Genomic DNA, 144,179 nt, shown 5'->3' with positions numbered 1-144,179 from the left:
GCCAGTTTCCTGATGTAAGTATTAAAGACCACAAAGCTTTGAATTTAATTTGTATAGTAGATAAAAGTGTCTTTATACTTACAGATACACCAGGGACCACTGAGCCAAAAAAAAGTCTTCTTCTGGGAGCCCTCTTCCACAGCGTCTGCGTAGTGAGGTAATTTAAAAATTTTTTGGTTTTCTTGTTAAAATTTCTGTTAAACACTATGTGCATTAATTATGTTTTCACAGGAAGCTGAAGCAGCTGAGGGCCTCTCAGAAGGAGACGGGATGTGTGGAGAAACGCAAAGAGCGGGTGCACAGAGTGTAAGTTGTGCCGAAACAGTTGCTTCACACATCACAGTGCATCCAACACATACAAAACAGATCATCATACATCACAGTACACATACAACATATGCCTACATCCAACATAATTCTTTTTCCTTTTTTTCAGTCTGCTGCACATTCTGGCCAACGCCATGAAGGTCCTCCCAGCTGCTCCCAGAGTCGGCGTCGTAATCGCCGCAGCGGTCAGCCAGCAGTGAGTTTTGTTTTTTTCTTTTTTTCTCTTGGTAGTTTTGTGTTTCAGTGTACTAACTTTTTTTTTGCTCTTTTCAGTCTTCACAGCGTGCTCCCGACTCAGATGGTGAGGATGGCGGACTCTATGTGGACCGCCTGATCAAGGAGGTCCGCGAGCGGGCGCCGCTGTGGAACATGGCTGACCGCAGCCATGCAGATCAGTTTGTGACCCGTCGGCTCTGGGAGCAAATATGCGAGAGAACATTGTAGCCAACAGGGAGGGCCTTGATCCAAGGCAGCAGACTCAAGAGCGTAAGTAGGCACATTTCAGTAATTTCTGGAGCAGGACGGAATGTGTTGTAATTAACCCATTTTTTTATTTCATTCTTCTCTTTACAGGTGAAAGGGTTATGAAGCGGTGGCGGTCACTCAGGGATCGCTTCAAGAGGGAGTTTAACCTGGAGATGCAGACCCCGAGTGGCTTAAGAGGACGACGCAGGCCACAATATAAATACAGCCATGCCCTGTCCTTCCTCCGGGAAACGATGTTGAGAAGAAGGTAAATATTCAACAGCCCATTGAATAATTCACCATGTTTACCTGTCTAACCTTTTTTTTGTTTCAGGCAGGGCTTTTTCCTATCAATATATTGTTATTTTTTTCTATTATTTCACAGCACCTTCTGCAGCACTCGGGAGCCTGCTTCTACCTTGGACCCCTCTGGAGCAATCCCACAGGAGTCTGCCACCGTGGGCCACGTCGGTAGACCCCACCCCTCTGACCCCTCGTCTGGCCCTTCCCTCACCTCCGGTACATCTGCTCCATCCACATCAACATCTGCCAGCGCTGGAGCATCATCGCAGACTTCGTTACATGAAGCTGCTGGTGATGAGTTAGCATTCCCTTTACCCCACCCCTCTGACCCTGCCACCTCTAGAACACCATTAGGTTCGGGGCGGCAGCGACAGAGGGGTCAGGAAAGGAGTTATGCTCCTGAGTTCTTGCATCTGAATGCATCCTTCCAGAGCTCTTTCAAACTTTTGGGAGAGCAAGTGACTGCTGGGTTCAGCATGGTGAAACAAAGCGTCAGTGAATTCAGCAGTCGCTTGGATAGGCTGCATTCAGATACAAGGGAATCTCCAAACTACCTTTTTTTTTCTATCAATGCTCAGGAGCATGGAAAAGCTAACTCTTGACCCATCAGATGCATGTAATGCAAGGCTGCCATGCTGTAATGCAAGTGCAGGCCATCACCCAACTCCCACACCTCCCCACACAGCCACTGTCTCTCCTACCAACCCTTTCCAAACTACTTGTCATTTCCCAACCCAGTCCCAATTCCCAACCCAGGCCCAAATCCCAATGTCCTCCCCACTGTTTCCTTCGCTATCAAATTTTCCTTCTGTTTAGTTTTCCACCTACCCCAACACCACCCCCTGTCTAACCTGACCTCCCTGCTCAGCCTCATGTTTTCTTTCCACTACAGATCAACCCCAACCCAGTTGGCTTTCCCCCACTATCGACGTGGTCCAACCTTCCAGCTCCTCCGTTAGTATATCCACCCCACAATTTACAGATTTGTAAAGTTTTAATTGTTAAAGTTGTTTAATAAAAATTTAAAACAAATTGATAAAAAAAACTAATTTTAATCTAAATTGATTACAAAAATGTTAATAAAAAGTGTAATAAAAATTTGGTTTTGTTTAAAAAATGTTTTATTGTCAAGTGTCTTAATTTAACTATAGTAAAATAAAAAAGGTACACAAACATAAGACGTTGTAAAGGTATAACATGTTTGGTTTATTAGAAAACATACCAAACTTTAGGGTAATAAGTAAAACTTGGTGTCAAGAAAATCAGAAGAGTGACTTTGTACAGAAACATTATTGCCATAGACATCAAAGAAACATCTCAAACTATTCTTGCCATGGAACTCGGCCTTCAGGTGACATGAAATAATCAGCGAAGTGGTCCCTCATTCTGGAAACCACAAGTGCGGTCCGAACAGAGTTGATTTGATAGTCCCACATGTTGTCTGAGAGTCCTCATCATCCATGGAAACTGGCTCCTGGGAAATCACATAATTGTGCAGCACCACACAGGCCTTGACAACCTCATCCACAGTCTCTGTCTGTAGTTTTATGGCGGTTAGCAGCACTCGCCACTTTGCTGTTAACCCCTTTACCCCCAAGGGTGGTTTGCACGTCATGGACCGGGCCAATTTTTACAATTCTGACCACTGTCCCTTTATGAGGTTATAACTCTGGAACGCTTCAACGGATCCCGGTGATTCTGACATTTTCTCGTGACATATTGTGCTTCATGATAGTGGTAAAATTTCGTTGATATTACCTGCGTTTATTTGTGAAAAAAAACAGAATATGGCGAAAATTTTGAAAATTTTGCAATTTTCCAACTTTGAATTTTTATGCAATTAAATCACAGAGATATGTCACACAAAATACTTAATAAGTAACATTTCCCACATGTCTACTTTACATCAGCACAATTTTGGAACCACATTTTTTTTTTTTGTTAGGGCGTTATAAGGGTTAAAAGTTGACCAGCAATTTCTAATTTTTACAACAGCATTTTATTTTAGGGACCACATCTCATTTGAAGTCATTTTGAGGGGTCTATATGATAGAAAATAACCATGTGTGACACCATTCTAAAAACTGCACCCCTCAAGGTTCTCAAAACCACATTCAAGAAGTTTATTAACCCTTCAGGTGTTTCACAGGAATTTTTGGAATGTTTAAATAAAAATTAACATTTTTTTCACAAAAAAATTACTTCAGCTCCAATTTGTTTTATTTTACCAAGGGTTACAGGAGAAAATGGACCCCAAACCATGTTGTACAATTTGTCCTGAGTACGCCGATACCCCATAAGTGGAGGTAAACCACTGTTTGGGTGCATGACAGAGCTTGGAAGCGAAGGAGCGCCATTTGACTTTTTAATGCAAAATTGACTGGAATTGAGATGGGACGCCATGTTGCGTTTGGAGAGCCACTGATGTGCCTAAACATTGAAACCCCCCACAAGTGACACCATTTTGGAAAGTAGACCCCCTAAGGAACTTATCTAGAGGTGTGGTGAGCACTTTGACCCACCAAGTGCTTCACAGAAGTTTATAATGCAGAACCGTAAAAATAAAAAATCATTTTTTTTTCACAAAAATTATCTTTTTGCCCCCAATTTTTTATTTTCCCAATGGTAAGAGAAGAAATTGGAACCAAAAAGTTGTTGCAGAATTTGTCCTGAGTAATCTGATACCCCATATGTGGGGGTAAACCACTGTTTGGGCGCATGGGAGAGCTCGGAAGGGAAGGAGCGCCGTTTGACCTTTCCATGCAAAATTATCAGGAATTGAGATGGGACGTCATGTTGCGTTTGAAGAGCCACTGATGTGCCTGTTATGAACAGGTGATTCAGAACCACAATGGACCTAGTGGTTAAGAGCACACAAAGTGACCTGATAGTTACTAACATAGGACGAGCTCTGAGACGTGGGAACTCTGCTGACCGCAATCCCTAATCCTATCAAACCACACTAAAGGTAGCCATGGAGCACTCCTGACCAGACCTAGGCGCCTCGGGCACAGCCTGAGAAACTAGCTAGCCCTGAAGATAGAAAAATAAGCCTACCTTGCCTCAGAGAAATTCCCCAAAGGAAAAGGCAGCCCCCCACATATAATGACTGTGAGTAAAGATGAAAATACAAACACAGAGATGAAATAGATTTTAGCAAAGTGAGGCCCGACTTACTGAATAGACCGAGGATAGGAAAGATAGCTTTGCGGTCAGCACAAAAACCTACAAACCACGCAGAGGGGGCAAAAAGACCCTCCACACCGACTAACGGTACGGAGGTGCTCCCTCTGCGTCTCAGAGCTTCCAGCAAGCAAGAAAAACCAATATAGCAAGCTGGACAGAAAATATAGCAAACAAAAGTAACACAAGCAAAACTTAGCTTATGCAGGGCAGACAGGCCACAAGAACGATCCAGGAGAGAGCAAGACCAATACTGGAACATTGACTGGAGGCCAGGAACAAAGAACTAGGTGGAGTTAAATAGAGCAGCACCTAACGACTTAATCTCGTCACCTGAGGAAGGAAACTCAGAAGCCGCAGCCCCACTCACATCCACCAGAGGAAGCTCATAGACAGAACCAGCCGAAATACCACTCATGACCACAGGAGGGAGCTTGACCACAGAATTCACAACAGTACCCCCCCCTTGAGGAGGGGTCACCGAACCCTCACCAGAGCCCCCAGGCCGACCAGGATGAGCCAAATGAAACGCACGAACCAGATCGGCAGCATGAACATCAGAGGCAAAGACCCAGGAATTATCTTCCTGACCATAACCCTTCCACTTAACCAGGTACTGGAGTTTCCGTCTCAAAATACGAGAATCCAAAATCTTCTCCACTATATACTCCAACTCCCCCTCAACCAAAACCGGGGCAGGAGGATCAACGGATGGAACCACAGGTGCCACGTATCTCCGCAACAATGACCTATGGAATACGTTATGGATGGAAAAAGAAGCTGGAAGCGTCAAACGAAAAGACACAGGATTAAGAACCTCAGAAATCCTATGCGGACCAATGAAACGAGGCTTAAACTTAGGAGAGGAAACTTTCATAGGAATATAACGAGATGACAACCAAACCAAATCCCCAACACGAAGTCGGGGACCCACACAGCGCCTGCGGTTAGCGAAACGTTGAGCCTTCTCCTGAGACAATGTCAAATTGTCCACCACATGAGTCCAAATCTGCTGCAACCTATCCACCACAGTATCCACACCAGGACAGTCAGAAGACTCAACCTGCCCTGAAGAGAAACGAGGATGGAAACCAGAATTGCAGAAAAACGGCGAAACCAAAGTAGCCGAGCTGGCCCGATTATTAAGGGCGAACTCAGCCAAAGGCAAAAAGGACACCCAATCATCCTGATCGGCAGAAACAAAACATCTCAGATATGTTTCCAAGGTCTGATTGGTTCGTTCAGTCTGGCCATTTGTCTGAGGATGGAAAGCCGAGGAAAAAGACAAATCAATGCCCATCCTAGCACAAAAGGCTCGCCAAAACCTCGAAACAAACTGGGAACCTCTGTCAGAAACGATGTTCTCCGGAATGCCATGTAAACGAACCACATGCTGGAAGAACAATGGCACCAAATCAGAGGAGGAAGGCAATTTAGACAAGGGTACCAAATGGACCATCTTAGAGAAGCGATCAAAAACAACCCAAATGACCGACATTTTTTGAGAGACGGGGAGATCCGAAATAAAATCCATAGAGATATGCGTCCAGGGCCTCTTCGGGACTGGCAAGGGCAAAAGCAACCCACTGGCACGAGAACAGCAGGGCTTAGCCCGAGCACAAATCCCACAGGACTGCACAAACGAACGCACATCCCGCGACAGAGACGGCCACCAAAAGGATCTAGCCACCAAATCTCTGGTACCAAAGATTCCAGGATGACCAGCCAACACCGAACAATGAACCTCAGAGATAACTCTACTCGTCCATTTATCAGGGACAAACAGTTTCTCCGCTGGGCAACGGTCAGGTCTATTAGCCTGAAATTTTTTCAGCACTCGCCGCAAATCAGGGGAGATGGCAGACAAAATTACCCCCTCTTTGAGAATACCCGCCGGCTCAGACAAACCCGGAAAATCGGGCACAAAACTCCTAGACAGGGCATCCGCCTTCACATTTTTAGAGCCCGGAAGGTACGAAACCACAAAGTCAAAACGGGAGAAAAACAGCGACCAACGAGCCTGTCTAGGATTCAACCGTTTGGCAGACTCAAGATAAGTCAAGTTCTTGTGACTTGTCAAGACCACCACGCGATGCTTAGCTCCTTCAAGCCAATGACGCCACTCCTCGAATGCCCACTTCATGGCCAGCAACTCTCGATTGCCAACATCATAATTACGCTCAGCAGGTGAAAACTTCCTGGAAAAGAAGGCGCATGGTTTCGTCACCGAGCCATCAGAACTTCTTTGCGACAAAACAGCCCCTGCTCCAATCTCAGAAGCATCAACCTCGACCTGGAACGGGAGCGAAACATCTGGTTGGCACAACACAGGGGCAGAAGAAAAACGACGCTTCAACTCTTTAAAAGCTTCCACAGCAGCAGAAGACCAATTGACCACATCAGCACCCTTCTTGGTTAAATCAGTCAATGGTTTAGCAATACTAGAAAAATTATTGATGAAGCGACGATAAAAATTAGCAAAGCCCAGGAACTTTTGCAGACTCTTCAGAGAGGTCGGCTGAGTCCAATCATAAATGGCCTGAACTTTAACAGGGTCCATCTCGATAGTAGAAGGGGAAAAAATGAAACCCAAAAATGAAACCTTCTGAACACCAAAGAGACACTTTGACCCCTTCACAAACAAAGAATTCGCACGCAGGACCTGGAACATCATTCTGACCTGCTTCACGTGAGACTCCCAATCATCCGAGAAGACCAAAATATCATCCAAGTATACAATCAGGAATTTATCCAGGTACTCTCGGAAGATGTCATGCATAAAGGACTGAAACACAGATGGAGCATTAGAAAGCCCGAATGGCATAACCAGGTACTCAAAATGGCCCTCGGGCGTATTAAATGCTGTTTTCCATTCATCGCCCTGTTTAATACGCACAAGATTATACGCACCACGAAGATCTATCTTGGTGAACCAACTAGCCCCCTTAATCCGAGCAAACAAATCAGACAGCAGCGGCAAGGGGTACTGAAATTTGACCGTGATTTTATTTAGAAGGCGGTAATCAATACAAGGTCTCAGCGAACCATCCTTCTTGGCCACAAAAAAGAACCCTGCTCCCAATGGCGACGATGACGGGCGAATATGACCCTTCTCCAAGGATTCCTTTACGTAACTCCGCATAGCGGCGTGCTCAGGCACAGACAAATTAAACAGTCGACCTTTAGGAAACTTACTACCAGGAATCAAATCGATATCACAATCCCTATGCGGAGGTAGGGCACTGGACTTGGGCTCATCAAATACATCCCGGTAATCCGACAAGAACTCTGGGACCTCAGAAGGGGTGGATGATGAAATAGACAGAAATGGAACATCACCATGTACCCCCTGACAACCCAAGCTGGACACAGACATTGATTTCCAATCCAATACTGGGTTATGGACTTGTAGCCATGGCAACCCCAACACGACCACATCATGCAGATTATGCAACACCAAAAAGCGAATATCCTCCTGATGCGCAGGAGCCATGCACATGGTCAGCTGGGTCCAGTACTGAGGCTTATTCTTGGCCAAAGGCGTAGCATCAATTCCTCTCAATGGAATAGGATACTGCAAGGGCTCCAAGAAAAACCCACAGCGCCTAGCATACTCCAAGTCCATCAAATTCAGGGCAGCACCTGAATCCACAAATGCCATGACAGAATAGGATGACAAAGAGCAGATCAAAGTAACGGACAAAAGAAATTTCGACTGTACCGTACCAATGGTGGCAGACCTAGCGAACCGCTTAGTGCGCTTAGGACAATCGGAGATAGCATGAGTGGAATCACCACAGTAAAAACACAGCCCATTCTGACGTCTGTGTTCTTGCCGTTCAGCTCTGGTCAAAGTCCTATCGCACTGCATAGGCTCAGGTTCATGCTCAGATAATACCGCCAAATGGTGCAGTTTTACGCTCACGCAAGCGTCGACCGATCTGAATGGCCAAAGACATAGACTCATTCAGACCAGCAGGCATAGGAAATCCCACCATGACATCCTTAAGGGCTTCAGAGAGACCTTTTCTGAAAATTGCTGCCAGCGCACATTCATTCCATTGAGTGAGCACAGACCACTTCCTAAACTTCTGACAATATATCTCTACCTCATCCTGACCCTGACACAGAGCCAGCAAATTTTTCTCTGCCTGATCCACTGAATTAGGTTCATCATACAGCAATCCGAGCGCCAGAAAAAACGCATCAATATTACATAATGCAGGATCTCCTGGCGCAAGGGAAAATGCCCAGTCTTGAGGGTCGCCACGTAATAAAGAAATAATGATCTTAACTTGTTGAACTGGGTCACCAGAGGAGCGGGGTTTCAAAGCCAGAAACAGTTTACAATTATTCTTAAAACTCAAATACTTAGCTCTATCTCCAGAAAACAAATCAGGAATAGGAATTCTTGGTTCTAACATAGAATTCTGAACGACAAGGTCTTGAATATTTTGTACTCTTGCAGTGAGATGATCCATACAAGAAGACAGACCTTTAATGTCCATCACTACACCTGTGTCCTGAACCACCCAAATGTCTAGGGGAAAAGAAAGACAAAACACAGTGCAAAGAAAAAAAAATGGTCTCAGAACTTCTCTTTTCCCTCTATTGAGAAGCATTAGTACTTTGGGCCTCCAGTACTGTTATGAACAGGTGATTCAGAACCACAATGGACCTAGTGGTTAAGAGCACACAAAGTGACCTGATAGTTACTAACATAGGACGAGCTCTGAGACGTGGGAACTCTGCTGACCGCAATCCCTAATCCTATCAAACCACACTAAAGGTAGCCGTGGAGCGCTCCTGACCAGACCTAGGCGCCTCGGGCACAGCCTGAGAAACTAGCTAGCCCTGAAGATAGAAAAATAAGCCTACCTTGCCTCAGAGAAATTCCCCAAAGGAAAAGGCAGCCCCCCACATATAATGACTGTGAGTAAAGATGAAAATACAAACACAGAGATGAAATAGATTTTAGCAAAGTGAGGCCCGATTTACTGAATAGACCGAGGATAGGAAAGATAGCTTTGCGGTCAGCACAAAAACCTACAAACAACCACGCAGAGGGGGCAAAAAGACCCTCCGCACCGACTAACGGTACGGAGGTGCTCCCTCTGCGTCTCAGAGCTTCCAGCAAGCAAGAAAAACCAATATAGCAAGCTGGACAGAAAATATAGCAAACAAAAGTAACACAAGCAAAACTTAGCTTATGCAGGGCAGACAGGCCACAAGAACGATCCAGGAGAGAGCAAGACCAATACTGGAACATTGACTGGTGGCCAGGAACAAAGAAATAGGTGGAGTTAAATAGAGCAGCACCTAACGACTTAACCTCGTCACCTGAGGAAGGAAACTCAGAAGCCGGAGCCCCACTCACATCCACCAGAGGAAGCTCATAGACAGACCCAGCCGAAGTACCACTCATGACCACAGGAGGGAGCTTGACCACAGAATTCACAACATGTGCCTAAACATTGAAAACCCCCACAAGTGACACCATTTTGGAAAGTAGACCCCCTAAGGAACTTATCTAGATGTGTGGTGAGCACTTTGACCCACCAAGAGCTTCGCAGAAGTTTATAATGCAGAGCCGTAAAAATAAAACAAAAATTTTTTCCCACAAAAATTATTTTTTAGCCCCCAGTTTTGTATTTTCCCGAGGATAACAGGAGAAATTGGACCCCAAAAGTTGTTGTGCAATTTGTCCTGAGTGTGCTGATACCCCATATGTGGGGGGGAACCACCGTTTGGGCACATGGGAGGGCTCGGAAGGGAAGGAGCGCCATTTGGAATACAGACTTAGATGGAATGGTCTGCAGGCGTCACATTGCGTTTGCAGAGCCCCTAATGTACCTAAACAGTAGAAACCCACCACAATTGACCCCATATTGGAAACTAGACCCCCCAAGGAACTTATCTAGATGTGTTGTGAGAACTTTGAGCCCCCAAGTGTTTCACTACAGTTTATAACGCAGAGCCGTGAAAATAAAAAATAAAAATTCCCCCCAAAATTATTTTTTAGCCCCCAGTTTTGTATTTTCTCGAGGGTAACAGGAGAAATTGGACCCCAAAAGTTGTTGTGCAATTTGTCCTAAGTGCGCTGATACCCCATATGTGGGGGGAACCACCGTTTGGGCGCATGGGAGGGCTCGGAAGGGAAGGAGCGCCATTTGGAATACAGACTTAGATGGAATGGTCTGCAGGCGTCACATTGCGTTTGCAGAGCCCCTAATGTACCTGAACAGTAGAAACCCACCACAATTGACCCCATATTGGAAACTAGATCCCCCAAGGAACTTATCTAGATGTGTTGTAAGAACTTTGAGCCCCCAAGTGTTTCACTACAGTTTATAACGCAGAGCCGTGAAAATAAAAAATCTTTTTTTTTCCCACAAAAATTATTTTTTAGCCCCCAGTTTTGTATTTTCCCAAGGGTAACAGGAGAAATTGGACCCCAAAAGTTGTTGTCCAATTTGTCCTGAGTACGCTGATACCCCATATGTTGGGGTAAACTCCTGTTTGAGCACACGGGAGAGCTCGGAAGGGAAGGAGCACTGTTTTACTTTTTCAACGCAGAATTGGCTGGAATTGAGATCGGACGCCATGTCGCGTTTGGAGAGCCCCTGATGTTTCTAAACAGTGGAAACCCCCCAATTATAACTGAAACCCTAATCCAAACACACCCCTAACCCTAATTCAAACGGTAACCCTAACCACACCTCTAACCCAGACACACCCCTAACCCTAATCCCAACCCTATTCCCAACCGCAAATGTAATCAAAACCCTAACCCTAACTTTAGCCCCAACCCTAACTGTAGCCTTAACCCTAACTGTAGCCTTAACCCTAGCCCTAACCATAACTCTAGCCCTAACCCTAGCCCTAATGGGAAAATGGAAATAAATACATTTTTTAAATTTTTTTAATTTTCCTTAACTAAGGGGGTGATGAAGGGGGGTTTGATTTACTTTTATAGCGGGTTTTTTAGCGGATTTTTATGATTGGCAGCCGTCACACACTGAAAGACGCTTTTTATTGCAAAAAATATTTTTTGCGTTACCACATTTTGAGAGCTATAATTTTTCAATATCTGAGTCCACAGAGTCATGTGAGGTCTTGTTTTTTGCGGGACGAGTTGACGTTTTTATTGGTAACAGTTTCGGGCATGTGACATTTTTTGATCGCTTTTTATTCCGATTTTTGTGAGGCAGAATTACCAAAAACCAGCTATTCATGAATTTCTTTTGGGGGAGGCGTTTATACCGTTCCGCGTTTGGTAAAATTGATAAAGCAGTTTTATTCTTCGGGTCAGTACGATTACAGCGACACCTCATTTATATCATTTTTTTAATGTTTTGGCGCTTTTATACTATAAAAACTATTTTATAGAAAAAATAATTATTTTTGCATTGCTTTATTCTGAGGACTATAACTTTTTTATTTTTTTGCTGATGTTGCTGTATGGTGGCTCGTTTTTTGCAGGACAAGATGACGCTTTCAGCGGTACCATGGTTATTTATATCCGTCTTTTTGATCGCGTGTTATTCCACTTTTTGATCAGCGGTATGATAATAAAGCGTTGTTTTTTGTCTCGTTTCTTTCTTTTTCTTACGGTGTTTACTGAAGGGGTTAACTAGTGGGACAGTTTTATAGGTCGGGTCGTTACGGACGCGGCGACACTAAATATGTGTACTTTTATTGTTTTTTTTATTTAAAGAAATGTATTTATGGGAATAATATATATATTTTTTCATTATTTAGGTTTTTTTTTTTTTTTTTTTTACACACTTGTAAAAAATTTTTTTTAACTTTTTTACTATGTCCCAGGGGGGGACAATACAGATCGGTGATCTGCCAGTTTGCACAGCACTCTGACAGATCACCGATCTGTCTCAGAGTGCTGCGGCGTTACCAAGTGCCTGCTCTGAGCAGGCACCTCCCTCCCTGCAGGACTCGGATCCGCGGCCATCTTGGATCCGGGACTTGCTGCAGGGAGGAAGGTAGGAGACCCCCGGAGCAACGCGATCACATCGCGTTGCTGCGGGGATCTCAGGGAAGCCCGCAGGGAGCCCCCTCCCTGCGCGATGCTTCCCTGCACCGCCGGCACATTGCGATCATGTTTGATCGCGGTGTGTCGGGGGTTAATGTGCCGGGGCGGTCCGTTACCGCTCCTGGCACATAGTGCCGGATGTCAGCTGCGATAAGCAGCTGACACCCGGCCACGATCGGCCGCGCTCCCCCCGTGAGCGCGGCCGATCGCCTATGACGTACTATTCCGTCCTTGGGAAGTAGGGCCCACCCCATATGGACGGAATAGTACGTCTAATGGCAGAAAGGGGTTAAAATGCTTAACGCGCACTCCACCACTCGTCTGGCTCGAGTTAAACGGTAGTTAAACACTCGCTTGGTTCTGGTCAATCCACTGCTTGAATAAGGTTTCAGTAGGTGTGGTGACAGCTGGAATGCCTCATCACCAACACAAATGGCATAGGTGGGCCAGATGTTCCCGGGAGTGGTCTTGGTGGTGGGAAATCATAGGTGTCTCCATATAGATAACGGCCCATCGGAGAAGTTTTGAAGACCTGTGAGTCGTTTGAGCGGCCATAGGCTCCAATGTCCACAGCAATAAACTTACAATTGGCATCCGCTATGGCCATAAGTACTATCGAAAAGTACTTTTTGTAATTATAGTACTCGGAGCCAGATCCTGCAGGTTTTGAAATCCGGATATGTTTGCCATCTACGGCACCCAAGCAATTAGGGAAATGGCACAGTTTTTCAAAATTTTCAACACTCTGCAGCCAGATTTCCATAGTCTGATTCGGAATGAATTCCTGCTGCAAAGTATCCCATAGTGCGCGGCATGTCACTTTCAATTCCAGAAATTGTGGATATTCCAAGACGGAACTGATAATGCAGTGATGTTAGGGATTCTCCGGTAGCAAGGAAAAAAAATAAATTTATTAAAATTTTATTAAAAAATACAAGCACCAACATTACATTTTAAAGCAATTTTCACTCATGTAATAATATCTTTAATTTAAAATTTTTTTTTTTTTTAATTTTGTTAAACGGCACTGCGGAAGTTTTTTTTCTGTTTAAGTGCACATTTAAACCAGCGTTTTTACATCTGTGCATTCCTATTATGGAGCAGGTGTTAAACACTGTGGAATGGGCACAAATAATAAAATAATTGACATGCTGCAGAAAATGCAACGCAGTGTTTCAGCACAGTATTTTCTGCAGCATGTTCACTGCTGATGTGGTTTTCCATAGGCTAACATGTGCACATGGCATTAACTATGAACAATGATAAAAGAAATACATAAAAATAGGCTTACTACAGTGTCACCATCAGCCGCTCCGCCGGTGAGATGGAAAACCTCAACTGTGTGTCCTTCCTTCAGATGAAATCCCCAACAAGTTCCAATAAAACATCAAAATGTTCCTGTCTCATTCGCACGTAAAGAATTTATCCAGGTTCTGCCGCAACTCCATGTAGAGAGTTGAATACACGCCCCGGGTAATTCGCTGTACGTTTATGGGATGTATCCATAGGCGGCGCCGTCGCTGTCGAAGAATCCTCTCTCTTGCTGCTGCCTCCTTTTCCCGAACTATTCTTGCCAGCCTATTGGTCTCAAAAATAACATCAGAACATATGGTCGCAATCTTCTCAAGCACTCCTTCTATCTCTGCCACTTTCTCTAAACCCTGTCAAAGGCCGCTTTCTCTTGTATGAGCGGTCATGTGGTGCCGCCCATTACAGTGATGAATATGCGGCTCCACCTCCCATAGGGGTGGAGCCGCATATTCATCACTGTAATGAGCGGTACCACGTGACCACTCATACAGGAGAAGCTGCGGCGAGGAGAGGAAGCAGCGAGGGAGCCGGGTATTTTATTAACAGCGGGGCACAGGGGGTGGGAGGGGGTTGGGAACAGGGATCTTTTTTTTAAACACCAAAAAAAAGAAAAGATTTTTCATATTTTCTCTCCAGCGAACACTGCTGGAGAGAAGAAATGAATGTCGGCTTCAGCACCAGATGCAGGGGACAGCGCTTAACTGTAGCGCTGTCTCCTGCACGGTGCGTGTGGTACCCAGTCGGCACACGGGTGGCACACGGATGCCGCACGTGTGCCACACTGATGTGCCACGTGAGCACACGGACACGGATAATTCCAGTACCGATTTTTCCGGTACCGGAATTATCTGGACGTGTGGGACAGGCCAAAGATGGGGTGTAAAAACAGTCAATATATGGTTTCCCTTATTTTCCAGTAGCCAATCACATTTGGGAGACTAAATTTTCTTGACTGCCGCAACATTGAATTAAACTGCAATAAGAGGCTATCAAAACATCAGCTCAGGGCGCAAAAAATAAGCTATCACACAGCCGTCGATGCTGAAAAATGAAAACACCACAGATCTCAGAAAATGGCGACAAAAGCAAAGATGTTCTTTCTTACAAAGTTCCGAAATTTTTTTACAACACTTAAGTAAAAAAATATATATACATTCTTGGTATCTCCATACTCATACTGACCTGGAGAATCATATTTACCAGACAGTAAACATGGTATGATAAATAATAATAATATAAAAAATAAACTGTTGTGGAATTGCACTTGAATTTGCAATTTCATCGCACTAGGAATTTTTTTCCCCATTTTCCAGTACACTATGTGGTAAAATGAATAGTGTCACTCTAAACCACAACTCATCCTGCAAAAAAGTTCTCATACGGCTACATGGCCGGAAAAATAAAAAAAGTTATGGCTCTTGGAAGAAGGGGAGGAAAAAAAACAACGGAGAAATAGGAAATCACCCAGATGTGAAGGGGTTAATATAAAACTTGAACATTTTTCCAGAAGATCCTAGCAAAAGGGCTGAAGAGGCAGGGAAGTCACTGAAATAGATGGATATGGAGCTCAAATGGAATAGGAACAGCATGGGGAAGACGCATGGAAGCATCTGACTCCCAGGTCGCTGCTGGGAACAATGCTGTCAGAGTATTGCTACACTTTTACGGACTGACATACAAGTTGTAAATTAGGAAAAATTAAAAATAGGAAAAATGCCTTCTCCACTGCTTAGGCTGCATTCCCAAGATCAGCGTTCTGGACCCAGAGTATTTTTGCTGCATCCAAAACGATTACAGTAGATGACATATAGTAAAGCAGGAAATAAAACTACATCCACCGGTAGTCACCTATTAATGTATTTTTTACATTTTGCTACCTTATCTGGGCATGTGGTCTGTGTGACTTGGTCAGAAACATGCGAAGCGGGGACTCGGGTAACAAGTGTACCCAAGCATATCGAGCACTGGAGGGCATGCTTGCTCATCACTACTTAATCCCCTAAGAGGGTTCAAACCTAAAATCGTCCAATTGCTTGTACTATATACTGCAGCACTTCAGGATGGACGTCCTGAACAGCATACAGAGAGGCCGTATGTGCAGTCTGTGACGGCACTGCGTTGGGAACCTAGTTTCTTCTGTGGGTCTGGACTGTTGTGAGTACCCTGGTCACAAGGACGGTGATCCCAGTAAGACAGCTTCCCCAAGAGAGAGGAGTAGGAGCTCCAGGAAGGTAACCCAGAGTTGGGGGACTGTGTGTACTGATGAGGGTCAGTTAATGAACTGTGCAGTCACCCATGGTAACTGGATGGAGGTCCAGCATATTTAGTGACCGCAACTTAAATCATGTTCCGATACAGTGTGCAATGGACTGTTTGTGGTACGGTTTATGACTGTATAATAAACCGCATAAACTATTTAAAGTGGAAAGTGTTCCTGTGTGCCTTAAATCTTGCTGCCAAGCAAGTATTCCCCAACCCGCTAGTGATCACGGCATCACATATGGTGCTAGACTGCGGGCAACGGTCCAGGAAGCACGTGTGGAGTTGATTGCTGTAACCCGGTGAGGATACGAAGTTTGCTGTGGATCGGCGGGTTTATGAAGCTTACAAGCGTCTGGCTGTAATTCGGAGGGGTCACAAAGATTTTTTTTTCAAGACAGCTTGCTGTGGATTGGCGGGTCCACGAAGTCTGCGGTGTGGCGGTTTGTAACTGCAGCAGGAACTGTGGTAGCGCCAGCAGGAGCTGGTGAGGTGTCATGAGGACATTGGTCATCTAGGTCATGCGGACTCTTAAAAGGCCAGATTTTTGGTACTGTGTGAACTGGTGCCTGATGGGACGTCCACAGGGTATACTCCAGTAAGGGGGTGGTGTCCCTACAAGGGGTGGTGTCCCTAAAAGTGGGTGGTGACCCAAACGGGGATGGTTTACCAAAAAGGGTGGAGTTTCAGGGGGGGGGGTAACCCAAACAGGGATGATTGCCGAGAAGGGGGTGGAGTCCTAAAAGGCGGTGGTGACCCAAAAGGGGTAGAGTCTCAAAAGGGGGGTATCCAAAAGGGAGTAGTTACACAGAAGAGGGTGGAGTCCTGGGAATGAACAAAGGGGGGATATGTGATGAAGTGACCCATGTTGCAACTAGGGAGCACTGTGGGCTCTTCAGGATACGCATGGAGGCGTAACTGGGTTTGTGAAAGTGTCCGGCATGATTGTAAATGGCCGGTATGTGTCGCAGAGGGAGATACTCTGTGCTGTAAGCCGATGTTGTTCTGTGACCTGTAGTCCCACAAGTATTGTGTAGCTTTAAAGGGAGGCTTACAGGGTTAGTCAGAGAGCTGGGTGGGTCTGCCTGACCACACACGCCTCTTACCTGTGGGAATGGTTACAGATATATAATGTGACTGAGGACTGTCACATGAGAGAATGTATGGACCTGATTGGTACGTGTGTAAGGTCCTGGAAGGCCTGTGTGTTGGACGGTCCCAGGTGGGGACGAACATCCTAAAGAACACATGGTGAGGCCTTGGATCTGGTGGCCTGTGTGTTGGATGGTTCCAAGTGGGGACAGAGGTCCTGAAAAGCACACAGAGAGGCCGTATGTGCAGAGTTTGTGACGGCACTGTATTGGGAAAGCTACCATTTCTTCTGCGGGTCTGGACAATCGTGAGTACCCTTGTCACAAGGACGGTGATCCCAGTAAGACAGCTTCCCCAAGAGAGAGGACTGACAGGTTAGCGTGTGGAGCAGGATCTCCAGGAAGGTAACCCAGAGTTGGGGGACCGTGTATACTGATGAGGGTCAGTTAATGAACTGTGCGGTCAGCCATGGTAACTGGACGGAGTAAGGTCTGGCAGGTTTAGTGGCCGCAACTTAATGTCATGTTCCGATACAGTGTGTAATGGACTGTTTGTGGTACGGTTTATGACTGTATAATAAACCGCATAGACTGTTTAAAGTGGAAAGTGTCCCTGTGTGCCTTAAATCTTGCTGCCAAGCAAGTATTCCCCAACCCGCTAGTGATTGTGGCATCACAGCAGCCACTCGCAGCATGCTAAAAAAATGTTCTCATACAGATTCCAGCTAAGAAAATTGCAGATCAGCAATAACTCATTGAATAACATTAGAACAAGCGCAATCCGATTTTTTTATTGGATGGCACTTGTCTGATTTAAACACTGATGAGTATGAGCCCTAAAAGAAACCTCAGGGTCATGCTGAGCGCAGCGTGACCATGGCCAGTCTGCAGAGCAGTGACGTTAGTGAGCAGCAGAGAAGAACGGCGCTGGGCACTTGAGATAGCGGCGATAGGCGAGAATATTACTACACTAACACACACATTTAATACATTAAAAAAGTGGGAGTGATTCTTTAAAATGAAAGAGACTTCAATGAAGGATCTGCTTATGGCGTATTACATTTGTGCCAAATTGTATCTGTTCTTTATTTTATCTCCAACTTTTCAATTCAGATTATTATTATTATTCATTTTTATAGCGCCATTTATTCCATGGCGCTTTACATGTGAACGGGGCAAATATAGACAAGTACAATAAACATGAGTAAAACAAGGCACACACAAGTACAGGAGGAGAGAGGACCCTGCCCGCGAGGGCTCACAGTCTACAGGGGAAGGGGGAGGATACACTTGGTGAGGGTAGAGCTGGTCATGCGGCAGTACAGTAGACTGGGGATCACTGCAGGTTGTAAGCTTGTCGGAAGAGGTGGGTCTTCAGGTTCTTTTTGAAGGTTTCTGTGGTAGGTGAGAGACTGATGTGTTGGGGTAGAGAGTTCCAGAGTATAGGGGAAGCACAGGAGATGTCTTGGATGCGGTTGTGGGAGGAAGAGATGAGAGAGGAGTAGAGAATTAGATAATGAGATGATCGAAGGTTGTGTTTAGGTAGGTAACGGGAGACCATGTCACAGATGTATGGAGGAGTCAGATTGTGAATGGCTTTGTATGTCATTGTTAGTGTTTTGAACTGTAGCCTCTGGGCAATAGGAAGCCAGTGAAGGGCCTGGCAGAGAGGAGAGGCTGGGGAGTAACGGGGAGACAGGTGGATTAGTCGGGCAGCAGAGTTTAGGATGGATTGGAGTGGTGCCAGAGTGCTAGAGGGGAGGCCAGAGAGTAGGAGGTTGCAGTAGTCGAGGCGGGAGATGATAAGGGCATGTACTAGTGTTTTTGTGGTTTCATGGTCAAGGAATACACAGATTCGGGAAATGTTTTTGAGTTGGAATCGGCAAGAGGAGGCAAGGGCTTGGATATGTGGCTTGAAAGAGAGGGTAGAGTCAAGGATCGCCCTGAGGCACCGAGCTTGTGGGACCAGGGAAAGTGAGCAGCCATTGACATTGATGGATAGGTCGGGTGGAGGGGTAGAGTGAGGTGGGGGAAAGATGATGAATTCTGTTTTGTCCATGTTAAGTTTTAGAAAACGAGCAGAAAAGAAGGATGAAATAGCAGATAGACATTGTGGGATTTTGGTCAGTAAGGAAGTGAGGTCGGGTCCAGATAGGTAGATTTACTTTGCTCGGCAAGAACTCCAAAGCTATGTACAGATTGCTACTTCTGATGTGGCTGATATGAGCTAATATGCATATATGTAAAAGATTACATAAAATGAGTATAAAATGGTCTTTTATATTTCAGTACAGATTTTCCCTTTTGGTTCTTAATGCTGATCCACTGCATACACATGATCTGGAGCTACATCAAGAAAAGCCAAGACCAAGGAAAAGGTCATTGTGAAATAAGAAAAGCTCAGCTCTTAGAAAATAATTTATTAGTTGTAGTGTAATACTGCACATGGGCATGGTACATCGAAAGGCAGCCATTACAGGCTAACTGTAGAGAGCTATTAATACAGATGTTATCCCACTCAGAATGTTGCCACTTTCACAGTAAAGGTTAAAGAGGTTCTCCAGGGACAGAAAAAAGTACACTAATGTACATACTTTCATGAACTATAAAGTTGACATTAACAGTATTGTTTCCAGGGCCGGACTGGCCAACTGGCAATTCTGGCAAATGCCAGAAGGGCCGGTCTGGTCATGGGCTGCCTTATTGACATTGTTAACAGAATCGGTGTTCTCAAGACACGCATACTGTTAATGGAACACAAAGTCGCTGACTCCGTCACTTACCCCAGCCGGCCACAGGTATCATTAGAAATATTGATCTGGTAGTAAATCTTCCTTTGCTCCATCCAGGGTAATATTAGTAATATATCCCATCTGGTGCTTGGGGACGGGGACATCATGGGCCTGTGTGATTTCAAATGCCAGGACTGAATATCAGCCCCAGTCCGTACCTGATTGTTTCTCACCCTGACAGCATTTACTACTGAATGTGAATCTGGATCTGCTCCCCCTCACTTCTAGGACTTTACATTACAAATCATTGGTCGTGGCTTGCTCCTGGTATCTAGTAACATCCAGCCCCATGATAATATCTCCTTCCATGCAGTTTGAGGTCAGAGACCAGACTCCTGCCAAGCTGCAGTCATTTGCCTGCATTCTGCCTGCCCAAATGCTACCTTTCCCTGCCCCTCTCCGGATTCATGCCTGCTAAATTCACAGCTTCTTTATTCCAGTCATAGCTTCCCTCCACACTGTAACTGTCATATAGAAATGGCAAATACAGGCTGCAATCAACTACTGTACATTACCATCAGGCAGGGAGCAGAGTAGCTTAAAAGTGACAAAAGCGCAAAATAGGCCATGACCCGGGCAATAAATGCTGTAGCTACTATGGTATAGTTCACCGGGCTGGGTTATGTTAGGCACAACTCCTGTGCAGATATAGATACCTGCTACTGCTGCTCCGTATGCTGAAATCTACCAGACGTAAATGCAATAGTAGAAGGGGTTATATGGATAATTATGCTGCCCTGCTGGTCAAGAAAATATCCAATGGTAATGGTGGTTTTATTTATCTACACATTTCAGAGAACTCCTTCATCAGGAGAAAACACAATGTTTGCAAAATAGAGCAGAGGCAGAGAGGTAATTCACATATGTCAGTACATAATGCACAAGGCTTATTCTGACATGTGACAATCGGCACTCTCCTCTGCTCCATGCCGGACACATGCCACTGCACATTATACACTGTCATGGTTGTACAGCAGTTGATGGAAGCTTGTATCTGCACATCTTCTTTATGACATGTCTATGAGTGTGGAGGGAAGCTATGACTGTAATAAAGTAGATGTGAAATTAGCAGGCATGGATTCCGAGTGGAGAGGGGAGGCGAAGAACAGAAAGACGGCCCCGCTCGTAATCTCAGACTGTATGGAAGGAGATATTATCAGCATATTAGCTGTTACCAGAAGCCAGGAATAGGCCACCTCTCTGATCTGTGACATAAAATGTCAGCTGCTTTGTACAGCTAACATGTGCCCGCAATAGCTATTAACTAGTTAAAGGGAACCTGTCACCCCAAAAATCGCGGGTGAGGTAAGCCCACCGGCATCAGGGGCTTATCTGCAGCATTCTGTAATGCTGTAGATAAGCCCCCGATGTTACCTGAAAAATGAGAAAAAGACGTTAGATTATACTCACCCAGGGGAGGTCCCGCTGCTGGTCAGGTCAGATGGGAGTCTCCGGTCTGCTGCGGCACCTCCCATCTTCATTCCAAGACGTCCTCTTCTGATCTTCAGCCACGGCTCCGGCGCAGGCATACTTTGCTCTGCCCTGTTGAGGGCAGACAAAGTACTGCAGTGCGCAGGCGCCGGGCCTCTGACCTTTCCGGCGCCTGCGCACTGCAGTACTATCCTCTGCCCTCAAGAGGGCAGAGCAAAGTACGCCTGCGCCGGAGCCGTGGCTGAAGATCAGAAGAGGACGTCATGGAAAGAAGATGGGAGGTGCCGCAGCGGACCAGAGACGCCCATCCGACCTGACCAGCAGCGGGACCGCCCCTGGGTGAGTATAATATAACGTCTTTTTCTCCTTTTTCAGGTAACATCGGGGGCTTATCTACAGCATTACAGAATGCTGCAGATAAGCCCTTGATGCCAGTGGGCTTACCTCACCCGCGATTTTCGGGGTGACAGGTTCCCTTTAAATGCCGCTGTCAAATGCTGACAGCGGCATTTAACCAGCGCTTCCGGCTGCACGGCTGGAAATGAGCGCATCGCCAACCCCCGTCACATGATCGGGGGTCAGCGATGCATCGGCATAGCAACCAGAGGTCTCCTTGAGACCTCTATGGTTGCTGACGCCGACTTGCTGTGAGCGCCAACCACAGGGTATGCAAGTATGTAATTCAGCTACATAGGAGCGATCTGATGATGGCTGGTATGTAGCAGAGCTGATCAGGCTATGCCAGCTTCTAACCTCCCATGGAGGCTACTGAAGCATGGCAAAAGTGAAAAAAAAAAAAAAAATTGTAAAAAAATAAAACAATAAAAAAAATCAAACCTACACATATTTGATATCGCCGCGTTCAGAATCGCCCGATCTATCAATAAAAAAAAAGGATTAACCTGATCGCTAAACAGCCTAGCGAGAAAAAAATTTGAAATGCCAGAATTACGTTTTGTTGGGTCGCCGCGACATTGCATTAAAATGTAATAACGGGCGATCAAAAGAACGTATCTGCTATCTGCACCAAAATGGTATCATTAAAAACACCAGCTCGGCACGCAAAAAATAAGCCCTCACCTGACCCCACATCACGAAAAATGGAGACGCTACGGGTATTGGAAAATTACGCCTTTTTTTTTTTAGCAGTTTGGAAAAATTTTTTACCACTTAGATAAAATGTAACCTAGACATGTTTGGTGTCTATGAACTCGCAATGACCTGGAGAATCAAAATGGCAGGTCAGTTTTAGCATTTATTGAACCTAGCAAAAAAAGCCAAACAAAAAACAAGTGTGGGATTGCACTTTTTTTTTGCAATTTCACCGCACTTGGAATTTTTTTCCCATTTTCTAGTACACAACATGCTAAAACCAATGATGTCAAAAGTACAAGTTGTCCCACAAAAAATAAGCCCTCACATGGCCATAATGATGGAAAAATAAAAAAGTTATGGCTTTGGGAAGGAGGGGAGCGAAAAACGAGAACGCAAAAACAGAAAAGGGAAAGGTCGTGAAGGGGTTAAATAGAGAATCATTGCTGTCCCCGATGGGGCTCACAATCTAATTTCCCTATCAGTGTGTCTTTGGAATGTGGGAGGAAACTGGACAACCTGGAGGAAAACCAAACAAACATGAGGACAACATACAAACTCCTTGCAGATGTTGTCCTTGGTGGGATTTGAACCCAGGACCCCAACGCTGCATCATGAGGCAGATCCACCATCACACAGAATAGCAAATACTGTCAGGATTAGAAATAACACTATGGATGTCATCTTTATAGTTTATGAAGGTATATCCATTAAAATATTTTTTTTTTATCTACCTGGAGTACACCTCTAATGCCAACTGTAAAGGATTATTCCCATGTTACACATTTATGCATATCCACATAAATGTCGCTATGTGCGAGTCCTAACTCTCCAAATAATGGGAGCGGACAAGACAAAAATGTGTAGTGACTAGAAGACAATATGAAATACATGGAGACATGCAGTGTATAATAAATGCACCATGTTATTATTTCCGTAAACGTTCTATCGTCTATAATTCACATTCATTCAGTGAGGACATTGAGGGTTCAGTCTGGAGTCCTCCCTAGAATATAAAGCAGAAAGAATTAGGATCGCATAACCAGATGAATAACAGTACATAATGAATCTACAATCGTTTACCTTTGACACTTTCAGCAGGTTGGATCTGATTTCAGTTTTATGGATCTGATTTCAGTTTTATATAAGGTTATGTTTCCACTGTCCGGAATCACTGCGCTTTGGACGCAGCGGACACCCTGCTCCGCCCAAAGCGCCGCCCCCTGTTGTAAGTGCGGTGATTCATTGAACACATCCGGATTCCTAGACTGTGTTATTTATCTTGCGGAGATGGGGCGTCTCCACAAGATAAATAGACATGCTGCAGTCTGGAAAGACGTGCCGCATGTCCGGTTACGCAGGGTCGCCGGATGCGGCCCTGCACGCATAGTGGAGACGGGATTTCATAAAATCCCCTCCACCATGCTGTAACATCTGGATGCTGTGGATTGGATGCTGCGGATGTACACAGCGTCCAATCCGCAGCAAATCCTGAAGGTTTCCTGAACGTGGAAACATACCCTTATAGTTGTCTAGGTTTATTAACCCCTTCACACCCAGCCTGTTTTCACCTTCATGGCCAGGACAAATTATACAATTCTGACCAGTGTCACTTTATGTGCTAATAACTCTGGAAAGTTTCAACGTATCCCAGTGACTATAAAACTGTTTTATCGCAACATATTGTACTTCATGATAGTGTCAAAACTTCTCCTGAGTATGCCAATATCCCATATGGGGTGGAAAACTACAGCTTGGGGACACAACAGAGCACCATTTGAGCCCCTGAAATGCCAAAACAGCATAAACCCCCCACAAGTAACGTGTAGGGGTGTAGTGAGCATTTTTATCCTTCAGGCGATTCACAGAACTGTATAACATTAGGCTGAACAAATGGAAAATAAGGGTGCAGTGAGCATGTTGACACCACAGATTATACCATTGCGCGTTGAATAATTAATTATTACATTTTTACGGCAACAAGTGCTTTCAGTGATTTTTCATGGACCCATAAACTTGTATGAGGAATGCTAATCTGTGACTTGTATCAAAAGCTTGATACTCAGCTATTTCTGGCGGTGCCATAGAGAATAAAAGAAGCAATCATGCATGGGCCCCGCTGCTCTATTCACATCAGAAGTCCCCAGTTCTGGTGGTTGGTGGAGGTCTGTGGATAGGAGATAATTATTTTTTACAGTTATACCCTTTTAATTGCGTGGTCTGGCCTATGTACTGACTAGGGCTCAATACTTCTCAGCATCCAAACCACAATTCTTTTGTATTTTATGATTTAAAATGACCTTATAGAAGCGCTATACAGAGAGAGCATTTGTAAAAATAGAAAGATCTTTTACCAGATTCTGTATGTGGCCCAGATTCACTTTCGCCTGTTTCTTCTGAAATACAAACAAACACCAATATAATAATAAGACATAAAACCTAATGTGAAACCAAACATGAAAAGGAAAAGTGGATGGAAAAGTGCAGGTTATTTCACCTACCGAACATGTGCATGATGTCAGCTCGCCGACTGGTACAGAATAGATGTTATGTATACATTTTACAGTAGATAGGCAGTAAAGGAAATATAAAAAAGGAGATTTTTGTGTACTCACCGTAAAATCTTTTTCTCCGAGCCAATCATTGGGGGACACAGGACCATGGGTGTTATGCTGCTTGCCACTAGGAGGACACTAAGTAAACACAAAGAGTTAACTCCTCCTCTGCAGTATACACGCCTTGACTGACCAGTAACGAGTTCGGTAGTAAAGCAGTAGGAGTAAAACCAAGACACGTAAACTATGTCCAAAACTGAGGAACAAAATACAACAGCTAACAGGGTGGGTGCTGTGTCCCCCAATGATTGGCTCGGAGAAAAAGATTTTACGGTGAGTACACAAAAGTCTCCTTTTCTCCTACGCCTCATTGGGGGACACAGGTCCATGGGACGTCCTAAAGCAGTCCCTGGGTGGGGGGCAATTGCACTGCTAAAACCCCATGTACCACTGACTTATTGAGGTACTGCTGTCTGCAGAATGCACCTGCCAAGGGCAGCGTCTGCCGAAACCTGGGTATGGATGTGATAGTGCTTTGAGAAGGTATGCTGACTGGACCAAGTCGCAGCTTTACAAAGCTGTTGTGCGGAAGCCTGGTACCGAATGGCCCAAGAAGCACCGGCCGACCGAGTCGAATGCGCCTTAATCCCTGCTGGGACAGGGGTGTTCCTGACACGATAGGATTCCTGAATAGTGGAGCGAATCCACTTGGCTAGAGTGGCCTTTGAGGCAGGTAGACCCTTCCTTTGTCCCTCTGGAAGCACGAATAGGACATCCGACTTACGGAAGGGAGCCGTGCGAGATATGTACCGCCGAAAAGCTCTAAACACATCCAGAGTATGGAGAGCTTTCTCGATACGATGGGTTGGTGCCGGACAGAATGACGGCAAGACAATGTCCTCATTTAGATGAAAGGAGGAGACGACTTTAGGTAGGAAAGAGGGAGAGGTTCTCAAAACTACCTTGTCTGGGTGAAAAATCAGGAAAGGGGGTCGGCAAGAGAGAGCCGCCAACTCAGAAACTCTCCTGATTGATGTAATCGCCACGAGAAAGACCACCTTCCATGAAAGGAGGGTGAGAGATATGTCCCGCAATGGTTCGAAAGGGGCCTCCTGAAGAACTCCGAGAACCAAGTTAAGATCCCATGACGCCAAAGGCATTCTATAGGGAGGGACCACCCGGGAGACTTCTTGGATGAACGTCTTAACCGGCAGTCTGGAAGCGATCTTTCATTGGAAAAGAACAGACAATGCGGATACTTGTTCCTTAAGCGAGCTTAGGGCAAGGCCTGACTCTAAACCTGATTGGAGAAACTCCAGAATGGACGGAATGGAAAAAACCAGAGGAGAACGTCCATGGGTATTGCACCATGAAAAGAAGATGCGCCAGGTGCGATGATAAATGCACATGGATACGGGTTTCCTAGCGCAAATCATGGTAAAAGAAACCCCTGGAGAGAATCCGGCTTGGACTAAAATCCAGGATTCAACGGCCACGCCATCAAAGACAGGGCCCCGGAGTTCTGGTTGCAAATCGGCCCTGTGAGAGAAGATCCGTGCCATCTGGAAGCCGCCAGGGGACGTCGACGACCATTTGGACGAGTTCCGCGTACCATGCTCAGTGTGGCCAGTCCGGCGCGACGAGAATCACCGGTCTCCCCTTTGCCCTGATCTTCTTGATGACTCTCGGGAGCAGAGGAAGAGGTGGAAATATGTATGGTAGCTGGAACCGATGCCACGACAAGACCAGAGCATCTGCCCCGATGGCGCAAGGGTCGCGGGACAGCGCAATTAACTGGGGAACCTGGTTGTTGAGCCTCGAGGCCATGAGAACCACATCCGGCGTCCCCCAGTGAAGGCAAATCTGCTGGAAGACTTCCGGATGGAGGGACCACTCACCCGAGGCAAGACCTTGGCGACTGAGGAAGTCCGCTTCCCAATTCTCCACACCCGGTATGTGGATCGCCAAGATGAGCGAGTGATTGGTCTCGGCCCAGCGCAGGATGTGGGAGACTTCGAGCATGGCTGCCTTGCTGCGGGTTCCCCCTTGCCGATTGATATACACCACGGCTGTGGCATTGTCGGATTGGATTCTGATGGGATGGCCTGCGAGAAGGTGGTGAAAGTTGCGTAAGGTAAGAGTGATCGCTCGAATCTCCAAGATATTGATTGGGAGACGCGACTCTCTTGTAGCCCAACGACCCTGTGCCATGTGGTGATTGAAAACTGCGCCCCAGCCCAAAAGGCTGGCATCGGTGGTCACCACTAACCAGCGCACTGGGAGAAAGGACTTCCCTTTGTTCAGGGAGGACTGAAGCGTCCACTAGCTGAGGGTCTGCCTGACCTGTGGGGGCAGGCGAAAACGACAGTCGAGGGAAAACGGGCTCCTGTCCCAGGCTAACAGAAGCGCCTTTTGCAGGGGACGGCGATGGAACTGCGCAAACGGAACGGCTTCCTTCGCCGCAACCATTTTCCCAAGGATGCGCATTGTGAAGCGAATGGAGTGAGGGACTGGGCGGGAGAGCTTGCGTGCTCCCTGTTCTAAGGATAAGACCTTCTCTGGAGGGAGAATGACTAACCCGCGGGAAGAGTCCAAAATCATGCCCAGGAAGCAGATTTGCTGAGCCGGCACTGGAGATGATTTCTCGAAGTTGATCTTCCAACCCAGGCGAGAAAGAGAATCCACGGTGATACTTAGAGACTCCTCGCAGGCAGACTGGGACGGACCCTTGATTAATAGGTCCTCCAGATAGGGCAGAACTACCACTCCCCGAGCGTGAAGAATGGCCATGACCGCCGCCATGACCTTCGTGAAGACTCTTGGGGCGGTGGCAAGTCTGAAGGGCAAGGCCACAAACTGGGAGTTTTCTTCTTGGACTGCGAAGCGCAGGAACTGCAGATGAGAGGGAAAAATTGGAATATGTAGATAAGCATCCTTGATGTCTATCGATGCAAGGAACTCTCCTTTTTCTAGGGATGCGACAACGGAACGGAGCAGGTCCATTCTGAAGTGTCGGACCCGTACGAACTTGTTCAGCAGTTTGAGGTCCAGTATGGGCCGTAGAGTCCCGTCCTTCTTTGGGACCACGAAAAGGTTGGAGTAAAACTCCTTGAACCTTTGGTCTCGAGGGACCAGAGCGATGACACCGTCCCTTTTGAAGCGCCTGTATAGCCTGAAGAAGATGTGATGTCCTTGATTTGGGGGGAGAAGACTGGAAGAAGCGCGAAGGGGGGATGGAAGAAAACTCGATTTTGTATCCGGAAGACACGAGCTCTCTGACCCACTCGTCGTGAACGGCCGAGAGCCAATTTTGACGGAACGAAAGAAGGCGTCCGCCTACTTTGTTGGTGTCCGCCGGACACGTCGACAAGTCATTGTGTAGAAGGTTTAAGTGATGCGGATGGCTTAGGGGCAGAAGGTCTCGGTCTGGGTTTCCAGGAACGGTTTGGTCTGTATGAGACCTGGGGATTTCTGTTTTCCCGTCGTCCCGAACCAGGGGAAGAGGAGGACCAACTGGAGTTGTTACGAAAGGACCGGACTCAAAACTGCTGTTGATTCTGAAAAGGCCGGGCGGGTTTTTGCTGGGAAAGAAATTTACTCTTCCCTCCGGTAGCGTCAGAAATGATTTGGTCTAGTTTCTCCCCAAATAAACGGCCCGCTTGGTAAGGTAGAGAAGTCAGCGACTTTTTGGAAGCAGAATCTGCTCGCCAATCGCGGAACCATAAGGCCCTCCTGATGGAAATTGCGTTTGCAGCAGCTTGCGCTGCGCAATTAGCCGCATCTATGGAAGCGTTAACTACGAAATCTCCGGCCTGAGCTATCTGGTTAGCTAGACTGGCCACCTCTGGGGGAAGATTACTGCCATGGACGGTAGAGGTTAACACCTCTGCCCAGGCCACCATTGCCTTAGCCACCCAGGTAGCTGCAAAAGATGGAAGGAGAGCTGCTCCTGAGGGCTCAAAGACTGAGCGAGCCAGATAATCAATTTGACGGTCAGAAGGATTTTTGACTGATGAGCCGTCGGACAGGGATAAGACTGTTTTGGATGCGAGTCGCGATAAGGCAGGATCCACAAAAGGAGAGAGAAGCCACTCCTTCACTAGATCCTTGGAGAAAGGATATTTCGCTTCCGTGGCTTTTTGAGCCGTAAAACGCTTCTCCGGGTGTTCCCTGTGTTTTTGGATAATGTCCTGAAACTCAGGGTGATTAGCAAATATCTTTTGGACGCGTTTAGTCTTTTTAAAAGATACGACGTGTTCCTGAGAGGAAACAGATTCGTCGTCCACCATTAGTGTTTTGTTGACTGCCTCAATAAGGGAGTCAAGTGTCTCCTGACCGATAGAGGAGTCTTGGGTTAAAGATTCCTCCGACTCGTATACTGAGTCATGTACAATGCGACCCTCAGGGGAGGGGAATGAGGAGATGAGCTCACAGATGCTGAAGCTCGAGCATAGACAGGAGATGAGGGAAGGGTTCTTTTTCTGGCACCCCGAGAGTCCCGTAGAACGGTACGCCTCCTGTGGTCGCACGGCCCCGCACCATCGCCAGATTCCGTCGTAGCCGACGGAGGAGAGTTCTGGCTTAAGGAGGAACCTCGGAAAGAGTCCAATGCCTTGACGAAGGACTCCATTGAACGTGACAAGGACGCAGCCCACTCAGGAGGGTTAGGCTCGGCGGGGTCGGTGGAGACATTGGAGGTGGCGGCAGAAGGCAGCTGCGCACGGGCCGGGTCACAGTTCTGGCACAAAGGGGAATTGTGGGCACGTGGCAACGTAGAATTGCAAGTGGCACATGAAGTAAAAAATACAGTGTGCTTTTTATTGCCCCTTTTTGCGTCCTTAGATTGAGACATAGTATATGGCTGTACCTGCCGCGGGGGACTTACGGAAATGCCTGCCACAGGGGACTTACGGATACTGTGGGGTCTACGTGACGCCGAGGTGAGGGCATAATTTCTGATGAGCCCGGGAGATGCACATAAGAGATATACTCTATGTGCTCGCCCTCTTACAGGGGGGAGATCGGGACCATATAGGAACCGTCGCCCTGGTGTAGCTTAGGCATGCCCCAGTCGTCGCAGGGGAGGTATGGGGAGGTATACTCGCCGTGCTCGCCTGTTGATGGTTCGGGGGAGAGCGGAAACTGAAAAGAATCCGTCGCCCCCTTCACTCCGTTAATTAAAAAATAAAAATTTACAGAAAATAAAAATAAAAAAACGGTGGGGTCTGAAAACAGACCCAAGTGCCTCCTACAGACACTAAGCAAGAACTGAGTCGTTACTGGCCAGTCAAGGGGTGTATACGGCAGAGGAGTAGTTAACTCTTTTGTGATTACTTAGTGTCCTCCTAGTGGCAAGCAGCATAACACCCATGGTCCTGTGTCCCCCAATGAGGCGTAGGAGATAGGGACATATATACTTATTATATCAGTGCTCCTTTTTACCAAACAGACCTGTACCTAACAATAGTGTGGTATTCCAGGAAGGCAATTTAGAATAGAAGGTAATTTAAAGGGGTTGGCCACTACTCTTTTTTTATGGATGGCCTAACCTCAGGATAGGCCATCAATATCTGAATGATGGAGGTATGACAGCCGGCTCCCCACCGATCAGCTGTTACTGGCGCCAGCCGGAACTTTTTTATATGGGCATGTAGGTCATAGGATGTTGAATAAAATTATACCTTTAGTATCTGAGATCTGATGTCTTTTACAGAGAAATACACTTTTTTTTTATATGTAGATGAGCAGTTGCGGACTATGGGCTGGACACTGATCTGCATGATAATCTGCCTCCAGAGCTTATTATACAACATATGAAGGGAAGATACCAGTGTGATGTGTAATGGCCGCTCTCTGCTCTCCTGATCTCACTGCAGAGCTGTGTGTGAGTATAACTGACACATCTGCAGGTTACATCTCACAGACAATCAGTTTTGCACTATTACTGCAGCAAATGTGTTTGTAAGGAGACAAAGTTAAGTTCTGCTGTACTGTGCTAGTTACATGTCTCACACTCGTTACACCACCTTTTACCACTGACAGATTCCTTTAAGGCATTTGTACACACATTTTGTGAACTTAACTTTGGGGTAGGGAGGAGAGGATGTATCTTATTATTTATGGATTAGTTGCCTAGATTGTGCTTGACATCTGCTGGAGGCTGATCGTTCTCTTGTACTCCAATTGCTAATAATATGATAATTTATGTAATATTTATCATTTACTATTAGAAATATGAAACCATGGCATATAAATTGTAAAACAAAGAACTGCATCCTTCTAAGTATGGAATTCCTTAACACAATTTTTTTTTATTTTATGGCTATTTTCCCAACGATTACTTCCCACCATTACCTTAAGCACAATTAAAGGAACTAATTGGAAAGGGAAAAGACAATGAGACATCCTTTACTCTACTCCTGAATTTAAACAACTATAGGCCCCAATACACATTAGATGAAAGTTGGCTGTATCCACTGATTTTGACCATCTAATGTGTATTAGGCCGCCCAGCTCTCTCCAGACAGATGATATTGGGGAAGAGAAAAATCAGGCAGTTAAAATTTTAACAGCTAATCCAAGTCTGGCAGCGGCTCTTATAGAAAACATAGTCAGAAGAGACAGCTGTAGGGGTAGTCAGAAGAGACAGCTGTGAGCTGAATGATCGTATGGCTGACAGCTATCTAATGTGTGTGGAAGCTTAAAATGTGAGAGCAAAAGTCTTTAATTACCATCTATTCCAAATCGTTATCCTAACATAGCACACTGTCAGAAAGATGTCCATACTGTAGAATAACAGTATTTTTAACAGCCCCTTCACGAAAACACATATATGTATACTTTATTTAGAAAAGACCTATTACATAAAAAAAAGTCTGATCAGGTAGTGGGTTACAGATACACCGATTTTGGGAGCTGGTCAATATTAATTCTTATTTACCTATTAAAAGACTACGAAAAAAAGAAAAACCTTTTCTGAAAAATATACTCACGGTTGCTAAGTACCAGCCCAGGAAAAGGCCTATAAAATAAAATAAAAAAACTCATTCAAATGCAGAATCGAAAGAGAGAGACATGTAATATTACTGCAGCAACCCATCTGAATACATCCATTTTATCTCGGCAAGCAAACTCACACTAGATAAAAAGAAGCAGTAAGAACCTTACATTTAATATATAGTAAACATGACACTAATACAATTTAAAGTAATTCTAATATTCTATGACCACATGATGCTGCCGCAACTTTTTGGATGTTTAGGGGTTATGTTGGCATTAGATATTAATATACCACCTATCACCAAATGACGTCAAATCTCAAGAGTGTTAAAGATTTTGCCTTGTAACGACTTGGTATCAGCCAATTCCTCACTGCATAACTCACCTTATGACTGTAAATTTTATAAACTGTGCTGAATCCAGGATTCTGCGCATTGAACTTATTTCTAGATAACTGGGGGCTTTAAATGAAACCCCTGGTGGCATCCCATCCACTACAACACACCCAGGGTTGGCGGTAATTTTCCGATAAGGAACTTTCACTGGGAAGTTCATGCCAATGGCTTCTCCTATAGAACATAAATAATTGATTATTTTGTTTTCTAATCAGTTAACATGACACGAGCATTCTCTAAAATCCTCTAAAATCCATCTCATTTAACCAACCATCAAAGACTGCTGAGCAAAAAAAAAAGTTATATGAAGAAGGGTTAATCGTTAGATCAATAATCTATATTAAAGAGGATCACACTATACTGCCCTAAGTAGGTTGCTAGTCCATTGTATTTCCCGCTGCTAGCCGTCAATCACCGCAGAGACAAAAGCAGTAAATGTTGTGCCATATTGGCTAATAGGAGAGCAGACCTATGTCACAAAAGTTTATCTGAGGAACATCCATATAAAGAGTGAGGAAAGATTACCTCTTGTTTACTGGTATAATTAAATTGTAAAGTCCTCCATACACATAAGATTAATGTTGGATATATTAACAGGTTTAGGCCGGGCACAGGTCAACTAATTCCTGGGGAAGGCGTCAATCAGGCGGCAAGGCTGATTTTGGACTTCCGGTCGCTTTGTTCTCCGGGAGATAAGCCACAAGAAGAAGATATCTGCGAGAGTCTCTCATAGGGAACACAGAAGCCCTCAGCCAAATGTGAGCTTCAGTGTATGAGAAAGACGTCCAAAATGGCTGCTGGCCCAATGATCATCCGAAATAACAGCTACCTAAGTGTATGGGGACACCGATACTACCCCTTGAGAAAGCGAGGCGAAACGCGCATCGAGGCGTGTATAGTGGTCTACCTGCAGTGAGGTGAGGCATGTTCCCCTTTACCCCCTCTTTACCTTTATAGTGTCTGACGTGAGGCACTTATTGTGGGTGAGATTTCCCGTTCATTTACATACCATACCTATGGTGTACCCCGTATGGGATCTAGACTGCCAGGAGATTCTATTGGGGATAATTTCCTGCCTGCACATTCCTATTTTATACTGTGTGGTGTTATGTACATTATTTATATGCGGTAGACCCATTTTTCTGGTGTCTTATACTATTTGTGTCTGTGTCTGTACTGTCAGTATGTGACGGTTGCGTGTATTTAGGTGTGGCATTATTGTTAATAAAGTTCATGTTTATACCTTGATTATTGACCTGTAGCCTATCCCAGCCTTCTGCAGGTCTACAATTTTGTCCCTAGTGTGTTTAGACAGCTCTCTGGTCTTGGCCGTGGTGGAGAGGTTGGTGTGTGATTGAGTGTGTGACGGGTGTCTTTTATGCAAGTGCAATTAATGCAGGTAATGAGTGCAGAGTAGGAGGGCTTCTTAACCCCTTCATGACCCAGCCTATTTTGACCTTAAAGACCTTGCCGTTTTTTGCAATTCTGACCAGTGTCCCTTTATGAGGTAATAACTCAGGAACGCTTCAATGGATCCTAGCGGTTCTGAGATTGTTTTTTCGTGACATATTGGGCTTCGTGTTAGTGGTAAATTTAGGTCAATAAATTCTGTGTTTATTTGTGATACAAACGGAAATTTGGCGAAAATTTTGAAAATTTCACAATTTTCACATTTTGAATTTTTATTCTGTTAAACCAGAGAGTTATGTGACACAAAATAGTTAATAAATAACATTTCCCACACGTCTACTTTACATCAGCACAATTTTGGAAACAAAATTTTTTTTTTTGCTAGGAAGTTATAAGGGTTAAAATTTGACCAGCGATTTCTCATTTTTACAACGAAATTTACAAAACCATTTTTTTTAGGGACCACCTCACATTTGAAGTCAGTTTGAGGGGTCTATATGGCTGAAAATACCCAAAAGTGACACCATTCTAAAAACTGCACCCCTCAAGGTGCTCAAAACCACATTCCAGAAGTTTATTAACCCTTCAGGTGCTTCACAGCAGCAGAAGCAACATGGAAGGAAAAAATGAACATTTAACTTTTTAGTCACAAAAATGATTTTTCAGCAACAATTTTTTTATTTTCCCAATGGTAAAAGGAGAAACTGAACAACGAAAGTTGTTGTCCAATTTGTCCTGAGTACGCTGATACCTCATATGTGGGGGTAAACCACTGTTTGGGCGCACGGCAGGGCTTGGAAGGGAAGGAGCGCCATTTGACTTTTTGAATGAAAAATTGGCTGCACTCTTTAGCGGACACCATGTCACGTTTGGAGAGCACCCGTGTGCCTAAAAATTGGAGCTCCCCCACAAGTGACCCCATTTTGGAAACTAGACGCCCCAAGGAACTTATCTAGATGCATAGTGAGCCCTTTAAACCCCCAGGTGCTTCACAAATTGATCCGTAAAAATGAAAAAGTACTTTTTTTTCACAAAAAAATTCTTTTAGCCTCAATTTTTTCATTTTCACATGGACAACAGGATAAAATGGATCCTAAAATTTGTTGGGCAATTTCTCCTGAGTACACCGATACCTCACACGTGGGGGTAAACCACTGTTTGGGCACATGGTAAGGCTCGGAAGGAGCGCCATTTGACTTTTTGAATGAAAAATTATCTCCATCGTTAGCGGACACCATGTCGCGTTTGGAGAGACCCTGTGTGCCTAAACATTGGAGCTCCCCCACAAGTGACCCCATTTTGGAAACTGGACCCCCCAAGGAACTTATCTAGATGCCTAGTGAGCCCTTTAAACCCCCAGGTGCTTTACATATTGATCCGTAAAAATGAAAGTATTTTTTCACAAAAAATTTCTTTTCGCCTCAATTTTTTCATTTTCACATGGGCAATAGGATAAAATGGATCCTAAAATTTGTTGAGCAATTTCTCCTGAGTACGCCGATACCTCATATGTAGGGGTAAACCATTGTTTGGGCACACGGCAGGGCTCGGAAGGGAAGGCGCGCCTTTTGACTTTTTGAATGAAAATTAGCTCCCATTGTTAGTGGACACCATGTCGCGTTTGGAGAGCCCCTGTGTGCCTATGCATTGGAGCTCCCCCACAAGTGACCCCATTTTGGAAACTAGACCCCCCAAGGAACTTATCTAGATGCATACTGAGCACTTTAAACCCCCAGGTGCTTCACAGAAGTTTATAATGCAGAGCCATGAAAATAAAAAATAATTTTTCTTTTCTCAAAAATGATTTTTTTAGCCTGGAATTTCCTATTTTGCCAATGGTAATAGGAGAAATTGGACCACAAATGTTGTTGTCCAGTTTGTCCTGAGTACGCAGATACCCCATATGTGGGGGTAAACCACTGTTTGGGCGCACGGCAGGGCTCAGAAGGGAAGGCACACCATTTGGCTTTTTAAATGGAAAATTAGCTCCAATCATTAGCGGACACCATGTCGCGTTTGGAGAGCCCCTGTGTGCCTAAACATTGGAGATCCCCCACAAATGACCCCATTTTGGAATCTAGACCCCCAAAGGAACTAATCTAGATGTGTGGTGAGCACTTTGAACCCTCAAGTGCTTCACAGAAGTTTATAACGCAGAGCCATGAAAAAAAAAAAAATTTCTTTTCTCAAAAATGATTTTTTAGCCCGCAATTTTTTATTTTCCCAAGGGTAACAGGAGAAATTTGACCCCAAAAGTTGTTGTCCAGTTTCTCCTGAGTACGCTGAAACCCCATATGTGGGGGTAAACCACTGTTTAGGCACATGCTGGGGCTCGGAAGTGAAGTAGTGACGTTTTGAAATGCAGACTTTGATGGAATGCTCTGCGGGCGTCACGTTGCGTTTGCAGAGCCCCTGATGTGGCTAAACAGTAGAAACCTCCCACAAGTGACCCCATTTTGGAAACTAGACCCCCCAAGGAACTTATCTAGATGTGAGATGAGCACTTTGAACGCCCAAGTGCTTCACAGAAGTTTATAACGCAGAGCCGTGAAAATAATAAATACGTTTTCTTTCCTCAAAAATAAATTTGTAGCCCAGAATTTTTTATTTTCCCAAGGGTTACAGGAGATATTGGACCACAAAAGTTGTTGTCCAGTTTCTCCTGAGTAAGCTGATACCCCATGTGTGGGGGTAAACCACTGTTTGGGCACACGTCGGGGCTCAGAAGGGAAGTAGTGACTTTTGAAATGCAGACTTTGATGGAATGGTCTGCGGGCGTCACGTTGCGTTTGCAGAGCCCCTGGTGTGCCTAAACAGTAGAAACCCCCCACAAGTGACCCCATTTTGGAAACTAGACCCCCCAAAGGAACTTATCTAGATATGTGGTGAGCACTTTCAACCCCCAAGTGCTTTACAGAAGTTTATAACGCAGAGCCGTGAAAATAATAAATACGTTTTCTTTCCTCAAAAATAATTTTTTAGCCCAGAATTTTTTATTTTCCCAAGGGTTACAGGAGAAATTGGACCCCAAAAGTTGTTGTCCAGTTTCTCCTGAGTACGCTGATACCCCATGTGTGGGGGTAAACCACTGTTTGGGCACACGTCGGGGCTCAGAAGGGAAGCAGTGACTTTTGAAATGCAGACTTTGATGGAATGGTCTGCGGACGTCACGTTGCGTTTGCAGAGCCCCTGGTGTGCCTAAACAGTAGAAACCCCCCACAAGTGACACCATTTTGGAAACTAGACCCCCCCAAGGAACTTATCTAGATATGTGGTAAGCACTTTGAACCCCCAAGTGCTTCACAGACGTTTACAACGCAGAGCCGTGAAAATAAAAAATAATCTTTCTTTCCTCAAAAATGATGTTTTAGCAAGCAATTTGTTATTTTCTCAAGGGTAACAGGAGAAATTGGACCCCAATAATTGTTGCGCAGTTTGTCCTGAGTATGCTGGTACCCCATATGTGGGGGTAAACCACTGTTTGGGCACACGTCGGGGCTCGGAAGTGATTGAGCACCATTTGACTTTTTGAATACAAGATTGGCTGGAATCAATGGTGGCGCCATGTTTGGAGACCCCCTGATGTGCCTAAACAGTGGAAACCCCTCAATTCTAACTCCAACACACCCCTAACCCTTATCCCAACTGTAGCCGTAACCCTAATCACAACCCTAACCCCAACACACCCCTAACCACAACCCTAACCCCAACACACCCCTAACCCTAACCACAACCCTAATTCCAACCCTAACCCTAAGGCTATGTGCCAACGTTGCGGAGTCGTATGAGATTTTTCAGCACCATTTTTGAAAAATCCGCGGGTAAAAGGCACTGCGTTTTACCTGCGGATTTACCGCGGATTGCCAGTGTTTTTTGTGCGGATTTCACCTGCGGATTCCTATTGAGGAACAGGTGTAAAATGCTGCGGAATCCGCACAAAGAATTGACATGCTGCGGAAAATACAACGCAGCGTTTCCGCGTGGTATTTTCCGCACCATGGGCACAGCGGATTTGGTTTTCCATATGTTTACATGGTACTGTAAACCTGATGGAACACTGCTGCGGATCCGCAGACAAATCCGCACCGTGTGCACATAGCCTAATTCTAAAGGTATGTGCACACGCTGCGGATCCGCAGCAGTTTCCCATGAGTTTACAGTTCAATGTAAACCTATGGGAAACAAAAATCGCTGTACACATGCTGCGGAAAAACTGCACGGAAACGCAGCGGTTTACATTCTGCAGCATGTCACTTCTTTCTGCGGATTCCGCAGCGGTTTTACAACTGCTCCAATAGAAAATCGCAGTTGTAAACCCGCAGTGAAATGCGCAGAAAAACCGCGGTAAATCCGCGATAAATCCACAGCGGTTTAGCCCTGCGGATTTATCAAATCCTCTGCGGAAAAATCCGCAGAGGACCAGAATACGTGTGCACATCCCTAACCCTACCCCTAACCCTACCCCTAACCCTACCCCTACCACTAACCCTAGTTCTTACCCCAACATTAGTGGAACAAAAAAAAAAAATTCTTTATTTTTTTTTTATTGTCCCTACCTATGGGGGTGACAAAGGGGGGGGGGGTCATTTACTATTTTTTTTATTTTGATCACTGAGATAGGTTATATCTCAGTGATCAAAACTCACTTTGGAACGAATCTGCCTGCCGGCAGATTCGGCGGGCGCACTGCACATGCGCCCGCCATTTTGGAAGATGGCGGCACCCAGGAAAGAAGACGGACGGACCCCGGGAGGCTAGGTAAGTATAAGGGGGGGGAGATCAGGGTACGGGGGGGGCGTCGGAGCACGGGGGGTGGATCGGAGCACGGGGGGTTGGATCGGAACACGGGGGGGTGGATTGGAGCACGGGGTGGGGGATCGCTGTGCGGGGGGGGATCGGAGCACGGGGGGGGGGATCGCAGTGCGGGGGGGTGGATCGGAGTGCGGGGGGGTTTGATTGGAGCACGGGGGGTGTGATTGGAGCACGGGGGGAGCGGACAGGAGGACGGGGGAGCGGAGCACAGGACGGAGGGGAGCGGACCACAGATCGGGGGGCTGGGGAGGCGATCGGTGGGGTGGGTGCACATAAGTGTTTCCAGCCATGGCCGATGATATTGCAGCATCGGCCATGGCTGGATTGTAATATTTCACCAGTTTTTTAGGTGAAATATTACAAATCGCTCTGATTGGCAGTTTCACTTTCAACAGCCAATCAGAGCGATCGTAGCCACGGGGGGGTGAAGCCACCCCCCCCTGGGCTAAACTACCACTCCCCCTGTCCCTGCAGATCGGGTGAAATGGGAGTTAACCCTTTCACCCGATCTGCAGGGACGCGATCTTTCTGTGACACAGCATATGCGTCACAGGTCGGATTGGCACCGACTTTCATGACGCGTATGCTGTGTCACAGGTCGGGAAGGGGTTAAAGAAAAACTAACAGGTCTGTGAGAGCCAGAATTCTTGCTGGTTGGTAAGTGCTCAACAACTTATTTCATGCAATAAAATGCTATTTAATTATTTAAAAATCATACAATGTGATTTTCTGTTTTTTATTTTTAGATTCTGTCTCTCACAGTTGAAGTGCACCTACGAAAAAAATTACAGACCTCTCCATTCTTTGTAGGTGGGGAAACGTGCAAATTTGGCAGTGTATCAAATACTTATTTTCCCTACCGTGTGTGTGTATACATAACAGAGCCATCCTAACATGGATTATGAATTTAAATATATTAACTTCATTAGGTCTAAGAGATGAATTTAATAATTTTTGCAGCTTCTATTGTAAAATCTGGGGCAGACTTGATTTAAATGTTGAATAGCATTGATTACAGTCCATAGAACTGATTTACTCTATTAGATCTGCTTATGTGCAAGGCTCCACTTAGTATATTAGAGGTTTATTGTATATTATTGTGTGTACTGTCTGTTACAATATAAAGTATAATTCTGTATTATTGCTTACTGCTTACCAAATTTCCGACTAAATAGTTCATTAACCTGTTCCCTCAATTGACGAGTCTTGTCTATTTTAATTGTTCTCTCTGCGTCCATATCTACAAAATAATATGAAAAAAAAACAACTGAAATATCAAATTGAAAGAAATGTATACATTTTTTAATATAAAAAGTATAACAGTGCCTTATAAATGGTTATGTTAAAAAAAAAAACATCAATGGAAAAAAAGGCAGCCATACAGACAGGATGCATCAATATGAAGAAAATCCAGCTCTCGAACAGTGAATGTATTTTTCACATCAGTACATTACAGAGAGTTAAAACAAGAATTTTCATGCTGACAATGACCAAGCGTTATTGAGGATGTATACACACATTAGGATTTCTCCATAAGAGTCATGTACCCTGATTCATAAAAGTGTTTTAGACACTTTTCTGGTGTATAGCAACTTCAAATGTCACAAAATTTTTGCACAACTGAAAAACTGCAACTCTTGCAGTTTTTACGCCAACTTGGCTAGCTCTGCCAAAGTTCTTGGCATGACGGGGCAAAGCTAAGCTCGCCCATCTAACTCATGAACATTTACACCACTTTAGTGGCTTAAATTTTGCCATAAATGTACACTATGACCCGACTCAAGTAATATTTCTGGCGATGGTGCGCGCGAGTTGTAAGGTGTGACTATTTCACTAAGTGGCAAGTGCCTCTTGAATGAATTAGATGCATGTCACGCCAGTTATCAGATTCATAAAGGGTAAGTTCACACTAGGCGTTTTTTTTCAGCTTTTTTTTCTACAGCAAAAACTGATCTCTTGGCAGGAAAGAAGCTGCAGAAAAAAACATGTTTTTCTTGCATTTTTCACCTTTTTATGCGTTTTTTGAGGCTAGAATTGTCTCTTGTGCATGCTATTCCAAAGAATGAGGTTTTGGCACAAAAAACGCTGCAAAAAATGATACCTGCATTTTTTTCACCACACATTCAAGTCGATGGGTGAAAAAATTGAACAAAGTGACATGCTCTAGGTCCAAAAAACCATGGAAAGCACAAAATACAGATGACAAAAAACAATGTGTGTGCATGAGATTTCCAAAATTTGCTGGTACAGTAAAAAGCAACTGAAAATTAGCATAAAAAACAAGCTTCAAAACACACAGGAAAAACCCCTAGTGTGAACTTAGCCTAAGACTAGTGTGCACAACACTAGTCTTAATGAATCGAGGCCATAGTGCTGTTCAGAGTTTCTACCTCCATTTGCCAGACACAACCTTGGCAGAGCCTCAAACTATTTATCATTTTAAGAATTCTGTGTACCAACTGCTAAGAATGTGTGCATACCACATACCTGGTACTGTTACTTGGATGATATTAAGATCGTTAACTCCGGATGCAGTGACTGGTTTATTTTGTGCCTGGATTCCTACTTAAAGTGAAAACAAGACTTTTTCTTAGGAAACTTATGTTAAATTACTTATAAAAAGAAAATAATATTGTTTGGAACTGATGAAATCCAACAACGTTCAGCTTAAAGAGAATTGCATATCCTGATGCATTATAACAATCTCTTAGTTGCGAGCAGTGTACGTAAAAATAATGAATGTTTCTTTTCATTGGCAAAAAGTTTAGATCTTGAAAGGCTAAACATAAAAGTTTATTTGAACGTCCTATAACTTTTAAATATGAATTAATTGGTGTCAATTATGGGATCTTGGAATTAATATGATCAGCAAAAAATGCAGAGAAGAATGTCTTGTGAGACAGAACTGGCATTATACTCCGTGGGTTAAACATGAATACTTACTTTGTGGGTACTGTAGTGAAGTGTCTTTAGCAGCAGCCTCAAATAATTCAGGTCTGATGAAAAAAAAAGAAAATACAAAAAATATAGTAAAATATTCAATTATAAAGTCAAGAAATGATTTTACTAAATAGTGCATGAAATATGGACTGCCTCACTTTTTAATAATAAATTTAATCTTCGCTCGGTTTCTAAGAATTTTCTCCAATCTAGGAATGCCAAAAGTGGAAGGTCTGCGGAATGGAACTCCCTCGGGAAGACCTTCCACGTAGAAGTCTTCTGGGTAGGATTCAAACAATGCAAATGGCACTTTGAATGGTTCTTTCATACCTAGAGCCTCCCCTAAATTAAAAGAAATAGTTAGCTAGTAACTCTTTGGTAAACTCTTTGAAAATAGGATTAGTTCATGTGAAATATGTTTACTATTTTTACAAATTCTCCCCTTAGACCACTCAAATACGCAGTTGCAAAAGAAATACAGACAGGGCAGAAGTCAAACTCTGCACTAAATTCATATTCTGATGTCCCAAGCAGCCAAGAATTAAAATAAATGTTTCCTGCCAACTGAAGTCGACCCACAAATAATGAATTTAGTGATACCATGGGGTCAATTACGGTAATCAAACAACGGGCATAAAAGCTTTCAAATGGCCACCATCCCCATCTTGGTATACATGGCCACCATCCCCATCCTGGTATGCATGACCACCAACCCCATCCTGGTATACATGGTCACATTCCCGATCCTGGTATACATGGCCACGATCCCAATCCTGGCATATATGGCCACCCCATCCTGGCATACATGGCCCCCATCTTGCTATATATGGCCACCATCTCCATCCTGCTATATATGGCCACCATCTCCATCCTGCTATATATGGCCACCATCCCCATCCTGGTATACATGACCCTCATCCTGGTATACATGGCCCCTTTATCTCTATCCTGGTATACATGGTCCCCCCATCCTGGTGTACATGGCCACCATCACGCTGTACACATAAAAAAACAATTCTTACTTACCTGAGTCACTACTATGCGCCCTAACACCCTGAGGTCAGTTGCCAGAATACTCACTGCATTCCACACCTGGGATTATGGGCATGGAGAGCAGTGCATATTCATTCTCTTTAATAGTGGACACATGAGATCGCACAGCTGCTGCAGGAAGCTAGCGGCTAACAATGTGCCCACTATTAGACAGAATGAATATTCACTGCTCCCCACGCCCATGGGAGTGGAGTACAGTGAATATTAATTTTCTTTAACAGTGGGCACAGTGTTAGCCGCAGCACCTGGCTCCTGCCTCCTGTGACTCGCTCCTCCGCTGCCGCTTCACATCCACAGCCACTGGGAACATATATATAAGTTACATCCAGACTATAAAACGCACCCCTCACTTTCCTCAAAAAATTTGGAGGAAAAAAGTGCGTCTTATAGTCCGAAAAATACGGTATGTTAAAAGTCAAAAACTTAACAAGTTGGAAGACTATATGTGACTCAAAACTTATTAAGACTATTAAGCTACTTACCACATTTCTCATCTAACAGGGCTTCAACTTTCTGTTTTAGATCAGTAATTTTAGCATTCCAAGCCTCTGTTGTGGGTGGAAATGGGACAATTAGCTTTAGAAAACAATTTATAAAGACTACAAAGCTGTGTCATCAATTCAATGGCTTGCAAAGTTATTCTCATCTAATAAAGTGATGGTCTATCACTAGGATATGATGTCACTTTGTGGTCAGTGGGCAATTACTAAGACCATCCCAATCCTTAAAGGTTGTCCACTACTAAGACAACATATTCTCAATTGCTATATTCTCCTTTGTATAATAACATAAGTCTATACTTACTTCCGGTGTCAGCACTGTTCCAGCAATGACAAAACTGGTTTGCGTGATGCTGTTTTGCCACATGAGCCCTGTAGCCATTTCACTCTCACTTCCTTCCGATGTAACTGAAATTTTGAGGAAGTGAGAGAGTAGCAGCACCTTTCACTTCTTCCGGGTGTCAGTTTCATCTGAAGTTAGTGAGAATGTAGCAGCCTCTGATTGTCTGTAGGACTGACATGGCAAAATAATGTCATGCAAGCCCTTGGAGACCAGGCGCTGATGTTGCAGGAACTACGCGAGCCCCGGAGGTGAGTATAGGCTGTTTTTATATTACAAAGGGGAATTTAGCAATTGAGTGTGAACAACCTTTTTAAAATTAAGGAGATTGCATAGCTGATATAATGCGGCACACCCTTCACTCACTGTGCAGGGAACTACAACACTGCCCCATGCATGTGAGTTGTCTGTTTGACATCTTCGTACACAGCTGGTGGCAGGAAACACCCTTGTGTCGGTGAAAACTTCGAAGAAAATGAAACGCTAACACACTATAGACCCTTCATTCTGTGCGCAAAGGCTGCCACTGTTCTCAACAGCAAAGGTCCAGTTTACACAAAACGATGCGCTACCGAGAACGATAATTTTTAGTGCAAATCCAAAAATAATTTCAACCCAACAAATGAGCATTTTTCTTGCTTATTGGGTGATCAGGAAACTGTTTACTCTGCAAGATTTTCACTCGTTTATGATAATTGTGCAATGTAAATGGACTCTTAGAACTATGCCATCAGCCTAATAAGGCTATTAGGTATTTTCTGAGCTTGACTTTCTAATATATAACCAAATCAAAGACTTCATAACCGTGTCATAAAATATTATTATATAAGCCAGGAAGACCATGGTTAAATTATGATATGTAGTAATAATTATTTTACCAAAGGAGAACTCTCTTCCCCGTGATTTAGAGGTCATTGTAAAACCATTGGTTTGTGGAGTACAGCACACAATAGTGTTTTTGGATTTATCTGGAATAAAAAAAAGGGAGAAATCTATACATTCATACTACAGGTATACAACGGTAAGTAAAACAATCTCCCCTCCCTTGGTTGAATTTTATGGACATACATAATTTTTCATCCATAACTGCAGCAGTGTCTGGCTATAATTCAATGTCATAGGACAGTGGTACCGTGGATGGGCGTTTTATACAACACTATGGATAAGCTATAAACTCAACATATTGTTTGGTTGTCACATGGCTGTCTTAATGGCTATTATGGTCTGCACTACATGCAATTTATTACCAGTCTGACATCCTGGGTCTCATCGTGGACCTATTTACTATATTATTACTTCGCAACCCTATAGCCTGCTACTGTTCCATTCCACCACTCATTTTTAATTGAGTCCTTTCCTTCTTTGATTGTTTCCCCATACATGTCTCATGTCTTTACCCTTTGATTCATGTTTTTGTTATTAGATGTATTGAATTTTGAAAAAAAAGTACTATTTTTTATATACCTCCCTTGAGTGGTGTGCTTTGGGTACTCTGTATCCGTTTTTAGGTCTTGTGTAATGTCTGTGTCTGACCATGCAGGAACATGGTCTGATCATACCACAGCTGCTGGGCAGGAGAAGAACCAAAAGAGTATACAGACAGGACAGCATGGGATCGCAGATGATTCTTTCTGTAAGGTAAAACATTTCCCTGGCTGCTTAAAAGCATATTTTACCCTATAGAAAGAATCAGTCGTGACTCCATGCTGTCCTGTCATTATACTCTTTTGCATCCTCCCCTGCCCAGGTGCTGTGGTATGATCAGACCATGTTCCTGTACGGTCAGACACAGCCATTACACAGTACACAGCAGGGGCACATATTTAAGATTATCTCAGCACAGGAACATTTATTTTTTATCAAATCCAATTATGGAACTTTTTTTTGGATCCAAGATCTATTAATTGAAATGTACTTTGTTTGTGGTACAACCCCTTTTAAACATTTAAAATACACTTAAAGCAGGTAGCCATGAAGTAAGAATTTGTTATTTGTCTCAAAGCTGTCACAAAAATCCAGAGTATATCAATTTACCTATGGTGGAAACAAGATTTTGATTTTAAATATGTAGATACCAAATTATTAAACTAAGGTGCCTATCATGACAGATTCACTAAACTGAGTATAACTCAATATACTGTATATTGGTGAGAGCCCTACCGGTCGAAAGAAATTACTCTGTTCGTTTACTGATGTAGCAAACTATAATTACACCCAGCACATCCAGAGGGACTGCACCAAATCTTACCATCATCTGTAGACTGACCTCCTGGACTTGGTCCTATGCTTGAGTCTTGAACCGCTACGAACAAAAAACAATGAACATGTTACATATTAGAAGCTATGGAACCCATTACACTGTTCCACAGCCAAATTGGTTGAACCTAAATAATTTTGTGGTGCTGAATAGAGATGAGCGAACATGTTTGGAAAATGTTTGGCATAAACGTAGCACATTCAGATTCGTGTTCGGATTCTCGAGCGTTTTCCCTCAAAGTCGGCAAAATTCGGGCACAGTTCTGTAAATAATCGCGTTTCCATTAATGCTTTTGTTAGGACTTTGGCTAGGATAGTGGTGCTGTATGATGAGCGTGAGGGCGTTTTTATGAGGGGAGGTGGTGGGGAGAGGTCAGAGGAATAACTTAATGTGTGTAGATTCCAGCTGCCAATCAGGGAGCAGAAACCATCCATAATGTCTAGACATAAGGGCTTCTACCTTTGGCTGCCAAAGTCACATGTCCCCCTCCATATAAAAAAGCAGACATGTTGTGTTGCTGGCACTATTTTGTCAGTGTAATAGTGCAGAGAAGCTGCTCCTGCCTTTCAGTCAGTTGTCAGATAGATAGGATCCTGGGTGAAATTGACCTTCCAGCATCTATCTAGTTTGTTAGTTTGTACTAATAGTGTTGTGCAGGCAGGAGTCCACATTTCCTAATCAAAATCATTTGGGATAATACTGTTGTGCAGGCAGGACTCCACATTTCCTAATTAAAATAGTCTGTGCCAATGTCGTAGTTCAGGCACAAGGCCACATTTCCTAATCAAAATCATTTGGGCTAATATTGTTGTGCAGGTACCAGACCACATTTCCTAATCATTTCCTAATCAAAATTGTTTGTGCTAATATTGGAATACAGGCAGGAGTCCACATTTCCTAATCAAAATCGTTTGTGTTAACATTGGTGTGCAGGCAGAAGTCCACATTTCCTAATCAAAATCTTTTGGGCTGGGGACGTAGCCTAGCACCTGAAGTGAGCGGTCAGCTTCTGGAGCTCCTCCGCTGTGACCCTGCATTTATCCTGAATATAAGATCTCTCTGGGAGCTGATAACGCTTTGTGTGGCTGAGGGAGGTTACCGGAGGTCAGCCCGACGTGTGAAGCTGTGCAGAGCTGCAGATATGGTCCGGAAAAGGCAGCAGGATGCCAAGGCAGGAGCAGTAACCCGGACTCAAGATGGCGCCGTCATATGCAAACAGGCTAGAAGTGGCTGCTAAGCTTGAAAAGTATGCCTGGGTGGACGGAGCAGGGAAAGAGCAGGCTGAAGAGGAGGAGGAACAGGCTGGAGGAAAAATGAAAGTGCAAGGAGAAGATTCAGAGGATCAAGTCTGCTGGAGGATCAACTCTCTAAAATGCAGAGGTCCCACACTCAGTGTCTGTAAAAATGTGCTGCTTTGATTAATAAGAATGATGATCTGGAGAATCGCTCACGGAGGAATAATGTGAGACTAGTGGGTATCCCAGAGAAGACTGAAGGAAATGACCCTACAAAATTGATTGAAAAATGGCTCCAGGACAAGATAGGCACTGATAACCTGTCTAAGTTATTTGCGGTGGAAAGGGTGCACCGCGTTCCTATGAAAACTCTCCCGCCGGGGTCTCCCCCTCGTACTATCCTTGCTAGGATCCTGAACTATAGAGACAGAGATGCCATATTAAGGAGTGCTCGTGCAGCTGAGGACCTGTACATTAATGGTCAGAAGATCTCTATTTACCCTGACTACTCGGCTGAGGTGCAAAAACAGAGGATGAGTTATGGAGCAGTTAAAAGGAGATTGAGAGGCTTGAAATTAATTTATTCTACTCCCTACCCGGCGAAATTAAGGGTTGTAGCCCTGGGGGCAGTTCACTTTTTTCCAACACCAGAAGAAGCCACTAAGTGGCTGGACTTAAATAGGCAAAAGCTCACAGATAACAAAGAAGGAGGGAAGTGAAAGGAAGATTCTGGAGATGAAGATGATGCTTTTGTTTATTGTTACCTCCAGACTTTGGTTTAATAGTTTATTGTGGTTCTCAGAGGACTTATTGTCATAATGTTGTTTATATGCGGAGGGGTTGGGGAGGTGTTCTAGTTACAGCGTATTACAGGTACTGAGGGAAAGGTAGCTAGACGCTGGACTACCTACTCTCTGATAAGAGAGGTGAAAGACAACAGCGGATTAGTTATGGGTTATTGTGTTAATGAATATTGGGGGGGGAGGAGGGAGGGGAGGGGTGAGATCTATTGCTGGAAATTGGGAACAACATCCTATTTCAAGGGGTCAGGAATTTGTATTTGTGCGGTTTCATGGTGGGAGACACAATTAAAGTTGTTAGTTGGAATATAACAGGACTGTCGGAGGGAACTTGGAGAACAGCAATTATGGAATATGTGAGAAAACGGGGCCCGGATGTCATTTGTCTCCAGGAGACACATTTACTTGCAGAAAAGGAGAAGTGTTAAGAAGGAAGTGGATAGGGAGGTCTTATCACTCTACGTATTCTTCATATGCTAGGGGGGTCTCGGTACTGATTGGGGCGTCCACGCCTTTTGAAGAAATTGAGTCATGTAGATAGACATGGGCAATATGTTCTGTTGTTCTGCAAAATTTATGGGCAACCATTATGTCTGGCGGCTGTTTACTTCCCACCCCCATATTCTGGGAAAAAGGTACAAGAAATATTTGAATTGTATAAACGGGGTATGGGATTACCAATGTTAATTATTGGGGATGTCAATAATGTGAAGGATGAAGGGTGGGACAGGTATAAGAAAGGTTTAAGCAAAGGCACTAAAAAACTGTCGACGTTTGGGAATTATATGACAGAATTGGGGATGGTGGACCTCTGGAGAGTGAGGAATAAGAATGTAGTCTGTTACTCCTGTTATTCTGCAACCCACGGTTCCCTTTTCAGGATTGACCTAGCACTAGGAAATGATTTAATGACGCGCATGATCTGTGGGATAGAATATCTCCCGAGAGTGATTTAGGACCACAAGCCTATAGAGCTCTTCATTAGACGGACAGACCCCCTGTGGCTTGAACATATTAATATGGATAACATTAAGAAGGAGATCACAGAGTACTGGCAGTTTAATGAAGATAGCGCTGATAAGCGGGTAGTTTGGGACGCAATGAAAGCTTTTCTGAGGGGCCTTCTTTTTAGGGAGATTACTAGATGTAAATCCAAGATTAGGATGGAAGATAAAGAGATCATAGAGAAATTAGAAAGAGCAGAAAGGGATATGGTGTCGGACCCATCAGAGATATCTCAATGTAGACTAAGGAAGCCCAGGAAGAGGTTAATAAGTTGTATATGAAAAAAAGCGGAGAGAAGAGCTTTTCAGAAATTACAGCTTTTTGAGGAACGAGAAAGAGTGGGGCACTTACTCTCGGTTGTAACAGTCGCACAGAAAGGATCATCGTATGTGTACAAACTAACGACAGATGAAGGGACTGTGTTGACAGATGTAGTGGATATTTTGGGTGAGTTTAGAAGTTTTTATGAACAGTTGTATTCATCTGGGTTGAGGGCTACATTGGTTGACATTGTAAACTTCCTGGGTGAGGCGAAACTTCCTAAGATTGGGGATTGCGATAGGAGGAGGTTGGATGAACCTATAACAGTAGAGGAGATTAGACTTGCTGTCATGTCAATGACTAACAACAAAGCCCCTGGAGCTGATGGACTCCTGGTTGAGATATCTAAGAATTTATTGGATATTTCAGTGGCTAAATTAAAGATAGTTTTTGATGAGGTGCTACGGGAGGGAGAGCTGCCGGCATCCATGAGAGAGGCGACAGTTATAGTTATTTTAAATGAAGGTAAGGACCCAGAATTGGTGGAATCCTATAGGCCAATTTCGTTGCTGACAGCGGATGTTAAGATTTTGGCTAAAGTAGTGGCTATCCGTTTGGCAAGTGTGATCCAGAAACTGGTCCATCCTGATCAATCTGGTTTTATGCCAAATAAGTCTACAGCGATAAACTTACGTAGATTATTCCTGAACTTGCAGCTGCCGTCGCACAATGAGGGTAATAGAGTTGTAGTCTCATTGGATGCGCGTAAAGCGTTTGATAGTGTTGAATGGTGCTATCTTTGGGAGGTTTTGAGATCTTTTGGTTTCGGGCCGACTTTTATCTCATGGGTGAGGTTATTGTATTCTTCTCTGACTGCTAGGGTGAGAGTTAATGGAGAGTTGTCTGGAAGTTTTGGTTTATATAGGGGGACTAGGCAGGGATGTCTGCTGTCTCCGCTGCTATTTGCGTTGGCAGTAGAGCCCCTGGCACAGTCAATTAGGAACTCGACTTCGGTTAGGGGGTTTCGGTATGGCATGATAGAGGAGAAAATAGACCTATATGCAGATGACATGTTACTCTTTTTAGAAAATTCTGGAGAGGCCTTGGATGGAGTGATGCATATTGGAAACTTGGGCTGAAAAGGTGGCAGATGAGGTTTAACAATGATAAATGTAAGGTTATACACATGGGAAGAAGGAATCAATATCACCATTACACACTGAACGGGAAACCACTGGGTAAATCTGACAGGGAGAAGGACTTGGGGATCCTAGTTAATGATAAACTTACCTGGAGCAGCCAGTGCCAGGCAGCAGCTGCCAAGGCAAACAGGATCATGGGGTGCATTAAAAGAGGTCTGGATACACATGATGAGAGCATTATACTGCCTCTGTACAAATCGCTAGTTAGACCGCACATGGAGTACTGTGTCCAGTTTTGGGCACCGGTGCTCAGGAAGGATATCATGGAACTAGAGAGTGTACAAAGGAGGGCAACAAAATTAATAAAGGGGATGGGAGAACTACAATACCCAGATAGATTAGCGAAATTAGGATTATTTAGTCTAGAAAAAAGACGACTGAGGGGCGATCTAATAACCATGTATAAGTATATAAGGGGACAATACAAATATCTCGCTGAGGATCTGTTTATACCAAGGAAGGTGACGGGCACAAGGGGGCATTCTTTGCGTCTGGAGGAGAAAAGGTTTTTCCACCAACATAGAAGAGGATTCTTTACTGTTAGGGCAGTGAGAATCTGGAATTGCTTGCCTGAGGAGGTGGTGATGGCGAACTCAGTCGAGGGGTTCAAGAGAGGCCTGGATGTCTTCCTGGAGCAGAACAATATTGTATCATACAATTATTAGGTTCTGTAGAAGGACGTAAATCTGGGGATTTATTATGATGGAATATAGGCTGAACTGGATGGACAAATGTCTTTTTTCGGCCTTACTAACTATGTTACTATGTTACTATATTCTTAGGACATTTGGTGATATATCGGGTCTTGAAATCAATTGGGCGAAGTCAAATATCTTGATAGTGGATAAAGGGGGCGTTGAAATCCCAATATCAGGGGAAGGTAGTAAGCTGACAGTGGTTTCTCAGTTTAAATATTTAGGTGTTCAAGTGTCTTTTCCTCTCTCGAGCTAAGTTGATCTGAATCTGTCCTCATTGTTGGACAGGTTTAGGAAGAAATTAGGGGAGTGGTGCAAGTTATATCTCTCAGTGCTGGGAAGGATAAACTTAATTAAAATGATTCTTATGCCCCAATTATTGTATATATTGCATAATTCCCCCGTTTGGTTGCCCAGAAAGTGGTTTCATACCATTAACTCTATATTTCGAGACCTTGTTTGGGGGAAGAAACAGCCAAGAATTAGGCTGGAATTGCTTCAGAGGCCTAAAGATGGGGGGGATTGGCCCTTCCGAATCCTGGGATCTACTTTTTGCCAGCGCAGGGTCAGCAGATGAGAGGTTGGAGAGAGGTGAATGGACTGGGTTCGGTTCAGCGGATTTTGGTTTGGTTGGTGGGAAGGGACCCCATAGTTCAGGGATTGGAGGCAGGGGGATTTGGGAAGTTTGGAACGGCTTATCCTACTTTGATACTGGGTCAAAAAGTATGGGAGGCAATTAAAAAGACAAGAAAAGTGGGACTTTTAACAAATCTCTCCCCAATATGGCATAATGAAATACTACCTGAATTTATTAAAATGGGGGAATTCAAAAATTGGACATCATTGGGTATTCAATATGTAGCTCAGATTCAGGACGCACAAGGACTGTTATCCTTTGAGGCACTGCAGGAGAGTTACGGGTTGCAGGAGACCCGTAGGTTTCAATATGGACAGTTGAAACATGCCTATCTTGCGCAGAGTAAAACGATGGATATGGGAATTTATAGAGACATTCTGGTTGACTATGTCTGTGCGACGGGAGGAATGAAAGGGATAGTCTCGGATATTTATAGGGATTTGTTATATACCTTTCTTAATAGATTCCCTATTAAGGCAAAAGAGAAATGGGAGGAAGAGTTGTGAAGGATAGAGGAGGATAAATGGGAGGATATCATGGAATATATTCCCCAATTATCATTAAGTGAGCCGGGTAGACTTTTGCAAATATATGTGCTTCACAGAGTATATAGAACTCCAGAGAGGCTATATAAGGCAGGGCTGAGACAGACTTCCGAGTGTCCTAGGTGCCAGTTCGAGTGGGCAGGAATTTTAAACATGTTATGGCAATATACGAGATTGAATTCATATTGGTTGGAGGTGGGAGAAGCAATTGGGAAATCGTATGGCTGTGCAATTGAAAGAGATCCTGTGATATATATTTTGGGATATGTGGAAGAGATCCGAGTTCCAAATCATCATAAGTGGCCATAGCTAGATTATTGTATGTTGCGCGAAAGCTAATTGCCAGGCACTGATTGAGTGAAGTACTGCCGACTCTGCAGGAATTTTATAGACAGTCTGATATGGTTATAAATATGGAAAATGGTATTTATGAAAAAAGGAAAAGTATGAAAACTTTTGAAGCACTTTAGAAACCTTGGATGGAGAGCAACTGATTCCAGTGGGATGTTGTTTTATTATGTAAGCAATGTATGCTATTGTCCTATTCTTGTTTAAAAAAGGCTTTAAGGAAGGAGGGAGGGGAACTGGGGGATTGTTTCAAAATATTTGTAAACATGTTTATTCTCCTTTGCTGACACAATTGTGTGTAGTTGTCAATGTGAATAATGTTAATAAAAATGATCTGATTAAAAAAAAATCATTTGGGCTAATATTGTGCAAGCGCTAGGCCATATTTCCTAATCAAAATCATTTGGGCTAATATTGGAGTGCAGGCAGGAGTCCACATTTTCCAATCAAAATCGTTTTGGATATTTTACTGTGCAGGGACCAAGCCACATTTCCTAATTAAAATAGTTTGGACTAATATTGGAGTACAGGTACGAGGCCACATTTCCTAATCAAAATTCTTTGGCCTAATACTGTTCTGCAGGTACCAGGCCACATTTCCTAATCAAAATCAATTGGGCTAATATTGGGGTGCAGGCACTAGGCATAATTTCCTAATCAAAATCGATTTGGCTAATATTAATGTGCAGGCACCAGGCCATATTAACCAATCACTATAGTTTGGGCCAATACTGTGGTGCAGGCACCAGGCCACATTTCCTAATCAAAAAAGTTTGGGCTAATATTGGGGTACAGGTACGAGGCCACATTTCCTAATCAAAATTGTTTGGGCGAATGTTGGTGTGCAGGCACCAGGCTACATTTCCTAATCAAAATCATTTGGGCTAATACTGGTGTGTAGGCTCCAGGCTACATTTCCTAATCAAAATCGTTTGGGTTAATATTGTTGTGCAGGCACACTATCTCGGCAAATAAATACTGATTGTTAGTTTATTGACAGGTAAATGACAGGTTTAGTCCTAGGGTTGTGACACAGCTGGCTAAAAGAGGGGAAGAGTACATCTAACATGAGTGTGAAAAAGCAAGGTCACGGTGGAAGGGGGAAAAGGCTTTGTGTACAATGTATGTGGGTTAGGTGGTAATGTTACTGAAAGTTTTACTAAACAAACACCGTCTTGTCCTATTCAAAGACAACAATAAAATCTGTTACTTCACAGGCTACTCGACTCCATTTCTTTGTCAACTGCACAGCGATATGCCTTGTAGATGAGAGACAGAAAGAACATATGCTCCAGTGGATGGCAAGCACTGCATCAAGTGGTCTCTCCTCTTCTTCCTCCACCTTAACATCACACACAGTATAAACTTCAGATGTGGCACCCCAATTACCCTTTTGTTTCCCCCCGCATCCCAGCTCACCAACCGGCCAACTGACTGTGGGAAACCACCGATGGGCGAGTCTGCAGAGCTCTTAACACATTCTAGTTCATGGGCATCAGAGGTCTTCTCCAAAGATTTCACAGAATTCAGGAGGAAAGCATCTGCACTGATGCCCAAAATGTTTTCCTGTTGGATCCAGGGCCGGATGAAGTAGGGTCTGAGTAGAATCCGGACCCTCATCACCAGATGTTAACCCTCGGGGGTGGAGGTGATCCTGATGAGACTCAGATACATGAGGCGCATGCAGACAGCATCCTGTGCTGTAAAGGCAGGAGGAGGAGGAGGGTGACTCTCAGGCCAAGGAGAGGGAGAACAGAGAGGATGACAATGAGGATGTAGATTCCACCTTTGGAGTAGCTCAGCAGAGAAGGTGGAGGAGGAGGAAGACAAGGAGGAAGTTGTGGCCTGCCACACAGACACGGAGTGATGCAACCATGACAAGCACCGCATCCACAGCCACAACTCTGGCTGTGGCCAGCAGAGGTCGCGAGTCTGCAGTTCGCAGGGTTGGCAAGGCTTGCCTAGCCTCTATCATTTTTTGTGATCGCAAAGGATGACCCAACTCACGTTATCTGCCAAGTTTGAAAAAAAAACGACTCAATAGAGACAAAAATTGCAATAATTTTACTAATACATGCATAAACCTGCAAATGCGCGATCTGTTGTGAATTCTGCTTTTGGGCTCCCTCCGGTGGTTGTAGGTGGTAATGCAGTTGTCTCTTGGCTGCAGTCCTGGACAGGTGTATCTGCTGATTGCAAATCTGACTGGGGTATTTAGGTTTGCAGGACTCATTAGTCCTTTCCAGTTGTCAATGTTTCTTGGGAAGTGTTGGATCTCTGTCTGGCTTCTCCTGCTTAGCTGCCAATTCAGCAAAGATAAGTTTCTGTTTCTTTTTCTTTGGCACACAAGCTGTGTGCTTGTTTTTTGATTGTATTCCTGCTCTGAGTGTAGGAGTCTCTGGAGTTGCAGATATACGTTCCACGTCTTTAGTTAGATGGAGGAATTTTTTGTATAATCTGCTGTGGATATTTTTGGAAGGGTTTTAATACTGACCGCACAGCACGCTGTCCTATCCTTTCCTATTTTAGCTAGAGTGGCCTCTTGTGCTAAATCCTGTTTTCTGCCTGTGTTTGTCTTTCCTCTCCTACTCACAGACAATATTTGGGGGGGCTGCCTATCCTTTGGGGTTCTGCTCTGAGGCAAGGTAGTATTCCTATTTCTATCTATAGGGGTATCTAGTCCTCCGGCTGTGACGAGGTGTCTAGGGTTTGTTAGGTACACCCCACGGCTACTTCTAGTTGCGGTGTTAAGATCAGGATTTGCGGTCAGTATAGTTACCACCTACTCCAGTGAAAGTTTTCATGCTGCTCCAAGGTCACCGGATCATAACAGTACAACTGGCCAATAATGAGTTAAATGCATCTCAGAAGAAGGGAAGAAAGGTGTTGAGCCATTTTTTTTTCTTCAGTCTGCTTTATCTTCTCTTCCCTCTTTATCTCTGGGTGGCTGAGGAGCCTAGTGCTAGCATGAATGTTCAGGAATTAGCTTCTCGTGTAGACCAGCTTGCTGCTAGGGTACAGGGTACTTCTGACTATATTGTTCAGACTCCTGTTTTAGAACAGAAGATTCCTACTCCTGATTTGTTTTTTGGTGACAGGTCCAAATTTTTGAGTTTTAAAAACAACTGTAAACTGTTTTTTGCTTTGAGATCCTGTATTGATTATCGCCTCTTGAATAAAATCACGGTCAAGTTTCAATACCCTTTACCTTTGCTTACCGATTTGTTTGCTAGGATTAAGGGAGCTAGTTGGTATACCAAGATTGACCTTCGGGGGGCATATAATCTTGTTCGTATTAAGCAGGGTGATGAATGGAAAACTGCGTTTAACACGCCTGAAGGCCATTTTGAATACCTTGTGATGTCATTCGGGCTCACTAATGCTCCATCTGTTTTTCAGTCCTTCATGCATGATATTTTCCAGACTTATATTGATAAGTTCTTGATTGTATACTTGGACAATATTTTGATTTTTTCCGATGATTGGGAGTCTCATGTGGAACAGGTCAGGATGGTATTTCAGATCCTTCGTGACAATGCCCTGTTTGTGAAAGGGTCTAAGTGTCTCTTTGGGGTGCAGAAGGTTTCTTTTCTGGCCTTTATTTTTTCTCCCTCGTCTATAGAGATGGATCCGGTTAAGGTTCAGGCCATTCATGATTGGATTCAGCCCACATCCGTGAAGAGCCTTCAGAAATTTTTGGGTTTTGAAAATTTTTATCGCCGTTTCATTGCTAATTTTTCCAGCGTGGTTAAACCCTTGACCGATTTGACGAAGAAAGGCGCTGATGTGGCGAATTGGTCCTCTGCGCTGTCTCTGCCTTTCAGGAGCTTAAACGTCGATTTACTTCTGCTCCGGTGTTGCGCCAACCGGATGTTTCTCTTCCGTTTCAGGTTGAGGTGTTGTGAATTCTGCTCTTGGGGTCCCTCCGGTGGTTATGAGTGGTAGTGCTGCTGTCTTGGGATCGCAGCATTTATCAGGTGTGTTCACTTTTTGCAATTTGGACTCAGCTATTTAGTCCTGCTTGATCCTTTAGTCAGTGACAGTTGTCCATTGTTTTTGGAAGAATTCACATCTCTTACTGGTCTCTCCTGTTTGCTGTGCTTTTCAACAAAGATAAGTCCTGGCTTTGTTTTTGCTGTCCACATGCTGTGGGCCTTATAGTTCAGTGCATTTTCATGTTTTGTCTTGTCCAGCTTTGTCTGTGAAGGATTTTTTGCAGCCAAGCTGTGTCTCTGGAGATGCAGATATACCCTCCATGTCTTTAGTCAGATGTAGTGATTTGTATTTTCTGTGGTGGATATTTTCTAGTGTTTTAATACTGACCGCATAGTACTCTGTCCTATTCTTTCTTTTTAGCTAGTATGGCCTCCTATGCTAAATCCTGATTTCATGTCTGCGTATGTTATTTCCCTCTCCTCTCACAGTCAATATTTGTGGGGGGCTGTCTATCCTTTGGGATAGTTTTCCCGTTTCTGTCTTTAGGGGAAGTTAGTTCTTAGTCTGTGTCGAGGGGTCTAGGGAGTGTTAGGTACCCCCCACGGCTACTTCTAGTTGCGCTGCTAAGATCAGGGTTTGCGGTCAGTACAGGTACCACCTTCTCCAGAGTACGTCTCATGCTGCTCCTAGGCCACCAGATCATAACAGTACAACTGGCCAACAATATAATATATAATAATAATAATAATTTTTATTTATATAGCGCCAACATATTCCGCAGCGCTTTACAAATTATAGAGGGGACTTGTACAGACAATAGACATTACAGCATAACAGAAATACAGTTCAAAACAGATACCAGGAGGAGTGAGGGCCCTGCTCGCAAGCTTACAAACTATGGGGAAAAGGGGAGACACGAGAGGTGGATGGTAACAATTGCTTTAGTTATTATTGAGTTAATTGCATCTCAGAAGAAGGGAGGAAAGGTTTTGAGCCATTATTTTTTCCTTAGCCTGTTTTGTCTTTTCCTCCCTCTTAATCTCTGGGTGGCTACGGAACCTAGTAATAACATGAATGTTCAGGAGTTAGTTTCTCGTGTGGATCAGCTTGCTGATAGGGTACAGGGTTTTTCAGATTATATTGTTCAGACTCCTGCCTTAGAGCCTAAGATTCCCACTCCTGATTTATTCTTTGGTGACTGATCCAAATTTTTGAGTTACAAAAATAACTGTAAACTGTTTTTTGCATTGAGACCCCGGTCCTCTGGTGATCCTATTTTGCAGGTTAAAATCATCATATCCCTGCTGCGTGGTGACCCACAGGATTGGGCATTTTCCCTGGAAACTGGCAATCCTGCTTTGCTTAATGTCGATTATTTCTTTCAAGCATTGGGGTTATTGAATGATGAGCCTAATTCTGTGGATCAAGCTGAGAAGATCTTGTTGGCCCTGTGTCAGGGTCAAGAAGCGGCAGAATCGTATTGCCAGAAATTTAGAAAATGGTCTGTACTGACTAAATGGAATGAGGATGCCTTGGCGGCAATTTTCAGAAAGGGTCTTTCTGAATCCGTTAAAGATGTTATGGTGGGGTTCCCCACGCCTGCTGGTCTGAGGGATTCTATGTCTCTGGCCATTCAGATTGATCGGCGCTTGCGTGAGCGCAGAGTTGCGCACACTGTGGCGTTGTCCTCTGAGCGGAGCCCTGAGCCTATGCAGTGTGATAGGATTTTGTCTAGAGCTGAACGTCAAAGATTCAGGCGTCAGAATAGGTTGTGTTTTTACTGCGGCGATTCTGCTCATGTTATTTCAGATTGCCCTAAGCGTACAAAGAGAATTGCTAGTTCTGTTACCATCAGTACTGTACAACCTAAATTTCTGTTATCTGTGACCTTGATATGCTCATTATCATCATTTTCTGTCATGGCATTTGTGGATTCAGGCGCCGCTCTGAACTTAATGGACTTAGAATTTGCCAGAGGTTGTGGTTTCCCCTTGCAGCCTTTGAAGAACCCTATTCCTTTAAGGGGCATTGATGCTACACCGTTGGCTATAAATAAACCTCAGTTTTGGACACAGCTGACCATGCGCATGGCGCCAGCCCATCAGGAAGATTGTCGTTTTCTGGTGTTGCATAATTTGCATGATGATATTGCGCTGGGTTTTCCATGGTTACAGGTACATAATCCGGTGTTAGATTGGAGATCTATGTCTGTGACTAGTTGGGGTTGTCAGGGGGTTCATGGTCACGTTCCTTTGATGTCAATTTCCTCTTCCCCCTCTTGTGAAATTCCTGAGTTTTTGTCAGATTTCCAGGATGTATTCGATGAGCCCAAATCCAGTTCCCTTCCACCGCATAGGGACTATGATTGTGCTATTGACTTGATTCCAGGTTGTAAGTTCCCTAAGGGCCGACTTTTCAACCTGTCTGTGCCAGAACATGCCGCCATGCGGAGCTATATTAAGGAGTCTTTGGAGAAGGGGCATATTCGGCCATCTTCTTCACCATTGGGAGCAGGTTTTTTTTTTGTTGCCAAGAAGGATGGCTCCTTGAGACCCTGTATTGATTATCGCCTCTTGAATAAGATCACGGTCAAATTTCAATACCCTTTGCCTTTGCTTACTGATTTGTTTGCTAGGATTAAGGGGGCTAGCTGGTTTACTAAGATTGACCTTCGAGGGGCATATAATCTTATTCGTATTAAGCAGGGTGACGAATGGAAAACTGCATTTAATACGCCCGAAGGCCATTTTGAATACCTTGTGATGCCATTCGGACTCTCTAATGCCCCATCTGTGTTCCAATCCCTCATGCATGATATCTTTCGGAGTTATCTTGATAAATTCATGGTTGTATATTTGGATGATATTTTGATTTTTTCCGATGATTGGGAGTCTCATGTGAAACAGGTCAGGATGGTATTTCAGATCCTCCGTAATAATGCTTTATTTGTGAAGGGGTCGAAGTGCCTCTTTGGAGTGCAGAAGGTTTCTTTTTTGGGCTTCATTTTTTCTCCCTCATCTATAGAAATGGATCCGGTTAAGGTTCAGGCCATTCATGATTGGATTCAGCCCACATCTGTGAAGAACCTTCAGAAATTCTTGGGCTTTGCTAATTTTTATCGTTGTTTCATTGCCAACTTCTCCAGTGTGGTTAAACCTCTGACCGATTTGACGAAGAAAGGCGCTGATGTGACGAATTGGTCCTCAGCGGCTGTTTCTGCCTTTCAGGAGTTTAAACGCCGATTTACTTCTGCCCCTGTGTTGCGTCAGCCGGATGTTTCTCTTCCATTTCAGGTTGAGGTTGACGCGTCTGAGATTGGGGCAGGGGCCGTTTTGTCTCAGAGGGATTCTGATGGTTCCTTGATGAAACCGTGTGCCTTCTTTTCTCGGAAGTTTTCGCCTGCGGAACGCAATTATGATGTCGGCAATCGGGAGTTGTTGGCTATGAAGTGGGCATTTGAGGAGTGGCGACATTGGCTTGAGGGGGCCAAGCACCGTATTGTGGTCCTGACCGATCATAAGAATCTGATTTACCTCGAGTCTGCCAAACGGCTGAATCCTAGACAGGCTCGATGGTCTCTGTTTTTCTCCCGTTTTGATTTTGTGGTCTCGTACATTCCTGGTACTAAGAATGTTAAGGCGGATGCCCTCTCTAGGAGTTTTTTTCCTGATTCCCCTGGGGTTCTTGAGCCGGTCGGCATTTTGAAGGAAGGGGTGATTCTTTCTGCCATCTCCCCTGATTTACGACGGGTTCTTCAGGAATTTCAGGCTAATAAACCTGACCGCTGTCCAGTGGGGAAACTGTTTGTTCCTGATAGATGGACTAGTAAAGTGATTTCTGAGGTTCATTGTTCTGTGTTGGCTGGCCATACTGGGATTTTTGGTACCAGAGATTTGGTTGGTAGGTCCTTTTGGTGGCCTTCTTTGTCGCGGGATGTGCGTTCTTTTGTGCAGTCCTGTGGGATTTGTGCGCGGGCTTAGCCTTGCTGTTCCCGCGCTAGTGGGTTGCTTCTGCCTTTGCCGGTCCCTGAGAGACCTTGGACGCATATTTCTATGGATTTTATTTCAGAGCTTCCGGTTTCCCAGAGGATGTCTGTTATCTGGGTGGTTTGTGACCGGTTTTCTAAGATGGTTCATTTGGTACCTTTGCCTAAATTGCCTTCCTCTTCTGATTTGGTTCCGTTGTTTTTTCAGCATGTGGTTCGCTTGCATGGCATTCCGGAGAATATTGTGTCCGATAGAGGTTCCCAGTTTGTTTCTAGGTTTTGGCGAGCCTTTTGTGCTAGGCTGGGCATTGATTTGGCTTTTTCTTCCGCATTTCATCCTCAGCCAAATGGCCAAACCGAGCGAACTAATCAGACTTTGGAAACTTATTTGAGATGCTTTGTGTCTGCTGATCAGGATGATTAGGTGGCTTTCTTGCCATTGGCCGAGTTTGCCCTTGATAATCGGGCTAGTTCTGCTACCTTGGTTTCGCCTTTTTTTTGTAATTTTGGTTTTCATCCTCGTTTTTCTTCAGGGCAGGTTGAGCCTTCTGATTGTCCTGGTGTGGATTCTGTGGTTGACAGGCTGCAGCATATTTGGGCTCATGTGGTGGACAATTTGGTGTTGTCTCAGGAGGAGGCTCAACGTTCTGCTAACCGTCGTCGGTGTGTTGGTTCCCGGATTCGGGTTGGGGATCTGGTCTGGTTGTCTTCCCGTCATGTTTCTTCTCCTAAGTTTAAGCCTCGGTTTATTGGTCCTTATAGGATTTCTGAGATTATTAATCCGGTGTCTTTTCGACTGGCGCTTCCGGCCTCTTTTGCGATCCATAATGTCTTCCATAGATCTTTATTGCGGAAATATGTGGAGCCCGTTGTTCCCTCTGTTGATCCTCCGGCCCCTGTGCTGGTTGATGGGGAGTTGGAATATGTTGTTGAGAAGATTTTGGATTCCCGTTTTTTGAGGATGAAGCTTCAGTACCTTGTCAAATGGAAGGGTTATGGCCAGGAGGATAATTCTTGTTTTTTTGCCTCTGATGTCCATGCCGCTGATTTGGTTCGTGCCTTTCATCTGGCTCATTCCGATCGGCCTGGGGGCCCTGGTGAGGGTTCGGTGACCCCTCCTCAAGGGGGGGGGGGGTACTGTTGTGAATTCCGCTTTTGGGCTCCCTCCGGTGGTTGTAGGTGGTAATGCAGTTGTCTCTGGGCTGCAGTCCTGGACAGGTGTATATGCTAATTGCAATTCTGACTGGGGTATTTAGGTTTGCAGGACTCATTAGTCCTTTCCAGTTGTCAATGTTTCTTGGGAAGTCTTGGATCTCTGTCTGGCTTCTCCTGCTTAGCTGCCAATTCAGCAAAGATAAGTGTCTGTTTCTTTTTCTTTGGCACACAAGCTGTGTGCTTGTTTTTTGATTGTATTCCTGCTCTGAGTGTAGGAATCTCTGGAGTTGCAGATATACGTTCCACGTCTTTAGTTAGATGGAGGAATTTTTTGTATAATCTGCTGTGGATATTTTTGGAAGGGTTTTAATACTGACCGCACAGCACGCTGTCCTATCCTTTCCTATTTTAGCTAGAGTGGCCTCTTGTGCTAAATTCTGTTTTCTGCCTGTGTTTGTCTTTCCTCTCCTACTCACAGCCAATATTTGTGGGGGGCTGCCTATCCTTTGGGGTTCTGCTCTGAGGCAAGGTAGTATTCCTATTTCTATCTATAGGGGTATCTAGTCCTCCGGCTGTGACGAGGTGTCTAGGGTTTGTTAGGTACACCCCACGGCTACTTCTAGTTGCGGTGTTAAGATCAGGATTTGCGGTCAGTATAGTTACCACCTACTCCAGTGAAAGTTTTCATGCTGCTCCAAGGTCACCGGATCATAACAGCGATCAACATGTGTTAGTCTGGTAATCTCACTGAGCAAAAATGAGGACTAGCGTGCCTCCCCAACCACCAGCTATCCCATCAACCACATCTGCTGCTTCTTCTTCCTCTGTCACTGTGACAAGTGTTCTCACACAGGTCTCTGGCCACAGGACCTCCACTTGTTTACCCCCTACAGTCGGGATGAGTGAGAGCCCGTCAGCTGTTACGGAAGTGGAGATGCCTGCAGTTTTGTTTCACCGAGGACACCAAATCTTTCTCAATCCACCACAACATCTCCGCCTGCACCGCACTCACAGTCCAACAGTTTGCCGTGTTCATCATACTGCACCCTCTCTCAGCACAGCAGCCAGCCCTCGGTTCCACAGTTGTGGTCACATAAAAGAATGTAAAAGGAATTCTTCCTCCTACACATACCAAAGCTAAGAGCTAAGGCCCCTCGGCCTTCAAACATGCCACCATCACACCCATCCTCAAAAAAACTAACCTTGACCCAACTGCTATGCCCAGCTACCGCCCCATATCACTGCTCCCGTTTGCTTCAAAACTCCTTGAGCAGCATGTCCATGCTCAAATTTCCTCCCACCTCTCATCTAACTCTCTCCTTGACAACCTCCAATCTGGCTTCCGCCCCCACCACTCCACCGAAACTGCCCTGACAAAAATTACTAATGACTTACTCACAGCCAAAGCCAACAGACAGTTCTCCATCCTCCTCCTTCTTGACCTGTCCTCTGCTTTCGACACAGTCGATCACTGCCTACTGCTACAGATTCTTTCTTCCCTTGGCATCAAAGACCTTGCCCTGTCCTGGATTGCTTCATACCTTTCCGACCGCACATTTAGCGTTTCCCACTCCCACACCACCTCCTCATCCCGCCCTCTCTCTGTTGGAGTCCCTCAGGGCTCTGTCATAGGGCCCCTACTTTTTTCCATCTATACTCTTGGCCTAGGACAACTCATAAAGTCCCATGGCTTCCAGTACCACCTGTATGCGGACGACACTCAGATCTACCTCTCTGGCCCAGATGTCACCTCTCTGCTGTCCAGAATCCCGAAGTGTCTGTCAGCCATATCCTCCTTCTTCACCTCTCGCGTCCTAAAACTCAATGTAGACAAAACCGAACTCATCATCTTTCCCCCATCTCACGTATCCCCCCTACCTGACCTATCTATTATGGTAAACAGCATCACGCTCTCTCCCGCACCTGAAATCCGCTGCCTCAGGGTAACTCTCGACTCTGCCCTGTCCTTCAAACCGCACGTCCAAACTCTTGCCACCTCCTGTTGCCTCCAACTCAAAAATATTGCCAGAATCCGTTCCTTCCTCAGCCCACAATCTACCAAAACTCTTGTGCATGCCCTTATCATCTCCCGCCTCGACTACTGCAACACCCTCCTCTGTGGCCTCCCCGCTAACTCTCTTGCACCACTCCAGTCTGTCCTCAACTCTGCTGCCCGGCTAATCCACCTCTCTCCTCGCTACTCCCCTGCTTCTCCCCTCTGCAAATCCCTCCACTGGCTCCCCATTCCCCAACGAATCCAGTTCAAACTACTAACACTGATCTACAAAGCCATCCACAACCTGTCCCCTCCCTATATCTCTGAACTAATCTCCCAATATCTTCCCTCACGTAATCTTCGATCCTCCCAAGACCTCCTACTCTCCTCCACACTTATTCGTTCCTCACACAACCGCCTCCAAGATTTCTCCCGAATATCCCCCATCCTCTGGAATTCCATGCCTCAACACGTCTGACTATCCACCACCCTCGGCTCCTTCAGACGGAACCTGAAAACCCATCTCTTCAAGAAAGCCTACAGCCTGCAATAACCATTCTGCCGCCTCACCATCGCCAGAGCCACCGCCTCGCCATCGCCAGAGCCGCCGCCTCGCCCCTACCTTCTGTCTCTCCCCACTATCCCATAGAATGTAAGTCCGCAAGGACAGGGTCCTCTCCCCTCTGTACCAGTCCGTCAATGTAAACCTGCTTACTGTAATACTGTAATCGATATCTATAGCCCTGTATGTAAATCCTTTCTCATGTACAGCACCATGGAATTAATGGTGCTATATAAATAAATAATAATAATAATAATAATAAGAGCTTGAACTCCACCATCTCCAATTTGTTGGCCACGGAAATGCTGCCTTTCCACCTGGTGGATAGAGACAGTTTCCAAAAGCTGATGGAAGTCACAGTCCCTCAGTACCAGTCGCCCAGTCACCATTACTTCTCTAAGAAAGCTGTGCCTGCACTACACCAGCATGTTGCAGACATCACCCGTTCCCTGAAAAAATCTATGTCTGCCAGTGTGCATTTCACCACTGACACCCAGAGGAGCAAATATGGCCAGGGGCGTTACATCTCACTGACTGGGCACTGGGTGACTCTGGTTTCTGTGGGGGCAGGCGGGCAAGAGGCTGCTCCACAAGTCTTAAGGTACCGTCACACTAAGCGACGCTGCAGTGATACCGACAACGATGTCGATCGCTGCAGCGTCGCTGTTTGGTCGCTGGAGAGCTGTCACACAGACAGCTCTCCAGCGACCAACGATGCCGGTAACCAGGGTAAACATCGGGTTACTAAGCGCAGGGCCGCTCTTAGTAACCCGATGTTTACCCTGGTTACCAGCGTAAAAGTAAAAAAACAAACACTACATACTTACCTTCAGCTGTCTGTCCCCAGCGCTCTGCTTTCTGCACTGGCTGTGAGCACAGCGGCCGGAAAGCAGAGCGGTGACGTCACCGCTCTGCTTTCCGGCTGACCAGCGCTCACAGCCAGTGCCGGAAGCAGAGCGCCGGGGACAGACAGCGGAAGGTAAGTATGTAGTGTTTGTTTTTTTACTTTTACGTTGGTAACCAGGGTAAACATCGGGTTACTAAGCGCGGCCCTGCGCTTAGTAACCCAATGTTTACCCTGGTTACCAGTGAAGACATCACACACGCCGATTCAGCGATGTCTGCGGGGAGTCCAGCGACGAAATAAAGTTCTGGACTTTCTGCAGCGACCAACGACATCACAGCAGGATCCTGATCGCTGCTGCGTGTCAAACACAACGATATCGCTAGCCAAAACGCTGCAACGTCACGGATCGCTAGCGATATCGTCCAGTGTGACGGTACCTTTAGAGTCCCCAAGTCTAGTGAGACAAACCTCTGTATCTAACGCTTCCTTCATTGCTTCTGCCTCCACCTCCTCAAGGGCCTCCACCTGCACCCTCACCCTCTCCCTGAGACTCGCGTTCCAATAGTGCAGAGAGAATCCCCCCACCTCTGTACTGCACAGCCAGGGCTCACCGCAATCAGGCAGTGAATAAATTAATATGCCTTAGAGATCGCAGTCACAAAGCTCAAGAGTTGTGCACAGCTATCCAGGCCCAGTTTGAGCAATGGCTGTCTCCAATGAACCTGGAGGCAGGGAAGGCCACGTGCAATAATGGTGCAAACCTGTGGTGGCCCTATGCCGGGGCAATCTCACACATGCCTTGCATGGCTCATGTCCTCCACCTGGTGGTACAGTAATTTATCAGCCACTATCCCGGCCTGGATGCGCTACTGCATAAAGCATGGTGCTGTGTGCTCACTTCCACCGTTTGCACACCGCTGGTGATCAACTTCCATTGATACTGAGGTCTTGCGACCTACTGGTTAACTGTTTGATATGTGATGTGTCGACAATTTGCAATTCCACTCTCCACATGTTGCAGCAATGAGCCGTGGTGCAGTATGTACTTTTGCAAAGCCTGGGCCAACGGATGTGGTGCAAATCACGCTTGCGGAGTGGGCACAGAAGAATAACCTCTGCACCCTTCTGCACAGTTTTGAAATGGCTACTAAGATGGTTAGTGCTGACGATGGCATCATCAGCATCACTTTTCCGGTCATCTATATGCTAGAGCACACTTTGAATAGTCTGCGGGAGGATGTGGTCTTCCCAGAGGAAGAGGTGGAAGCAAAGGAGGATGCGGAAGGGTTAACAATATCTCGAAGTTCCAGGACTGTCATCGCACAGGCGTGCACCATAAAAGAGTGGATTACAGCGATCGAGGGGGGCTCATGGTACCAGACAAACTGTTAGTAAAGGTGCAGGAGCCGAGGAACAAATAGAGGAGGACGAGAAGTAAGAGGTGATTTGCGCACAACAGTCAGGAAATGAAGAGGATAATGATCCCCTTTCTGTTGTTCGTGGTTGGCGGGAGGGGACATAGGAAGCAAGCTTGAGTGTTATCCCGCCACCAACACACCATGGACTTGGGCCTCATGGGAGCGCCCGACACATGAACGCCTTCTTGCTGCACTTTCTGTTAGATGACGCAGGAATACAAATAATGCTGACTACTGGGTTGCCTCTCTGTTATATCCACGGTACAAGAACAAATTTTGCAAGATGCTTCCCCCCTGGAAAGGGACACACGCATGTTGGAGTATCGCAACACGCTTCTAAACAATCTTAAGAGTGATTTTCCCCAAGACAGCAGTGAAGCACACTGTGTGCATCAAAATTATAGACTTTCAACCCCGGGACTGTCGAGTAATCAACACAAAAACATTAGCAGCAGCAGTGTAAGTGGCATAGGCAATTTCTGTGAGTCATTTCACACATTTTTTAGACCAGCCTGTGCACCAGCAGAACAGAGTACAAGTCTGACACGTTGAATGACCGGACAGGATGGTGCAGGAATATCTCAAACTCAATATCAATGCAATCAGGGCGAATTTGGACCATTTTGCATTTTGGTCTTCAAAAATGGAAGAGTGGCCTAACGTCTTGGAAGTTTTGTCATGCCTGGCAGCCAGCGTTATCTCAGAACGTGTCTTTAGCACTGCTGGTGATGTCCTGACGTATAAGCGCAACCAGTTGTCCTCTGAAAGTGTAGACTGCCTCACTTTCATCAAAATGATCAAGTCATGGATCTCCAATGACTTTTGCACTCCAGTCGCAGACTGGACAGACTAGCAATGGTTTAGTTTTTAGTGTGATGCATTGATCTCGCGTTATTGCAGCATGTGACACCTTTGTCTTGGCTTTTGTGCCTGCTATTGCTACTGCTGCTGTTACAAACATTTTTTTGAAATGTGGAGACTCCACGTTTGGTCTCCATCTAGTGGGTTACCTATAGTGGAAGGGGTGTAAGAGGCCCATTACACCATTTCTACTCTAGGGAAATTGATGCCACTTTTGTGGTGTTTGATAATTTTTGGAAATGTGGAGATTCCAAGTTGCGTCTCCATCTGGTGGGTTGCCTGTAGTGGAAGGGGTGTCAGAGGTCCATTATACTATTTCTACTCTGGGGATATTGATGCCACTTTAGTGGTCTGTGGCAAAAAATTTTGGGGTCTCCTTCATGTGTGTTGCCTGTAGCAGTAGGGCTCCTAGACCGGCAGGCCAGAACTTACTTTCAGTGTTACTATCCTTAAATTTTTCTACCAATAGTTGTCTACGAAACTGATGTTTAAGCTGTTGTGGCACCTGAGTGTGGCTGAGCAAAAATACAGTTTGAGCTTGAGGTATCAGGGCTCCTAGCGAAGCAGGCTTACATCTGTCATTCACCCACCACATCTTAATTTAAACTTAAATTAAAAAATATAAATGCTAGCCCAAACTTCATGATACCTCATGCATGTCCCATGACTAACTGCAGTTGTTGTGCACTTTTCTTGTTGTCTGCCACTAAATTTTGGACTCTAAGATGGCTCTTCTTCATGTGTGTTGCCTGAATTTGGCAGGGCTCTCACAGTACCAGGCCTACACCTGTCACTCATCCACTTGTTACTGATCAATGTTTCAGTTAGAAATGCTGGTCTAAGCCTGTCCCATGCATCCATGCTGTGCAATTATACTATTTGTACTCTGGGTCAATTGATGTCACTTTTCCTTGTGTCTGCCCCTAATTTGAGCTGCTTGGGAAGCTTTTTGGCTCCCCTGAAGGTGTTGTTTATGCGTTTGGTTTTGTCTCCCATTGAATTCAATGGGGTTCGGGTACGTTCAGCGAACATCGGGAACTGAACATTGAAAGGTTCACTCATCTCTAGTGCTGAAAACAAATATGATGCTTAAATTTGTTGATTGGCTCTAATTTTCAAGATCCAGAGGAAATTGTAATTACTTATGACACCATTCATGCAGACTTATAGAAAAATTGTGTCTTTCTTATTGCATCATTATTGCATTGTTAGTTGCTAGTCTATTACATCATCTATTTAAGTCTATTGAGCCTTCAGTATTCTATCATCTTCTATCATCAATCAAAAAACTCAGCTCTGATGACGTAATCCTAATTACAGTTGCATCACCTACTGTTATAAATGCTCTCTGTGTAAGGTATACAGTTTTAGGATTTGTTATCTCAGTTTATTAGCATATTGACATGTTTCTATATGTTGTTTCAGATATGCCTCGTTCTTCCGTTAACAAAGCAGATAGTTTTTGCTACATAAATGAAGTCACTTTTGTGTCACAAAGGCAAAACTGGACTACCGTGAAAAGGAAAGCCTACAACCTGTATTTTGGCCGGAGAATAGAAGATTAAGACAAGAGTTGGGCACCATATATATGCTGCAATAGATGTGCATCACATCTTACCCAGTGGTTGCATGGGAAGAGGCAATCTACGCTTTTGCAGGCCCAACAGAGCAAGGATAACATGTGAGAGGGCCAACTAGTCCGGGGAAACAAATGCACCATCGACTAGTCAAAGGCCTTATTAGCATAGGAAAAGTGGGTGCAAATACTGTTTTAAACATGGATGTAAATATAACATTATAAAGGCTGGCTAGGCAGGGAATTTAGTAACACATATGTGAATGCTGCTGGGTTGGAGGGCATGGGGAACCTGACATGTTCCCTTTAAATATTCAGGTTCATTAACCCTTTGGACTGAACGACTGAACTGCAGTTGTTCAATAAAAAAACTAATCATCAAAGATACAAATTGCCTAATAAATATGCACACAGTGTGTGTGTGTGTGTGTGTGTGTGTATAGATAGATAGATAGATAGATAGATAGATAGATAGATAGATAGATAGATAGATATGTTGCCTTATAGAGTACATATATACCGATGCTTCTCACAAAATTAGAATATCATAAAAAAGGTCATTTATTTCATTTCTTCAATACAGATGGGACGGCGCGAGGAGAGTGGCCACAGTGCTAGTGGTGAGGGAGATGGTGAAGGGTGGCGGCACTAGTCCTGAGGAGATGGCGAGCATGCCCACCGGGAGGGCTCTGCGTGCCCCCTCTGGCTCATGTGCCACAGGATCGCAGCCACTGGCCTAAAGCATGTACAGGTGCTTCTCACAAAATTAGAATAGCATCAAAAAGTTAATTTATTTCATTTCTTCAATACAAGAAGTGAAACTCCTATACACTGCTCAAAAAAATAAGGGCAACACTTAAAAACAGAATATAACTCCAAGTAAATCAAACTTCTGTGAAATCAAACTGTCCACTTAGGAAGCAACACTGATTGACAATCAATTTCACATGCTGATGTGCAAATGGAATAGACAACAGATGGAAATTATTGGCAATTATCAAGACACGCTCAATAAAGGAGTGGTTCTGCAGGTGGGACTACAGACCACATCTCAGTACCAATGCTTTCTGGCTGATGTTTTGGTCACTTTTGAATGTTGGTTTTGCTTTCACACTAGTGGTAGCATGAGATGGACTCTACAACCCACACAAGTGGCTCAGGTAGTGCAGCTCATCCAGAATGGCACATCAATGCGAGCTGTGTCAGGAAGGCTTGCTGCGTCAGTCTAGTGTCCAGAGGCTGGAAGCGCTACCAGGAGACAGGCCAGTACACCAGGAGACGTGAAGGGGACCGTAGGAGGGCAACAACCCAGCAGCAGGACCGCTACCTCTGCCTTTGTGCAAGGAGGAACAGGAGGAGCACTGCCAGAGCCCTGCAAAATGACCTCCAGCAGGCCACAAATGTGCATATGTCTGCACAAACGGTTAGAAACGGACTCCATTAGGATGGTCTGAGTGCCCAACGTCCACAGATGGGGGTTGTGCTCATAGCCCAACACTGTGCAGGACGCTTGCCATTTGCCACAGAACACCAGGATTGGCAAATTCACCACTGGCACCCTGTGCTCTTCACAGATGAAAGCAGGTTCACACTGAGCACGTGACAGACGTGACAGAGTCTGGAGATGCCATGGAGGGCGATGTGCTGCCTGCAACATCCTTCAGCAGGACCGGTTTGGTAGTGGGTCAGTAATGGTGTGGGGTGACATTTCTTTGGAGATCCGTGCTCGCCAGAGGTAGCCTGTATTACATTAGGTACCGAGATGAGATCCTCAGACTCCTTGTGAGACCATATGCTGGTGCGGTTGGCCCTGGGTTCCTCCTAATGCAGGACAATGCCAAATCTCATGTGGCTGGAGTGTGTCTGCAGTTCCTGCAAGATGAAGGCATTAAAGCTATGGACAGGCCCGCCCGTTCCCCAGACCTGAATCCGATTGAGCACATCTGAGACATTATGTCTCGCTCCATCCACCAATGTCATGTTGCACCACAGACTGTCCAGGAGTTGGCTTTAGTCCAGGTCTGGCAGGAGATCCCTCAGGAAATCATCTGCCGCCTCATCAGGAGCATGCCCAGGCGTTCTACAGTAGGGAGGTCATACCGACACGTGGAGGCCACACACAATACTGAGCATCTTTTCCTTGTCATGAGTAATTTCCACTGAAGTTGGATCAGCCTGTAATTTGATTTTCCACTTTGATTTTGAGTATCATTCCAAATCTACACCGCCATGGGACATTCATTTTGATTTACATTGATAATTGTTATGTTTTATTGTTCTGAACACATTACACTATGCAATGAATAAAAATTTGCAACTGGAACATTTCATTCAGAGATATCTAGGATGTGGTATTTTAGTGTTCCCTTTATTTTTCTGAGCAGTGATTTATATAGACTCATTACCAACAGAGTGATCCATTTCAAGTGTTTATTTCTGTTAATGTTGATGATTATGGCTTACAGCCAATGAAATCCCGAAAGTCATTATCTCAGTAAATTAGAATAATTAATAAAAAACACCTGCAAAGGCTTCCTAAGCGTTTAAAAATGTTCCTTATTCTGTTTCAAAACATATAGAAAAAACCAGCATATAAGGTTTATAACAAAATACTAACTCAATTATAATGTTAAATATAGGAGGACTAGTTTTTAGTATTAAAAATATCATTTATTAAATACAAAAAATATAAAAATACAAAGAACTATAAAATATCACATACAATAATAAAGCATGGAAATATAACGGATAGTGTGATCCCTGTGGTGCGAAAACGCAAAGGGGTCGTAATCCTGGACTAAAAAGGGTAGCAATGCACAGTATAACAATGCAATGAATGGCATGGAATTTGTACTGCACGAATCCTGATAGCGGAGATAGTCTCTTTCCTCATATAGTTACAAATGATTCCAGCCGTGCATGATTGCCACGTATATCTTAAAAGGCAATTGCTGCCCAGAAACAAACAATGCATAATAAAGGGTTAATTACCCATGGTATTTGTAGTGCCGTCCAGAGGTCGGGTCCTGGACGGCACTACAAATACCATGGGTAATTAACCCTTTATTATGCATTGTTTGTTTCTGGGCAGCAATTGCCTTTTAAGATATACGTGGCAATCATGCACGGCTGGAATCATTTGTAACTATATGAGGAAAGAGACTATCTCCGCTATCAGGATTCGTGCAGTACAAATTCCATGCCATTCATTGCATTGTTATACTGTGCATTGCTACCCTTTTTAGTCCAGGATTACGACCCCTTTGCATTTTCACACCACAGGGATCACACTATCCGTTATATTTCCATGCTTTATTATTGTATGTGATATTTTATAGTTCTTTGTATTTTTATATTTTTTGTATTTAATAAATGATATTTTTAATACTAAAAACTCTAGTCCTCTTATTCTGTTTCAGTAGGCTCCACAATCACGGGGAAGACTGCTGACTTGACAGATGTCCAGAAGGCAGTCAATGACACACTATAAAGGAGGGTAAGCCACAAAAGGTCATTGCTAAAGAAGCTGGCTGTTCACAGAGGGTTGTATCCAAGCATATGAATGGAAAGTTGAGTGGAAGGAAAAAGTATGGTACAAATGTGGAGTGAGAAAAGCTCACAGTTTTTGAGCCGAAACGTTGCCAGTGTGGGCTATTAAATAAGCACTTTTTCATGTTTTACTGGTGTGCTGCCTCCATTTTTTATTTTTTGTATATATGTATATAGATATCACATAGGAGATACTGAGACTGCTGTATACATTACACAAGAGACATCAAGACTGCTGTATACATCATGTGGGATACACGGAGACTGCTGTATTCATTACATGGGATACACTGAGACTGCTGTATATACATCACAAAGGATGCACTGAGACTGCTGTATATACATCACAAAGGAGACACTGAGACTGCAGTATACATCACAAGGAGACACCTAGACTGCAGTATATAATCACACAGGACACACTGAGGCTATTGTATACACATCACATAGGAAACACTGAGACTGCTGTATATACATCAAATAGGAAACACTGCTGCTGTATAAATCCTGTAGGCCGGAGTGCAGAGCACGCTAACTCGGCTCACAAACAGCATCCTGATGCTTGCAATGGCAAGAGAAGAATGTAATCCAGCTTTACGTGTGCCACATTAGCATTCATCAATGAATGATGCATGTGTGGCATCAACAAGAAAATTAAAGGGCTGGCAGCCCAATCACTGCAGCCCGCAGGGTATCTGCTTGAGTGTTTGACCAAATGACTTAGAGGGCCGTAAAACAGCAAACTGGCCAGAGGTTCCCCAACCCTATTATAACATTTACTGTAACATGTTTGTCTATAATTTTCTTTCTAACCTGAGACGACTCTCTCTTTAACTTTGTTTTGGTCCATGTTCAGTGTGGTACATACCATGATACCAAACAGCACTTTGACTACTTTTCACCTTTGGAATATGCAGACTGACTGATTACAAGTTTGTAGCCACCTGTGTTGCTAACCACACGACACGCCTGAGTTTAACATGCCTTTATGGTCAAATTATTTTCATTCTTTTCTAGAGGTACCATCAGTTTTGGTCAAGACATTTTCATTATTTTTTATATTAATTTTCTGTTGTATCACAGTTAAAAAGCAATACCTGATTTTCATCAGGTGATATTCAGTAAATTTTAATATTTTTTTTTTTTTAAAAATGTTTGTTTTATTGATTTTTTTTTTTGGGGGGGATGCGGTTTTCTTTTTTTAGCATTAAATTGCATTGAGCCTTAGAAGATGTGGTAGCTTTTAACAATCATATGTCCATATGAGGGAAGGGTTAACAAAATATGATAACACATAACTTTGCAATCACACAGAGAAAGCCACAAAGACACATGCATTCATGCAAGATTTCCTTACCTTCCACATTGATTTTACTGACAAGCTCAGGAGGCAGGTAAGGTACTACAAGCTGTAGCCTGTTATTGGAAAACAGCATGGCCATTAAATGCAAACAAGAAATTTACAAATTAAATCTTTACAATATTTTATTTGGGAAGAAATTAACAGCATCACATAGGGGAGACACCTTGATTCCGACAATGGATCACTTACTGGGCTGCTTGTTGCAGTTTTTATAGAATCACAGTTTTATCTCCTACAAATCTACCAGTTCTCTGAATGCTGAGCTCTTTATAACCTTGTCCACACCGCTGTTTGGCAGCTCTCTGTGCGCACTGTGCATAGGCAGAAAGATGCAGATAAGTGGTGGGGGCGGGTTTATACAGAGCTCATGAATATGGAGCATTACATGGAAACAGATTTACTAGTCCTCTAGTGAAAATCTCCAGGTTATAAAATTGTGAATTTATCAAAACTACAGCAAGCAGTCTAGTAAGTGATACATCACTGCAATGAGAGTCTATGTCTCTACACTATAAAGATTAGATAGCAAAAACCTGTTGACAGAATTCCTAAAACCAGTAATATGTGAAAGCATAAAACCTGAAGTAAAGATATCCTAATGTGACAGGGGACAGTACAGTTAGAGATTGAAATAGTTCAAGTGTATCTCTGCCCACCGAGCCCAGCCTGACCGTGATTTCAATTATGTATTGCTTATTGGGCTGCTTGCTGCGGTTTCAATAAAATCACTGTTTTATTTGCAGCTACCATTTCTTTAAATGCAGAGCACTATATAGTTCCGCCATTGATTGACAACTTTCTGTGTACAATGTATATAGGCAGAAAGCTGTGAGTCAATGATGGAGGGTTGGTCAATACAGAGTTCATGAATATAGAGAACTACATGGCAGGTTTACTAGTGATAATCTCCTGCTGAAAAATTTTATCCAAAGTAAACATAACTATCCAGTAAGTGACATCACTGGAATCAGGATCTTTGCCCCTACATCATGGTACTCTCAGATTACATGGCAAAAAAATGTGATAATTACAAATTATCAACAAAGAAATTACTCACTTCTTAACAACAAACTTGATTTTGGCACTTTCTCTCACGATCCTCTCTAGCCGGGGGATTCCAAACCATGTGGGGCTCCGAAATGGAATTCCTTCTGGCAATCCTTCCACATAAAGCAATTCTGGGTTAGATTCAAACACTGGATAGGGGACTTTTACTTCTTCTGAGAGTCCCAATGCTTGTGCTGAAATCCGAGAAAAGGGGGAAAAATAAGAATCGTGGATACATTCACTGTCCTTATTAAACTACTAATAATATTACTACTTACAGAACACCTCATATATTACTGGGTCAGAAACCAACGATGGCATTAAGAAGTCACAATATAAGACATCTGTGATAATATATTTTCAGCTCTCCAAACAACCACCACAACCCTAGAATCTGCTTACAATGTCCATCACACATAAACTATCCAGAACCAGATAATCACCTGACCATCATTCAAGGCTGGAGCTCTCCAGACTTTCTGCATCCATGGTGGAGATATCTACAAATAGTCAGAATTATGATGTGATACACACTCTGTTCCATATTACCCTTAGGTAAAACTTATCGGCTGTTCAACTGCACCTTAAGGCCGCTGATGAAGCCCATGATTGGCTACAGTAGTCAGGTCATCTGACCACTGCAGGCAATTACAAGCCTTAGAAGGCTTAGGTGACCAAAAATGGGACACCATTGATTTCTGTCCCAATACAGACTTCTGAAGTAGCTTGAACTTGAGCAACAAGAATTAGAAACAGTGAATATTCAGTTTTTAATTATTTTAAAGGGACTCTGTCACCCCCAAAATCGCATATGAGCTGCGGCCACCGGCATCAGGGGCTAAACTACAGCATTCTGTAATGCTGTAAATAAGCTCCCGATGTATCCTGAAAGATGAAAAATAAAGGTTATATTATATTCACCTGGGGGGCGGTCCCGCTGCAGTCCGCTCCGATGGGTGTCGCGGTCCGGTCCGGCACCTCCTATCTTCATCAGATGATGTCCTCTTGATGTCTTCACGCTGCGGCTTCGGCGCAGGCGTACTTTGTTTGCCCTGTTGAGGGCAGAGCAAAGTACTGCAGTGCGCAGATGCTGGGCCTCTCTGACCTTTCCTGCGCCTGCGCACTGCAGTACTTTGCTCTGCCCTCAACAGGGCAAACAAAGTACGCCTGCGCCGAAGCCGCAGCGTGAACACATAAAGAGGACATCATCTGATGAAGATAGGAGGCGCCGGACCGGACCGCGACACCCATCGGACCCGAACCGGGACCGCCCCTAGGTGAGTATAATATAACCTTTATTTCTCATCTTTCAAGTTACATCGGGGGCTTATCTACAGCATTCCAGAATGCTGTAGATAAGCCACTGATGCCGGTGGCCATAGCTCATATACGATTTTGGGGGTGACAGATTCCCTTTAAACTATTTGCTGCATTTGAAAAAAATTTTGAGAAATGTCAGGGAAATTGATGCAAATTCGCTGTTCCTCTTGTTAAGAGTGCGGTTCAGGAGCATGTGCACCTTTTAATTGGACTAAATACATTTTGGATTTTTTTTCAGGAGCTGGAACATCCATAATTTTTCATTGCTGATTGTGTCTCAACAGGATGAAGTTCTGTGCACCTGTTACGGCTGTTGGTGAGCTGGCTTTTTTTGTTTTTTTTTGGACTTGTTTTACTTAACACTGAAATAGATTTATGAATATATTCATGCCAGTTTTCTGGCAAAAATTGAACATTATCCATCTTATTATCGTAAATTTCTTTAGTTAGTTTGCAGCACGAAAATAAGCAAGTTTACAATTGACTTTCTTTTTCTACATGCTGTCATTTTCCTGCTGTGAGTGCTTTTGCCTTACATAGTGTACAGCTTGTTTCCATGGAGCTCAGACAGTAGTGACTGCCCAGATTCTGACAGAGTGTGTGCAGTAGATACATTCCAGGAGGGGAATATCCCAGCCACTTCTCTCGAGCCCATTGATTTCTGTACATCAATTAGCTGCTCACCATCCTCTCCCACATGACAAGCTGCCGTACTAAATTTTGCAAAATTACCAGCCTAAAACATCTGTTCTCCCAGAGCATCGCTCCTAATCATGGCACTAAGTTGTGCGCTTGTTCATATGCCCCGTTGTTTCTATTTGTAAATACAATGATAACAATGTAGACTCAGAACACACCACTGATAGCTGAATGTGTTACAGCAGAACTTATGCTGAGCTTTAAAGTTCTACTACTACTACAGTTGCGCGGCTAAGCAGAACTGTCACTCAAGGAGGAAAGCCCGCCCCTGGCAGAAACCAAGAAGTAAGGAGACCACAGTGCTCTGAGCTCCTCAAGAGACAACTTGAAAAATAACTTCATAAAATCAAATTGCTTGAATTAAAAAAGCACTATCATTTTTAAAGGTATCTGATGCATTTAATCAACAGACATGTGGAGTGTTTACTGTTAGCTTTATCATGTTACTTACTATTATTTTCATTAATGTGTTCTCTCTTCCCATATTCTGCCACCATGTCAATGACCGATTACTATTAATAGCAATAATGACAAAAAAATTAATGACCCACTGCTTACCAAATTTTGTGTTAAAGATTTCTTCAACTTGTTTCCTTAATTTAGTAATTCTAACATTCCAGTCTTCTTTTGCTAGAAAAGAGACACACAAAGTGCCCAGTGTATTTCCAATATAACAATTTATGAGCATTAAATAAAGAAAACAATAGAAGCTGAGAAGAGAAGAAATGTCTCTGCTTATAAAAGAACTCAATCTCAGAATTTAGTCTTATCATATTCACCTCCTGAGTTTGTTCGATTCTGAGCGGATTCTGAGGTTGTCTGTGTTAAAAGCTCCGGCCTGTTAAGGGGAACAAGAAGAATAAAAGAAAATGAAAACGGTAATTTAACATACATTGTTCATGTTCAGAATACTTGATTTGCAAAACTTAGTTTCAAGAGAAATAACTCAAAATACATTTATAGAGATTATGCTGTCAAATGAACGAAAACTTAATCAGAAACTTTCTGCTTTGAAAATCTTTACTACAACATTCCAAATCAAAGTCAATTCAGATAATACCATAATACCATGTGAACACTGATCTTTAGGCTTCATTTTCCATCTAATACATATTTGTCTGTCTTGTATTAAATACCATACAAAATTACATCCATATGCTCATACACAAACTGTATTATTTTGCTTTGTGTTTGTCTCTGAAACACTGCAGCATAAAAGCCGCCATGGAGACAAGTTGCGCATATGGGTCCTAGGGGGTTTCTTCTCACAAGTTCCCCAGGAGAGCATGTATAGGGAGAGACCTGTAAGTCACTTACAGTGGCCAGGGTGAATCCGCCTGTCTAACAAGTCTCATGCCAAAGTCTAACAAATCTAAAGCCCTTCATACACTGTCTGCATCTACTCTCCCTCCAATCTCCAAGTGGTCATCATATACCGACCTCCGGGCCCAGCCACTGCTTTTATTGACCAATTCTCCACCTGGCTTCTTCACTTTCTCTCTGCTGACATTCCCACCATCATCATGGGTGACTTCAACGTCCCCACTGATACCCTTCAGTCAACAGTCTCTAAACTTCTGTCCCTTGCTTCATCTTTTGGACTTACTCAGTGGTCCTCCGCAGCCACCCACACAAGCGGACATACACTAGACCTTGTCTTCACCCGTCTCTTCTCTCTATCCAACTTCACCACCTCCCCACTCCCTCTATTCGACCACCATCTGCTCACTTTCTCATCCCTGTCCTCCTCACCGGTCAACCATGTCCAGCAACATGCGCACCCCCACAGAAACCTTGCACACCTAGACACCCACACACTCTCTGACTCTATCCTACAACTGGCATCCATATCCTCATTCCATGACACAGACAGTGCCACTGCTTTCTACAATGCCACTCTCGCATCAGCTATTGACAAAGTTGCCCCTCTCATTCATGGCAGAGTGTGATATATCAATAGACAACCCTGGCACAATAACACCACTAAAAAGCGCCGGTAAGTGTCCAGGGTTGCAGACCGGCATTGGAAGAAAATACATTCGCAAAACGACTTCACTGCATTCAAATAGTCAACACTCGCTTTTATATCTGCTCTCACCTCTGCTAAACAGGCCTACTTTACAACCCTCGTATCTTCCCTATCCTACAACCCCAAACAGTTATTCAAAACCTTTAACTCCATCCTCCGCCCCCCCACTGCACCTCCAACCTCCCTCATCTCTGCTGAAGACTTTGCCACACACTTTAAAAATAAGATCAACCAAACAAGGCAAGTCTTCATTGTTTAACCACCACAACCCCTTTCTATATCAGACCAATGCCCAAATCCCTAACCTCCCTATCCAACATCACTGAAGGGGGGCTTAATTGTCTCCTCTAAAAATCGCACCTCACCACCTGTGCGCTCGACCCCATCCCATCTCCTCCCCAACCTCACCACCACTCTTATCCCATCCCTAATCCACCCCTTCAACCATCACCAACTTCTGGCACCTTCCCTTCTGTTTTCAAACATGCCACAATCACACCTATCCTTAAAAAGCCAACCCTCGATCCAACTGCTATGTCCAGCTATCACCCAATATCATTGCTCCCATTCGCTTCCAAAATCCGGGGAGGAGTCCTGAGGAAAGAATTTGCATATTCCCAGTCCATGCTGGGATAAGTGAAGAGTCTCAGCGAGCTCAAAGAACACTGGATTTTGCCCGTTGCAGCTGAAAGGAGGACATCGGTAAACCAGGGGAGAAGTCCTGAGGAGAGAATTTGCATATTCCCAGTCCATTCTGGGATAAGTGAAGAGTCTCTGCGAGCTCAAAGAACACTGGATTTTGGCTTTTGCAGCTGAAAGGAGGACATCGGTAAACCAGAGGGGAGGAGTCCTGAGGGGAAAATTTGCATATTCCCAATCCATTCTGGGATAAGTAAAGAGTCTCCGCGAGCTCAAAGAACACTGGATTTTGGCCGTTGCAGCTGAAAGGATTTTGAGAAGCTTTTCACCGCTTTAATATCTCTTTAACAGTAAGAACATGGAAGAGGCCAGGAGCCATTTGGTGAGCTGCATTTCTTGCTACATGTTCACAGACTTACCAGTGGAAAAGCCAAACTTCACATGCCAGAAATGCAAGCATGTGTCCCTGTTGGAGGAAAAGTTGCAAAATCTCAATATCTATTCTAAACTCTGCTGCCCGACTAATCCACCTGTCCCCCCACTATTCCCCGGCCTCTCCCCTCTGTCAATCCCTTCACTGGCTCCCCATTGCCCAGAGACTCCACTACGAAACCCTAACCATGACGTACAAAGCCATCCACAACCTGTCTCCTCCATACATCTGTGACCTCGTCTCCCGGTACTTACCTACACGCAACCTCCGATCCTCACACAAGATCTCCTTCTCTACTCCCCTCTTATCTCCCCTTCCCACAATCGTATACAAGACTTCTCTCGCGTATCACCCCAACTCTGGAACCCTCTACCACAACACATCAGATTCTCGCCTACCATCGAAACCTTCAAAAAAAACCTGGAGACCCACCTCTTCCGACAAGCCTACAACCTGCAGTAACCACCGATCGACCAAACCGCTGCACGACCAGCTCTATCCTCACCTACTGTATTCTCACCCATCCCTTGTAGATTGTGAGCCTTCGCGGGCAGAGTCCTCACTCCTCCTGTACCAGTTATGACTTGTATTGTTTAAGATTATTGTACTTGCTTTTATTATGTATACCCCTCCTCACATGTAATGCGCCATGGAATAAATGGCGCTATAACAATGAATAATAATAATAATAATAAAATCTAGAAGAAAGGTTAGCTACATTGAAAACCATTAAGGAAGGTGAAGATTTCTTAGACAGAGCAGAATTATCTCTTCATGTTACAGAAAGAGAAGAAATTCGAACTGCACCTGAAGAAACAGAGAAATGGAAGCATGTGACCCAGAGAAGCAGGAGGATCGGGAGGCAGTCAACACCCATACTGCTCAGGAACCAGAACCAGGCTCTCACGCAGGAGAACAATGAAGAAATACATCAAGATAAGACTTTACCCACAAAGAACAACCTTGGACGCTCTCAGAGTCCTCCTGGATGGAGAAAGAATAATGTTGTGAAGAAGAAACGGAGAGTTGTTGTCATGGGGGATTCCCTGAATTGAGAGGAACAGAGGCCGCTATCTGCAGATCGGACATAACCTCAAGAGAAATGTGCTGTCTCCCAGGTGCAAAAATTAAAGATGTGTCTGACAGGATATCAGGACTCTTCAGACTTACAGACGCCCACCCATTCCTGTTAATACATGTGGGGACAAATGACACTGCAAGAAATGACCTGGAAACCATCTGCAGTGACTTTGAAAACTTAGGTAAGAAAGTGAAAGAACTGGGAGCGCAGGTGGTCTTCTCTTCCATCCTTCCAGTGGATGGCCATGGAGCAAGGAGGTGGAATAAGATTCTGCTGGTGAACAACTGGCTACGTCGATGGTGCCATTAGCAAGGATTTGGATTTCTGGATCACTGAGTGAATTTCCTCTACGATGGACTGCTTAAGAGAGATGGGGTGCACCTTATGAAGACTAGAAAACATGTATTTGGAAGTCGCCTTGCTACACTCATCAGGAGAGCTTTAAACTAGAACAATGTGGGAAGGGAAGCAAAAGGCCAGAAAAAGCCATACACCTGACAACTACTATTGAGAACTCTGCTATTAGAAGTGGAAAGGAAGAATAAAGACCAAAAAATCTAAATAATAAAAATATTGGAGGAAGAGAAACCAATCAGAAACTAAAATGTTTCTATACAAATGCACAAAGCATGGGCAACAAACAAGGAGAATTGGAACTACTAAGGCCAGGTTCACATTGCGCTATCGTGGTCCGTTAAACGGACTACGTTACACAGCGGCATAATGTAGTCCGTTAACGCCGCCATTGAAAGCCATGTTGTACGCATCGCTAGCGCATGCCCACAATGGGCGTGCGCTAGGGATGTGCCATCATTGAGTGACGGATCCTGAGACGCGGGTTGCAGCGTTTCCGGGTCCGTCACTGCTAGCGCAGATAGAGCTAGCAGGTGCTCCATCTGCGCTAGCGCGATGTAAACGTCGGCACTTGCGTTACAGCAGCCCGTTAGCGTATGTGCTGAACGGGCTGCTGCTAACGCAGTGTGAACCCGGGCTAACACAGGAGAAGAAATATGATGTTATTGGAATCACTGAAATTTGGTGGTACAATACACATGATTGGAATACAAGACTAGAAGGATACAACTTACAGTTAGGTCCATATATATTTGGACAAAGACAACATTTTTCTAATTTTGGTTAAAGAGATTACCAAAATGAATTTTAAACAAAACAATTCAGATGCAGTTGAAGCTCAGACTTTCAGCTTTCATTTGAGGGTATCCACATTAAAATTGGATGAAGGGTTTAGGAGTTTCAGCTCCTTAACATGTGCCACCCTGTTTTTAAAGGGACCAAAAGTAATTGGACAATTGACTCCAAGGCTATTTCATGGACAGGTGTGGGCAATCCCTTCATTATATCATTCTCAATTAAGCAGATAAAAGGCCTGGAGTTGATTTGAGGTGTGGTGCTTGCATTTGGAAGGTTTTGCTGTGAAGTAAACATGCGGTCAAAGGAGCTCTCCATGCAGGTGAAACAAGCCATCCTTAAGCTTCGAAAACAGAAAAAACCCATCTGAGAAATTGCTACAATATTAGGAGAGGCAGAACCTACAGTTTGGTACATTCGGAGAAAGAAAAAAAGCACTGGTGAACTCACTAATGCAAAAAGACCTGGGCGCCCATGGAAGACAACAGTGGTGGATGATCGCAGAATAATCTCCATAGTGACGTGAAACCCCTTCACAACAGCCAACCATGTGAACAACACTCTCCAGGAGGTATGCGTATCAATATCCAAATCTACCATAAAGAGAATACTGCATGAAAGACTCCTCCCAAGACCTCCTTCTCTACTCCCCTCTCATCTCTTCTTCCCATAACCGCATCCAAGACTTCTCCCGTGCTTCCCCCATACTCTGGAACTCTCTACCCCAACACATCAGACTTGCGCCTACCATAGAAACCTTCAAAAAGAACCTGAAGACTCATCTCTTCCGACAAGCCTACAGCCTGCAGTGATCCTCAACCTACTGAACAGCCGCACAGCCAGCTCTTCCCTCTCCTAGTGTTTCATCACCCATCCCCTGCAGACTGTGAGCCCTCGCGGGCAGGGTCCTCCCTCCTTATGTACTCGTGTGCCTTGTTATCTGCTCATGTTTAATGTATTTGTCTATATTTGCCCCGTATTCACATGTAAAGCGCCATGGAATAAATGGCGCTATAAAAATGTATAATAATAATAATAATAATAATAATGAAAGTAAATACAGAGGGTTCACTGCACGGTGCAAACCACTCATAAGCATCGAGAATAGAAAGGCTAGACTGGACTTTGCTAAAAAACATCTAAAAAAGCCACCACAGTTCTGGAAGAACTTTTTTTGGACAGATGAAACCAAGATCAACCTCTACCAGAATGATGGAAAGAGAAAAGTATGGCGAAGCCGTGGTACAGCTCATGATCCAAAGCACACCACATCATCTGTAAAACACGGCGGAGGCAGTGTGATGGCTTGGGCATGCATGGCTGCCAGTGGCACTGGGTCACTGGTGTTTATTAATGATGTGACATAGGACAGAAGCAGCCGAATGAATTCTGAGGTATTCAGAGCCATACTGTGTGCTCAGATCCAGCCAAGTGCAGCCAAACTGATTGGTTGTCATTTCATACTACAGATGGACAATGACCCAAAACATAAAGCCAAAGCAACCCAGGAGTTTATTAAAGCAAAGAAGTGGAATATTCTTGAATGGCCAAGTCAGTCACCTGATCTCAACCCAATTGAGCACGCATTTCACTTGTTAAAGACTAAACTTCAGACAGAAAGGCCCAGAAACAAACAGCAACTGAAAACCACCACAGTGAAGGCCTGGCCGAGCATCAAAAAGGAGGAAGCACAGCATCTGGTGATGTCCATGAGTTCAAGACTTCAGGCAGTCATTGCCAACAAAGGGTTTTCAACCAAGTACTAAAAATGAACATTTTATTTAAAATTATTGAATCTGTCCAATTACTTTTGGTCCCTTTAAAAACAGGGTGGCACATGTTAAGGAGCTGAAACTCCTAAACCCTTCATCCAATTTTAATGTGGATACCCTCAAATGAAAGCTGAAAGTCTGAACTTCAACTGCATCTCAATTGTTTTGTTTAAAATTCATTGTGGTAATGTCTATAACCAAAATTAGAAAAATGTTGTCTCTGTCCAAATATATATGGACCTAACTGTATTTGCAAGAAATAGACTTGATAAACGAGGAGGAGGTGTCGCACTGTATGTAAGAAAAGCGTATATCTGCACAGAGATTGAAGCTGTTTGGGTAAGAATACAAGGAGAGAACAACGGAAACGACACCATTGTAGACATTTACTACAGGCCACCTGTGCAAGCTGAAGATATGGATGAATTCTTTATGCAACAAATGGCTAAGTTCTTCAAAAAATATGACATAGTGGTCATGGGAGATTTCAACTATCCAGACATTTGTTGGGAATCTCTCTCAGGTTAAGGTACCTTCACACATAACGATATTGTTAACGATATCGTTGCTATTTGTGACGTAGCAACGATATCGTTAATGAAATCGTTATGTGTGACAGCGACCAACGATCAGGCCCCTGCTGGGAGATCGTTGGTCGCTGAATAAAGTCCAGAACTTTGTTTCGTCGCTGGATCTCCCGTGGACATCGCTGGATCGGCGTGTGTGACACCGATCCAGCGATGTCTTCACTGGTAACCAGGGTAAACATCGGGTAACTAAGCGCAGGGCCGCACTTAGTAACCCGATGTTTACCCTGGTTACCATCCTAAAAGTAAAAAAAAACAAACACTACATACTTACCTACAGCCGTCTGTCCTCCAGCGCTGTGCTCTGCACTCCTCCTGTACTGGCTGTGAGCGTCGGTCAGCCGGAAAGCAGAGCGGTGACGTCACCGCTCTGCTTTCCGGCCGCTGTGCTCACACAGACAGTACAGGAGGAGTGCAGAGCACAGCGCTGGAGGACAGACAGCGTTAGGTAAGTATGTACTGTTTGTTTTTTTTACTTTTAGGAAGGTAACCAGGGTAAACATCGGGTAACTAAGCGCGGCCCTGCGCTTAGTTACCCGATGTTTACCCTGGTTACCGGCATCGTTGGTCGCTGGAGAGCGGTCTGTGTGACAGCTCTCCAGCGACCAAACAGCGACGCTGCAGCGATCCGGATCGTTGTCGGTATCGCTGCGTCGCTTAATGTGAAGGGGCCTTAAAACTAACAGGTCAAGCAAATTCTTATCTTCTCTTGCTGACAACTTTATCTACCAAAACGTAGGGGAGAAAACAAGGGGATCTGCTACCTTGGATTTAATCCTTATAAACAGGGAGGAAATGGTTGAGGAGGTAAGAGTGGCTGGGACCCTAGGAGGTAGCGACCATGCTATTTTAGAATTTTGGATAACTAGAGGAGGAAGACCTGTGAAGACTCAGACTTCAAGGTTAGATTTCAGAAAGGCAGATTTTAAGGGACTCAGAAAGAGAATTGGAGGGATTCAATGGCTGGATATCCTTAAGGACAAACATGTCCAGGAAGGTTGGGAAATCTTGAAAAATGAGATTCTCAAAGCACAATCGTTAACAGTTCCAAAAAAGAGGGAAGAATACAAAGCATTTAAGGAAACCAGGATGGATGAAACCAGGATGGATGAACACAGAACTTATAAAAATAGATAAACACGGCACTCTGTGAGGATATGAGTTTTGGTGCTCGAGTAGGGTATCCAACCCTCAGTCACAAGTATTCAAGAATCACCCAGCACTCAAAAATTGTGAAAAGTTACAATTACAGTTTATTATTATCCAAACATAGAACCAGTTTGTTTGTTGAACGTTTTCGGTCCCAGATGGACCTTCTTCAGAACAGTTCAATTTATCTGGAATGGAAGGATAATGCGTATGGCCAGTAGGGGGATCCCTCTGACAATGTACTGGCTATCACCACACTACATGCAATGTGTACATCTGGAGTGTGTAGTGCACAGCGGCGCTACAGAGATCCGGAGGTCAGCACGTGTTGAAGCAGCAGCACTGGTGGCGTGCTAGGTCGCCGAGGGGAAGCGTGCTGTCCGTTCCGCGTTTGGTAAAATTGATACAGAAGTTTTATTCTTCGGGTCAGTATGATTACAGCGATACCTCATTTATATCATTTTTTTATGTTTTGGCGCTTTTATACGATAAAAACTTTTATAGAAAAAATTATTATTTTTGCATCGCTTTATCCTGAGGACTATCATTTTTTTTTATTTTTTCGCTGATGATGCTGTATGGTGGCTCGTTTTTTGCGGGACAGGATGACGTTTTCAGCGGTACCATGGTTATTTATATCCGTCTTTTTGATCGCGTGTTGTTCCACTTTTTGTTCGGCGGTATGTAATAAAGCGTTTTTTGCCTCGTTTTTTTTTTTTTTTACGGCGTTCACTGAAGAGGTTAACTAGCAGGACAGTTTTATAGGAGGGGTTGTTACAGACGCGGCAATACTAAATATGTGTACTTTTATTGTTTTTTTATTATTTAGATAAATAAATGTATTTATGGGAACAATATATATATATTTTTTCTTTATTTAGGAATTTTTTTTATTTATTCTTTTACACATGTGAATATTTTTTTTTTTTACTTTACAACATTGCCCCGGGGGGGACATCATGTTATAGGGTCAGATCGCTAATCTGATACTTTGCACAGCACTGTGTCAGATCAGTGATCTGACATGCAGGGCTGCAGGCTTACCAGCGCTTGCTCTGAGCAGGCGCTGGTAAGCCTCCCTGCAGGACCCGGATGCAGCCCCGCGACCATTTTGGATCCTGGGCCTGCAGGGAGACGAAGGTATGAGACCCTCGGAGCAAAGTGATCACATCGCGTTGCTCCGAGGGTCTCAGGGAAGCACGCATGGAGCCCCCTCCAGGCGCGATGCTTCCGTATGCTGCCGGAACACTGCGATCATGTTTGATCGCAGTGTGCCAGGGGTTAATGTGCCAGGGGTGGTCCGTGACCGCTCCTGGCACATAGTGCCGGATGTCAGCTGCGATAGTCAGCTGACAACCGGCCGCGCTCCCCTCGTGAGCGCGGCCGATCACATATGACTATCCCGTCGCTGGGAATTAAGTCCCAGGTCACCTCGACGGGATAGTACGTCATATGGGATTAAGGGGTTATACAACATATATGCAAGTACCTGGATAAGAATGAAGTGATTAACCAGAGTCAGCATGGGTTTGTAACTAATAAATCATGTCAGACTAACTTAATTTCCTTCTATGACAGAATCACTGACTGGGTGGATCAGAGAAATGCTGTAGCTATAATATATCTTGACTTCAGCAAAGCATTTGACAAAGTATCTCACACCATCCTTATTGAAAAAATGACTAAGTATGGAATGGACAAGGCAACTGTTAGGTGGATTCATAACTGGCTTAGTGATCGGACCCAAAGAGTGGTCGTAAATGGCTGCACATCCAGTTGGAATAATGTCTCAAGTGGGGTACCACAGGGTTCTGTCCTGGGCCCTGTATTGTTCAACATCTTTATCAATGATTTAGGTAAAGAAACTGAGGGTACACTAATTAAATTTGCTGATGACACAAAGCTAGGAGATATAGCAAATACTAGAGAAGAGAGAGAGAGAGGATTCAAAAAGATATAAATAAACTGACAGAACGGTTTTCAAAAGGAAAAATGCAAAGTACTACATCTGGGCAATAAAAATAAAAAAAGCATTTACAGAATGGGAGGCATAGGGCTAAGCAACAGCACATGTGAAAAAGACGTGGGTATACTAATAGATCATAAACTGAACATGAGTCAACAGTGTGATGCAGCAGCAAAAAAGGCAAATGCAATTCTGGGATGTATTAACAGAAGCATACAGTCTAGATCACGCAAAGTCATTATTGTCCTCTACTCCTCTTTGGTCAGACCTCACCTGGAATACTGTGTCCAGTTTTGGGCACCACATTTTAAAAAAGACATCAACAAACTGGAGCAATTTCAGAGAAGAGTGACCAGAATGGTGACCGGTCTGCAAACCATGTCCTATGAGGAACGGTTGCAGGATTTGGGAATGTTTAGGCTATGTTCACACCTTGCGTCGGGTCCCTGCGGGTTCTCCCGCAGCGGATTTGATAAATCTGCAGGGCAAAACAACTGCGGTTCTCCCTGCAGATTTATCGCGGTTTGTTCCGCTGCGGGTTTCCGCCTATACTATTGATGCTGCATATGCAGCAATATGCAGCATCAATAGTAATGTTAAAAATAATAAAAATTGGTTATACTCACCCTCTGATGTCCGGATCTCCTGGGCGCTGCACCCGGCGGTCCGGTTCCTAAGATGCTGTGGGAGAAGGACCCTTCGTGACGTCACGGTCATGTGACCGCGACGTCACCGCAGGTCCTGGTCGCACAGCAACTCTGACCGGACGGCCGCGTGCAGCGCCCAGGAGCTCCGGACATCAGAGGGTGAGTATAACCAGATTTTTTATTTTTTAACCCCAAATATGGTTCCCAGGGCCTGGAGGAGAGTCTCCTCTCCTCCACCCCGGGTACCACCCGCACATTATCCGCTTACTTCCCGCAACGTGGGCACAGCCCCATGCGGGAAGTAAGCGGTTCAATGTATTCCTATGGGTGCAGAATCGCAGCGATTCTGCACAAAGAAGTGACATGCTGCGGGTTGTAAACCGCTGCGTTCCCGCGCGGTTTTTCCCGCAGCATGTGCACAGCGGTTTGCGGTTTCCATAGGGTTTACATGTTACTGTAAACGCTATGGAAACTGCTGCGGACCCGCAGCATCAAAATCGCGGCGGTTCCGCGGTAAAAACCGCTAAGTGTGAATATAGCCTTAGCTTGCAAAAAAGAAGACTGAGAGGAGACTTAATAGCTGTCTACAAATATCTCAAGGGCTGTCACATTGTAGAAGGATCATCTTTATTCTCATTTGCACAAGAAAAGACTAGAGGCAATGGGATGAAACTGAATGGGAGGAGACACAGATTAGATATTAGAAAAAACTTTTTGATAGTTAGGGTGATCAATGAGTGGAACAGGCTGCCACGAGAGGTGGTGAGTTCTCCTTCCATTGAAGTTTTCAAACAGAGGCTGGACAGACATCTGTCTGGGATTATTTAGTCAATCCTGCTTTGAGCAGGGGGTTGGACCAGATGACCCAGGAGGTCCCTTCCAACTCTATGATTCTATGATTCCTGCAGCAGCAAGTCCGCACTGAACTTTCCTCCCACCTCTCATCTAACTTGCTCTTTGACAATCCACAATCTGGTTTCCGCCCCCATCACTCAACTGAGACAGCCCTGACCAAAATTACTAACGACCTACTTACAGCCAAAAATAACGGAAAAGACCTGTCCTCTGCTTTCTACACAGTTGACCACTGCCTCCTACTACAGATCCTTTCCTCCTTTGGCATCAAAGACCTCGCCCTATCCTGGATTTCCTCATACCTTTCCAACCGCACATTCAGCGTCTCCCACTCCCACACTACCTCCTCATCGGACCCTCTCTCTGCTGGAGTCCCCCAAGGCTCTGTCCTAGGACCCCTACTCTTCTCAATCTATACACCAGGCCTGGGACAACTCATAAAGTCCCATGGATTCCAGTACCACCTTTATGCTGATGACACTCAGATCTACCTTTCTGGCCCAGACGTCACCTCTCTGCTGTCCAGAATCCCGGAGTGTCTCTCAGCCATATCCTTCTTCTCCTCTCGCTCCTCAAACTCAATGTGGACAAATCTGAACTCATCATCTTTCCTCCATCTCATAGATCTTCCTTCCTGACCTATCTATCGCAATTAACGACATCACGCTTTCCCCTGTACCGGAAGTCCGCTGCCTCGGAATTACCCTTGACTCTGCCCTGTCCTTCAAACCGCACATCCAAGCTCTTTACACCTCCTGTCGCCTCCAGCTCAAAAATATCTCCAGAATATGTCCCTTCCTCAACCGTCAATCTATTAAAATGCTTGAGCATGCCCTCATCATCTCCCGCATTGACAACTGCAACATCCTTTTCTGTGGCCTCCCTGCTAACACCCTTGCACCTCTCCAGTCCATCTGTAGCTCTGCTGCCCGTCTGATTCATCTCTCTCCTCGCTACTCCTCCTCTTCCCCCTATGCAAATCTCTTCACTGCTCCCATTCCCTCAGCATATCCTATTCAATTTACTAATACTAACCTACAAAGCCATCCATAACCTGTCTCCTCCATATATCTCTGAACTAATCTCCCGATATCTTCCCTCACGTAATCTCCGGTCCTCCCAAGACCTCCTTCTCTCCTCCACACTTATTCGCTCCTCATCCAATCCCCTCCAAGACTTCTCCCGAATATCCCCCATCCTCTGGAATTCTGTGCCCCAACACGTCTGACTATCAACCACATTCGGATCCTTCAGACAGAACCTGAAAACCCATCTCTTCAGGAAAGCCTACAGCCTGCACTGACCCCGCTGCCTCCTCACCACTACCGGAGCTACCGTCTCACCAACATCAGAGCTGCTGCAACCCTCAACCTACTGTCCCCTTCCCCACCATTCTGTAAAATGTAAGCCCTCAAGGGCAGGGTCCTCACTCCTCTGTATCAGTCTGTCATTGTTAGTTTGCTTACTGTAAGTGATATCTGTAATTTGTACGTAACCCCTTCTCATGTACAGCACCATGGAATCAATGGTGCTATATAAATAAAAATACACACTAGATGGCTGAACTATGGTCCGGCTAAATGTTCGGTTGGCAGCTATCTCAGCTGGCTCCCCCAAACATAGGAGCACTCGCTCGGCTGAGCACTTCTGTGCTCTATAAGTGAGCCACTGCTAGCCATGTCTGGTGGCTGCTTATTCCAGTGAGAGCAAAAGAATCATCATTTCGAAATCGGACATGGTGGATCATTAACTCCACCAACAATTTAGTGTCCCGGCTCCCCTGCACATTAGATTATCAGCTGAAGTCATCGTTAAAGTTGGATTAATTCAACATCATTCTAATGTAAATTGGGGGCTTAAGACTTATGATCATGGACGCTGTGTTTAGATCACAGCAATGCAGTATATTTGTATAGAAAGCACTGTTGATGAGCTGTGTACATAGATATTAACATATGCAGTTCTCAAATAATTACTTTTGGGACTATTATTAAGCCCATTCTAATGGACCTTATGTTAAAAGTGAACTTTTTGTTTAATCAAGTGTAATTAATATAGTACATCACTTACCTTTTTATCATAAATTTGATCCGGCTGCCAACCTGAATAATCTTTTCAAGTCTAGGAATGCCATACCAGGATGGGCTTCTAAAGGGGATATTATCTGGCAGCCCCTCCACACACAGATCTATAGGATTTGCTTCAAACTTTTGGTAAGGTACAGGCATCGGTTTGGCCTTTCCCAAAGCTTCAGCTAAAGCAGAAAGAAAATATTGTCAAATGTCACTGAAACTAGTTCTATGCAATTTTATCTTAACCCATGCTTTACTTATCTCAGTACTGACAGGTCTGATAAAATTTTATATTCAAGAGGGATGTAAAAAACATAACTGAAAGAATTCCTCGGCAATAACTTCACAGCTGGCCTGATCTATTCTACTGTCCCACCAACGCCATCCCCAGTCCCTGCAGACAATCACAATATTGGGGCTAGCATCTTCCCATTGACCTCTTTTAGCAGAATAATGTGCCCTGCCACCCAGTAAAAATCGTTTGAGAAACGTAAGGCTGTGTGTACACGTTGTGTTTTTGTGACATTTTTTCCGCATAGTTTTGTCACGCAACCTGAAAGTGTTTCCTGATGCCTGCAAAGAGAATGAGATTCCTGAAGTCTAATGCCCGCGTTACTTATTTTTGACTTGCAGATTTAAATCTGCAGCATGTACATTTTTTCAACGTTTTTGCTGCAGATTTCATCCACACTAATGAGTGTGGAAACATCTGCAAGAAAAATGTATGTAAAAACGAGTCAAAAACTTATAAAAAAAAGCGCATATTTTTAACTGCGTTTTTCCTGCCAAATGATGTTGAAAATCTGCATCAATTTCTGTTCCAAATACTTAACGTGTGCACATATCCTAAGGCAATGGGCACATATTCAGTATTTGGTCAGTATTTTACATCAGTATTTGTAAGCCAAAACCAGGAGTGGAACAATCAGAGGAAAAGTATAATAGAAACACGTCACCACTTCTGTATTTATCACCCACTCCTGGTTTTGGCTTACAAATACTGCGGTAAAAAACTCACCAAACACTCAACGTGTGCACGTGGCCTCATCAAGTAACTGTGGGATGATCTGCAAAAGCCAAGTCCAATCTATTTACACCCGACCGTGACCGTGCAATTTACAAAACTTAAAGGATTTACAGCTAAAGAAGGGCACCTACAATACACAATATTAGGTAGATAGTCTATAGAATAACTAAACTCTTTTTTCTTATCATTTTGCCCAGAATAAAAAGTTATGAAATTTGCAAATCACTATTAGAGGATTTGTCAAAGGATTGAAAGGAGGTTAAAAAATAGGGGTTATAAGAAATGGATGCTCCAAAGGGCGTATTCTTTGGTAAAGGAGAGAACTTGGGAGTCCTTACTTGGTGATGAAAACCGCATAGACAGAGGTAATGCACAGAATATACCTACATTTTCCACCACCTATAGTGCGGACTATAATAACATTGTCGCACTGATGCACAAGTTTTTGCCCATTCTCTATCAGGATTCGGTTTTGGCCAAGATCTTGAAAAAAGGCTATCGTTGTGTTCCCAGGCGTGCCGGAACGTTAGATAATATTTTATCCCCAAGTCTTTTTGTCAGTGCAGAAAAGAGACCTGTATGGTTGACACAAAAAGGGTGTTATAAATGTGGGGGGAAAAAGTGCACCCTGTGTAGACATATGGAGAGAACAAATGAATTTTGTAATGGTATGACCAACAACAAATATTTGATTAAGGCATTTATTAATTGTAACACCACACACGTTGTTTATATGGCGACGTGCATGGTGTGCAATAAGTACTACATAGGGTGCACGGTGAGACCCCTTAAGAAAAGAATTGGTGAACATATTACGGCTGCGAAGCCTGATGGCACTGTCAACCGTCGGGGATTGTCGGCACTTTCCAAACATTTATGGAGAATCATAATGGAGATGTAAGTTCCCTGAGAGGGTCGGGAAGCCGGCCCGTGGTGGGGACTGGGAGCGTACTGTGACGTGTAGGGAAGCCTATTGGATAATAGAGTTGGGAGCGAGATTCCCTGCTGGGCTAAATTATCGCAGCGACATTAACTATTTTTATTAATAGCGGCTGGCAGTTCGAGTGTATATAATTATTGTAACATTTTTATTTTTTTTTGTGATTAGCAGCAGACACATTACAGCGGATACTCAGCTATGACATATAGCACACACAAGCACATCATATACAAATTGTGCTGGATATTATTGTAGCAGATGTATAGCTGTGATACACAGCATACATAGGGTACATTGGGTGTTATTGTGGTGGAGGCTCAGCTATGATACACAGCATACATAGGATGCATTGGGTGATATTGTGGCGGAGGCTCAGCTATGATACACAGCATACATAGGCCACATTGGGTGTTATTGTGGTGGAGGCTCAGCTATGATACACAGCATACATAGGATGCATTGGGTGATATTGTGGCGGAGGGTCAGCTATGATACACAGCATACATAGGCCACATTGGGTGTTATTGTGGTGGAGGCTCAGCTATGATACACAGCATACATAGGATGCATTGGGTGATATTGTGGCGGAGGCTCAGCTATAATACACAGCATACATAGGCCACATTGGGTGTTATTGTGGTGGAGGCTCAGCTATGATACACAGCATACATAGGATGCATTGGGTGATATTGTGGCGGAGGCTCAGCTATGATACACAGCATACATAGGCCACATTGGGTGTTATTGTGGTGGAGGCTCAGCTATGATACACAGCATACATAGGATGCATTGGGTGATATTGTGGTGGAGGCTCAGCTATGATACACAGCATACATAGGCCACATTGGGTGTTATTGTGGTGGAGGCTCAGCTATGATACACAGCATACATAGGCCACATTGGGTGTTATTGTGGTGGAGGCTCAGCTATGATACACAGCATACATAGGCCACATTGGGTGTTATTGTGGTGGAGGCTCAGCTATGATACACAGCATACATAGGATGCATTGGGTGATATTGTGGTGGAGGCTCAGCTATGATACACAGCATACATAGGCCACATTGGGTGTTATTGTGGTGGAGGCTCAGCTATGATACACAGCATACATAGGCCACATTGGGTGTTATTGTGGTGGAGGCTCAGCTATGATACACAGCATACATAGGATGCATTGGGTGATATTGTGGCGGAGGCTCAGCTATGATACACAGCATACATAGGCTACATTGGGTGATATTGTAGCGGATGCTCAGCTGTGATACAGTGTGCATTGGCTGCAATAGATGATATTGTAACGGATGCTCAGCTGTGAAATATAACATACACAGATTGTACTAGATGTTATTGTAGTATATGCTCAGCTGTGATAGACTGTAGTGGATGTCATTGTACCAGATGCTCAGGCGTGACATATATCATATTCAGGTTGTATTGGATATTATTGTAGCAGATGCTCAGCTGTTATCCACAACACACAGGCTAATCCACAGAGTTGTTATATTGAGTCAGTAGAGATAATTTGTGTGGATAAGGAGGCGATAATCTGAGTAGGCGTCGTGATTCCTGGTCGGCTGTCTCACCTTTGATTTTGTAAGGAATGTAAACCAATCATGTCAAGCAACAGGTGTACATGGTTTCACTTAATGGAATGGGTATATAAGGATGTTTTTATGTATTGTTCATATGCCTATGACGAGGCGTTTAAGGGCTGCGTCCCCACATGATGGTTTTTTCTTGACATGAGAATAAACTACTGAAGATTTTATGAAGAGACGCCTGGTGCTGGAACGTTTTCCTTTTTGCTGTTGCTATTGAGTGGAATCCAGCCACTTGTTCCTGGCACCTGTGTTCATTTGGATTCCGGTGAGGCACCACTAATCCCTTTCCCTGTATGATGTTGGTTTTTTAACATGAGGTGTTTTAACATGGAATACTGGACACAGTATTCCAGAAGAGGCCTGGCCACGTGATCTAGACTCTATGCTTATCTTAATACATCCTAGAACTGTGTTTGCCTTTTTTGCTGCTGCATCACACTGTTAATTCTGTGCAGTCTGTCTATTAGAATACCCAAGTCTTTTTCACACATGCTGTTGCTTAGTTTTATTCCTCCCATTCTGTAGATGTAGAATCTTGAATTTCTCCCTATTAAATACCATTCTATTAGTTGCTGCCCATTGTTCAAGCTTCTGTAGATCCTTCTGAATCCTTTCACTGTCTTTTCTAGTGTTAGCTATCCCTTCTAGCTTTGCATTGTCTGCAAATTTGATTAGTTTCCCTTCAATTACCTTATCTAGATAATTTATGAAAATGTTGAACAACACTTGGGCCAGGACAGAGCCTTGTGTTACCCCACTTGAAACACTCTTCCAATTGGATGTGCAGCCATTTATTACCACTCTTTGACTATGCTCACTGAGTTACTTATGAATCCACCTAACCGTAGCCTTGTCAATCCCATACTTTGTTATTTTTTAATAAGGATAGTACAAGATACTTTATCAAATGCTTTTCTGAAGATGAGATATACTAAATTTACCGCACTTCCCTGATCCACCCAGTCAGTGATTCCATCATAGAAGGAAATTAGATTAGTACTCACTTGGAGTACAGATGATGCCAGTGAAAGGGTCAGTTCAGCTTCTGTGTCTCATTAACTCTGTGAATAAGCTGCTGCAGGACATTGCTCAAGCACTCAGCAGAACAGTCAGAGAAAGCGATAAGTGCTGACCCTTTCACTGTCAGCATCAGTATTCCAAATGAGTAAATTCTTATATCAATGCAGCCAAAGGCAATCAAACAGACTGGGGAAAAGTAGGAGTTTGGAAACCAGTTACACATAATTTTTTATTTACAGAAATTTAGACAAATCCCCTAATAAAGTGATATTCAAGGTTTCATAGCTTTCATGCTGGACAAAGCTACATATAAAAACACAAAAGTTTTACTCTTTAAGATTTGAATGCTATGAGATTAGATAGATAAAGATTAAGAAAGGGTAAAACCTAAAATACCTACCAAACTTTTTACTGAACAGCTGATCGACCGTTTTTCTTAACTTAGTTATCCTTGCATACCACTCTTCCTTCACTATTTTAAACAAATCATTATTTTTAATTAAACAACATGAAAGATGCTTACATATCATATATCATAAAAAGAACATGACAGTGAAAAATAATTTACACTACCTCCTGGAGATGTCCTTTCAATGGAAATAGCTTCTATTGTAGTATTCAGAAGTTCTGGTCTAAGGAATTTTATAAAGAAAATTATGCAGCCAATTGCTTTTGTAATCATACTGTAAATACTCTTTAGAGACAAGCACTCCTGTATTCTCTATGAGAGAGCCACTAGCAAACTGTTCTAGTGGCAATCCGGTGGAACAAGACGATCAGCAGTCCGTTGTCAGACATGCTAGATGCTTATCTCCACTGGCATCAACTGTCGGAGGGGGAATATATTACATTAGACTGTCAGACGATATCTGTGGTATAAGGCTCTCTATTCCAAAAGTGCAAGCAAATTTCCAACAAATATAAGATAAAAAATACATTTAGCGTATTTTTCACACTATGAGACGCACTTTTTAGTAAGGAAAGACTAACTACTAAAAAGTTTTTAGAGAGTTATCTCTCGTATAGTCTGGAGGCAGCTTCCTGCCATGGAGAACGCAGACACTGGATCCTTCCCAATCACAGAGAGCTGCTCTCCCTCCTCCTGCCCTACATTGATCCATGTGATCAGTGCTAAGGAGAGGAAGCCACCAGGCCTCGGGATTCGATCTGGCAGAAATGTGCTCTTCTGTCCGTGTCTCTGTCTGCTTAGCCTCAGCAGGTTCTATCACTGTTCGGATGCTGACTACCTTTTGCCTTTGTCCAGTCTTCTCGGACAGTCAGTTTAATTCATTTGTTATCTAGTCTGTCCCATCACACTGCAGGTGCTATTACTTACAACTATACCCTGCTGGTCTTCTCTGCTGGTGATAGTCTTTAGTGGATTCTGCTTGAAGTTCTAGTCCTACTTCTGAGTAACTAGGCCAGTCAGATAAGTGTACTGCTGGTATTTCTTTCTCATGCTCTACTCTCCCTCGATTCCTTAGGAGGTACGTAATACACTCATCTGCCTTTTAAGGAGGCAGGTCCAAGATGTCTTCTCTAGTTTTTACCTTCAGGGTTTGTCCAGGTTGCGCTGAAACCATTAGGGCCTGCATTACTGGATACTATACGGTACAGGGACCGGGTGGGGTTTGTCCAGCTTTTGTCTAAGGGTACGTTCACATTTGCGTTGTTGTGTGTTGCGTCGGCGACGCAACGCACAATGCATGCACAACGCATGCAAAAACGTATGGTTTTGTGACACATGCGTCCATTTTTTGCCTTGCTTTTGGACGCAAAAAAATGCAACTTGCTGCGTCCTCTGCGCCCTGACGCTTGCGCCAAAAATGACGCATGCGTCACAAAACGCAAGACAACGCATGTCCATGCGCCCCCATGTTAAATATAGGCGCGCATAACGCATGCGTCGCCGCGGCTGCGCCCGACGCAACGCTAATGTGAACGTAGCCTTAGTTAGATCCTTTATCCCCTGTTTACTACCACATGATCATAACACTGAGCAGCTGAAGAACCTTCTACCCTACCAGCTCCAGGACCTTTAAGATCATGTGATCAGTCACATGTCTTGACGCAACTGCAAGATGTGGTAATGTATAGTGTGTGTAAATGTTCAAATAGTAGGGGTGTGTGTATATAAATGTGAATGTAGCAGATGTTTGTATGTAATTGTATATGTAGCACTGCTGTGACTATGTAAATCTGCAAGCAGTAGAGGTGTGTATGTAAATGGTATGTAGCAGATGTGTGTGTATGCAAATATACATGTTGCAGAGGTGTGTATATGTAAATGTACATGTAGCATAGGTGTGTGTATGTAAATAAGCATGTAGCAGTGCTGTGCATTTGTATGTAAATGTGAATGTAGCAGAGTTGTGTGTATATATGTAGTATATGTAGCAGAGCTGTGTGTATGTACACATGCATATGTAGCAGAGCTGTGAGTGTATAGTAAACAGTGCAGAGAAGTACAAACAATAGATTAATTTTAGATTCCCTATTATACCCTTGTGCATTAAAAAGTGTGATAATGACCCTTCCACTTTACACCACCAGGGAAGTTTTAATTAATAGGAAAAATGCTTTTGCTATTTTCTGCTGTCTAAACCTGGGGTGCGTCTTATGGTAGGATGCGTCTTAGAGTCCGAAAAATATGGTAATTCACTTCATTACTACATCACAAAGTTAGCAATGAGCTATGGAGATGGCAATAAACATACTTTTTGATTACATATCGGATCCTTTCCCTTGCTAGCAGGATTCTCTCCAGACGCGGAATTCCATACGTTGAAGGTCTTCTATATGGGATTCCTTCAGGCAGTCCTTCCACATAAAGATCATCTGAATTAGACTGGAAAAGGTGATATGGAATGGAAACCGGGCCACTCACATTTATTGCTTCTGCTTTTAAGAGAATACATAAACACAATTTTCACCATTATAATAAGATTCTACACTGAGCAATGTTCATACAATACAGTGGACACATATAATGAAATTATGACCAGAAGATGGCATCTCTGAGTGGGGAGCATTTTTTTGCATCTTCAATTATTAATGATTTCACGTTAATAAACATTAATATTATACATTAGCGGGAACATGTCTTCAGGTTTTTGGAATGTTATCTGAGAGCAGCATGATGTAGAGGACGACATAGCACGAGACAACTAGTCCTCTAGTGATAATCTCCTGCTGATAAAACACTGATTTTATTGAGACTACAACACAAAGCCTAGTAAGTGACACATTGCTGGAATCAGGATTTCTGCCCCTACATAATGCCGATCTCAGATTGGTCTTGTGTGTGGGACAAGTATGGACACAGTGTAAAGAATACAGAAATGGTGCAAAATATTTGCAAGATAAAAAAAACAACTTTGGATTCATGCCAATTATGAAATACTGTATTTATTGGAAATCAAATAACACTTTAAAGAGCAACTTAATCTTTATATCTATATACATATATATTGTGAGGCAGATAGGGGAATCTTATACGAGGGTTGTTATGTGTCCCCCAGAATGTGCATAAAGGCATACTGAACCCACTGGAGAGCGTTGTAATTACAGCCACGCCTGTGATTACAAAGCAAAGTAAAAAGAATGAATTTGGTCAAACTATTTGACCAAGTCAGATTTTAATTTTTTTTTTTTAATTCTGTGGAAGCATGGTTGAAAAGCAATGTCTGACTTCCATTTGTACATTTTCATAGATTTTCTATTTATTATTACTTTTGTCAGATTCAAGTTAGTTCTGTGACCATCGTGGGTTTTTCTGTCATTATGCGAGGGGTACCAACAATTTTGACCACATCTGTGTGTGGTCAAAATTTATATATATATATATATATATATATATATACAGTGGGGCAAAAAAGTATTTAGTCAGTCAGCAATAGTGCAAGTTCCACCACTTAAAAAGATGAGAGGCGTCTGTAATTTACATCATAGGTAGACCTCAACTATGGGAGACAAACTGAGAAAAAAAAATCCAGAAAATCACATTGTCTGTTTTTTTAACATTTTATTTGCATATTATGGTGGAAAATAAGTATTTGGTCAGAAACAAAATTTCATCTCAATACTTTGTAATATATCCTTTGTTGGCAATGACAGAGGTCAAACGTTTTCTGTAAGTCTTCACAAGGTTGCCACACACTGTTGTTGGTATGTTGGCCCATTCCTCCATGCAGATCTCCTCTAGAGCAGTGATTTTTTTGGCTTTTCGCTTGGCAACACGGACTTTCAACTCCCTCCAAAGGTTTTCTATAGGGTTGAGATCTGGAGACTGGCTAGGCCACTCCAGGACCTTGAAATGCTTCTTACGAAGCCACTCCTTCGTTGCCCTGGCGGTGTGCTTTGGATCATTGTCATGTTGAAAGACCCAGCCACGTTTCATCTTCAATGCCCTTGCTGATGGAAGGAGGTTTGCACTCAAAATCTCACGATACATGGCCCCATTCATTCTTTTATGTACCCGGATCAGTCGTCCTGGCCCCTTTGCAGAGAAACAGCCCCAAAGCATGATGTTTCCACCACCATGCTTTACAGTAGGTATGGTGTTTGATGGATGCAACTCAGTATTCTTTTTCCTCCAAACACGACAAGTTGTGTTTCTACCAAACAGTTTCAGTTTGGTTTCATCAGACCATAGGACATTCTCCCAAAACTACTCTGGATCATCCAAATGCTCTCTAGCAAACTTCAGACGGGCCCGGACATGTACTGGCTTAAGCAGTGGGACACGTCTGGCACTGCAGGATCTGAGTCCATGGTGGCGTAGTGTGTTACTTATGGTAGGCCTTGTTACATTGGTCCCAGCTCTCTGCAGTTCATTCACTAGGTCCCCCTGCGTGGTTCTTGGATTTATGCTCACCGTTCTTGTGATCATTCTGGCCCCACAGGGTGGGATTTTGCGTGGAGCCCCAGATCGAGGGAGATTATCAGTGGTCTTGTATGTCTTCCATTTTCTAATTATTGCTCCCACTGTTGATTTCTTCACTCCAAGCTGGTTGGCTATTGCAGATTCAGTCTTCCCAGCCTGGTGCAGGGCTACAATTTTGTTTCTGATGTCCTTTGACAGCTCTTTGGTCTTCACCATAGTGGAGTTTGGAGTCAGACTGTTTGAGGGTGTGCACAGGTGTCTTTTTATACTGATAACAAGTTTAAACAGGTGCCATTACTACAGGTAATGAGTGGAGGAAAGAGGAGACTCTTAAAGAAGAAGTTACAGGTCTGTGAGAGCCAGAAATCTTGATTGTTTGTTTCTGACCAAATACTTATTTTCCACCATAATATGCAAATAAAATGATAAAAAAACAGACAATGTGATTTTCTGGATTTTTTTTTCTCAGTTTGTCTCCCATAGTTGAGGTCTACCTATGATGTAAATTACAGACGCCTCTCATCTTTTTAAGTGGTGGAACTTGCACTATTGCTGACTGACTAAATACTTTTTTGCCCCACTGTATATATACACTGCATATACATAGAGGTGCTTCAAAAAGTTAATTTATTTCAGTTCTTCAATACAAAAGTGAAACTCATATATTATATAGAGTGATTACAAACAGTGTGATCTGTTTCAAGTGTTTATTTCTGTTAATGTTGATTATGACTTACAGCCAATGAACACCCAAAAGTCATTATCTCAGTAGATTAGAATAATTAACAAAAACACCTGCAAAGGCTTCCTAAGGGTTTAAAAAGGTCCCTTAGTCTGTGTCAGTAGGCTCCACAATCATGGAGAAGACTGCTGACTTGACAGATGTCCAGAAGGCAGTCACTGACACACTCCACAAGGAGGGTACATCACAAAAGGTCATTGCTAAAGAAGCTGGCTGTTCAGAGTGCTGTATCCCACCATATTCATGGAAAGTTGAGTGGAAGGAAAAAGTGTGGTAGAAAAAGGTGCACAAGCAACTGGAATAACCGCAGCCTTGAAAGGATTGTTAAGAAAAGGCCATTCAAAAATTTGGGGGAGATTCACAAGGAGTGGACTGCTGCTGGAGTCATTGCTTCAAGAGCCAGTAACACAGATGTATCCAGGACATGGGCTACAAGTGTCGCACTCCTTGTGTCAAGCCACTCATGACCAAAAGACAACGCCAGAAGCATCTTACCTGGGCCAAGGAGAAAAAGAACTGGACTGTTGCTCAGTGGTCCAAGGTGTTGTTTTCAGATGAGTAAATTTTGCATTTCATTTGGAAATAAAAGGTCCCAGCCTCTGGAGGAAGAGTGGAGAGGTACACAATCCAAGCTGCTTGAGGTCTAGTGTGAAGTTTCCACAATCAGCGATGATTTGGGGAGCCATGTCATCTGGTGGTGTAGGTCCATTGTGTTTTATCAAGACCAAAGTCAGCGCATCCTTCTACCAGGAAATTTTAGAGCACTTCATACTTCCTTCTGCCGACAAGCTTTTTGAAGATGGAAATTTCATTCTCCAGCAGGACTTGGCACCTGTCCACACTACCAAAAGTACCAATACCTGGTTTAAAAATATAAGTATCACTGTGCTTGATTGGGCAGCAAACCTGCCTGACCTTAACCCTATAGAGAATCTATGGAGTATTGTTAAGATGAAGATGAGAGCCACCAGACCCAACAATGCAGACAGGTTGAAAGCTGCTGTCAAAGCAACCTGGGCTTCCATAACACCTCAGCAGTGCCACAGGCTGATCGCCTCCATGCCACACCGCATTGATGCAGTAATTAATGCAAAAGGAGCCCGACCAAGTATTTAGTGCATTTACTGAACATGCATTTCAGTAGTTTCGGATTTTAAAATAATTTTTCAAGCTGGTGTGATAAAATATTCTAATTTACTGAGATAATGACTTTTGGGTATTCATTGGCTGTAAGCCATAATCATCAACATTAACAGAAATAAACACTTGAAATAGATCACTCTGTTTGCAATGACTCTATATGAGTTTCACTTTTGTATTGAAGAATTGAAATAAATTAACTTTTTGATGATATTCTAATTTTGTGAGAAGCACCTGTACATGTTGTAGGTCAGTGGCGGCGAACCGATGGCATGCATGCCAGAGTGAGCATGCAAAGCCCTCTTGGTGGGCATATGTGCCAACTCCTCAGGACTAGTGGCGCCACGACTCTTCTCAGGCCCCTCACCATCTCCCTCATCACTAACACTGTGGCCCCTCTTCTCTGCATGCCTTCCCATCAGATCACGCATCCTCCCATCAGTCTGCGTGTGGGGCTGAGGAGAGTGGTGGTGCTAGTGCCCACAGGTAGAATTACGATATATAAAGACACTAGATCAGCGTTGGAACTGGTAGAAGTGAGTAGTTACTGTATATACTTGTGTATAAGCCGAGTTATTCAGCACATTTTTTTGTTCTGAAAACGCCTCCCTCGGGGTATACACAAGTAATTGTCCCTGAAGATGGCAGGGGAGGGGGAGCGGCGGAGCAGCGGGTCACAGGAGGCAGGAGTCGGCTGCTGCAGCTGAAGCCTGTGCCTGCTGCTAAAGAGAAATGAATATTAACTGCATAGGCAGTGAATATTCATTTCTCTTATAGAGCGCACAGTGTCAGCAGCAGTCGCCGGCTTCCAGCAGCTGCCGGCCTATCACGGGTGTCCACTCATTAAGGTAATTAATATTCACCTCTCTCCACTCCCATAGGCATGGGGAGAGGTGAATATTCATTACCTTAATGAGCAGGGACACATGATCGCTCAGCTGCAGATGCTGCTGGCACAGGAACAAGATGCTACAAGGGAGCGCAGGGAAGGTAAGTATGTTTTTTTATGCTTTTCTCATGGGGACCATATATACAACGATAGGGATGAGGAACCATGCATATCAGGACAGGAATGAGGAGCCATGCAGACAAGGATGGGGATAAGGAGCCATGCATACAAGGATGGAGATCAGGAGCCATGCATACAAGGATGGGGATAAGGAGCCATGCAGACAAGGATGGGGATAAAGAGCCATGCATACAAGGATGGAGATCAGGAGCCATGCATACAAGGATGGGGATAAGGAGCCATGCATACAAGGATAGGGATAAGGAGCCATGCAGACAAGGATGGGGATGAAGAACCATGCACACCAGAATAGGGGTTAGGGGATAATGCATACCAGGCTTACACTCGAGCCAATAAGGTTTCACAGTTTTTCGTGGCAAAATCAGGTGCCTTAGGTTATACACGAATATATATACGGCTTTTATTTCTTTTATGTGAGGCCATTATACTGTATGGAGCACTATGTTGGCACATTATACAGTACGAAACACTATGTGGGGCCATTATACAGTATGGAGCATCATGTGGGGCCATTATACAGTATTGAGCATCACATGTAACTACTATACAGTATGGAGCATTGTGTGAGGCCATTATACAGTATGGAGCATTGTGTGGGGCCATTATACAGTATGAAACATCATGTGGGGCCATTACACAGTATGGAGCATTGCGTGAGGCTATTATACAGTATGGAGCATTATGTGAGGCCATTATACTGTATAGAGCATTGTGTGGGGCTATTATACAGTATGGAGCACTGTGTGGGGCCATTATACAGTATGGAGTACTATGTGAAGCCATTATACAGTATGGAGCACTATGTGGGGCCATTTTATAGTACGGAGCATCGTGTGGGGCCATTATACTGCATGGAGCACTATGTGGGGCCCATTACACTTTATGCAGGACTATGTGGGGGCCATTACATTGTATTGAGGACTATGTGGAGCCATTATACTTTATGGAGATCTTTGTGGAGCCATTGTACTGTATGGAGGATTTTATGTGCCCGTTACACTGTAGGGAGGGCTGTGTGGTGATTACAGTTGGAGAATCATACTGTGGGGTCAACATTCTTTGTTGGGGGAACTGAGGGAGGGGGGTACAGTAGAGACATCATACTGTGAGTGTGGAGGAGTTCACTGTGGGGGAATCATACTGTGTTTGGGAGCACTTTTGCTTGCATCACACTTTTTTATGTTTTATTCAAGGCTTTTTATTCTTAGTTATTACATATTTAAATTAGGCCATTGGGCCATAAGCTTTGTATTGCTCTTCCATAACATATTATATTATTCCACTATAATTCCAAAAGTAAATTGTGTTTGATAAGGAAAAACTTCCTCAATTGTAGACATTCTTTTAACAAATATCAAAGTTGGCCTGCCACTTTCTGCAAGCTTTTAACTTTGGCCCTCTGTGTATTTGAGTTTGACATCCAAGCCTTAAAGGGTTTGTTCTCACCATGATAAAGGGTTACAACTGCAAAGAAGTTGTAAAAACAAACAACAACAATTTTACTTTTGATTAAAAATCCTCTCCATTCTCAAGAATAGACCTCCACTGCATTCAGTGGCTAGTATCTTAGGCTTGGAGTCAGGGGCAGATTATAATAGGGTCAATCATGGCCCCCCCACACCACTGGGCCCTGGGCTACCGCTCAGATTGCCCGCCACCATCAGGGCATTACTGCCCTGCCTGGCGTATTGGCCCGGTGGGCAGAGGGGGCCCGCATAGGGCCCAGTCTCGTCTGCTCACCGGGCCCCTACCGGCACTGCGGCAGTTTCACCTATTGACGTGCGGGCGTGAATAGTTAACAACAGCCTCCAGCCAATTGGAGGCTGGCAGCTGAAGTCGGCCGCAGGCGCAGCGCACACGTCGCCGGCGTCTAACGTCATTGTCAGTTGCCGGCGAGTCCGCGCTGCTAGAGGGAGCTCGCCGCTGGAGCGCCGGTCAGGTGAGGAGAACTCGTTTTTTTTCGCGAACTGCAATCCGGGGGGCCCGGGGCAATATGCTGGACACACTGGGGCAGATTGCTGGACACACTGGGGCAGATTGCTGGACAACCTGGGGCAGATTGCTGGACACACTGGGGGCAATGCTGGAGACACTGGGGCAGATTGCTGAACACACTGGGGGCAATGCTGGAGACACTGGGGCAGATTGCTGGACACACTGGGGGCAATGCTGGAGACAGTGGGGGTGGCAGATTGCTGGACACACTGGGGGCAATGCTGGACACACTGGGGCAGATTGCTGGGCACACTGAGGCAATATTGGAGACACTGGGGCAGATTGCTGGGCACACTGGGGGCAATGCTGGAGACACTGGGGCAGATTGCTGGACACAATGGGGGCAATATGCTGGAGTCAGACACTGGGGCAGATTGCTGAACACACTGGGGCAATATGCTGGACACATTGGGGCAGATTGCTGGACACACTGGGGGCAGAGATGCTGGACACTGGGGGCAGAGATGCTGGACTCATTGGGGGGCAGAGATGCTGGACACATTGGAGGCAGAGATGCTGGACACATTGGGGGCAGAGATGCTGGACACATTGGGGGCAGAGATGCTGGACACATTGGGGGCAGGACTGGAGACATGGGCAGAATGTAGATACGGGGCATGTTTGGAGACACAGGGCAGAATGCAAGACATGGGGTAGGACTGGAGACAGATCGTGCAGGATCATGGGGCAGGATGGATACGATGGAGACTGATGGGGCAGGATGGGGAGATCATATGGGGCAGGATGGATACTCATGAGGGCAGGATGGGAGAACATATGGCTGGAGCGAGGAATGAGATACATGGGGCCAGGATGGGGGATATTATTATTACCATAGGGGCTAATTAAGGGATATTATTACTGCAGTGATGTATTTATTTTATTTTTTGAGGACACTGTTTTAAATGGGGGGGCGGTCCTGTTACTGTGTAACACTATGTCACCTCTTTTTCTTCATGTGGTGTAATGTAGAAGTTGGGAAAAATTAAGTAATGTGTTCTACAAGCGGAGCTCGAGATAACTGTGTTATTTCCTGCAGAGACGAGTCCTGGCTGGATGAAGTGATGGCGGTCTGTGCTGGATGAAAGATGAAGGACTTCACCTAGAGACGTCACTGGTGAGTCAGTGTTACCTATACACTGACACTATACACTGTATACTATATACTGAACTGAAGGGTAAATTGAATAGATCAATGGATGTTTGACAGGTTATAGTTTCACACAGCAACTATTTTTCTGGAATAATCTGGTTCAGGCATATAATGACCCCATCGCATGACCCCGTCACGACCCCATCACATGACCGGGGTCCCACAGCCTGGGGCCCTGGCTACCCTTAATCCACCACTGCTTGGAGTGCAGTGCTTACAAGCTCTGTGATATTGATTCTATAGTGCGTTAATGTACGAGTTATCTTTCTAATCTAAAACCTCAGTATTCAGGGCACTTTGCGAAAAATAAGTGGGTTTTGGATTGCAGTTTGGGCACTCGATCTCTAAAAGATTCGCCATCACTGTTGTAGGCACTTCCCATGTCTGCAGATCATTGGGTATACAGGTCCTGAAATCACCACTGATCGCTAAAAGTCGGCTGAGAAGAGTGCAGCGTACACATGGAGAGCAGTATGGAAGCAACAGAAAGTCATAGGCTTTCCATAGTATCTGTACTCTGCTCCGTGTGTGCTTTTTCCTCACAAACTGCACACTTTTCAGAAGTCCTTTAAGTGATCAGTTGGACAAAAACCCCAACAATATTCAGACATGGAAAGTGCCTGCAAAATATATACAAAAAACAAATATTAAAAGCTTAGTTACTTTATAACAGTGGTCCCCAACTCCAGGCCTCGAGGGCCGCCAACAGTGCAGGTTTTCAGGATTTCCTTTGTATTGCACAGGGGTTGGAATCATCACCTGTGCAGATGATCACATTACCACCGATACAATACTAAGGAAATCCTCAAAACCTGCACTGTTGGCGGCCCTCGAGGCCTGGAGTTGGGGACCCCTGCTTTATAAGTTAAAGAAAGTTTTAATTCTCATGTGAAAGAGCTGTGCACCGGGTAATTTTCACCTCCAATCAGAAAATCTGTAAGTCCAGCATTGAATTGTCAGACCCGTAGTGGTATAGAGCTGAGCAGAAGACAATATATAGTGGTATACAATATATAACATACCATACTTCTTTTCGAATAGCTCTTCCACTTGCTTTCTTAGTTCAGTAATCCTTGCATTCCACTTCTCTGAAAATAGAATTGCGTGACAACTTTTTTCAGTGCTGGAGTGACCCTTTAAATATAAGCCCCTTGCCCCAGGTCATATACTCACCCTGCGGCATCTTCATCGTTTTTCACCACCACTCAGGTCCCGCGGCGGCATCTTGTGAGAGCAGCTTCTGGACGGCCGGAAGTCAGAAGCTGCGCCACAAGCTCTTAATGTAAGTCTATGAAAGGCAGAACTTTGCTCTCATAGACTTATATTGATTAGTGACCTCTGCGTCACTCCATGAAACACTGAAACTGATGGCAGGCCATTTTTCGCTGGAGACTGACAGGTACAACGCTGGAAAAGGATGAAGGTGGCGGCAGGTGAGTATGAGACAGGGGCCAGGAGAATTACATTTAAAGCATCACTCCAGTAGTGCAATAAAATAAAAAGTTGGAGTGGTGCTTTAAAGGGAATCTGTCACCTAATTTTGGGCCTATAAACTGTGTCCACCGGCATCAGGGGCTTATCTACAGCATTCTGTAATGCTGTAGATAAGCCCCCGATGTAATCTGAAAGATAAGAAAAACAGGTTAGATTATACTCACCCAGGGGCGGTCCCGATGCAGTCCGATCCGATGGGCGTCGCGGTCCGGGTTCGGCGCCCCTCATCTTCAAGCTATGACGTCCTCTTCTTTGCTTCCTGCCACGGCTCTGCCGCAGGTGTACTTTGTCTGCCCTGTTGAGGGCAGCATAAAGTACTGCAGTGCGCAGGCATCGGGAAAGGTCAGAGAGGCCCGATGACTGCGCACTGCAGTACTTTGCTCTGCCCTCAACAGGGCAGACAAAATACACCTGCGCCAGAGCCGTGACAGGAAGCAAAGAGGACGTCATCGTATGAAGATGGGAGGCGCTGGACTCGGACTGCGACGCCCATGGGACCGGACCGCACCGGGACCGCCCATGGGACCGGACCGCCGCGGGACCGCCCATGGGTGAGTATAACATAACCTGCTTTTCTTACCTTTCAGGTTACATCGGGGGCTTATCTACAGCATTACAGAATGCATTACAGAATGCTGTAGATAAGCCCCTGATGGCAGTGGCTGCAGTTTATAGGCCATAAAGTAGGTGACAGATTCCCATTAATTAATGTGGCTACACATACATGGCACGCTCTCACTTGACTGCTTCCATATCTCCCACTCACTTCATTATAGAATGCTTGGGTTTTATCTGCACCAGTAGTGGATACTGGGTACCCTTAGGGCCCCATAAACATTAGACTAAAGTCATGCAAACTTGTCTTCAGCCGATAGTCTATATGTTTGGCCCCTTAGCTTATACTCACCTCCCGTGCTGGCGCCGGTGAAGTGGTGTCGGCACTAGCTCTCCTGTGCAGTTGTTGTGACACGTGACCCTGGTGCCTAATCAGCGCTGGCGTCACTGTCTCCGAAGAGGAAGGCCGGGCTGCAGCTGCTCTCTTACTTTATTAATAATAATAATAATCTTTATTTTTATATAGCGCTAACATATTCCGCAGCCCTTTACAGTTTTGCACACATCATCATCACTGTCCCCAATGGGGCTCACAATCTAGAATCCCTATCAGTATGTCTTTGGAATGTGGGAGGAAACCGGAGTCCCCTGAGGAAACCCACGCAAACACGGAGAGAACATACAAACTCCTTGCAGATGTTGTTACTTACTCTTCATGTTCAATTTGTTCGAAGGCGGGGACAGTGATCCCAGCACTGACTGGGCACCGGGATTAAGTGTCAGAACAATCGCACTAGAGCCTTGGAACCGCGAGTGCTGACACCACTGGCACAGCACTGGCGTGCTTTATTTTATCGGGGCCAAGAAGGGTTGTCCTAGTAGTGTACAACCTCTTTGAATACGGTAGCCTATGTTACTGAATATTAGACAGGTTTGGAAATTAGTTAGCTAAAGAGAACATATCAGTAAGATCAATCTCCAAAATTGTACATTTGGACATTCAGGTGTTTGAAATGGAAATCTATTGAGACCTTTACATCTTATATCTGTTGCTGCATTCTCAGTAAATTAGCATTTTAATTAATATGCAAATTAGATGTTCAGTGCTCTGGCCCCAGCAAAGCACTTAAAGATAATCTGTCAGCAGGTTATTACGATTTAATCTGAAAGCAGCATAATATAGGGAACAAGAGCCTGATTAGCGTGATGTATCGCTAATTATGCTGTGTGTTGTAGTTTCAATACATTCAGCATGTTATCAGCAGGAGATTAACACTATAGGACTACATCTCCAGTGCCAGTAAGGCTAATCTGTGTAACCCTGCCCCCACCCACCAGCTACTTAGGAGTGTGGGCGGATTATACACAGAGATCTGCTACATATACATCAGACAAAACATGGATTCTATCAAAACCACACAAAGAAGCCCAGTAAGGCCTCTTTCACACTTCCGTCGGTACGGGACCGTCGCCATGCGTCGGGCCGACGTACCGACGGACGTTGTGAAAGTTTTGCATGACGTGGGCAGCGGATGCAGTTTTTCGACGCATCCGCTGCCCATTCTGCAGTCCGGGGAGGAGGGGGCGGAGTTTCGGCAGAATATGCGCGGTCGAAAATGGTGGGCGCGACGGACAAAAAAACATTCACTTGAACATTTTCTCGTGATGACGGTCCGCCAAAACACGACGGATCCGTCGCACAACGGACGTGACGTGTGGCCATCCGTCACGATCCGTCGCTTATACAAGTCTATGGGCAAAAAACGCATCCTGCGAGCACTTTTGCAGGATACGTTTTTTGCCCAAAACGACAGATTGCGACGGATGCCAAACGACGGAAGTGTGAAAGAGGCCTAAGTGATACATCACTGGACTCAGCCTTGTATTATGCTGATCTCAGATTAAATAACAGAATTCTGCTGACAAATTCCGTTTAACAAACCTTTGCCTCCTCAACTTGTTTCTCCACCCATCACCAGACTCTTTAGCTTGATTGACAGCCCACTATCTGTGTGATGGCAAGTGTGGTTTGGGGGAAAGATGATCTTACGGAAAGATTCCCTTTAAATGCAGCAATAGGAAAACAATACAATATACAGTTAGGGCCAGAAATATTTGGACAGTGACACAATTTTCGCGAGTTGGGCTCTGCATGCCACCACATTGGATTTGAAATGAAACCTCTACAACAGAATTCAAGTGCAGATTGTAACGTTTAATTTGAAGGGTTGAACAAAAATATCTGATAGAAAATGTAGGAATTGTGCACATTTCTTTACAAACACTCCACATTTTAGGAGGTCAAAAGTAATTGGACAAATAAACATAACCCAAACAAAATATTTTTATTTTCAATATTTTGTTGCAAATCCTTTGGAGGCAATCACTGCCTTAAGTCTGGAACCCATGGACATCACCAAACGCTGGGTTTCCTCCTTCTTAATGCTTTGCCAGGCCTTTACAGCCGCAGTCTTCAGGTCTTGCTTGTTTGTGGGTCTTTCCGTCTTAAGTCTGGATTTGAGCAAGTGAAATGCATGCTCAATTGGGTTTAGATCTGGAGATTGACTTGGCCATTGCAGAATGTTCCACTTTTTGGCACTCATGAACTCCTGGGTAGCTTTGGCTGTATGCTTGGGGTCATTGTCCATCTGTACTATGAAGCGCCGTCCAATCAACTTTGCAGCATTTGGCTGAATCTGGGCTGAAAGTATATCCCGGTACACTTCAGAATTCATCCGGCTACTCTTGTCTGCTCTTATGTCATCAATAAACACAAGTGACCCAGTGCCATTGAAAGCCATGCATGCCCATGCCATCACGTTGCCTCCACCATGTTTTACAGAGGATGTGGTGTGCCTTGGATCATGTGACGTTCCCTTTCTTCTCCAAACTTTTTTCTTCCCATCATTCTGGTACAGGTTGATCTTTGTCTCATCTGTCCATAGAATACTTTTCCAGAACTGAGCTGGCTTCTTGAGGTGTTTTTCTGCAAATTTAACTCTGGCCTGTCTATTTTTGGTATTGATGAATGGTTTGCATCTAGATGTGAACCCTTTGTATTTACTGTCATGGAGTCTTCTCTTTACTGTTGACTTAGAGACAGATACACCTACTTCACTGAGAGTGTTCTGGACTTCAGTTGATGTTGTGAATGGGTTCTTCTTCACCAAATTAAGTATGCGGCGATCATCCACCACTGTTGTCATCCGTGGACGCCCAGGCCTTTTTGAGTTCCCAAGCTCACCAGTCAATTCCTTTTTTCTCAGAATGTACCCAACTGTTGATTTTGCTACTCCAAGCATGTCTGCTATCTCTCTGATGGATTTTTTCTTTTTTTTCAGCCTCAGGATGTTCTGCTTCACCTCAATTGAGAGTTCCTTTGACCGCATGTTGTCTGCTCACAGCAACAGCTTCCAAATGCAAAACCACACACCTGGAATCCACCCCTGACCTTTTAACTACTTCATTGATTACAGGTTAACGAGGGAGACGCCTTCAGAGTTAATTGCAGCCCTTAGAGTCCATTGTCCAATTACTTTTGGTCCCTTGAAAAAGAGGACGCTATGCATTACAGAGCTATGATTCCTAAACCCTTTCTCCGATTTGGATGTGGAAACTATCATATTGCAGCTGGGAGTGTGCACTTTCAGCCCATATTACATATATAATTGTATTTCTGAACATGTTTTTGTAAACAGCTAAAATAACAAAACTTGTGTCACTGTCCAAATATTTCTGGTCCTAACTGTACGTTTATCACTGGACGTGCATCTGTGAATCAAGGCTGTCCATCCACCAGTGATCCTATCTCCAGGGCTTCTCTGGAGATGAAAGATGACAGAATGACAAAAAAAGCAGTCTGTATTTTATGAATGGAATTTTCATAGAAATGTCATGATGAGTTCTGTGACATAGGAACACAGATATAAGCTGCTTAATAATCCTTGATTTTCCTACAGACCTGCAAGCAAGCTATGTATTTTCCAGAATTCCCGGCTGACTTTCCAGACTATGTACTATTTTGGGACTGAGACAACTTACCAAAATTGAACTCCCTAGGTTTCCTTCTGCATTGCACAGATGGGTGAATGATGGGCAGAATTTGCCCCGTGTTCTTCTGCTTCTTGCGGGGTGGCATATACTCCTCTGAAAAAGAAATCAGAAATCTATAACACAAAAAGTAGACCACGGCTCTTTTCCATGACAGTTTTGAGGTTTCTAACATTTTGATGGCAAGAATAGCCCTGATGAAACAACCTATAAAGGCTCATAACACATATGTGAGCAATATCTAAACTACCGGTAAGTGAAAAATATACGGTGTACCAGACATAGATACAGGTTCCCATATGCTGTGTGATCTGCTATAGCGCTGTATCATTTACATAAAGGGAACAGACAGAAGTGATATGATATGAACAGTTAAATACATAAAAAAGGACCTGTCACCAGGTCAAAAGTTTATCCTCTTGTTCTATGCTCCCTGTTCCCGAGTAGTCTTTTTCTTTGTCTTTTTTAAAATTCAGCCATACAGTTCCAAAGATATGAGCTTTTTTAGTTCGTGCTAATTTTTCTGGACTTTACTAAGTAGGTGTGGCTAACAGGATAATTATGCAGAGCAGCCTAAAGACACACCCCAAAGGATTCGGTGATCCACACCCCCTTGTTAATGACCTTAAATAACAGCACTAAATAAAAAGGCCCGTATGTCTTTAGATCCGTATGCTGGATTTAAAAAATGAAATGAAAAAAACAAGCAAAAAAAAAAACCACATGAATACTCAGGGGAGCAGCAGGAAATAAAATAAGAGCAAAAATTGGCCACTTTTGACCTGGAGACAGGTACTCTTTAGGAATGATGACTTCATGCAGCTTGTTCACATTTGTGTTAGGGCAAGTTCACACAGTGCCTTTTTGCTGCTTTTTTTTCTGCAGCAAAACCTGATTTTCTTGGCAGGAAAGAAGCTGTGTCAAAAATGCAGATTTAGGTGCGTTTTTTTGTTGCGTATTTGGTGCATTTTTTTTATGCGTTTTGTTTTCTTTTTGTATATGCTAATGTCCTTGAATTTTCAGCAGCAAAAAATGATATCTGCGTTTTTGCTGTGTTTTTTTCAACACCCATTCAAGTCAATGGGTGAAAAAGGCTGAAAAAACACAGCAAAAATGCTGAAAGAAGTGACATGCTCTATGTCCAAAAAACGCAGCAAAGCACAATATACTGATCACACAAACAACCAACGTGTGTGCATGAGATTTCTGAAATCTCCTAGGCTTTGCTGGTATTGTAAAAAGCAGCTGAAAATTAGCATAAAAATACGCAGCAAAAACGCCCTGTGTGAATTTACCCTAAGTTCCACACTGAACTGCTTTTTGATCATATTCCATTCGGTACAAGAATAAATGATAACTCGTGGACCAATTAGATGTCAAGAGAGATAAAAAACAAATCCTAACAGATTATTTTAGATTTTGTCACTCTCAGATATGGATCCTGTAAAATAGAAGTCATAACACCAGTGTGAAGCAAGCCAAAAGCTGGGATCATACATATCCACAAAAATAAATCCAGTTAGGCCTGTTTCGAAGGGAACGTGTCAGAAGACTAATACAGTCTGAGTATGAACCAACATCAATACAGACAGGTACCATCATTACAAACATTCGTGTATTTCTGAGAAAACATACGTTGAACGGCAAGCAAGGTGACTAAGAAGACTAGTCATAGGAGGAGTGCCCACTGACTTCTCCCTGCCCGGTAGTGCTCAACAGGGTGCTCACTCCCTATGTGTGTATAAGGAAAGATGCTGCAGACGCCTTTAGACTGAAACATACAGATTTGTAATGGAGGACCCGCTCTCTGGATTCATTCATACGTTCATTAGATCAGGCAGCATGAATGTACTGATAGATTTACTTGAAGCTGGGATCACACACATCCAGAAACAAAAAATCCACAATAGTTATGTTAGTCTTAAAATAGTTGTCCACAACTAGGACAATCCCTTCTTAAGCTAAATGTTCGATCCTGATAATATAATAAAGCCTATCCTCACCTCCCGTGCCGGCTCCATTCGAGTGGTGCTGGGGCTATGATGGGGGGGGATGACATGTGATGTCTGGCACCCAATCAGTGCTGGCGTCCTTGTCTCCACTTTCGGGCAAACTGAAGTCCGGGATCAGCTGGAGCTCTGGCTTCCTCTTTATGTTCAATTAGTCCGAAGGTGGAGACAGTGACGCCAGTGCTGGCCGGGCACCGGGCATCACGTGTCATTCCACCGCATCACAGCCCCGGGAAGAGCGTGTGTCGACACCATTGGAACGGCGCCGGCATGGGAGGTGAGTATAGCATTTATAATTTTAGAAACTGGCATAGATTATAGTGCAAATCTATGCCAGATTTGATATTCTGGAGGACACAGACATCCAAAGCTTTTTCTATTTTGACCCTCTTAATAAGTTGAAGTCATGTGATGTCAAGTCAGCTTCCAGACTCTGAAAATTGAGGTTGCATCACCGAGGCGTGACCCAGTCTCATGTGGACTGTCGCCACTCTCACTGATTGACTGCGCTGTGGGTGGTGTTACAATCAGAGAGAGTGGCGACAGTCTACATGAGACTGGGTCACGCCTCAGTGATGCAACCTCAATTTCCTGAGTCTAGAAGTTGACGTGACATCACCGAATATCATTGGCGGCTGCAGCCTGGGGTCACGTGATCGGAACTGAGCGAGCAGACATAGCAAGCTCACCGGAACATATGAAAAAATAATGTTTTTGAAAAAAAGACTTATTATCTCAATGGTTTAAATCGATGTGCATAATGATTGCAGTAGACTACCTCTTTAAGTACAACTTACTTCAGAATGTTTCATTAAAACTTGCCATTAAATCTCCCTATTTGTAAATGCACCACTATATTGTATTGTAAAACGTGCTTCCCAGTGGTAATCTGCGAGGACAAAACTGGGTGAATTAGGATATCCACTGGAAAAAGCATCGCAAAAGCAACAGGAAGCCATTTGCTCTTTGTACTTGAAATCATAGCATAAACGACACCAAAGCAAAGCTGGCACAAAAGCACCTGAAAAAGTGAGGTACACAAATACCCTAACGGTAAGTTCACACTAGGCGTTTTTTTCAGCATTTTTTTTTTCTGAAGCTAAACCGGATCTTCGGCAGGAAAAACCAAGGTTTTTGCTTGCGTTTTTAATCCATTTTTATGTGTTTTTTGAATGCTAGATTTGCCTCTTGTGCATGTGGATAATGTTTAGTGCAAAATAAAAAGTCCCATTCTACAGAATCAGGTTTTGGCACAAAAAAAGGCTGCAAAACATGATACCTGCATTCTTGCTTTGGATTTTCAGCAATTTTTTCACCACCCATTCATGTCAATGGGTGAAAAACACTGAAAAAACGCTGGAAAAACCATGCACAAACTCCTTAGTGTGTTACCAGCCATGTCATGTGAGCTTTCATACTTTACTGTACAAGTTATTTTCTATTCAAAAACCTCCATGGTGATCCACTTCTGTTTCTTTATTAGACTCTTCTCCATAAGCATGTCCTTAAAGGAAACAAGAGAATAGCCTTAGAAATTAATATTTCTAAAAATTACTATGAGCTATGAAGTTTTAGATTACCAGCCATTGGCCTATGAAGCTGGCGTATCCGTATCATGCTCAGATTGCGTCACAGGCTCATGAACAGAACAGAGAATTTTACCAACCACCACATATATTACTAAATGTACGGCTAAAATGCAAAAGCATTACCTTGGAATCTGAACTGATAGTAATCCTGGTCATCAGCCTCTTGTTTTATGGTCACTGTTGTCAGCTCAAATGAATTTTCTATTGAAACATACACAATCATTAGCATGTTTCTCCTATATGTAGTACATAAGTATACTGATAGCATCACTAGAACTGTACAGCAGAAATGATGGGAGGACTGGAAAGGGCAATTATTTGTTTTGGAGGATCAGTCATGCCCACATGGGGTTGGAAGCTTCTGTAAAAGCAGACATTCAGGCCTCCATAACTTTGGCTGCATGTGACCAAAGCTGATCAACAATATCTGTCCATTCAATAACGTAAGATAGAAGATTATATGAAAAATGACGTACCAGAGTTGTCACTTGGTTCTGCTTTCACTTGGACTGGATAAAAGCTTTAATATGACAGAGGAAAAAAAAAACAGTTCTCAATATATGTAATAATTTTAATCAATGTTCTTTTTCAACCACCAAAAATGAAAACATCAGACATTTATATTTCTTATAAGATAGATGATTCAAAAAACAATGTACATCACATACAGTACAGATCAAAAGTTTGGACACACCTTCCCATTTAAAGATTTTTCTGTATTTTCATGACTATGAAAATTGTACATTCACACTGAAGGCATCAAAACTATGAATTAACACATGTGGAATTATATACTTAACAAAAAAGTGTGAAACAACTGAAATTATGTCTTATATTCTAGGTTCTTCAAATTAGCCACCTTTTGCTTTGATGACTGCTTTGCACACTCTTGGCATTCTCTTGATGAGCTTCAAGAGGTAGTCACCAGGAATTGTGACACTCACTTGTTGTAATAGTCCAATATTACACACATTCACACTCGAAAACCGAGGTTGACTACCACCAGTTACCATCCCTATTCCCTTAGCCAGAAGACAGATTGAGGTCACTTGTACATTAATAAGGCTGTGGGTCACACCGTTCTGTCTGTATCTGGTTTTCGGCGTGACAATGCATGTTTTTGCTTTAACCCTTTGCTCTTTTCCCCCTAATTGAGCTGAGATACTGTTGGCTGTTACCTGTATGGAGCCTTCTCAGTTCCCTGCTCTGCTGCGTAGCCATACATGGGTGGTTAGGTCTTTGCTCTGCTGCATGACCATCCACATGTGCGGTCCCTGGTTACCACTGTGGAAGCTGTCCACGGGTTGCGAAGTCAGTAACAACACTGCCCTATCCCCTTCAGGCTGCATAAGGACACTCTCTCGCCATTGGAACTAGCGCTGTATTCTGGACATTGTCGGTAGGCTTGCATTGAAATACCTCTTGTGTCTATTATATCCCTATACTTCAGGATCTTACCGGTCTTGCCATGACTTCTATCTTATAGGCAGCGTGTATAGCCACTAGCACCCATCTTCTATCCCAGTATATGGTACGTACCCTTCCACTCCCTTTTTCTCACTCACTGTGCCACTATATATTTATGACTCTCCGTTATCAAACGCGCACTGTAGAAATACTCTTATTGCCATGTACATGTACGGTGGTCCATGTGTATGTTTTGTATATACTTTGTTTATTGGTTACTTATGATTTTGTTACCCCGATTATATGAACTGTATTGATATATGTACTTTTCAGTTACTGACGAAGGTCCTTTGTGTGACCGAAACATTTGCTTGGGATACAATAAATTATCCATTTCTTCTCACCACAAAGTTGAGTGCTGGGTTTTGCATTTACTTACACCCTCATGTTGGCTTCCAGAGACCCAGTTCAAGCTTAGTGTCCCGTAGGAGGCACACAGGGTCTGCTATTCAGGACAGAATTTCTCTTATTTTTTGATTTTTTTACTATTTAATTTTTTACCCGGATGAAGGGGCAACGGAACCTTTCAAGGCTCCGATCTCCCCGAACCAACAACAGGCGAGCACGGAGAGTGTCGCCTCTCCGTATCCTCTCCTGCGACGTGGGATGCCACTGCCTGGGCTGTTTTTAAGGGCGACGGGCCCCTTCAAAGGCACCGATCTCCCCTCCTCCCTTAACAGACGACCAAATGGAGTGTCACCTCCACGTATCCTCTCCTGCAGCCAGGCCTATTGACGGACATTTTTCCCTGCCCACCAGGTTATACCCTCGGATGCTCAGAGGCACCCTCCATCGTGGCGTCCGTGCAGCCCCCACTGCATCACCACTGAAAAAAGCGGATGATGGAAGGAGGCGGACGGTTCCTCTCCACCCCCCTTTTAAGGGGATGGTGGATGGAGGCTCCCTCAACCCTGCACCGTCCTAACTACCCCGGGCACAGCTCTGACCTGCTGCATCTGAATCCCCTTCATATCGGGGTAAGTGCCACCCAGGAGGGGTCGTTTTCCGGCGGTCATAGGAGGGCTCCATAGCAGCAGGGACTCCACAGGGCTCCGCGGCATCTTTCCCGGCGGTCCACGGGTGCGCGCCGGCCGAAGCCATAAATTTAGTCCCCGGCTTCGGCCCAGTGCGGGCCGCATCCCAATAGGTCCCGCCCACCGCTCACATCACTCTTGCGGCTCCGCCCCCAGACCTGGCGCTTCTCACTCCTTGCGAGACTACCTCCCAGCACTACCTCCCAGCTCTCAGCAGCCATCTTCTCCCACTGCACAGCAGCTCCGGCCGCCTTCTGCACATGTCAGCACTCCTGGATGCCGTTCTTCCCCTACTCAACGCCACCTCATCAGATTGCGGGACACAGGACCTGGGTAAGGTAAGGAGACTGCACTAGGTGCTTCCCTGCAGCTTTACCCCACATCGCTTCCACTAGCAGTGTTTTTACTTATATTGGGGTACATCATGTTGCAGTCAAGGGCTAAAAAGACATCAAAGGTACATACCATCTTTTTCACTGTGTGTACCACCAGCCAGGCTCCTCTCCCTCGGCCTCAAAGCTCCCCTCCCTGCTCAGCCTGTGATGCCCAATGTGCTCAGGAGCCCTCCGCCGCTACCGACCCCAGTGTATCTAGCCCCCCCGAGTGGGCCGCATCACTGTCACAATCCATGGCTTCATTGGCCAAAGCGATTGAATCCATTCATGACCCCTCTGGGGAGCGGGGCACTCGTCTACCTGTGTTAAGAGACCCCTCCCTTACAGGGGAATCATCGGCCAGCAGGGGCCGCTCTCAGCTGAAGGAGGTACGGACATCCAAAAAACAGATCCGCACTACCTCTCCTGAGCATTCATGCCATTCAGTCTCTGGTAGCTCCACTTCTCGCTCACCCTCTCCAGGGGCTCGCAAAAAACATGACTCCGAATAGGAGTCTGAGGCATCCTTGGGCACGGATTCTCCGGAGTTTCAATGTGGACTCCCTCACTGAAGCCGTCAATCATGCGCTAAAGGTTGACGATGACCATAATTCGGCTCCGGATCATGCGGTATCTTTTAAAAGAACCAAGCGATCCCATAGGGTGTTCGCCTCTCACCCGGCTTTTTAGATATAGTCCGACGACACAGGAGCTCAGTCTCGCAAACTTCACCGCGCCATCAAATCTCTCTGCCGAAACGGGGTGATTGTTCCGGTTCCAGAACACGAGAGATTCAGAGGTTTTTATTCAAACTTCTTCGTCGTTCCAAAAAAGAACGGGACAGTGAACCCTATTTTGGAACTAAAGCTCCTAAACAAGTATGTAAAAGTCCAGCACTTCAGGATGGAATCCCTCCGGTCGGTCATCTCCTCAATGGAGAGAGGAGAATTTCTAGCATCAATAGACATCAAAGATGCTTATCTTCATATCCCAGTCTTCCCGCCACATCAAACGTTCCTGCGTTTTGCCATCCAGGAGGACCATTTTCAATTCACGGCCTTACCCCTCGGCCTTGCCACCGCGCCCAGGGTATTCACAAAGGTCATGGCGGCGGTCATGGCCATTCTTCACTCCCGAGGAGTGGTCGTGTTGCCATACTTAGACGACCTCCTGATCAAAGGTCCATCCTATCATGCCTGCGACGCATGTGGCGTCCACATTTCCTTGGATACTCTTTTACGCCTGGGCTGGCTGATAAACTTGGACAAGTCCTCCCCCGTTCCAGCCCAACCGATCTCCTTCCTAGGCATGATCTTGGACACGTCCAAGGGGCTGGTCCTGCTTCCTCGGTCCAAGGCACAAGCGCTCCAGCAGGGAACCCAGACGCTTTGTCGTCCCTTTCCTCATTCCATTCGGTTTGCCATGAGGATCTTGGGGAAAATGGTGGCTGCAATGGAAGCGGTTCCTTTTGCCCAACTGCATCTCCGCCCCTTACAACAGTTTCTGCTAGACAATTGGGACAGGAGTCCCTTATCCCTCGATCGGCCATGTCCTCTGTCCCCGCGGATCAGGCAAGCGCTCAAATGGTGGACTTTGGAATCATCTCTCAGCCAGGGGAGGTCTTTAGTCCCAATTTACTGGCTGGTGGTGATTACCGGTGAAAGACCTGGCTATTTATTGCTTGCGTTGAGAAACACGTGATGGTGTCTCCGCAGCTTTTCTACATGCATTTGCATATTTCCCATAAGGGATGGGAGCAGTGCTCTGGATCACTGCGTTGAGAAACACGTGATGGTGTCTCCGCGGTGTTGGATGTTTTGATCTCCCCGAGGTCATTCATCCTTATGTTTATGGTGGTTATTACCGACGCCAGTCTCCTCATTTGGGGAGCAGTATTTCGCCACCACACTGCCCAGGGGCGTTGGGAGATTCGAGAAATCAGGTTTGCCCTGAGACGTTTCCATTTCCTCCTTGTGGGTCACCCTAGTCGTATTCAATCAGACAACGTCACAGTGGTGGCGTACATAAAACATAAGGGGGGTACCCGCAGCAGGGCAGCGATGCGGGAGGTCTCCCACATTCTCCGTTGGGCTGAGAACAACCACTCCATTATTTCTGCAGTGCACATTCCAGGCGTCGAGAACTGGGCGGCGAATTTTCTCAGCCATCAGGGTCTCACCTCGGGGGAGTGGGAACTCCATCCGGAGGTCTTCCAGCAGATTTGCCTTCGCTGGGGGACTCCGGACGTGGATCTGATGGCATCCAGACTGAATGCAAAAGTTCCCAATTTCATAGCACGTTCTCGGGATCCCCATCGGGGTGGACGCACTGATATCCCCATGGCATCGGTCCCACTTCCCGTACATGTTTCCTCCACTTCCCTTACTACCGAAGGTTATCCGGAAAATCAAGATGGATCCTTTGATCCTAGTCGCCCCAGATTGGCCACGCCGCGCGTGGAACGCGGAGCTCGTTCAACTCATAGTCGACGTTCCCTGCAGGCTACCAGATCGCCCAGATCTGCTTCACCAAGGGCCGATCTACCACCAGAGCTCAGGGGCCCTATGTTTAACCGCTTGGTTGTTGAAACCTGGATCCTAACTGAAGCTGGTTTCTCCCAGCAAGTCATTGCCACCATGATAAGCGCTCGCAAGAATTCTTCCACTTGCATCTATCACCGCACTTGGAAAGCCTTCTTCTCATGGTGCAGGCTCCGTGGACGTCCTCCTCTCATTTTTTCATTTCCCTCCATTCTGGATCTTCTCCAGTCCGGCTTGGATTCCGGTCTGGTGCTCAGTTCCCTCAAGGGTCAGATCTCGGCATTATCCGTGTTCTTCCAACGTAAGATTGCTGCTAACTTGAAAGTCAGGACTTTTGTTAAGGGGGTCTCCCACGTAGTACCCCTCTATAAAATGCCGTTAGAAACCTGGGATCTCAATTTGGTCTTGAGTATTCTTCAAGAATCCCCTTTTGAACCTCTGCAAGATGTCTTGCTGACTGTTCTCTCCTGGAAGGTCGCCTTCCTTGTGGCAGTAACCTCTATCAGGCGAGTCTCAGAGTTGGCCACCGTGTCCTGCCGGGCACCCTTTCTTTCCTTCCACCAGGACACAAGTGGTCCTACGTCCATCTCCGTCTTTTCTTCCCAAGGTGGTTTCATCCTTCCACCTTAATGAAGATAACGTTCTTCCCTCCTTCTGCCCACAGCCAAGAAATAGGGTTGAAAAGGCCCTTCACACCTTGGACGTGGTGAGGGCTCTCAGGAGGTAGATTTCTAGGACTGCCCCCTTCCGCAAATCGGACTCCCTCTTTGTGCTCCCTGAGGGTCACAGAAAGGGTTTAGCCGCTTCTAAAGCCACAATAGCCAGATGGATCCGATCTGCTATTCAAGAATCTTATCGGGTCAGGGGCAGACCTATCCCAGCGGGGATTTGGGCACACTCAACTCGGTCGGTGGGTGCTTCCTGGGCCATTCGGCACCAGGCGTCAGCAGAGCAGGTTTGCAAGGCTGCAATGTGGTCCAGCCTGCATACTTTCTCAAAGCACTACAATGTCAACACTCAATCTTCTGCTTATGCAGCCCTTGGCAGACGTATTCTGCAAGCGGCTGTTGCGCACTTTTAGTCAGTCGGTACACGGAGTTATTTGGTTATATTGTTCCCCACCCAGGGACTGCTTTGGGACGTCCCATGGTTCTGTGCCCCCAATGTGGCGAAGTAGAAATAGGGATTTTTGTGTGCTCGCTGTAAAAATCCTTTTCTCCGAGCCACTCACTGGGGGACACAGCACCCACCCTGTTAGCCTTATGGCTCGTTTTTTTTAAATGGTTTTTGGCCTACTCTGACATGTTATACTCTAATATTATGTTATATGTTTGTTAATGATCTCCTACTGCTTTTACACTGAACTGAGTCTCTGGAAGCCACCATGAGGGTGTATACTGCATGAGAGGCTAATTTTTTTGTCTCAACGTAGTGTCGGCCTCCTAGTGACAGCAGCATAACACCCATGGTTCCCCAATGAGTGGCTTGGAGAAAAGGATTTTACAGTGAGTACACAAAAATCCCTATTTTTAGACAGATGTGATATAACGTTTTGAAAAAGCACTAATGTTTTTTCACTTTTTGTAGCATTTTTTAAATAGTACAATCTGATATTGTAGCCAATGAGACTGAAGGACTGCCATTCACATTAGAATAGTGTCGGCCGAACCCATCATTTTAGATGACATGAAAGCTGATTAGCGATCGTTCAATAGAATTTATAGTAAACGCCATTAAAAAGCACACCACTGGTTCAATCCTGAAGATTGATATTCGGACCAAAGGAGTGATCGGGCAACAGATCTGAACTGTGTGCTCTCTCATGCTGGTTGCACATCCAACCTTGCCTCCGTAGCATCAGAGGAGCGCTGAATCTGGCTAGATCCAGCAATCTGCCCAGCTCCAGTGCAGCACTTGATGGCTCTAAAGTAAAGTGCACACACTCTTTGCCTAGGAAACCGGTCACCTCTAATACACTGTGGAGGTAGCTGGTAACCTAGGCAACCAGCAGTACACAATAGAACTTAAAATCCCTCTGTTCTTGAGAACGGAGAGTATTTTTAATGCAGCAGCAGATCAGTGGGTGGACTTGATAAGCGCCAGTGGTTATTTTGGTTTTAGATTTTTAGTAACAGGTAAGTTGCCAAATTGGTTGTTGAGTCAACCACTTTGATGCCGATATGCATATTTTAGATTTTGGCTAACAGCTATATTTTGATATAGTTGTATTTTAAACTAAATGCTCAAAAAGCAATATTCTGTTACAGAAGTAAAAAAGATACTGCGGTCCTTTAAAAAACTACAAGGTACCTTTCAGATAAAGAGCCGTAGGTTTCAGCAGTGACTTCATCTACAACAGATTACAAAGAGATTATTCAAATTTCACTGGCATATGGCTATAAGATCAGTGTGGCCTTCTTTAAATTCCTGCTCAGTCCATCAAAAATGTGCGAAAATGGGATGTGTCTGTGATTTTTAAGAGAAGTTTGTGACTATAATAATTTTACAGGTCACAGTAAGATAAACATTTATGAAGGGGTTACATTTATATTAATGACCTAATTAGAATAGCTCATCAATATAAAAATCGGTGGGGGGCCAATATCCCTCACTCCAATTGATCAGCTGTTATCCCTTTTGGCAGTGGCCTGATGCAAACAACGTATGGTGTGGAAAGCCACAGCTCCTTACACGGTTTAGTGGCTGCAGCCAGATACTGCACCTATTCTCATTATAGGATAGGTCATCATCAATATAAAAGAAGTACACAACCCCTTTAGGGATAAAGGCTAATGTTGTGAACATTTCAGGCTATATTCACGTCTGCATTAGAAATTCCATATTTCCATTCAATTATATTAACAATTAAAGAAAATGACTATATGGGATCAGTAACATAATGGACAAAAAAGGGGCCTGACAGATTTCAGTGACTACAATGGGTTTCTATGGTATCCATCGTTTTACCGGAAAAATAGAAAGCGTCAATGCAGATATGAATAGGGTTCATTTAATCAGGAACACTTGTTTGTCAGTCAATGACCTGTCTAAACACCCCTTGAATGAGCAAAACACTAGTTCGTCTGGGAGAAATTATTTTAAAGCTTGATTAAATATGATCGGTCTCGGCAGCACATTTTAATGTGTACACAGGACATGTGCTGCTGAGAAAATAATGTTCCATGTGCACAGGATGATCATAACATAACAATAATTGTTCTGTGAGCATGGAAGTGTGGTTGCAGGTCTAAACAGTCTATTAAACGACTGCCAATCGTCGTGTATATAGCTGATCGGCAGTCATTTAGCAGCCATAGTTTGCCTGTCCAGGGTATGTTTGGACAGGCTGCTCATGGTCATTAAATGACTGCAGACTGGCTACATGTGGAACTGATCAGCGATCGTTTAATAGCCTGCCCGGATTGGCTGACTACACTGTCATGCTCATAAAGCCATCATTGATATGATAGTTCTTTCCGCATAGAACATCATGTTTTTCGCAGCACTTGTCTTGTTTATACAGGAAGATGTGTTGCCGAGAACAATGATGTTTAAGAATAATTAAAAATCATCTCACCCAAAGAACAAGCGTTTTGCTTATTCAACAGGTGACTGCCGGCCTGTTTAAATAGGCCAATAATTGGAAACCGGTCGTTACTATATATATCGGCCAGTCCAAATGGGTCCTTACTGTAATGTGAAATCACAACACAATATTTCTGGGTATGAAAGAACTAAAAGCTCATAGTTAGGCACTTACCTGGTGAAGATATTCTATCAGGAAAGGGCCTGATTAAAAACAACATACAATAACATAGTGAAACTTTGTACCGCTGAAAACACCCCCTCGCCTTACACATGAGTCATTGTCCCAGAAAGACGGCTCGGGAGGGGGAGCGGCAGAGCAGCGGGTCACAGAGGCAGGAGCCGACTACTGCGGCTAAAGCCTGTGCCCGCTGCTAAAGAGAAATTAATATTCACTGTTCTGGCAATTCATTACTCTTATAGCACGCAGTTACAGCAGCAGCCGGTGACTTCCAGCACACATCCTACTTACCTTCCAAGCGCACCCTCGCTGCACGTTGTTCCGGCTGAGCGATCATGTGTCCCCCGCTCATTAAGGAAATAAATATTCACGTCTCTCCACTACCACAGGTGTGGAGCAAATATTCATTACCTTAATGAGTGGGGATACATGATTGCTCAGCAGGAAGAGCTGCTGGTGCCAGAACAAGATGCAGCGAGGGTGCGCAGGGAAGGTAAGAAGGATGTGTTGTTTTTTTTTTTTTTATAGGAACCATGCATACAGGGATAGGGGATAAGGAGCCATGCATACAAGGATAGGGGATAAGGAGCCATACATAGAATGACAGGTATAAGGAGCCACGCATACAGGGACGGGGAGCCATGCATATCAGCATAGGGATGAGGAGACAATGCATAATCGGCTTATACTCACGTCAATAAGTTTTCCCACTTTTTTGTGGCAAATTTAGGTGCCTCGGCTTATACTCAGGTTGGCTTATACTTGAGTATATACAGTGTATACATATATATATAAACAATATATATATGTATATATATATATATATATATATATATATATATATATATATATATAGCAATTGTTTTATTTGTAGTCTTTTGGGCGCTGCTAGAATGAACAGGCATAGCATTGGTGCTCTTTCTCCACCTTATAATTGCAGACAACAGTATACATCTAGGCTAATATCTTTTCAACTCTACTGACCAGTTCGTCCGGCTGCATTACTGCATACTATGGCATCCAGTATAAAAAACATATATGGCACAATATACATTTTTTTACAAGTAGTACCATGGGCAATGGATGGCACTGCACGACATTCATGACAGCCATTCAATAGATGGATATGTTGGAAGCTTTTCCCTCATTTACGTTTAACGAACGGAAAATGCATTGTGAAAAAAGTCTTAACTATATACCCAAACGTAATGTTCATTAAAAATTGTGGGTATATTGGACACCGATAGTGGATCTAAATGGGGAAGAAGCATAGAAGATAAGCATAACAAAAATGATCAAAAACTGTACTAAAGCCTTCCCCTACCCATTAGGCTGTCTGCCACACGTGCCTGATATCGACAGGTTCAGCTGACACTCTAATGTGTATAGGTGAGCCAGATAGCTGGCAGTCAAGGTAGATGTCGGTTGTCCAGATTTAGTACTGCTGATTGCTTTGTTCTTCCTGAGATAAGCTGTCGGCAGTGATGTCTGGCGGCAGCTCTTTCATAGAAAACACAGGAGAGCACACGTGTATGGGAGAGCCGGCCAAACCATCAATGAGCTGACAGCCATCTAATTTGTAGGGGGGCCTTAACACTGCACTATGAATGTGGCCTAGCAAGCAGCTACACTTCTATTAATTGGTTCCTTCTAAAGTATATTTTGGACTGCTTTAAAGAGACCCTTTCAAGACCCCAAACCGACCCATTTTCATTTAGTGCCCCAATCCTGCACCCATATCAGATCATTGAAGACACAGACAATAGTTAATATACGGCTATTGCTGTCCAGGACTTCACGTGGGCATGATTGACGCCCTTCTTACTGGTCCCATCATCTCTGCAGTATAATGAATAAGACGTTAATCGCGCCCAGGGGGTCTTCATTACAGCATCTGAGGCCGGACTGCTCTGGTAAGGCGACAGCCCCTGGACTAGTCTGAGGTAAATACCTTGCGCCTAGGACAGTAATAAACGTTGGCGCACACATAGGAGCTACCATCTACACCATCAGTGACATGGCTGGGTTTAGGATTACAGCTGTAACTGATAGTGGGGGGCAGTTTGGGAGATTTGGGGAACCAGACAGGTAAGAAATCACTCACCTTTTTATAGTGAAATATATGCTCGACTTGTTTTCCAAGATCTGCTTGATAGTGTGAAGATCATATGTTGATGGATTTTTAATGACTACATCATTTGGGAGGCCACATACCACGACAGCTGTGGGGTCTCTAGCCATCTTTTCATACGGGATCGGTACGGGCGTTGTTTTTCCTAATGCCTTACCTTAATTGGGATTTTTTTTAAAAAAAAGGAAAAATAGTACAGAAAAACTAGTATGACTAAAATGAATTCAAAATCAATGCAAAAATGAGTAATCAAATGCATTCATTCTGTATTGTCAGAAGTCAACACTCAAGTTGTTATAAGTTCAGACTAACTAAATCTTCTATATTCGTGACAAGCAGATAGTACCATGTCACATATGTCATTACAGACTTGATGGAGTTTGTGACCTTCACCTTGGTTCTGATTTTCATTACTTAGGAAGTTTTACACATTTTTTACTTTTGAGCCACATTTTAAAATATATCAATTACAGTTTTTACATAGTTTCTAATTTGCAAACATGGAGTCTCTTGTAACAACACAGACACTGTAAACCACCAGAAATTGCCTGGAAATACAAAATAATACTAGTTTATACATGTACTTAATAGAAACACACATTTAAAAAAAAAAAAGTGATTTATATTTTTTTTCTTTTACACTTTGTAAAAAATGAGAAATTTGGCAATTTTCATTTTGGCCACTAGGTCTAATATCACAAGCCAACTTCCAGGTTGTTACAGAAACTTTTCAGCAGTCTCATTATCATCACAGACAGGATTACAAAGCAGTGATTCCCACAATGAGTATATGCTGTGTTATTGATGTTGCAGATTTTTTTTTGCAGCATATCTACACCAATTTGTTAAATTAGGCTACTCGTGTTTTTCTTTCTGCTCTGCTCTAAAATTGCTTCGTTTTGGAAACCTGCTGTTAATTGGATATGACATAACTTTATTGATAAAGTCATGTGTGGATTAAACCTGAAGGAACCGTCGCCCCTGAAGTGAGCTCAGGCATGGCTTCCCACGTCGCAAGAGAGGGTACGGGGAGGTATACTCGCCGTGCTCGCCTGTTGATGATTCGGGGGAGATCAGAACCTTGAAAGGATCCATCGCCCCCTTCACTCCGTTAATTGAAAAATTAAAATTTACAGAAAAGTAAAAAATAAAATAAAAACGTTGGGGTCTGAACCAGACCCAAGTGCCTCCTACAGACACTAAGCAAGAACTGGTTAGCTGGGATCCAGCAGGAGGGTGTATACTGCAGGGGAGGAGATCACTTTCTTTGTATCACCAAGTGTCAGCCTCCTAGTGGCAGCAGCATACACCCACGGGCTGTGGCCCCCAATGAGGCGAAGGAGAAAAGGTTTGGGCTGTGTTCACATCTGCGTTGTGGCTCCTGTTTATAAGAGAGCCATAGCACAACGCCAAATGTGACATACAGAACATAGCTGCCGTATCTGAGAGCCCCAATGACTTACAATGGTTGCTGTCAGGGTGTTGGTGTGGTACCCTTTATTTTAGTCTCTGACAGCAGTAATTCATAAGAAGAATTTTTTTACGGGTACAAATGATTAATTGTACTGTCACAGATATAATAAGAGAATTCCTCAAATAGAATCTGTGGATCATTTACCATCTGCTAGACAAATAGGGCAATATCAAGTATATGCCGTTTATGTCCATTACAGTCTGGAGAAGATACCAACAGTGGCTCTCAGATATCAGATGTTACAAGCGACAGAACTAAATGGAGTCGCCTGTTATAATTAACTATACATAAAATATATATATGATTACATACAATACAAGGAAAACACAATAATGCATCGTACCATAACACAGGCAGAACAGATCCTCAACACATTTCTGGAGAGATTCAATCTCTGAGTGATTCGATGTCAATCTAAGCGTCTTCATTACCGTTTCTGAAACACAAACTTCATCCAAACTGCCTGAAAGAAATCCAAGGATAAGAAATATACAATTTCTACCATATTTGTTACTTTTTTTTTTACTGTGCGCAAAAGTTTTTGAAAAGAATTCTAGAGTATCAACAAATCATTGCATTTACAGTTCCAAAATGCTCACAATACTGTATGAAATCTGTCTGGAGATCCTTCCTGGAATCAAAGAAGGCTTTTCCTTTCCGGCTGCCAACAACCAATGCTTCTGAATCATATACGGCAATGCATGCTACTTCTGCCTTTACCCTGGAAAACTGCTGGCACTGCACAGAAAATGGAAACATTCAGATTAACTGTAGAAGAGTACAGCAACATGTTACCTATATGAAAAACTGTATAACAGTTATCATTTGTTATATATATAGTGTCAAAAGGGGCTGGCAAAGGCCCACCAGTAACATTTACTCTGGGGGCCCACTGTTCAGCTACATTACACTCATTCCCAAATTTACTTATAAAATAATAGACTAGGTAGATTGTTGAATGAATGATGAGATGCTGCTATTGTCTATACATAGTGTAAATGTTGCACAAGGGCCCACCAGGGGATTCTCCTGTTCTCCTGTGGGCCAGTCCGACCCTGTATGCATATATCCATTGTGTGGTGGAAAGGCTATAAGTATCTGACTGCAGCTAGCTATGCTTTCTGGCACTTTTCTCAGATCCTAATATGAGCCAACAGCGTACAAAGTTCCTGACTACCCTTAGTACTCCTTTAAAGGGGATTTCAACCACTGGATAACTCCTTTTAATGGGTCCAGGGAGGTGATAAAATTATGCTCACATCACAGACCAATGCTAGGACATCAAAAAGTTTCTATCAACCCCTTGAAAAAGTATGTCATAAAAAAGTGGCTAGGGAATAAAAATTGATATATTTATAAAGGGCAGTATGTGTATAGAACATAGCTGGCCCATCTCATTCACTTCTGTGTGGGCGATTATAGAAGGATCCTACAAACCACCTCAGGGCTGATTATATGTACATGGCCTGGTGATAGAGATATGGAAAGAGACTAAGCATGTCCTAAAGTTTACTGACCAAATGGGTGGGATAACCCCAAATTTCTGCACCTTAAAAACCTACAGGACCCTATATTCTGGAAACCATATAACATAACAAGGCTAGATGATGTTTTTGAAAATGAAGTTTTATTATCATTTAATATACGCGCTTTACACATCTCTCCTAAACTCTCAAATCGCATCTACTCAGCTCCCTGTTGAGGACAATGACGTCAATTGATTCCTTCAATAATTGGGGAGCAATGGAATGACGCCTTAGAAGCTCATACTGTAGCATCCCCAACAGCAAAAAGGCTAATACAAGTATATATCTTTCACCAATCTTGTCTAACCCCATATATCAGTTCGGTAGATCATTTTCAGATGGGTGTAATAGGTGTGCGGAACTGAGCGCAGATTTCTGGCATCTTATATGGAATTGTAAAAGAACTAGAAGATATTGGGGTGAAGTGAGTTTCACGTTATCACAATTACAGCCCCAATTGATTGTGCTCCAGAATTGTTTGTCTTGGGTGTTGCAGACAAGTAGATTTGGCCCCACTATGGCAAAATATTACTTTGTGAATCTACGATCCTAGCAAGGAAGGCGATAGCACCGAGGTGGATGAGAGGGAGACCTCCCACGATGCCTCAATGGAAAAAAACAGTTAAAAGTCATAATACAGTGGGGCAAAAAAGTATTTAGTCAGTCAGCAATAGTGCAAGTTCCACCACTTAAAAAGATGAGAGGCGTCTGTAATTTACATCATAGGTAGACCTCAACTATGGGAGACAAACTGAGAAAAAAAAATCCAGAAAATCACATTGTCTGTTTTTTTAACAATTTATTTGCATATTATGGTGGAAAATAAGTATCTATATAATGTGACGCTTTAGATGAATGCAATGCTTTGTACATTCATCTATTCTACTGTTCAGCAGTTGTCCTTGGTCAACCCCTTAAGCCCCGAGGGTGTTTTGCACGTTAATGACCGGGCCAATTTTTACAATTCTGACCACTGTCCCTTTATGAGGTTATAACTCTGGAACACTTCAACAGATTCCGGTGATTCTGACATTGTTTTCTCAAGACATATTGTACTTCATGATAGTGGTAAAATTTCTTTGATATTACCTGCGTTTATTTGTGAAAAAAAACGGAAATTTGGCGAAAATTTTGAAAATTTTGCAATTTTCCAACTTTGAATTTTTATGCCCTTAAATCACAGAGATATGCCACACAAAATACTTAATAAGTAACATTTCTACTTTACATCAGCACAATTTTGAAAACAAAAATTTTTTTGGTTAGGGAGATATATGGGTTAAAATTTGACCAGCAATTTCTCATTTTTACAACACCATTTTTTTTTAGGGTCCACATCACATTTGAAGTCATTTTGAGGGGGTCTACTTTCCAAAATGGTGTCACTTGTGGGGGGTTTCAATGTTTAGGCACTTCAGGGGCTCTCTAAATGCAACATGGCATCCCATCTTAATTCCAGCCAATTTTGCATTGAAAAGTCAAACGGCGCTCCTTCCCTTCCAAGCTCTGTCATGCACCCAAACAGCGGTTTACCCCCACATATGGGGTATCAGCGTACTCAGGACAAATTGCACAACAACTTTTGGGGTACAATTTCTTCTGGTACCCTTGGGAAAATGAAAAATTGGGGGCAAAAATTTCATTTTTGTGAAAAAATATATTTTATTTTTATGGCTCTACATTATAAACTTCTGTGAAGCACTTGGTGGGTCAAAGTGCCCACCACACGTCTAGATAAGTTCCTTAGGGGTCTACTTTCCAAAATGGTGTCACCTGTGGGGGGTTTCAATGTTTAGGCACATTAGTGGCTCTCCAAAAGCAACATGGCATCCCATCTCAATTCCAGCCAATTTTGCATTGAAAAGTCAAATGGCGCTCCTTCCCTTCCGAGCTCTGCCATGCACCCAAACAGTGGTTTACCCCCACAAATGGGGTATCTGGGTACTCAGGACAAATTGTACAACAAGTTTTGGGGTTAATTTTCTCTTGTTACCCTTTCTAAAATAAAACAAATTGGAGCTGAAGTAAATTTTTTGTGAAAAAAATTAAATGTTCATTTTTTTTTAAACATTCCAAAAATTCCTGTGAAGCACCAGAAGGGTTAATAAACTTCTTGAATGTGGTTTTGAGCACCTTGAGGGGTGCAGTTTTTAGAATGGTGTCATACTTAGTTATTTTCTATCATATAGACCCCTAAGGATCTTATCTAGATGTGTTGTGAGAGCTTTGAACCCCCAAGTGTTTCACTACAGTTTATGACTCAGAGCCATGAAAATAAAAATTCTTTTTTTTTCCACAAAAATTATTTTTTAGCCCCCAGTTTTGTATTTTCCCAAGGGTACGTAAACAAAATGATCAATACCTAAAAATAATACTTTATTATTGACTAATAAAAACCTTGTTGACAAATTACCACAAACCCACACCCTAAAAACAATACCATAAGCTCCTGGTCCACCCTATTTCTCCCTTGTATACCCTTCCTGACAGCGGAGGTTGGCACTCTAACTTGAACGCAAAATGGTGCCCCCACTCACCGACGGCTCGCCCTAGATGCACACTATTGAACCCTAAAAATTAACAACACTACAACCAATACACACAAATAAACCGGTTAAAAAAAAAGGCGTGCTGTACAGGAAAAAGAAAAAGAAAGATAGGGAGTAATCAGATTATAAAGGTGATACCTTAGCCAATAAAAGCAATAAGTCTTACTACTTTCAAAAAGGAGCCAAAAAACAATAAACATTAACAAACATGACTTAAAAAATGGATATCCAGATAAGCAAACAAAAGTATATAACAGTATAGGGTAACAAATGATGAAAACTTCAAAGGCCTAGACTAACTGGCCCTTGCAAAAACCCTATTAAAAAAATCCCTGCCTGACAGCAGAGGTTGGCACCCTACAAATGAACATCAGTGGCGCCCCCGCTCCCGTCGGCTGACCCTTGATCACCCTACACACTTACCCTCTCACCCCTCAAAAATAAAGGTGGTACGGGAACCACATGTGTATGAAAAAAAAAAAAAAGGGGAAAAAGGGGTGCAAAGGACAGTAGTAGTCTCAGATTAATATGTTCAAAAGGGGGGGGGGAGGGGGGAAGGGCCTAGATGTAAAGAGGAAAAATCAAACAGGGTACATCACATAAAACATCATTAGGATGAATATCAATATCAGACGTTATATGGTACAGTGTTATGTCAATCTCCAAAGGAAACCACAAAATGGCCCTTTTTAATTATGCCATACAGCAATTATACAGCTGACCAAACAAAAAGGTATTCCCTCATCGAAGGTAAATGATTAGAAATTGCACCTTTCCTTTATTGCACAACGCCCAACAAATGCATGATGCATGAGCGTGTGCTCCTATCTGGGGTACAAACGATAAACAGACACCTCAAAGGCAACAATAAAGAGTTTTAGCCTACATGATAAACCCATAGGAGCACATCAAATGAAACCTCATTAGGAAAAGGACAGACCCCATTCACTGTATGGAATATTCCACTGGTACAGTGTCATATTGGTCTCCACAGGAGCCCTTTAAGTCATGCCATAGATCAATATTGCGGCTGACCAAGCCCAGAAATGTTTCCCCATATACAACAAAAGGTTAAATATCACAGCTTCCCCTTGTTGCACAGCTCCCACCAGACACAGAAAAAACAGACGCCTCAACGCGTTTCCCTTCCATGATGACAGTTCGTCAGAAGGCGAATGGTTAAACCGATGTAAAAAGATGCAGCATACGGTAGTCATGACATCCTGGTTGCAGGTGTTGCACCTGCAACCAGGATGTCATGACTACCGTATGTTGCATCTTTTTACATCCATCGGTTTATCCATTAGCCTCCTGACGAACTGTCATCATGGAAGGGAAACGCGTTGAGGCGTCTGTCTATCATCTGGACTCCAGATAAGATTTTTGTTGTTCAATGTGATTTTCTGTATTCTAGAGCTTGTGGTATTGTTTTTTAGGGTGTGGGTTTGTGGTAATTTGTCAACAAGGCTTTTATTGGTCAATAATAAAGTTTTATTTTTAGGTTTTGGTCATTTTGCTTAAGTATTAGATTACTATACCACTATATCGCTTGCGGTTGATTATTTTCCCAAGGGTAACAGGAGAAATTGGTCCCCAAAAATTGTTGTCCAATTTGTCCTGAGTACGCTGATACCCCATATGTTGGGGGGAACCACCGTTTGGGCGCATGGGAGGGCTCGGAAGGGAAGGAGCGAAATTTGGAATGCAGACTTAGATGGAATGGTCTGCAGGCGTCACGTTACATTTGCAGAGCCCCTGATGTAACTAAACAGTAGAACCCCCCCACAAGTGACCCCTTATTGGAACCTAGACCCCCCAAGGAACTTATCTAGATGTGTTGTGAGAGCTTTGAACCCCGAAGTATTTCACTACAGTTTATAACGCGGAGCCGTGAAAATAAAAAATCATTTTTTTCCTACAAAAATGTTTTTTTAGCCCCCCAAATTTTTATTTTCTCAAGGGTAACAAGAGAAATTGGACCCCAAAAGTTGTTGTCCAATTTGTCCTGAGTACGCTGATACCCCATATGAGGGGGGGAACCACTGTTTGGGCACATGGGAGGGCTCGGAAGGGAAGGAGCACTGTTTGGAATGCAGACTTAAATGGATTGGTCTGCAGGCGTCACGTTGCATTTGAAGAGCCCCTGATGTACCTAAACAGTAGACACCCCCCACAAGTGACCCCATATTGGAACCTAGACCCCCTAAGAAACTTATCTAGATGTGTTGTGAGAACTTTGAACCCCCAAGTATTTCACTACAGTTTATAACGCAGAGCCGTGAAAATAAAAAATAATTTTTGTCCCACAAAAATGTTTTTTTTAAGCCCCCCAAATATTTATTTTCCCAAGGGTAACAAGAGAAATTGGACCCCAGAAGTTGTTGTCCAATTTGTCCTGCGTACGCTGATACCCCATATGTATGTTTGGGCGCACGGGAGAGATCGGAAGGGAAGTAGCACTGTTTTACTTTTTTTTTTACAACGCAGAATTGGCTGGAATTGAGATCAGACGCCATGTCGCGTTTGGAGAGCCTCTGATGTGCCTAAACAATGGAAACCCCCAATTCTAACTGAAACCCTAACCCAAACACACCCCTAATCCCAACCACACCCCTAACCCCAACCCTAATCACACCCCTAACTCCAACACACCCCTAACCCTAATCCCAACCGTAAATGTAATCCAAACCACAACCCTAGCCCCAACCCTAATCCTAGCCCCAACCCTAACTCTAACCCCAACCCTAGCCTTAACCCCAACCCTAGCCACTACCCTAGCCCCAACCCTAGCCCCAACTCTAACCCTAAACCTAGCCCTAACCCTAATGGGAAAATGGAAATAAATACATTTTAAAAAAATATATATATTTTTCTCTAACTAAGGGGGTGATGAAGGGGGGTTTGATTTACTTTTATAGCGGGTTTTTTTTAGCGGATTTTCATGATTGGCAGCTGTCACACACTAAAAGACGCTTTTTATTGCAAAAAATTTTTTTTTGCGTTACAACATTTTGAGAGCTATAATTTTTCCATATTTTGGTCCACAGAGTCATGTGAGGTCTTGTTTTTTGCGGGACAAGTTGATGTTTTTATTGGTAACATTTTCAGGCACGTGACATTTTTTGATCGCTTTTCATTCCGATTTTTGTGAGGCAGTATGACCAAAAACCAGCTATTCATGAATTTCTTTTGGGGGAGGCGTTTATACCGTTCTGCGTTTGGTAAAATGGATAGAGCAGTTTTATTCTTCGGGTCAGTACGATTACAGCGATACCTCATTTATATCACTTTTTTATGTTTTGGCGCCTTTATACGATAAAAACTATTTTATAGAAAAAAAAATTATTTTTGCATCGCTTTATTCTGAGGACTATAACTTTTTAATTTTTTCACTGATGACCCTGGGTGGTGGCTCGTTTTTTTTGAGGGACAAGATGACTTTTCAGCAGTACCATGGTTATTTATATCTGTTTGATTGCGTGCTATTACACTTTTCGTTCGGCGGTATGATAATAAAGGGTTGTTTTTTGCCTCGTTTTTTTTTTTTTTTTTACGGTGTTCACTGAAGGGGTTAACTAGTGGCACAGTTTTATAGGTCGGGTCGTTACGGACGCGGCGATACTAACTATGTGTACTTTTATTGTTTTTTTTATTTAGATAAAGGAATGTATTTATTGGAACAATATTTTTTTTTTATTTATTTATTTAGGAATTTTTTATTTTTTTTTTTAAACAAGTGAAAAATTTTTTTTTACTTTTTTTCTTTGCCCCAGGGGGGACATCACAATATATTGACAGATCGCTGATCTGACACTTTGCTATGCACTGTGTCAGATCAGCAATCACACAGGCACAGCAGGGACACACAATCACACAGGCACCGATGCCTGGTCTGAGCAGGCGCTGCTAAGCCACCTCCCTGCAGGACCCAGATGCAGCCCCGCGGCCATTTTGGATCCAGGCCTGCAGGGAGGAGGAGGTAAGAGACCCTCGGAGCAACGCGATCACATCGCGTTGCTCCAAGGGACTCAGGGAAGCACGCAGGGAGCCCCCTTCCTGCGCAATGCTTCCCTATACCGCCGGAACACTGCGATCATGTTTGATCGCAGTGTGCCGGGGGTTAATGTGCCAGGGGCGGTCCGTGAACGCTCCTGGCACATAGTGCCGGATGTCAGCTGCGATAGTCAGCTGACAACCGGCCGCGATTCCCCCGTGAGCACGGCTGATCGCACTGGACATACTATCTCATCACTGGGAATTAAGTCCCAGGTCACTTTGACGGAATAGTACGTCCAATGGGATTAAGGGATTAATATATTATATAATGCTTGCAACAATGTATTGTAATTAATTTCTGTAGATATCTGTAACAAGAGCCACATTTATACCTTTTACTGCATAACTGTAATGTTTATTCTGAAGATTTTTTCGATTAAAATTAGTTTAAAAAAAAGACCAGTGATAGTTGGGAGCCCTTATGAAAAATCTACATTAGGACTCCTAGACAGGCAACCACATTTTTCTGTAATACATGATAAGAATAGAGTTTACCATTGTCTCCAAGGATGAGATGAAATGTTTAACTGCTTCTTTCCTTTCCAGTGCTTCATTGTACATGGACAGTATGGCTGAGGGAAAGTTCGCCATTTCCCTGTTCAGAAAAAAAAAACAACAACAAAGATTACACTACAGCGGAGGAAATAAGTATTTGATCCCTTGCTGATTTTGTAAGTTTGCCCACTGACAAAGACATGAACAATCCATAATTTTAAGGGAAGATTAATTTTAACATTGAGAGACAGAATATCAAGAATAAAATCCAGAAAATCTCATTGTATAAATTATATAAATTTAGTTGCATTTTGCAGTGAGAAATAAGTATTTGATCTCTCTGGCAAACGAGACTTAATACTTGGTGGCAAAACCCTTGTTGGCAAGCACAGCAGTCAGACGTTTATTGTAGCTGATGATGAGGTTTGCGCACGTGTCAGGAGGAATTTTGGTCAACTCCTCTTTGCAGATCATCTCTAAATCATTAAAATTTTGAGGCTGTCGCTTGGCAACTCGGAGCTTCAACTCCCTCCATAAGTTTTCTATGGGATTAAGGTCTGGAGACTGACTAGGCCACTCCATGATCTTAATATGCTTCTTTTTCAGCCACTCCTTTGTTGCCTTGGCTGTATGTTTTGGGTCATAGTCTTGCTGGAAGACCCAGCCACAACCGTTTTTTTATGTCCTGGCGGAGGGAAGGAGGTTGTCACTCAGGATTTTATGGTATATGGCTCCATCCATTTTCCCATAATGTTTCCACCTCCATGCTTGACAGTGGGGACGGTGTTCTTTGGGTCATAGGCAGCATTTCTCTTCCTCCAAACAAGGCGAGTTGAGTTAATGCCAAAGACCTCAATTTTTGTCACATCTGACCAAAGCAGCTTCTTCAATCACTCACAGAATCATCCAGATGTTCATTGGCAAACTTCAGGCGGGGCTGCACATGTGCCTTCTTGAGCAGGCGGACCTTGTGGGCTGCCTTGAGATCATTAACAAGTTCCTCCGGTGTAGCTTTAGGCTGATCTCTCATCTTCCTCATGATCAAGGATACCCCCACGAGGTGAGATTTTGCATGGCGCCCCAGACCGATGTTGATTGACAGTAATTTTCCTTTTCTTCCATTCTCTTACTATTGGAACTCAGAGGAACAGTGGGAATAAAGAGCAACCACTTTTGTCCTGGTTGCCAACCTCTTTAACCCCTTCACCACCACTCAGAGCCATAACCTTTTTTATTTTTCCACCATTATGGTTGTATGAGTGAGGACTTGTTTTTGCGGGGATGAGATGTACTTTTGAATGACACCATTGATTCAACCACATAGTGTACCTGGAAAACTTGAAAAAATTCCAAGTGCGGTGAAATTGCGAAAAAAGTGCAATTCTACAATTGTTTTTGGGGAGGTTTTTTTTTAACCATGTTCACTAAATGCTAAAACTGACCTGCCAGTATGATTCCCCAGGTTATTACAAGTATGCAGATACCAAATATATATACAGTGCCTACAAGTAGTATTCAACCCCCTGCAGATTTAGCAGGTTTACACATTTGGAATTAGCTTGGCATTGTGACATTTGGACTGTAGATCAGCCTGGAAGTGTGAAATGCACTGCAGCAAAAAAGAATGTTATTTCTTTGTTTATTTTTTTTTTAAATTGTGAAAAGTTTTTTCAGAGGGTCATTTATTATTCAACCCCTCAACCCACCAGAATTCTGTTTGGTTCCCCTAAAGTATTAAGAAGTAGTTCAGGCACAAAGAACAATGAGCTTCACATGTTTGGATTAATTATCTCTTTTTCCAGCCTTTTCTGACTATTTAAGACCCTCCCCAAACTTGTGAACAGCACTCAAACATGGTCAACATGGGAAAGACAAAGGAGCATTCCAAGGCCATCAGAGACAAGATCGTGGAGGGTCACAAGGCTGGCAAGGGGTACAAAACCCTTTCCAATGAGTTGGGCCTACCTGTTTCCACTGTTGGGAGCATCATCCAGAAGTGGAAGGCTTATGGAACTACTGTTAGCCTTCCACGGCCTGGACAGCCTTTGAAAGTTTCCTCCTGTGCCGAGGCCAGGCTTGTCCGAAGAGTCAAGGCTAACCCAAGGACAACAAGGAAGGCGCTCCGGGAAGATCTCATGGCAGTGGGGACATTGGTTTCAGTCAATACCATAAGTAACGTACTCCACCGCAATGGTCTCCGTTCCAGACGAGCCCGTAAGGTACCTTTACTTTCAAAGCGTCATGTCAAGGCTCGTCTACAGTTTGCTCATGATCACTTGGAGGACTCTGAGACTGACTGGTTCAAGGTTCTCTGGTCTGATGAGACCAAGATCGAGATCTTTGGTGCCAACCACACACGTGACGTTTGGAGACTGAATGGCACTGCATACAACCCCAAGAATACCATCCCTACAGTCAAGCATGGTGGTGGCAGCATCATGCTGTGGGGCTGTTTCTCAGCCAAGGGGCCTGGCCATCTGGTCCGCATCCATGGGAAGATGGATAGCACGGCCTACCTGGAGATTTTGGCCAAGAACCTCCGCTCCTCCATCAAGGATCTTAAGATGGGTCGTCATTTCATCTTCCAACAAGACAACGACCCAAAGCACACAGCTAAGAAAACCAAGGCCTGGTTCAAGAGGCAAAAAATCAAGGTGTTGCAGTGGCCTAGTCAGTCTCCTGACCTTAACCCAATTGAAAACTTGTGGAAGGAGCTCAAGATTAAAGTCCACATGAGACACCCAAAGAACCTAGATAACTTGGAGAAGATCTGCATGGAGCAGTGGGCCAAGATAACTCCAGAGACCTGTGCCGGCCTGATCAGGTCTTATAAAAGACGATTATTAGCTGTAATTGCAAACAAAGGTTATTCCACAAAATATTAAACCTAGGGGTTGAATAATAATTGACCCACACTTTTATGTTTAAAATTTATAAAAATTTAACTGAGCAACAAAACTTTTTGGTTTGTAAGATTTATGCATCTATTAATAAATCCTGCTCTTGTTTGAAGTTTGAAGGCTCCAACTTATTTGCATCTTATTAAACCTGCTAAATCTGCAGGGGGTTGAATACTACTTGTAGGCACTGTAGGTTCTTGTCTATCGAAGTGGTGCAAAAAAAATCCAAAACTTGTAAGGCTTCGTGCCCGTGATCAGGAATAGTAGTGTTTTGGGCGCAGAGTATTTTCACTGTGTCCATAACGCTGCGTTCTACTTTACGCACCAGTTTACGAAACCAGTAGCGTCTCCATTTTTCAGGATATGAGGCTGTGTGAGGGCTTATTTTTTGCACTCTGAGTTGACATGTTTATTGATACCATTTTGGGGTAGATCCGATGTTTTGATCACCTCTTATTACATTTTATTGCGATGTTGTGGCGGCCAAAAAAAACATAATTCTGGCGTTTCGATTATTTTTCTCGGTACGCTGTTTACCAATCGGATTAATTTACTTTATATTTTGATAGATTGGACATTCCTGAACTTATGTATTTTTTTTATACATTTTTTTTTTACTTTTTATTGACCCCAACAGTCTCCATAGGAGTCTTGAGGCTGTGATCGTCTGGTCGCCTGTGCAGGGCTACAGCTATGTGTGGCATAAATCGTGACCTATGAGTGCCCGGCCACGCACTGGCGTTCATAGGAGATTTACAATGACTGGCACTGGAGTGTTCTGCAGACCCCCAGCAGTCATGGCAACCCATCGGTGCCCCGCGATCACATGACACAGGGGCGTGTCTTGTGAAGCGCTTACAAGCTGTAGGGAAAAGAACCTGTAAGCGCTGAGCTCCGTGCCTGGAGCCTGATCACCACTATCAGTAGTGGCCAGTTTTTATCCATTGCAAATACAAATACTTTGCAATTTTAGCCATTCATCATACTTAGAATAATCCTTTAGCATTGCTTATAAATGTCTCAATAATAATAATAATGTGTTTCAAGGAGATTGCGGCATTACAGCTTCATAACCACAAACCGCTGGCCAGTCATTGGTCACTTAAAGATTAAGCCCCGCCCCTGCGGATCCTGTCTTCCGCTCAGCTCCAATCACAAGGCTTGGGGTTCGCGACCTTAGCTCTGAGCCTAGTGACACTAAGGCTGATATCAATTCATGACCACATATTATCAGAAAGCCCCCCATGTCTTACCTACACCAGGAAGTTTGCAGCAGATGTCAGGGATGTGAAGAAGCTCCTCCACTACGTGCACATGGCAGGCCAGGGCTCAAACCGCCTTCCTGTCACAGTCCCGATCGTCCTGTGCACACTCACCTCCTAATTTGTTTCATTCTTGCTTTATCTCTATTCCTAGCATACTGTCCAGCCAAAAGGAAACACGCATGCTCACTTCCCGCGCTGCACCCTGGGAGTTGTGGTTCCTAATCACAGTAACTGATGAGCGTGATTATGGTAGCGGGACTACCTATCCCAGCATCCTCGCGTGGCGACGCGACGTGCAGTGCTAGAGAACAAAGCAGTCGGAGCTGCAGCGGCCTCAGCTGTGCTATGGCTGTCCGCACATTGCACGGGCGCTAGAGCTACGCTGTGGACGGTGGGAGGCGTAGTAGCAGAGGACAACTCCCATTGTGCAGCGGTGGAGGCTGCAAGCACTGTGGCCTATACACATGGCTGCTGTGGGACAAGCTGTTCTCGAACAAATACTGCATGAGTTAATTCTGGGCAATATACAGTGCAGGCTTATGTGTGTGGTCATGAGGGGAAGGAACCCAGAGACATAACTAAAGACATAACTGACTACACTACATATCAGAATATTACTGCACATCAACAAAAATTATAAAAATGCAGCCACATGAGCCTATAGCAGAATAATGCAGAATAGAATAAAAGAAATACACAGAACTATGCAAAAATAATGCAAGAATAATACATACTATAATAAAAGAAATACACAGAAATATATGAGAATAATACATAATATATAAGAATAATGCTTAATATAATAAAAGAAATACACAGGAATATATAAGAATAATACATAATATGTAAGAATAATGCTTAATATAATAAAAGAAATACACAGGAATATATAAGAATAATATATAAGAATAATGCTTAATTTAATAAAATAAATACACAGGAATATATAAGAATAATACATAATATGTAACAATAATGCTTAATTTAATAAAATAAATACACAGGAATATATAAGATTAATATATAAGAATAATGCTTCATTTAATAAAACAAATACACAGGAATATATAAGAATAATACATAATATATAAGAATAATGCTTAATATAATAAAAGAAATACACAGGAATATATAAGAATAATACATAATATGTAAGAATAATGCTTAATATAATAAAAGAAATACACAGGAATATATAAGAATAATATATAAGAATAATGCTTAATTTAATAAAATAAATACACAGGAATATATAAGAATACTACATAATATATAAGAATAATGCTTAATTTAATAAAATAAATACACAGGAATATATAAGATTAATATATAAGAATAATGCTTCATTTAATAAAACAAATACACAGGAATATATAAGAATAATACATAATATATAAGAATAATGCTTAATATAATAAAATAAATACACAGGAATATATAAGAATAATACATAATATATAAGAATAATGCTTAATATAATAAAAGAAATACACAGGAATATATAAGAATAATACATAATATATAAGAATAATGCTTAATGTAATAAAAGAAATACACAGGAATATATAAGAATAATACATACTATAATAAAAGAAATACACGCCAATAAATAAGAATAATGCATAATATAATGATGCAGATAATTGAGAATAACTGACTACAATACATATCAGAATATTACTGCAAATCAAAAAAAATAATAAAACTGCAACCACATGAGAATATAGAAGAGTACGGCAAAATAGAATTAAAAAAAACAGAAATATATAAGAATAATAATATAATAAAACAAATATAAGTATATAAGAATAATGTATAATATAATAAAACAAATATAAATATATAACAATAATGCATAATATAATGAAGCAAATAATTGGGAATAACTGACTACAATACATAACAGAATATTACTACAAATAATACTGCAACCACATGAGAATATAGAAGAATACTGCATAATAGAATAAAATAAATACACAGGAATATATAAGAATAATGCATAATATAATAAAAGAAATACACAGAAATATATACGGATAATCTATATATATAATTGTCTAAGGGTTTTTCCGTCTGTCTGTCCTGACGGCCTCGACCAATCAACGACGGGCACAGTATCGATGTAGAAATCCTGCGTCTCTGATTGGCTGAGGCTGCCAGGCCTTGACCAATCAGCGACGGGCACAGCGACGATGATGTCATAAAGGAGGTAGAAATCCCACGTTTCTGATTCAGCGACGGGCACAGTATCGACGTAGATGTCATAATGGTTGCCATGGCGACGATAATGTCATAAAGGTTGCCTCGACTAATCAGCGACGGGCACAGTCTGCCGCCAGGCCTCGACCAATCAGCGGCGGGCACAGCATAGTGACGATGATGT

General features: G+C 43.8%; 1 protein-coding gene and 1 long non-coding RNA gene across 4 annotated transcripts; both read right to left on the bottom strand.

The window, feature by feature from the left end:
* Positions 1-2,277: 2,277 nt before the first annotated feature.
* LOC138672155 (uncharacterized) lies at positions 2,278-13,193 on the bottom strand. Its single transcript, XR_011319614.1, has 2 exons — positions 12,914-13,193; positions 2,278-2,853 (listed from the first exon to the last, which is right to left on the bottom strand). It is a non-coding gene; the product is annotated as an uncharacterized lncRNA (long non-coding RNA).
* Positions 13,194-23,032: 9,839 nt separating this feature from the next.
* Positions 23,033-141,997, bottom strand: GTF2I (general transcription factor IIi). 3 transcript variants are annotated; one of them, XM_069757452.1, is made up of 31 exons: positions 141,782-141,997; positions 137,629-137,728; positions 129,602-129,740; positions 129,346-129,465; positions 127,502-127,685; positions 125,392-125,420; positions 123,942-123,981; positions 116,693-116,736; positions 116,340-116,417; positions 116,078-116,131; positions 112,610-112,714; positions 107,542-107,607; positions 98,292-98,475; positions 96,148-96,206; positions 95,975-96,046; positions 90,985-91,168; positions 77,387-77,445; positions 77,166-77,237; positions 74,599-74,782; positions 73,536-73,594; positions 45,557-45,610; positions 44,187-44,276; positions 42,951-43,016; positions 41,574-41,757; positions 41,419-41,471; positions 40,963-41,040; positions 39,632-39,715; positions 32,244-32,427; positions 31,852-31,880; positions 24,659-24,700; positions 23,033-23,310 (listed from the first exon to the last, which is right to left on the bottom strand). In XM_069757452.1, exons 2-31 carry the CDS (start codon positions 137,722-137,724, stop codon positions 23,294-23,296), a joined length of 2,709 nt encoding a protein of 902 aa, XP_069613553.1. In that variant the 5' UTR covers positions 137,725-137,728; positions 141,782-141,997; the 3' UTR covers positions 23,033-23,293. The 3 variants fall into 3 exon arrangements, with proteins under 3 accessions (XP_069613553.1, XP_069613555.1, XP_069613554.1); XM_069757454.1 differs by having other exon boundaries at positions 98,292-98,472; positions 141,782-141,989; XM_069757453.1 differs by having other exon boundaries at positions 23,161-23,310; positions 40,963-41,037.
* Between the last annotated feature and the right edge of the window lie 2,182 nt (positions 141,998-144,179).

The sequence above is a fragment of the Ranitomeya imitator genome, chromosome 3, assembly GCF_032444005.1.
Source record: "Ranitomeya imitator isolate aRanImi1 chromosome 3, aRanImi1.pri, whole genome shotgun sequence".
Classification (NCBI taxonomy): domain Eukaryota; kingdom Metazoa; phylum Chordata; class Amphibia; order Anura; family Dendrobatidae; genus Ranitomeya; species Ranitomeya imitator.
The sequence above is the reverse complement of the archived record's forward strand: the minus strand, read 5'-3'. Positions and strand labels throughout refer to the sequence as shown.

Bases quoted from the DNA above. Each gene is read 5' to 3' on its own strand.
- GTF2I (XM_069757452.1), bottom strand. From the start codon at position 137,724: ATGGCGAACTTTCCCTCAGCCATACTGTCCATGTACAATGAAGCACTG. The intron at 112,715-116,077 runs GTTTTTGAATAG...TTTCTTTTTCAG, and splicing joins AGAAGTGGATCACCATGGAG to AGGAGTATATGCCACCCCGC. The intron at 43,017-44,186 runs GTAAAATAATTA...CACCCACAACAG, and splicing joins GGGAAGAGAGTTCTCCTTTG to AGGCTTGGAATGCTAAAATT.